General features: G+C 43.3%; 3 protein-coding genes across 3 annotated transcripts; all 3 read right to left on the bottom strand.

The window, feature by feature from the left end:
* Positions 1 to 11,237: 11,237 nt before the first annotated feature.
* On the bottom strand, positions 11,238 to 44,357 carry Sord (sorbitol dehydrogenase). The gene is made up of 9 exons (XM_028878733.2): positions 44,160 to 44,357; positions 31,204 to 31,237; positions 28,482 to 28,646; positions 23,553 to 23,712; positions 19,208 to 19,326; positions 17,172 to 17,237; positions 16,370 to 16,545; positions 13,306 to 13,427; positions 11,238 to 12,511 (listed from the first exon to the last, which is right to left on the bottom strand). Exons 1-9 carry the CDS (start codon positions 44,223 to 44,225, stop codon positions 12,346 to 12,348), a joined length of 1,074 nt encoding a protein of 357 aa, XP_028734566.1. The 5' UTR covers positions 44,226 to 44,357; the 3' UTR covers positions 11,238 to 12,345.
* Positions 44,358 to 80,333: 35,976 nt separating this feature from the next.
* Positions 80,334 to 101,615, bottom strand: Terb2 (telomere repeat binding bouquet formation protein 2). Its single transcript, XM_028878650.2, has 7 exons — positions 101,531 to 101,615; positions 101,328 to 101,409; positions 100,063 to 100,202; positions 95,047 to 95,108; positions 91,651 to 91,724; positions 87,668 to 87,756; positions 80,334 to 80,485 (listed from the first exon to the last, which is right to left on the bottom strand). Exons 1-7 carry the CDS (start codon positions 101,592 to 101,594, stop codon positions 80,340 to 80,342), a joined length of 657 nt encoding a protein of 218 aa, XP_028734483.1. The 5' UTR covers positions 101,595 to 101,615; the 3' UTR covers positions 80,334 to 80,339.
* A 5,240-nt stretch (positions 101,616 to 106,855) lies between these two features.
* On the bottom strand, positions 106,856 to 126,368 carry Trim69 (tripartite motif containing 69). The gene is made up of 7 exons (XM_028878649.2): positions 126,171 to 126,368; positions 118,100 to 118,576; positions 116,101 to 116,196; positions 112,601 to 112,834; positions 111,525 to 111,547; positions 111,316 to 111,440; positions 106,856 to 107,517 (listed from the first exon to the last, which is right to left on the bottom strand). Exons 1-7 carry the CDS (start codon positions 126,174 to 126,176, stop codon positions 106,979 to 106,981), a joined length of 1,500 nt encoding a protein of 499 aa, XP_028734482.1. The 5' UTR covers positions 126,177 to 126,368; the 3' UTR covers positions 106,856 to 106,978.
* Between the last annotated feature and the right edge of the window lie 17,811 nt (positions 126,369 to 144,179).

The following is a 144,179-nucleotide window of genomic DNA, read 5'->3' as shown; positions in this document are numbered from 1 at the left end:
AGGAAGGAAGGAAGGAAGGAAGGAAGGAAGGAAGGAAGGAAGGAAGGAAGGAAGGAAGGAGATGACGGCCAGTGAGTTGGCTCAGTGAGTAAAGGCACCTGCCACCAAGACTGATGACCTGATTTCAAGCCCGAAACTCACATGGCAGAGGAGAGAAAGGACTCTACCAAGTGCCCTCTGACTTACAGGTGCCCACTACAGCATGAACTTCCTACTGCACATATAATAAAATAAATAAAATGTAAAAACAAGGCCAAACAATACAAAAATAATTAATCTGAGAGGCTCTTCAAACCTAAAATTTCATTTTCCCTTCACTCATTGTCTCAAATGAACAGAAACTCTATTTTTGGAAAACAGCTTCCTCAGCCCTTTACTAAGGATAAATGGTCTTCAGGGAGGTTTGCTGTGTACTATGCTATAACTTATTCACATAATTTGCCTCCTCTGTTCCTCACAATACCGCATCGGAAGAGGCATTGTTATCCCCAAGGAGGCAAATGAGGCTCAGAGCGTCACACACCCACAGACACCAAGCTAGGAACAGGCAAAGTCAGAGTTTGAAATCAGGCTTGACATCTCAGAGCCTTCATCCATTCCTTCCCCCGCCCCCTGTAAGGACACAGTTCTCAACCTGTGGGTCGCAACCCCTTTGGGAGTCAAACAACCTTTTCATAGGGGTCACCTAAGACCATCAGAAAGCACACATATTTACATTACGATTCATAACAGTAGCAAAATTACTTATGTATTGTTATGAAGTAGCAGCAAAATAATGTTATGGTCGGGGGTCTCCACCACATGAGGAGCTGAATTAAAGGGTCACAGTGTAAGGTGAGAACCACTGCTCTAAGGAGATAGAAAGGGAAGAATGCAGAGATTTTTTATTTACCTTTAATTATTCTGATAGTCATTCATTGAACAACTGCTGTGCACACAGGTCATACTAGATTCCAAACCCAAGACATTCCCAGCCCTCACTTTCTAATCTACCCAGGGTTCAGGACACCCTCAGAAAGGCATGACCTTGGGAAACAGCTCTAGAGGGGTCCCTGGATGGGGCAAGGGACTGATAGGGCTGAGTTTTCTGGGGAACTGGAATTTTATTACCTGGTGTAGCTTCCCGATTATGCTCTATCATTTAATCCCCTCAACAGCTCTGTAGGGCGCGAGTGGTTGGTTAGATACCCAACAACAAGTGAGAAGTTAAGCAAACTGTTTAACCAAAAAGAACATTATACATCCTTTATCTGTAGAGCTCATTAGGTGATTTTCATATTCAGAAAATCTGGCAAAACATCTCTTAAAATCTTAAAATGTTTGAGCCTTCTTTCCCACTAATTCGTCTAGTAAGAACTTATCACTGGAAAAAAAAAATAAGAAATCTATATAAATATTTAAAACTGAAGATACAGTAGAGTAGTAAATGTTTAGACTGCATCTGAATGAAATTTTAAAAGTCAGTGTTTCATGTCCAAAAGGGAAAAGTGGGCTGGCAAGATGTCGCAGTGGGTAAAACCGCTTGCGGAGCAAGCCTGGCAAGCTGAGTTCAAGCCCCGTGATGCATATAAAAAGCCGGATGCTGCCCCGGTGTGTCTGAAATCCCAGCACATACATGGTGAGATGGAAGCCAGGGGAGACAGAAGCCCTGAAATAACCCTGAAGCCTGCTGCACGGTGAAAAGAAGAGAGACCGACTCAACAAGGCAGAAGTCAAAAACTGGCTCCCGGAAGTTGTCCTCTGACCTTCACATGCCTGTGAGTAGCAAGACGGTGCTGCTGCTGAAAGCTCTTGCCACCAAGCTTGACCACTTAAGTTCAATCCCTGGAACCCACATGGTGGAAGCAAAGAACCAGGCCTTGAGAGTTGTCCTCTGAGCTCGTGCGCGCGCGCGCACATACACACACACACACACACACACACACACACACACACACACACACACACGACAATGATGATGATGACGACGACGACGACGATGATGATAGTTTTTAACAGGAAAAATGATTAAAATGAACTGAGAAGGAAGAAACCATCAGAGGATCACTGAGGGCGTACAAGTTCAGTTGATTTGCTAGCATTATCTTGAGAGGAAAGAGGAAAGCATGCCCTACACTCTCCTGATGGAGGATCTGAGATGCTGATCATGATGTCAATAGCATGCAGCATAGGGGTTGATTTCTAAGAATCCTACAGGAATATTTACACTTAAATAATAAAAAGGCCCATATGCATGGAAATTCACCAGTTTTACATTAGCAAAATGTGGAGGAAATCCAAACACCCAGGACCGGGACAGTCACATATATACATAATGGTGCACAGGATCTGCATATGATGGACAGTATGTGCAGTTATCTACAAGCATTCAATGAGTGTTCTAATAATGGATCATTATTAAAAAGAATGAATATGATCTATATGTGCTGAAACAGAAATGTATATATACATATATACACACACACACACATACATACATACATACATATACACACACACATATATGTATATGCATATATCCAAGATAACCTCACTGTGGTGAGAAAATGGCCTACTGAGGACACCATCCTCCATCTCAAATCCTGCCCAGCTAATTGGGCTCCATTACTGTTTGGAGCCTCCTTCCCCTGATGAGAGTAAGGGTAAGACAACTTAACATTTGTAAGGCTCAGCGAACATATGATCCTCTGCAACCTTTCCCTACTGATCTACTTGTCAACTCTGAATTCACAGATGTGATCTGAATTGCTGGGTACTTACATGGGCTCCTGTTAGACATCATTTCAGAATCTAAAATAAAATGTCTTTGGACGTTATGTCTCAGGCCCTAGAAAAAGAGAATAATTTGAAGAAAACGTTCCATAATTTGGGAGAAGGAATTAGCCAACTGAAAGTCAGAATCCCCATAGTGTTCCCCACCTTGGAAGAACATTTCAAAAAGCAGAAGCCTCAAATGAGTTGTTTGGCAGGGAGTTGTGAGGAACAGTGGGGCAGAGATGCAAAGCATTGATCTGCAGGGGTCACTTAGGACATGACTTGATGTCAGACCAACACTGAGAGACCCCCTGGCGAGGAAGTAGAAAGGTTCAGTAACATTTCCGACAGGAGTGGCTAAGGCTGTTGGATGAAATCTTAAATTGGTATGTCTCTATATCAAGATTAGAAAAAGAGCACAGTTGTTAATAGGCATTAAAAGTAGTTGGCAGGGTTATATCCCATTTGTAGAATGTTTGCCTAGCATGCAAGAATCCCCAGGGTTCGTGCATTGCAAGACAAAAAGGAAATAATAATAGTGGAATGTTTTTTTTTTTAGTTCTGTCAAGGTTTTTTTTAAACGATATTTTATTATTGTATTATAAGGGTGTTTTGCTTGTGAGTACTGTGTACTCTGTGTGTGCCTGGTGCCCACAGAGGTATTGGATCCCCTGGAACCGGACTTACGGGTGGTTATGAGTCATCACCTGGGCCCTCTGCAAATGCAGCCAGTGCTTTAAACACTAAACCATCTCTCCAGCCACCCCCCACGTATGGATTTCCCTGGGGTCCCGGGGATTTCACTATGTCCAGTGTGGGATATCTGAGGGAGAAAATCTACGTACACTATGCTTTTATGTCTGCTAACTTTATTCCTCTAAGACAAAATTCCATCTATTCAGCTACAGCTCCATCAGGCATACAAAACAAGAATAATTTTAGATACACCAAGCTCCTTATCGGTCTACTTTGTTTCTCTGGTCTGAAATCCTGTCTACATAGCTTCAGTTCCATCCGGTTCCCTCTCATAGTCCTGCTAACGACTAAGCTCTTATGCTCAGCCTCATCTTCGTCCTCTGTATCCTCATTCTCCATCTCTACTTCTCTCTACTCCTGGCACTGATGGACACTGTAAGAGTTCTGCCTTATCGTCTACAAAACCTGTCTTCCTCCCTTCTCTCTGGTCATGCCCTTCTGTCCGCTCTACAGAAAAATGCCTGTCTTTATTTCCCTGGCCGTGTGGTTCTCTGCCTCGTCAGGAATGTTCCTCTACCTTCCACCTTGATATGTAAAAACCCCTTTTGTTCTCAGTCAATTGCTCTGGAGAGCTGCTAGGCCTCGAGGCAGGGGGATGGTCTGAGCTTCATTAGCACAAAAAACAAAGCTATGAGTCTCCAGCCAGCTTGTCTCCTAGGCTTAGTAGAGGAGTCAGTAACCTAGAAGTTCAGCAGGTCTGGGGAGATGAACTGTTAGCCAAATGGTCTGGAAATATTTGGGCACACAAGAATTTCATAGCAGAAGACAGCTGAAATAGTAAAGGCTGGATAACACCAAATGTTCATAATAAATGGCTTGCCTTTTGACAGACCCTTGGCCGGTCAAACTATAGCTTTAATACACAGCTGAATCTCTATATATTCATGCAGCCCGCAAGACCCATGTCCACCTCACCCCACTTCCCCAGGCAGAGATATGGAGATACTCCAACCCTCAGGAGGCTGAGGTAGGAGGATTGAGAGTTTGAGGACAGCCTGGGCTACACAGCAAGACCCAATCTTGAAAACAAAAACCATTCTATAAACTGTAAACTAAGGTGATGTTTTTCTCTAAGTGAACTTAAAGGACAAAGAAAATAAAGCCTTCTAGAGAATCCACAGGTAGAGGAGAGCGGAGCCAAAGAAGGAAGTGAGAAAGGAACTCAAGGGAACTAGGAAGTGGAGGGTGGAGGAGAGAGGCTGGAGCCAAGCCCTGCCTGCAGCATCCTCCTAGTGCAGACAAGCTTGGAAAATATCAGTCAAAAACCATTGTGTTCTTGGGTAGAGTGTTCGCCTAGCATGCAACAAGCCTGGGTTGCATCCTTACACCAGAGACCAGGTTCAAATTCATGAATCTCCTGCCTTGACCTCCCAAGCACTGGGGTTTACAGGCACATGCCACTACATTCTGGCTAACTAATTAATCGCTCTGTGCCTTGGTTTTCTCAGCTATAAAATGGGCTAACTTGTACTAACCTGGTTAGATTATAGTGAGAGTTAACATGTCTATCACCCTTGAAGTGTCTGGCACACAGCAGACACAACTCCCTTCATTCCCACAGTAGCTTAGTATTCTGTTGACAAATGACCACGGAGAGAAGTTCCTGTGACTCCCATCACTAATGATCAAGAGAGAGTGCAAATTAAATGACTCTTCTGAAATTAATGTGTCCAGACTCCAAAGACGGATTGGAGTCCTGACACATTTAGGAATGTCCTCTGACCTTCTTTCCCTGTTCTGTCCATCTACCACCCAAAGAAGCCTCTAGACCCGGGAGACCTAACTAAGGGGCTGATCCTCTCTGGACAGGCACTTGTAGAAGCTGTGGACAAGTCTCATTCCACATTATGAAGGCATCCCTACAGACTAGCACAGTGCCTGGCACACATAGAAGAAATTCTGGACACGTGTAACCTGAGAAGAGAGTACTCTGGTCCAGTATTGCTTGAGGTACCCACAATTCCCCTTAAAACAAGAGGTTTAAGGATTCACTTGGTCACACCTAGTGTCCTCAGTGAAATCCCCATCTTGCTTGGACCACAGTGTCTTTGATGGGACTCTGGAGTTGACAGCTCTAGTCCAGGGGAAGCCTCCTCTTGCTATGTGACAGAGGTCTCTGCCCCTGACCATACTTCATTTCTCCTTATCACAGTAAGGATAAGCTTCATTTCTTCACAGTAAGCTTCATTTCTCCTTATCACAGTAAGTCACTAGACACTTAGACTGTCCCCTATCTAGTCCAGCCATTCTAGAGTCAGCTCAGGAGAGTGGCTCATAGCTGAGAGTTAAGAATCTCTCTTATCAGGCTACACATGTCTGTAGAATTTCTTCTATGTGTGCCAGGCACTGTGCTAGTCTGTACAGATACCTTCACAATGTAGAATGAAACTTGGCCACAGCTTCTGGAAGTGCCTATCCAGAGAGGATCTAGAGGCTTCTTTGGGTGGTAGATGAACAGAACAGGGAGGGAGGATCAGAGGAAGTTCCTTGGTTCCTCTCTCCTCCCTACTTCCTGGCCTTAACATCTAGTGACACCTCTCCTGCCTGGGCATATTTTTATGAAAGAGCTGAGAATGCTAGGTCTTTTGTTTTTTGTTTGTTTGGTTGTTTTTTTTTTAATGCATTGGTGTTTTACCTGCATGTACATCCATGTGAGGGTGTTGGGTCCCCTAGAATTGGAGACAGTTGTGAGCTTCCATGTGGGGGATGGGAATTGAACCCAGGTCCTCTGAAAGAGCAGTTAGTGCCTTTAACCACTAAGCCATCTCTCTGAGGGGTCCAAGAATGCTGGGTCTTAGCCATGCCTTTCCTACCACCTTCGGGAGTTCTCAGACACCTTCAGACATCTAGGCAGTCAGGGGCTCAGAGCTGGAAAAACCTTGGGAGATCACTCACCATGTTCTTTCACGTGGGGGATCACTCACCCTGTCCTTTCACGTGGGGGATCACTCACCCTGTTCTTTCACGTGGGGGATCACTCACCCTGTCCTTTCACGTGGGGGATCACTCACCCTGTTCTTTCACGTGGGGGATCACTCACCCTGGTGTTGAACAGGCAAGGTGAAACAAGGACAGGACATGGACACTCAGTAAACACAATCATAGTGACATGCTAAGAACTTCAAAATGACTTCATCTGACCGTATGACAACCCTGAGGTAGGTATGACTTTCCTATTTGAAGGGACCTGAGGCTGGGAGAAGTCAAATGAGTTGTTTGTGTCGTAGCCCAGCATGAACCCACCTGTCCGTACTTTATGGCGCCCAAGTCATTCTACCAGCCTTGTCCTTTACCGCCTCTTTCAAGTGCATGGCAGCTTTTCCTCAATTCTGACTCAGTCCATGACAATGTATAAGCAAGGTGGCAGAGACGCAGGATGTGGGAGTTTAGCACAGGGGAGCCAGCATGGTATGGGTCCCGGGAAGCTCTGGCTGGAACCTGCTGGTCTCCTCGGTGTTGGACTGAAAGTCGGACTGCCGCGGGGCCGCAGCACTGAGTCACTGCTTCCCTCTGCCCTGGATTAACAGTTCCTTGTCTTCAGTTTTTTCCTCATTCACTCCCTCTCAGATCATATGTTGACCTCTTGATTTTCTGATAATAGCTCCCCCATTAAGTTCCTGAGAATCAATCTTTTTTCTTTTCTTTTGTGTGTGTGTCTGTGTGTACGTGATGGAAATCAGAAGACAACTTTTCGGAGTAAGCTCGGAAGTTCTCTCCCTTTATCATGTGATTCCTAGAAGTTGAACTCAGGTCATAAGGCTTGGTGGAAGGCATCTCTACCCACTCAACTGCCTTGCCAGTCCTAGAAGAATCAATAACTCTTGATGTCTTGGGGGCTAGTAGCCCTGTCCTGTGCCATGTAGTGTGTGACAAGGGACATGTTTCACTTTGGTATTCATGGGAATAAATAGTACTTGAAATGTATACTGTTGGCTGGGCGGTGGTGGTGCACGCCTTTAATTCCAGCATTTAGGAGGCAGAGGCAGGCGGATCTCCGTGAGTTCGAGGCAAGCCTGGTCTACAGAGTGAGATCCAGGAAAGGCGCAAAGCTATACAGAGAAACCCTGTCTCAAAAAAAAACCAAAAAAAAAAAAAAAAAAAAAAAAAGAAATGTATACTGTTAGGCCAGATAAACATAGCATTCAGTATACTTACGTGGTAAGAGAATAAAGAGAAACATGGCCATCCTATTTGAATTACTCAGAAACTTCCTTAAAAGTCTTAAGTTGTCAAGTCTTTCAATAATCCAAAGATCAGCAACCTAATACCTAATCCAGTTAATTCCATAACACACAGAGTTATATACCTACTAAAGAGAGGACAGAACAGCAAAACAAAATGTTATGTGTATGGCCCTACTTCTTCCCAGGGACCTAGTAAGGTTTGGTTAGGTACTCCGTCTTGCCATTGAGGGCATGGGATGTGGGGAAGCTTCTGTACAGGTTCACTGATGGTGGTCCACCGCTCCATAGTGACTGAGACACTTTCCCTATAACTTCCCACCAGCCCCTGCAGGAACTGTTGCCACATTCCTGGAAGGGATGACTGCTTTTAACAATATGGAAGCTCAGGCCTGGAGACATAGCAACATGTTCAAGTTTTGAACGGTAGAGGATCAAGCCTCCTCCATCTCCCCAAATGATCTGAAGTCAGTGAGCCAGTGACACTACGGCCCTACCCTCGGCAGCCCCTGGGGACTTCCGCTCACATTGTTCATAACCTGGAACCCAAAAGGTTTCCTAGTTTCAGTGTCAATGTGTGTACACAGGCTATGGCGATGGCTCAGTTGATAAAATGCTTGCCATGTAGGAATGAGGACCTGAGTAGTTCCAGATCTAGCATACATGTTCAAGGCCAAGTGGAGCCAGGAGGCTCTGTAATCTAAAGCTGGGGGGATGACGGTAAGGCGAATCCCTGGAATCTGCTGGCTGGCCAGTCTAGTCAAACCACAAGCTCCAGGGACAGTGAGAGGTGGGGTCTCAAAAAGTAAGGTGGAGAGGGATTTTTCCAGAACTGTGAAGAGGCCCACAAGTGAGGCTCTGGGTGCCAAGAGGCTCCTGTGGATTGGTAGCTTGTGGGTCCAGTAAGCATGAGCCTGTAGGATTAGGCAGGACTCACGGGGTTTCAGTATCACCCACAGAAGCCTGCAGGGGCTGACCCATGGGAGGTATACTTCCACCATGCCTCAGGGATTCTGGATTCACTACCCCCAAAGGCCCATCTTCTCCCCATAGTCCCCCCACAATGAGTGGATTGATGTACCCTTACCCTTTCTAGGTTGTGCCTCTGCCTTCAGCTTTATGTGGAGTACTGGAAGACCAGTCACTGACCACAACAGGGCAGTGATGAGCCCAACCTGTCTGCACCCATCTCTGGGCTTCTGCAAACCCCTTAGGATCACACTGCAAGCCTGAGCCACAGAGCAAGGTGATATCCATAATGCAGGTATTTTCACATAAAGTCCCTCCCCCCCCACCAGCCTGGGCCATTCTCTGTCCCTCAAGCCACCCCTTCACCCAGGACCTGAACTAAAACTGGAGAAAGCACCTTACAGTTAATTCTGAGAAATACTTCCCAGGGGGTCTTTCTCCCCAGGAAACAATGTATCAGTGCATGAGGGGACCTCAAGATTGTCCAGAAAGACCCTTCAGATAGCAAAGGAGGACGTGGAGGCTGACTGGAAACGAAAGTGACTTGGTGTCACAGTGACTGGTGGCGGGCCCAGGACTTAGACATCCCTATCAGCCCTCTAACAAACCCTCTCAGAGGCTGCATGAGTCCAAGAAACAAGCCTTTCTTCTGGTTGGAGGCTTCACCAAGAAGTCCCACGGTGCTAACACCAACTACATCCTTGCCCACTATCTGGTGCCAGCCAGGCAAAGAACTCCGTGTCTGCCTCAGCTAGGGCTTTTAAAGCTGAGAGTGAGGGGCAGGGGCTGTGAAGGCAGAGGTGGGGTGGGGGTGGGGGGGGGCTGGGCAACTCCACTATAGCAACAGCTGTGCCGGAGAAGCATCCTCTGGGGTCTGGGGAGCGTATCCCACGAGCTGTTCCCACAAGGCTGCAGCCCCTTTCCAAACCCTGTTCCTCCCCTGGCCTGTGGCGTTGGCATGTGCAGGGCCAGAGAGCTGTCTGCCACCCCGGGTGCAGCCCCCACCCCGGGTGTAGCCCCCACCCCGGGTGCAGCCCTGACTGGGCCTCGTCATCTGTAGCTGGGCACAGCCTCTGTCCTAGCTGCCTTCCTGAGCATTGCTATTGTTTCCCTGTCTTGGTTTCTGAACTTTGAGCCTAGGCTGACATCATGAAAACAGAAGACAGTTCTGAGGAAAAAGGCGAATGTCAACACATCCTGTGTTTCCCCTGCTCTTGACCTCTGGCTTCACTATCCCAGCACACCTCCTTTATGCAAAAGAAGAAGCAAGGCTGTGCTGCACAAGAGAGGCTGGGAAGAGATAGGCAGGAGGGGAGCAGCTGGAGCAGGCCTGCCAGCCTGCGGGGGGGGGGGGGGGGTGTCCTACAGCTGCCTTCCCCTCTCTGGGTTAGGGTCACCTGCAGGGTCCCCTGCTCAGCTATTCCTAACCCCACTCCACCCTACCCCAGGACTGGGAGTGCCAGCTGGGTGGGGTCCTCCATGTTGACTGAATGTAGGCCCTACCTGGCGAGAGCACACAGAAGCCGCTGGGCCTTCCAATGCTGGGGAGCTTCAGGGAAATTCAGATTCTTGGTTCCGGGACTGATTCACTGAGATAGTCAACAATGAGTACCTGTGGAGGTGGGGGGAATGAATTCCCATCTTCCTGCAGCCTCTTAGGAGCCTCTGGATAAAGATGTAGAAGGAAACCCCAGACAACTTAGTGATGCTTCACCATGCTGTGGCTCACTGAACAGCCCACCGCAGCCTCTCTGCTCCTGGCATGCATGTGGCAAGCCATAGCTTGAGAGCTGAGGGGTGGACATGAACATAGGAAGGATCTTCTGAGCTGCTATCTTGGGGTTTTGTTGCTTTTGTTTAAATGATCCTACCTCAGCACTTTAAGTGCTGGAACCACAGGCAAGTACCACCATGTCACTTCTGAATTACCTGGTCGTGATCAGCCACCCACTCTTCACAGTTCTACGGGCATCATAAAGCCCAAGTGAAGCCAGAAAACGGAAGGGCCAAGACCAGCTCCAAAGACCAAGTGTAATTTTAGGCAAAGTGACACATCTTTGTTCTCCATGGCTCTACCTGTCTGCCTGTCCTTTCTGTGGCTCCCAAATCCTTTCAGTGGTCCCCCTTTCACTGAGACACAACCACAAGAACACCTGGTTAATTGTAAATTTAACAGAGAAACCTGTCCCTGCCTGAGGCATCTGAGAGGTCTTCCAAGGTGAGGGGCTTTTCTCGTTCCTACTAGAGGAACTTTGGGCATGCCCCTGCTGGAAGGAGTCTTCACAGAAGACGAGTAATAAGTCTGGTGCTAACTGAATAGGACAGAGAGAAGGACGAGCAAGCCAGTGGGGTGCGAAGCTGCTGAGAGTGTGTGGACAGAAGTCTTGTAACGTGCCTCCTGCATGGGGGAAGAGAAGAAACGGGTTATGCTACTTTTGCCTGAATTACTTTCTCTACCTGCAAGATACTCAGATGATATTTAGTACAGAGAATGTGCCCTGCTAAGGCTTTGTGATCCTTCCTTGTGGGAACCGGGCAGCCTAAGTCTGCTCCCTAAACAAGCATCAACCACAGGAGTCCGACACCAGCGACAGAATTTATTTTGCAAAGCTCAGTTATTGGCCACGATCTTCTCCAGCAGATTCTTTTCAGTCATTCTCTACCCGCAGCCGAAGAGGTGGGTTAAAGTCTGTAGCCCAAGTTACATCACTGTTACTCTTAATTATTTTAAGATCACAAAGGGTGTGATTTGAACCCAAATCTTATATAGAAAAGCCCTGGGATGAAAAATTCTGTGGTGTCCACCCAACAGACGCCACCAGCCTTACCCAGCTATGAGAAGGGGACATTTTCAGATAGCCAGAACTGAGTGGAATGGAGTAACAATTGCCTGTGAGTGAGCATGGGAACACAAGCCTTCTAGTACTAACTAGGCAGGATTTAAGATCTTCAGGTGGAAGGCTCCTGGTTGCCTAGCAACTGGCACTGCTCCTTACTGTGAACAGCAGTGTTGGGAAGGTGGTCTTCCACTTTACAAATGTAATGACTGAATTCTTAGGCGTTGAGGAAGAAGTGGTCCTTGGGCAGAGGTGAGTGCCCTTACTCCCACATTTGGGGAATGTAAGCTAATGCACTTCATATGGGATTTGCTTCGTTCTTTTGATTGGTTTTTATCCTGGATCCAGAAGGCGAGTTCCATTTCTTATTCCCCTTTTATCATCAAACCAAATGAAGCTTGGCTTGACAAACACCATTCTCTGAACTACAACAGATGACAACCATTCATCCAGACCAAAGGATCAGCTATGGGGTCACTTCCATCTTAACGAAGTCCTTTCTTCCTGAGCCAACCCCACCCCCTGGCCATCACAGTGGAACTCGGACTTCAGGGGGTTTATGTCCTCACCACAGAAGGTAGCAGAGGAAGAGGGAAGCTCCCAGCACTGCCGAACTCTGCTCTCTCTACTAGACTTTCCTCAATACAAGCATCTCATTCTGGCTACAAGTCCCTCAGAGTGTCCCTACCTCTGTCTTTAAGGCACACCAACTCCCCTAAGGCTCTCTGCTTATTATGAGTTAATTATTTTTATCATTCAAAAGAAAGTTCTGCATCCAGGGCCTCCCCTTCCCAGTCATTAGCCCTTAGATGCTGAGAGGGTAGGCTGAGGGCACAGATGAATTCACATTAGGGGTTCTGGTCATTGGGGTCACACTTGATCATAACTTTCAGCCCCAATCCCTTTTTGGAGGTTTCAAAGGCTTCTACAGCCTTCTCCAGAGGAAATCGATGGGTAACTAAAGGCTTCACATTCAAGGCCTTCGATGCAAGCATGGAAATCGCCATCGGCCACCTGTAAGAGATCATAAGCATTTCGTTAACCTTTAGGGGATACGCCCAGGTCCCAGAAACTGCCCGGCTGTGTTTATCTCTAGCATGGCCCTTCTGCAAGGTCAACTTTACAGAGTGAGGAGGGCCTGCAACTGTAATCTGCAGGTACAGAGGCTGTTCTCAGTCGCCCTAGCCAAGCCTTCATCCCCTGGCTTTGCAGTCTGTGCCATGGAACCTTGAGGTTCGCTGGCGCGAAGGACTGAGTTATACTGCAGAGGCCAGCGTGAAAAGGCAGGAATGTCAGGGAGGCAACCTGGGAAAGGTCAGGATAACCAGTTTGCATAGATTAGCAGCCCAGCTTGGCAAAGTTTAATGCAAAGTGGGTGCTCTGCTGAGGCCATGGAACTATAAGCTGGGAGTAAGAGGCATCACTATGCTCCAGACAGAGCATCCTTGCTGCACACAGTGGGGAGCAGTAGGCTCATGGGGAGGGTGGTGAAAAGCGGCTCTCCCCCAGGACAGACTCCTTATTCCCTTTAAAAGGAGGAAGGGAAGTCTGGCTACTTGAGGAAATGAAAGGGGGAGAGATTAGGTGATGAGTGGCAGATCCAAAATCCCCCTCCCGGTCTGTTCCTCCCTCTGAGGAATAAGTACATGTTCTCTCTTAGCAGCCCTATCATATCGTATGTTGGCAGTGTGGTCAGGGAGTGCCCCTCATGAATAAACATGCAGAGACTCCTGGTCTCAGAGGCTGCAGAGGACCGGCCTAGGCCATGCTGGCTGTTGATCACCTTGGCTCACCCTCAGCATACTCACGTGTTGCAGTATCGAAACACGCCCTTGATATCCACCTCCCGCACAGATGCATGCATTAGGGGTAAATTGACCATCTCAGAGCCCATTCCCACAATCACCAAGGTCCCACCAGAGTGTGTGGCCTAAGGAAGAAACAAGGACAAGGAAAGTCAGGATCCACAGGAGGTCCAGAGGGTGGGATTCTGGCTCCACTACCAAACTCTTCGACATGCCACCCAAACCCAACAGGGCACCCGGAAATGTAAGGGTGACTAAAGAAGAATCAGAGACACCGGGAACAGTCAGTATCGGCTGGGCATGATGGCACACACCCGTGATGGCAGCATGCAGGGGGCTAACGCAGGGGGTTGCTGAGGTTCAAGACCAGTGTGGGCTACAGAGTGAGGGCCAAGTCAGTCAGGGCTACAGAATGAGATCCCACAACTCAAACACTCAAAATGAAAATAAATAAGGAACCCCTCTGAGCTCATCAGCAGTGAGAACATTACAGCTGCCGCAGACAGGCTGTGGAGTCTGTGGTTTAAAAACAGCTTCCCCACGAAGGCAGGCAGGAACCGTTTCATTCTTCACCTCAACGGTACTGGGCATAATGGATCCGTCGTCCTTAAATATTTGTCTGGAAATCCAGTGCTTTGCTAATGTCAAGAAACAGACTCCAGTGAATCACTCCCTTCTGGAAGCATGGTAGAGGAGGGAGACTATCTCCTGGCAATGTCCATGCAACCTTGTGTAAGTACAATGCTGGCCCTGTGGTACCCTGTGTTCCCTGCTGGGAGGAGCAGGAGAATGGGCAATTCTGTCCTGCAAAACTTCTATGATAGTCAGACATGGCAGCAGCACTTACCCAGGGCCGTTCTGAGAGCTACAAAAAAGAGCTACAGGAAGGCACACAGCCAGCCCTTCTGAGGGGAGGGGTGAGAAATGCCATGGAGAGAGGCCTGCAGTGGCCAGATGAGAGGTGTACTCCAGCCTGCAGCACTGTGAGGTGACTCCCGGTGTTAAGACCTCTGAGCAGCCGACCCTGGACTTGGCCTTTCAGCTAGCACCTCATGGGTAACATCCCAATGCTTGGTACTGGTGTTCACTCAACGTTCAGCTGTTTCACGCTTTCACTGAAGTGCAGAATCACTTACAAACTACCCAGGAATACGTGTGTAATGGAAAAAGCATCGCTGTCCCCACTGGAGATGGGCGAGAAGTCAAAACTGTGAGTTGAGTCACAGTAAACTCTTGATTCACAACTTTCCCAGGAAAATGGTTTCCCCATTAGGAGTTGCCCTCCTGACAATGAGGAAGAACCTGCTGGCTAAAGGAATGCCTTGAAATACCTTAGGTCATAGGTCAAGGAATTACTTGACTACTCTGGGTGTGGTCAATATACCAAGAGATACCATCAGTTCTACCCAAGGACATTACCATGTCACACAAACAGCACCCAGTCACCTCCCAGACAGGAAGGTGACGCTCAGCAGTGTCCAGATTCGGTGCCACTGCCTGCTGTGCTCATTGGCAGTGTGGCCAATGAGCCAGGGACCTTCTACAGTCTCTGTTACGCATGATGGCTCCATAACCATGTCAGGAGAGACATCACTTCTACCTAGGGAGTACCTCAGATCACATTCACCTCTATACCATCTTCAGGTAGCCTGGCAACTGACCTACGCTACCAACTACTGGGGGTGACATCTGTTCCCAAATATCAGTGCAGAAGAGAAGGACAGTCACAGCCATTAAGTCTCATTGCCTCTCTCTGGTGTGGTATTACTGACCAGCTAACCACCTGAAGATAGTAGACATACCCATCATACCCTGCAATGTCTCTAACACAAAGCCTGGCACCCAGGAGGTACCCAAGACACACTGTGAGTCTGGGGTACGATTTGCCCCTCCCCACATGGAGACCATTGCCTATGACAGTGGAACAGAAGGCCGGCTGACTCTAGCAGAAAGTCAGGACAGGACCAAGTGGCACTTGCTCATCCCTCCTGCCACCTCCTTGCCCTCTGTGACACTAAGCACCTTGACAGGAGGAAGCGGACAGCTCTGCAAGAGTCCCAGGCCTGAGGGCGTACCATAGGTAGAGATATTCCTTCCTGGAATATCTCATGTGCTGCAAAGTGCCCTGGGCATGAACTAGCTATGACTCAGAAGGGAAGGAGAAGCCCATGGCCCTGTGGGGAAGCAGTCTAGGAGGCAGAGGCAGGAGCTCCTCCCAGCTCAGGCCCTCCCATCCTGGTATAGATGTTTGTTCAATCCTTCCCAGCCTGTGGGTAAGGCTTAAGTAATGGGGCTTGGCAGGGCTAGGACTGACTCTTGATCCAGACTCATAACCCGAGGAATTGGAAGCAAGTTCCCAAGACTCCCTCAGTGTCAAGTGTTACCTGAATTCAGAAGTAAGGTGCAGAGGCATCATGCCTACAGAGTGCCCAGCAGAGGACTGGCACAAAGGAGGGCTTCTGTTTCCTCTTTTCCTTGTACTTTGCTCTGTCAAAGCCACACCCTCCCCACCAACTCCCTCTGTTTCCCATAAGTTGCTGGAGGGGTGAAACCTTGTAGGGTGAATCAGGCCTGGGCAGCTTATCTGTTCCTTCTTCGGGAAGATAGCACCCCATTCACCAGCTTTGGCCTTGAAAATTCACCTCACCTTGGTGACTAACTGAATTACTAGCTCTTGTTTAGTATCAATGACTCAAAGACTAGTTTTCCTCAATAAAACAATAGAGGAATCTCCTACTCTACTAAGGCACGATTCCCTGTTTGTCCTGCTGATGGTTTCGTCAAGAGCACTGCTTTACAGGTACTGGCGCAATGTTAAAGGCAACCCCATCCTGAAGGGGCATGCATTCTGCTCTTCACATTTGAACCCCATTATGACTCAATGAGGGCTCAAGGCAAGTCCACACAAAAGGCAAGAAAACAAAGTGCTGAGGGGTTAGCTGTCTAGGGGTCACACAGCAGCCTGACGGAGCTTGATGGTAGACCTCCTTACCGCTGCTCTCCTTACCACTCTGTACCACCCCTGCCCCCAAGCTGCAGGCCAGTGAGCCGCCCTCAGCTCACTCACATAGATGCCCGTCTGGATGGAGGATTCTGCTCCTGTGCACTCTATAGTGACTTCCGGCTTGCTCCCTAGCATACTTTCCACTCTACTGGCAACTTCCAGAGGAGACTCTTTGGCAACCTGGAGGGTGAAATCAGCTCCAACTTCCTTGGCTTTGGCCAACCGAGAGGAAGACAGGTCTAAAAGGAAGCATAAGTTACTTTAAATACAGAAGCTGGACAACTGACTAGGAAGAAAGGAAAATGGAGGTACAGATCTGATGCAGCAGTCTCGGTGCAAGGGGTGGAGCTGCTGAGCTCAGCACACCCCACACCCTCACACGTTGTCCGCTACGTGCTGCACAGGTACACTCATGCAGATACCCTTTCCTTATGCAAAATACCCCTACACAAACACACACACACACACACACACACACACACACACACACCATCTTTGCCTTCTAAATTAAGTCAGACAGACCAAAGGCTGCGCCTCCTCTTAGCACTAAGAGGGTAGTGTGAGGCCCATACATAAAGAGCCACCACATTCCCTCTCCACAGCAGCCATCTTCTCCTCTCACAAAAGAGATTTCTCCTCAGCCCTGAGTTGGTCATCCCTGGACAGGCTTCCAGCTCTAGAACCCAGGGGACAGGAGGTAGCAGCTCTCCAGACACCAGTACTGCAGGAAGTGTGGTGGTTTGTCCCTAAAGGTTCACACAAAGGTTCGGCTTCCAGTGTGGAGTTCTGAGGTGGTACAACCTCTAAGAGGTGGGACTGGGAGGAAGGAAACGAGCGCGCCAAGCTTGAAAGAGACCCCTCTTACCAGTCACCAACACCTGGGCAGCTCCCATTGCTTTGGCCACAAGCAAAGTGACTATCCCAACGGGCCCTAGACAAGGCAGAGAATGGAGACTGCATGTTACTAAACATCAACTTTGCCCCTGCCTGAGCCCTGGACAGGGACTAGGTTTTGTGCGTGTGTGTGTGTGTGTGCGCGCGCGCACGCGCGCGTGCATGCACGTGTGCACTGCTAGTGTCTATCCAAGTGCCTGGCACACAATAAGATTTGTAAGGCTGTTTGTGAATGCCGATGTGAACAAGTGGATGAAGGCTTGTTCTTTTCATGAAACACATTCCTAGCAGTAAGTTCTGCTTGATCCCTCACACCTCAGAGCTAGAAACCCTTTCCTTTCTCTTAGGCTCTGCTGGAGAGAATCTCAAAGAGCCAGAAACTATGAATCAGAAGATCTGGACGTGTTTCCCTGACCTGACTTCAGGAGAATACACCACCCCTCCCCAGGGAGAGTCACATTCTTCCCTGACACCCCGAGCATTCCTCTTTCGTGAGGTGGGTCCCTGGGTTGACCCACCCACTTCCACGGTATTTGCTTGCTAAATGGCACTGTGGATTTACTATAAAACAAAGTCCCACAGAATGAGACAACAGGAATACTTAGTTTGCTTTTTTGCTGCCCTCTCTTGAAAGCAGCGTTGTGTGTTTCCCCTAGAAAGCAACACCCTGGAAAAAACACCTGAAATGTCCAAAGTGAGTGACTAGTTACATATACTACAGAAAGGGCTGCAGCCATTGACACAAAAAATGTTTACAGAATCATGATTTTCTTATTGCATTCATTTACTATAGTGTGCACATATACATGTGTGCAAGCATGTTCATGTATCATGGTACGTGTGTGGAGGTCAGAAGACAACTTGCAGAATTCAGTTTTCTCCTTTCTTCATGTGGGTCCCAAGAATTGAGCTTAGGTCATCAGATTAGGTGGTGGGTGCCTTTACCAGCTGAACCATCTCCATATCCCAGGTTTTCTGTTTTTGTTTTTAAGGGGGTGTACTACTCCATGGCATAAAGCCTGTAACCCCAGCACTCGGGAGGCTGAGGCAGGATTGTAAGTTCAGGGCTATCCTGAGCTACCTAGCAAGACTCTGTTTTTAAGTCTTAAGTTACACAAAAAAGACCTACTAGCCAGGGATGACGGCACACGCCTGCTATTCCAGCATTTAGGCAGCAGGAGCTCCCCGAGTTAGAAGCCAATCTGGCTACCCAGAGAGACCTTGGCCCAAAACAAGCAAAACAAACCACAAAACTAAAGCTAACTGATTCTGCACCAAAATATTAACAGTGGTTCTCTTGGGCTCATGAGTAATGGGCTATGAGTGAATATCTGTGCGTGTGCATGTTGTCTGGGTTACTAGCAATTAAAAACCCAGAATGATTTGGTCTGAGGCCTCTGGGGTTTGTTCCAAGTGGCCAGAAGAAGGAGATGGGAGAAGACAGAAAGCTGGGACCCCTAGTCAGTGGCTGGACTCCCTCCTCCTGTGAACAGAGTCTACCTACTTCCTTTGCCTAGTAGGCAAGACTATCATTTCTTCAGTGTGGCTTACAAGTTTCAAAAGTTACTCTTTACTTTACTAACCCAAATATTACCCTAGTTTTATCAAGGGTTCAAAACTTATTGCAAGATTTATTTATTATTTAAATGGATAGAGGGTTATATTCCCTGTGAGATGTTAGTTACTATTGTGCTTGCAGACATTTTATTTACTTATCTGTCTGTTTGGGCTTTTTGAAATAGAGTCTCACTGTGTAGCCAAGACTGGCCTGGAATACACAGAAATTCTCCTGTCTCAGCCTCCTGGTGCAGAGATACAGAAGTGTGCCACTACATCCACCTCAGACATTTTATTTATTTAGCCAAGTGCTGATCACTGAATGAGACACTGTAACCCTCTCCTACCCAGAAAGTGTTTAGAATCAAACCCAGCTCCTGGAGAAGAAATGAGATGGGAATTTCCACATGCCCAGCCTGTGAACCCACAGCCAGGGGCTCTGTTTCTTACCAGCTCCACACACAAGGACCTTATTCCCCAGAGAAACTGAACCTCGTCGGCAGGCATAGATCCCCACAGAGAGAGGCTCAATCAGGGCCCCTTCTTCAAAGGTGACATTGTCAGGAAGCCTGAGGAGTAATCCAACATACACAATTAGGGTCTCTGACTTTACTGAGGTACTGATGATGCTATTAACACTACATGACCACAGCACAGTATTGATACTATAACCCTATCACTGGTATTACACTGCATTTGCCTAAGGCCACCACGACAACAGCTAACACTTGAGCACTGACTAATGCGTACAGCAATGTGCTAAGCACTTGGCATGCATTTGCTCACAACACTGTCAGAACAGTTCAGCAGTAGCTGCTTACCCCCAAGTCTACTGAGAAAGAAATCGGGCTGCCAGAGTTAAATGGCTTATCTCAGAAGTTCAAGGCGAGGGCTCAAAGGGTTTGAAGTAGAAGTCAGATATGTTTGCTTCCAAAGGCCATGCCTTTCTGCCCCAGGAAAGTCATTTTCTTTGGCAAAATCCCTTCAGAGTTCAGTGACAACATCATGGTTTCTGGTGATTTTTTTTTTTCCAGTGCTGGGCACTGAACCCCATACCTGCACATAAACACTGATCCACACTATGTGTTCTTCTAACATGCCTCCCAAGCTAAGGAATAGTATGGCTGTCATGAACCAATGAAAGCTTACTCAACAAACGCTTAATGTAACCACACTCTGGCATTTCAGCCTCTGGACTTTTCAGCACGTCTGGTTTCACTCTGGCAGTCCCTACTGTTAGAGCTTTGCCGAGCGGTGACTTACGTGTGAGCCCCTCTCTGCTACCCCTCCCCCCCATCATATATTCCAGAAGCACATCTGGTGACAGCAGCTGCCTGGCTGCCCCATGACTGGCTGAGATGGGGCAGGAACTGTTCCACAAGGCTGAGTTAACAATGTGGCCCCTTCACCACTAGGTTCTTGGTTTTCTCTTCTGAGCTCACTGGCATCTCAAGTGCATCCACAATCCCGCTGGGGACAGTGAGTGTTCGCGGGAGGCTTGGCGGGCTAGAGTGCTTCCCCACCCATCATCTCATCCGACCCTGTCAGGAAGGCAGGACAGGCTTTATTTTCACCCTCACTCTTCGGTGACAAGTTTGCAAGGCTGGTTCCCAGCAAGACTCACGCCGAGGAGTCCTGACTGCCCTCATATGGCCCACATCAGATGCCTCTTGGCACAAGTCGCTCTGGGGCTGTTTTATTCCTGCCGGCTCCTCGCTATCCAGAGTTTACTTAGTTCCCAGCGACACCCACAAACATGGGCACCTACAAGCTCCCCAAAGAAATGAACGTGCTCACCCCACCCTCTTGTCACTGTTCTCGGACCTTAGAGAATGAACTGCAAGGCCTCCGCTTCTCTCCCATCATGCCCCACAGTCTAAGCCAGACTCTGCTCATGCTATGGCACAGTCTGTCTAAGGGGAAAACATGAAACAAGGAAGATTCCTAAACTCTCAGGGACCACCCCCCTTCCCCCACACAAACACACACTCTCAAGACACAACATCCTGTCCCTCAACATTCCCCTACAGAGCTAGGACTGGTTCTAAGCTGAGTGCTCCTCTCTCCCTCTTTGGCCTCTCTGTAGACTAAGAACACCAAAAGACAGGAGGGTGGAGTGAGAGAGGAGTGAGGGACCGTGGTCGGGTGTTCTGACAGTCATGGTGCCTCCTCACACCCGCGCCAGGCTGAGAGCAAGGCTCAGGCATGCCGGCCGGCAGAAGAGCAGGAGTCTGAGAGCGGCCTTTCTACCACTGACCAAGGGCTGGGGATGGGAGGAGTATGGGTTTCGTGGACCCGGGCCTTTTGTGACTTACAAACACCAGAGGACAGCCAACTGGGGTTTACAACAGTGCTCAGGGAACAAATAAAAGGGTAAAGGGTGGTCAAGAATCCAAGGAGGAAGATAAACACCAGAAGATGTGGGGTAGGAAATGCAGAGGCAGTGGTAGTATAGGAATGCTCAGAAACAGTCAAGGAGGAAGGCTAGGGCAGAGCCACACTGGGAAGAGGCAGAAGGAAGCTTTGAGGAAAGACAGAGATACATGGCTCCTAGAGATTCCTCTCAGATCTGCCACGACCACTGATAACCAGTATATCATTCACCACCACACCCCATACCCCATCTTACAAACTACCACCATGCCCATCCCAGCCAAGCTTCCCTTCTCAGGTCTGAATCTGCACCTCCATCCTCAGACCACAAGAGGCCTTAGTGCCATCACTGAGCACCTGCCATGTGAAACACTTGATACACTCTTCTCATTGAATTCTTCGGCTATTCTGGTGAGGAAGATACTATCATGATGTCCATTTTACAGGCAAGGATATTGAGGATTTCAAACCTTAAAGACCTTGGTCAAGGTCATACAGTAAACAAAATGGCCGAGATTCATGTTCAGTCTTGCCTTCCATGAAAGGAGGTTTGAGACTTACTTGGCAAAGGACCCAGAAAAAGATGGCTGATTCAGGAATCCCCTGCTGAAAGGCATACCCCCCACCCACCCACCCCCTACACACACACAGCCTTTTTTCTAGCACAGTCTCAGGGGTTGGCCTCAGTTATTACCACAAGGTCTCTAGCCTATGTCTCTTCTCTGAGTTTGCCAGGAATACTAGAAAATCTCAGATCTAGCCAGCTGTGGGGTGCCTGTCGGCAACCTAGCAACTTGGTCAGCAGAAGCAGAAGGATTACTATGTGTTTGATGTCGGCCTAGACTATATAGTAAATTAGTCTAGCCTAGACTACAAGTGAGAGCTTGCTGAAGAAGGAGGATGAGGGGAGAAAGGAGGAAGAAGAAGAGGAAGATGAAGAAGAGGAGGAGGAAGAAGAGGAGAAAGAAGAAGAAGGGGAGGAAGGGGAAGAGGAGGAGGAGGAGAAGGAGGAGGAGGAGGAAACCAAGACAAAAAGTGAAAAAATTAAAGCTGGGTGGTGGCGCACGCCTTTGATCCCAGCACTCAGGAGGCAGAGGCAGGAGGATCTCAGTGAGTTCGAGGCCAGCCTGGTCTACAGAGGTCCAGGACAGGCACCAAAACTACACAGAGAAACCCTGTGTTGAAAAACAAACAAACAAACAAACAACAAATTGGAAAAACAGAACAAGAAAACCGTCTCTCGCAATTAGACCTGTCAGACCTGGCCTCCCTGCGCAGGGCACTTTACCCTCCGTCACACAAGCCCCCACCCTGGCTGAGCCGCCTTGGGCTACACAGGAGGAAAACACTTGGGTTGGTGAAGGGGAACACACGCCAGCAGCCTAAGGCCCCATGCTGCACCACGTGGGACACTGTGTCTCTCAGATGTAGCGTCTCACCCAAGAGGGGTCCAGGCAAAGGAAGGGCCATCTGCACCCTGGCTGTGCTCTGTGCCTGAGTTCATCAGCTTTCTTCTGCTTCAGTTAGCCTGGCATGCAACTGGAACACTGGTGCTCATCCCATTGTTAGTCATCATTCATTAGGCACGTAAAGCACCAATTATATACAAGCACATGTATGGAGTAGTAACAGTGACTTTCCATGCATCGCCTAATTTAGTCTTCTGCTGGCTAACAGAAACGAAGTCACAAGGAAGGACTGGACCTAGCATGCCAAGACTCACGCCCCTGGACCACACTCAGGCTCCTCAGTCAAACTCTGTAAGATGTTGGTGTTGTTATTGGTGGTGGTTGATGCAGAGGCCCCTGTGGTTAGTCTCTCCTCTCTCTCTGTCTCTGTCTCTCTACCCTACCCCCACACATACACAGGGTCTCGATATGTAACTCTGGCTGGCCTGAACTCCTACACAGACCAAGCCTGCCGCTGCTGCCAGAGTGCTGGGACCTAAGGGGTGGGACACCACACCTAGCTATAGTTTTCCTCTGTGGCTGCCATGGAAACCAGAGTGAAGGGTGAGGTATGGCAAGTTCTCTCCAGAATGGCTGGAGGAAGTGAGCGATTTGGGCAATGGTTTTCTATTACTGTTCCTGGTAATGGGAAGACACACGGAAAGACCACTGTGAGTCAGACTGAACCCCAGGCAGGCTAGCTCCCCTCAGTGCCACCAAGAAGGGAAGGCCTGCCTTTAATAAGCCTTGCATTTGAAATGAGTGCTGAGCTGGGCATGGTAGTGTACAAAGTGGGCAGTTCTCTCAGTCTGTGGCCAGCCAGAACCACACAGTGCAGGACACACACACACACACACACACACACACACACACACACACACACACTCACTCTCTGTCTCTCTGTCTCTCTCTCTGTCTCTCTCTCTGTCTCTCTCTCTGTCTCTCAAGGGGGCAGTGTCACTTTAGGCACTCACTTGTAGCAGAAATCAGCTCTGTGCTTGTAGAACCGACACAGGTTCCCGTCATCGGGGGGTGTGGCACAGAAGAAGATGGATGGAGTCAGGTTGTATCGGCCAATCTTGCAGAACTCATCTGTTTCTCGGGGAACACCGGGCTCGATGGCAACCCGATCACCTGGAAAGGGGAGTAAGACAGTGCCACATCTAAGAACAGAACAGAACCTCACTCCCACTGGGTCTGGTTCTGCTTTCCAACCTTTGAGAACAAGAGTGGGGGCAGAAATGCTACACAGGCATGCCGGCTCCCTGGCTGAGAGCAGATGTGAGAATCCCTAAAGAGCGTTCCCTCTGGGAACCCTTAGAGACAAGTCCAACCTACTGGTGCCTTCTCTCTTCTCCTCCTCCCCTCCCTTCCCTGTCCCTCTCACCTCCCACCCTATCTCACTGAGATCTTCAGTCTCACTCTGTAAACCAGGCTGGCCTTCAACTCTCAGCCACCTTCCTGCCTCAGCTGAGTGCTGAGACCACCGAGGGGAGCCACCACACCCAGCTCTCAGTGCTTCTGAAGGGGACAGACAATGCAGCAAAGATCCACCGAGAGCTGAGAGCCAGCCCCCTTCTCCACCTAGAGATTTAGCCTGTTTCCTATTATGCCGGCCTGCCCTTGCTCCCCTGGGGAACACAGAACCAGCCCTGTCTCTAAAGGGCAAACCCAGCAGGTCCTCCTATCTCAATTTACAAAGGGGGTATCACTACACAGAGGGGCAAACATTTTTTTTCTCCACTTTGTAAAAATATGAGGCAAGACCTCTACAAATAGAAGGGTTATCATGGGAGGAATTGGGGGAGGAGAAACTGTGATCAGAATAGACTGTATGAAAAGTCTTTTCAATGAAAAACAAGAAGAGCTGTCATGGCCTGGCGTGTGCTTCCTTTAGACTTTAGCTAGCGGTCAGCTGTTGTGTGCCTGTGCTCAGAGGTCAGAGGGTGCTGGATCCCCCAAGACTGGAGTTACAGACAGTTCTGCACTGCATGTGGGTGCTGGGAATTGAACCTGGGTTCTTTGGAAGAGCAGCCAGTGCTCTTAACTGCTGAGCCACTGACCCAGCCTCTCCATCTTTTCTAGTGAATTTCTAAGTAGACTGAAAATGCCCATTACCCTTCAGCCTGTCAATCATTTACTAGAATCCAATAATAGCTTATACTTCGTTTAAATGAAAATTTAGGTATAATGAGCCACACAAGTCTTAAGTGGAGCATTAGATGAGTTTGATGGACACTTTTACCTGTATGAGGAAAACTCCCCCCAAAACACAGACAGTGCCGCTGCCTCAGGCACTTCATCCCTATGTCCATTCCTAGTCGGCTCCCACAGCAGCCAAGACACCTGACGTTTTGAGTTTCTTCACTATGGATTAGCCCTGCTCTTTATACAGCATTAAAATGGAGGTCATGTGGTGCGTATTCTTTGCATCCGGCTTTTTCACTAAGTATGTTTTTAGGTTGGTACTTGTTTTATATCAATTGTTTATTCCTTTTTTTGTGGCTGAATGGCATTCCATCCTGTGAGTACAGCACAAAGAGCTCAACTATTCTCACTGATGGACAACTGGTTATTTCCTGTTTCGTAGATCCTTTTTTATGAGTATCATGACTCATCATTTAAATTGAAGAGTACCTTCAGGTTAGTAAGTTGTCTGCTTCATATATATTTGCCAAAATGGGGTGGGGGTGGGGCTGGAGAGACAGTTCAGTGTTTTAAGAGCACTGGCTACTCTTCTAGAGGACCCAGGTTTAATTCCCAGCACCCACATGGTGGTTCACAACCAACTGTACCTCCAGTTCCAGGGATCTGATGCCCTCTTCTGGCCTCCACAGGCACCAGGAGTGCACATGGTGCACAGACACACATGTAGACAAAATACCTATACACATAAAAATTTTTAAATTGAAAAAAATGTATAAAAAGCTTTATAATCTAAAAACACAAAGGATCCACAGAAACGCAGTGGCTTTTAAGATGTACCTCTCAACTTGTCTGACTTTTCCTCAGCTGTTCTCACCCTGTTCATTTTTTGCCACTCACAGAACAATACCCATCATTAAGGACAATATATTCAACTTGACATTCAAGATGGAGTTCACTTAACATTATCCCATTTTACCTTCTAGTTGTTATTACATTATGCAATTCACATTTGCCCAGTCTTTTTAAAGAGGGGCCGTGCATTTTAATTACCTCTACCAACTCCCCAGGGGAAGACACCTGCTCTGAGAATAGGTGTGTGAGAACCCAGACACATTACTTGACCTGTGTCATTTTACTGGTCTGATCCTCTTCACTAACTCAAAACAAAACTCTCTCAAATCTCAGATGACAGGCAGCTCATTGGTTCAAACATTCGTCCTTGAGCCAGATCGAACAGGGTGGCATTCCAGACAGCTCTGAGACTAGCCAGTGTGTGGCCCTGGGCAAGAACCACATTCCACTGTCTGCATCTATTAATAAAGCTAATAATTTGTACCTGGTGGTGCTGTCTCAATAATTAAATAATTACATGCACTGGTGTTTAATGACCAGCAAACCAATACACACAGGCTTTCTTCTTCCTTTTATAATTATTCTTGTCATATATCCAGCCCAAAGACCCATAGCTATGAAGTTTCTTTAACCACCCGTGCTCACAATCAGTGTCCTTTCTTTGAACTCTGACTAGATACTTTTTTCCTCCAATTGTTGATGTTGTTGGCAGTTTTAATGTCTGGTCTCCCTAACTTGATCTATGAATTCAGGACTATTTTTTTTTTTCCATTTCTCAAAGTACCTGACCCAAGTCTGAACCCACTGTAGACACCCGCTAAACACTTGCCAGAATTTAGAGAACCTGGTCCCACAGGTAGGGATCAGTCATTGGCTGGCTGCTGAAGATAAGAGCCTTCAACTTTGGGACAAGCCTGCATCACCACAGGCTTTTTCAACTTGCATTAAAAATGGAGGCCTTGACTTAAAGACTCCTAAATGATGCACATGTTTAACTTCTAAGTTTATCAATCCCTCTCTATGTCTGGTCTCAGACTAAGCAGTTTCACAGCACCTCTTGCCAAACCTCAGCCTACTCCAATTAACCTGAAGTCATTCCCTGGCCATGCAATGGCCTCATTAGCAAAGAAAAGTTGCTAACAGCTACCTATGCCAAGCCAGTTCAGACTTAATTCACTGTAGTCTGCTGCAGCTCAGCATTCTGGGACAAGCTATCCAGTAAGAAAATCAAAGGCTATGTTATAGGCCCCAGGGAGAAACTTACCCCTGTTGTCATGCTAAATGGATGTGTTGTCAGCTACCTTTTAAATATCTGTGCTTACACGCATAGATTAGTGCGGCCCTCAGTCCTGGCCAGGAAGGGTCTCTGCTGTAGTCAGCAGTTAATGCAGAGCCTCATAACTGGTCAAAGTGATAAGAACAATTGGCTCTTGAGTGTTCATCCCTAAATGGGACATCTACATCAACCCCACACTCCAAGGCTCAGGGATCATTTTGGAAGATGTCGTTAAGGGAATGTAAGAGCCCGAAGAGGAGGAGGAGGAGAGCTGTGCAATGCTGTCTTCTGAACCTGGCATGGCTGTTCGTACTCACAAACTTACTGCAGCCATGGTTACCTGCACAATATCCATACAAGATCAAGCCCAAAAGATCAGTCAACATTCCAACAGGCAGTACTAAGTGGACTCTGTTTTGTGTTAAGGCAAAGACTCAAATGTGGGCAAGTTGGGAACTCCTGGATTCTGTGGCAAAAGTGGGAGGGATACATTATTTATATGCATGAAACTGTTAGAGGACAAAAAAATTCTATTAAAATAAAAAAAGAAGCTTTGGAATAAAAGACAAGTTAGTTGACCAGCTTAAAGGTTGGGGGTGAGGCTTCGCCTTGTTAAAGCTAAACTATTCTCTGAGATAAAAAATTAAGTGACTAGAAGCAGAAATGTCAATATTTCAAGGTCATCCTTGGCTACATAGCAAGATGGAAGCCAACTGGGCTATCTGAAAAGAAAATCAAGATCTTTCTAATTCAAAGATTCTAGGGCAGTGGTTCTCAACCCTCCTAATGCTGCTCATGCTGTGGGGCTCCCAACCATAAAATTATTTTCTTTGCTACACCATCACTGTAAATTTGCTACTGTTATGAATTGTAATGTAAATATATAATATGCAGGATATTTAATGTGCAGCCCCCAAAGGAAGCATGACTCACAGTCTGAGAACCATGGGTCTAGGGTATGTGGCTGGAATAGATCTATCATGGGAAAGCTGACTGTGCGCCATAAATTCCAAAATGCAGAATACACATTCTCTCCCAACAGGGACAGACTTTCCTTGAATACTCAGTGATTAAAGAGTATTCCTAGAGGAAACAGACTCACATCTGGAAATGATGTAAACCAGGCATGCTCATGCTTTTAATAATAGTACTCTGGAGCCTAGGACAAAAGGATCACCTTGAATTAGAGATTAGCCTGGGCTATAAAGAGTTCTTTGCCAACGTGGATTACAAAGTAAGGTCTGGGCTAGTCTGGGCTACAGAGTGAGACACTATCTCAAAAGTACATGAATAATTAATTAACAGTAAAATAAAAAAGGTCTTGATTCTTAGAATTCAGGAGCAGTTCGTGGCTTATATGACAGGAACACTTTCTCAACCCCTTTTTCTGATTTATTTCACATTCTCCATCTTTTTAAAAGGAGATAGGTCTAGATATGACATGTTGATCACATTCTCTACCACACATTATGACTAAGTACCTGCTTTCTGTCCCAAGTCCGGGTCCCCTCTGAGGTAGAAGCTAAGATCCCTACATGCAGGGACCCAAGACTCTGGTCACTGCTATACCTCCGGGCTTAGCAGAGGGCCTGGTCCAGAGAAAGCACACACTGACATTGATACTGACCTGGTTTTAGATGTTTCACCATCTCTCCTACTTTTATGACGGTTCCAGAAGCTTCATGCCCAAGCACCATTGGCTTTTTCACAACAAAATCTCCAATTCGGCCATGCTGCCAGTAGTGAACATCTGATCCGCAGATCCCCACAGAATGCATCTTTAGTAGCACCTCTAATTAGAGAATCGAGGCAGAGAAAACACGTGAGGGAAAGCAAGCCTTCCATCGCTCTCAGGAGCTCTACCAATTTCCCTCTGGCCAGGGGAGAGAGCTGGGTTCTGAGTCAGGTACACATTGGAATTACAAAGGAAAACAAGCGAAGCAGAGAGCCGAGGAAAGCAGGAAAGAAGGACAGCTTGACGGAGCAAAGGAACCGAGTGTGATAGGTAAGTTTACACGTTGGCTTGGGTCAAACTCCCATGCAGATGTTGCTCACAAGGTGGGTCGTTCATTTAAACCAACAGACAGTAAGTGGACCAGATTATCTTCCATAAAGTAGGCAGGCCTCATCCAATCAAGGAAAGGCCTTGTGAGAGCAAAGACTGAGATTTTTTTTTTTTTTTGATTTTTTTTTTAAATTTATTTATACAGCATGTATGACTGCAGACCAGACAGAAGGGGGCACCAGATCTCATGACAGATGGTTGTGAGCCACCATGTGGTTGCTGGGAATTGAACTCAGGACCTCTGGAAAAGCAGTCAGTGCTCTTAACCTCTGAGACTTTCTGAAGGAGAAACTTTCCTAAGACTCTAACACAGGAAGCTTTTCCTGAGTCTGCTGTCCTACGCTGCAAACCCAGAGCCTTCTAGATCATTCAATCACAGGAGCCAGTTGCTCAACATAAAATAAACAGCCCTCTTCTCCCACCCCACCTCTGTGTATCTGCACATACATATACATCCATATCTTATTTGTTCTGTTTGTTTGGAGAGCCCTGACCAATCCTGCTGTAACAAGATATTCTGAGGAGGAAGCACTGTATCAGCCATTTAAAGAGCAAACTGTTTTGTAGGAGATATCTGTTTCCAAACACTATGCTCAGCCTGACTCTTATCATCCTGAAAATCTCTCTGCTTGCCAATGCATGATGAACTGCCATGTTAAGTTCCTCATGTTCCTTGTTTTCTAGAAAGGTTCAGCTTTACTTAGCACTCTTGCAAGTTCAACTCACACTTCCTCTTTGAGGACTGGACCAGTGAGGTCTGGTAGTACTGTTGTCAAATGTCTAAGTTTAAAACAATGATGCCTGGGCTTCTCAGCTCAAGTAGGTACCAAAGGATTCTGGGCTCTGTCTGACTGAGATGACCACATCATGAACACCTCCCTGGGGAAAAAAAAAAAACAAAAAACTTCATCTTCCAAAGACAAAGAGGCCCAAAAGCTCTGCTATGTACTCAGATGTCTTAGCTATCGCCCTTGCCACAAACCCCCAGCAAATTCCCCAGATGTGGCTCTGGAGAATTTGCCTTTGTCTCTGGTTGAGCACTTAGGAATGGCAGGCTGAATTCTGAGATCAAAGACGGAGAAAAATTACTGAAATCAGAAAAACTCTGAGCTTTCTCTATGCAAGTCCACTATTTGCAGAAAGATGATATCTAACTTACTGGAACACTCCTTTTCCAACATACCTTCTCTCTTCCAATTCAACTAAAGCAAAAGACAAAAGAATGACAGTGGGCGGGGCCGGAGAGGGCCCTTCATAGCCCAGGGAAGCCCTCACTTGGCCACCTCTGCAACCAAAGTCACCTTGGCAGGGTAGAGTGAGGCACCTCCTCCACTTCTCTAAATATGATATCTTCGTGAAAATGGTTAAGCCTTAAATTCGCATTGCTTGCTGAACACTGATAGAAACAGCTGTTCCTTATATCTTATCTCTATAAGTCAATAATGCAGCTGAACTTTGAGTAGCAAAGCTCTGGAGTTACCAAGAAAGCTGGCTTCAATCTGACGTCTACCCAGAGTCTGTGCTTCTGGGTAGAAGTGTGGCAGGGTGGAAAGGGCGTCCCAAGTCATCAAGAAGAGCCAAGGATCTGAGGGACTGAAGGCCCTGACCATTGCCCCTAGCCTCACCCTGGATCCCTACAGACTATAAACTAGACTTTGGGATGGAAGAAATATACACTAGCCAACTGTTGACATGGCCTCCCTAGGTCTAGATGCCACCAGGAAACCTGCATGACAGCTCAGCCCAGTGGGATCACCCACTAACAGGCTGAGAAGTAGAGCAAAGGTGTTAGAAGCCCTGCCCTTACATGCTCAGTCACTTTCTGTACTTGATTGATTAAAGGAAGGAACAGGGCTTCCCACAGCCCCTCCCACCCCTACTGGACAGGTAGATAGTTCTGGGCTGGCCCTCTTGGGTGTGCTAACACAATGCTCCTTTGCTAACTACGAGATTTAATTCTGTAGATTTCTAGAACCAGAATATGATTTGGCATCTAATCTGGTAGACAGGGTACTTGATTGTCAGGTAAAAAGGGGTGGTTCTGCCTTTGGTCCACAGGCTTCACATCAAAAACCCAGGGCAGCTCAGCAGTCTGATCTCTTGGTCTTTCTCCTTCTATCACTGATTCTTACACTTCATACAGTAGCCAAGATAAACCACTGTGGCCAATGGACAAAGAAGTAAACACATTAACCAGTAGGAAAGGGGGGGCAGGGGTCAATGCACACGCCTCCAAGGCCAACACCAGCGAGTACAAGGTCAGGTCAGTTTCCCAAGGACCTACCATTTGGGCCTGGCTCAGGGATTGGGTAGTTCTCCTGAAATACATAAAACCAAGAAAGTTGTTTAGTATGCATAATGACTTAGCTCTACAAACATTTTTCCACTTTTAAAATATTCACCGGGAGTTTCACTTAATTATTTCTTAGAACACAAGTTCAAACCATACTCTGCTTCCAGTGAGCACCGAAGGGGCGCGGCAGACGGCAGGCAGAAACTCTGCCCTGCTCTTCACCATGTTGCCCCAAACAGAGCCCCTGACCCAAATAATGGCATGCACAATATATCCCTAATGCAACAGAAAACTACACCCGTGCCTAGTGACATCCCACAGAAAGGAACAAAGTTCCGAAGCTGGGTTCCCTCCCTGGAAAACTGCCAAAGCCCACTTCTAGATCCGAATGTCAAATCCTGAAGGAGGCTACTCTAGTTACTCCACGCACCACCCCTTTGGTGCTACTTGCCCGCAACTAAGAAAAACTGTGTGCTTGATGTGTTCCCATGCAGAAAGGGTGTCTGAGCAGCTCTGGTCTCTAGATTTGCCTTCCGCATTGGATCTTTTCATCCTGGAAATCATGTTCTCAGATACAGATGTTTGGTCTGACATATTCCTACCAGGAAAGGAGGAGGATGTGAGCAGGGCTTGCAAGGACTGTATCTCCAGACAGGTGGGAGGGTGTCTACAATACTCCTCCTTCCTCTTTACTTCACTTTGGCAGATAGGTTACCCAGTCCTCGCTTCTAAACCTCCCATTTGGAGTTTCAGGAGCCCGAGGGAACACAAGGGCTCTGCATTTTAGTGCAAAAAGCAATCTGAGGTATTCTGGTGTTCTTAGCTAGTATTAGAATTTGTGAGGCTGGAGAGATGGCTCAGAGCAGGGGCTGCTTTCTAGAGGACCCAGGTTCAATTCCCAGCACCCACATGGCAGCTCACAACTGTCCAGTTCCAGGGGATCAGACGTACATGCAGGCAAACCACCAATGTACAGAAAACAAAAATAAAAAGGAATCACACACAAAAATAGAGCTTGTTTACTGGACTTTTCTCCATGGTTACCTGGCCAGGGTAAAGTCAGGGTTGACAAGGAGGAAGGAGGCTGAGCGGCCAGCCAAGCGTTCACTTTATTAACTCTTTGTGGGTGGACCAGAAGCAAAGGGAGAAGGCAATCTGACATGTGGACAGCGGCTGCCGCGGGCGGGACACGACTTTCAGCTTTATCTACCAAGCCCAGAGTTTATAGATGAGAAACCTGAGGTTAGGGAGTTACGCAACCTGGTCAAGATCCTATCGGCATGCAGTGGTTAACCAGGGCTCAGCCCAGCTGTGCCTGACCCCTCTATCAGTTTCCATTGTACCTACTGTGGTCCCAAGGGAGTGTGGCCTTTCTTCTTTGGGCAACAGAATGAGCTGTCAATCATGGGAGGTGACTGACAGGCGGGCCCCATGCACAGTATTCCGATGGGAGCTATGCTTATAGCTTTCCACCTGATGGTTCAGCAGGTAAGAGTGCTTTCAGACAGGCCGGGAACCTGAGTTTGACCCCTGGAACCCACGTGGTAGGAGAGCGCCAACTCCCACAGTTGTCCTCTGACCTCCATACACCAGCCACATGACACACACACTCACACACACTCACACACTCACACACACTCACACACTCACACAAATAAATTTTTTTTTTTTTTTTTTTTTTTTTTCGAGACAGGGTTTCTCTGTGTAGCTTGCGCTTTCCTGGACTCACTTTAGCCCAGCTCCTCGAACTCACAGAATCCCTGACTCTGCTCCCGATGCTGGATTAAAGGCGTGCGCCACCAACGGCCCGGCAAATATTTTTTTAAAAGAAGAAAAAAGGGGCGCTGGAGAGATGGCTCAGTGGTTAGGAGCACTGGCTGCTCTTCCAGAGGTCCTGAGTTCAATTCCCAGCAACCACATGGTGGCTCACGACCATCTGTAATGAGATCTGGTTCCCTCTTCTGGCCTGCAGGTGTACGTGCAGGCAGAACTTTGTATACATAATAAATAAATCTTTAAAAAAAAAAACTATTAAAAAAAAAAAGGGAGGAAGGAAGGGAGGAAGGAAGGAAGGAAGGAAGGAAGGAAGGAAGGAAGGAAGGAAGGGCTTTTCAACCTTCCAAAAGTTTCCTGAGTTGCCTTTTTCAATTTTATGAAACAGGGCTTCCCTATGTACCCATGCACTGGAATCCATTATGTACCCCAGGCTGGCCTCAAACTCATGATTCTCTTGTCCTGGTGTCCTGCTCTGATTTGAGCTTGTACCCCAGGCCTGGCTCAAGCCACTTGTTATAGGTGGCCTTACAGCGTCAATCCACACTGATACCATCTAGAACTAAATGCTACTCACTACTACCATGCTCATGCTCCTACTTCTTCAGCACTAGGTGCAGCTCAGCCCCAAACCCAGGTAGTAGTCTTCCCCAAACAATGCTTTCATATATGGCCTAACTTCCTTCATTCACTTCCGACCACCAGTTTCTCCGGTGCAGAAAATCCAGTGCTACTTGAACTCCTCCAGAGAAAGAAAAGCTGATTCGTGTGCCAATGCTGCCCGGCAGGCAGAGAGCTATACTGTCCCTCAGGCACCTGTGCTAAGTGCTTCACGGGCTAACCATGAGTACAGCCCAGGTGCCGCACAGCCTGAAGAGAACCAACCGGGACAGTTAGCAACCTGCCCAGTGGCCGCACAGGCTAAGGGCGGGTGACCACTACTGAGCTGGGCAGCGCAGAGAGAGCCTCATGTGAGGGGGAATGTTCAAAGTACTTAAGGAACTTTTTGGTTTTTCTGGGGGAGAGTGGTTGGTTTTCTGATGGATCTTTTTTCTTCTCAGTAGTTTAAAGGGGGAAAATCTATAAATCACTGCCTTAGAACAAGTGTCACCAAAGTCTTTCTCAAGGAAGTCACCAGTCTCATGTTTGAATTAACTAACATTCTATGTTGTGTAAATCTGCATTTCTTTTTTTTTTTTTTTTTTTTTTTTTTTTTTTTTTTTTTTTTTTTCGAGACAGGGTTTCTCTGTGTAGCTTTTCACCTTTCCTGGAGCTCACTTGGTAGCCCAGGCTGGCCTCGAACTCACAGAGATCCGCCTGGCTCTGCTTCCCGAGTGCTGGGATTAAAGGCGTGCGCCACCAACGCCCGGCTAAATCTGCATTTCTTAATGTTATGTCAGGTGAAGTTTTAAACTCAATTTCAGTGGCATTTAATGGCCGCTGATTTTGTTTCTAACTTGGAGCCTTGCCCCACATTCCGACCGATGGCATCAGCAGGCAAACCCCTAGACAATGACACCCAGTTCCACAGTCTTCCTATCTTTGCCTCCAGCTTGGGCAAGCTTCAACACCAGACCTGAATGGAGAAGTGGGAGGTTTAAGCTCACACTAACAGCTGGTACACCAAGTAAGCCCTGAGTCACTAGAGATTTACTTACTGCTGTAATGGCTACAACACCTTTCCACAGGCAAAGATGCAGTGACCGTTCCGGACACTAGAGGGTGCTGTACTGGTAGTCCGTTTACCGTCAGGTGGCAAAGGAGACCGAAAACTTCATTCTTCACACCACTCCCCTCTCCTCTCCAGCTATGTGTCTGAGGGTGAGCTTTGCATTAAGTTTCTCCTCCCAGATGCTGGGAGTACAGCTGAGTGCCACCACACCATATTCCTGTGGCGCTGAAGAAGGAACACAAGACTTTGTGCACACAAGACAAGTGGTCTGCCGACTGAGCTACAGCCCTAAACAGCCTCCTCCTCCTGAGGCTTCACGCACCCTTTCAACTCAGGCTCAGGACCTGCCTCCCTCTCTCTGCAGGGGATATGATATGCTACTGGGCACAAGACCAAATGAAGATCAACCACTGGGAGCTGGAGACACAGAGGGCTCAGCAGTTGAAAGTGCTTGCTGATCTTGCAGAGGACCAGTTTGTGTCCTAGCACCCATGTTAGGCTGTTTACAAAAGCCTGTAACTCCAGCTCCAAAGGATCCAACACCTTCTTCTGGCCTCTGTAGGTGCACACACACACACACACACACACACACACACACACAACTACATACACAGATATAAAATAAAATGCTTTTTTTTTTTTTTGGTTTTTCGAGACAGGGTTTCTCTGTGTAGTTTTGCGCCTTTGCTGGAACTCACTTTGTAGACCAGGCTGGCCTCGAACTCACAGAGATCCACCTGCCTCTGCCTCCCGAGTGCTGGGATTAAAGGCGTGCACCACCACCACCACCACCACCACCACCACCACCACCACCACCACCACCACCACCCGGCTCACAAAACAATCAATTCTCATGCTGGTCATGGTAGCATATACCTATAGCCCCAGTTTTGAGGAACGTGAGGCAGAAGGATCTAGAATTTCAAGACTGCCTAAACTAGGCACAGCAAGACTTTTTCTCAAAATAAATACGCCTTAAGCTTGTAAATATTATCCTAAGTATCACCGTGGGCCCCACAGCTTTACCAAGTTACCACGGCATGGCCACTAAACACTAAAAAGGTACAACCGTGTTTACTTAATCTCCTTTTCCATCTCAAATTTCCCTGGTGCTAAACTATGTCCTTATCTCTCAAGGTTTTTGAAGGCTGTAGCTCAGAATGAATGCCTAAAAGGGACGAGGAGACACGGACACACACGGACGGACATGGAGACACAGACAGACAGACAGACACACACACACACACACACACACACACACACACACACACACACACGCTCGCGCGCTTAGTTCCTCTGAGATCCTAGCCTTCCACTTTATTCCCAGTGATGCTGTCATTCACATTCAGGGTTTCCTAAGCAGGATTTCTTGAGAATGAGTCACAAAGGTACAGAGAGAGCTTTAAGTCTTATTAAGTTCTGTCAGCATTCTGGAACTTTTCGAGTCAGAAATACCTCTGCATCACATATACAGGTGCCCTTCTCTCCAGCACACTCACTCCAGTAACCCTTAGTCTCCAGGAAGATGTCCCTGCGTTGATAGGGCCATCGAAGCTGTCTCTCTCTTTTTTGTTTTGTTTTGTTTTGTTTTTTTGAGACAGGGTTTCTCTGTGTACCTGCGCTTTCCTGGAACTCACTTGTAGCCAGCTGACTCGAACTCAGAGATCCGCCTGACTGCTCCGAGTGCTGGAATTAAAGGCGTGTGCCACCACCGCCCGGCCGAAGCTGTCTCTGTCATTCCAAATAGCATGTGCGTGTGTGTGCGTATGCGTGTGTACACAAATACACACCTGTATATGTCTTGCCCATCTCATCATCAGCTCCCTTTCCATTACTATATTTGAATTTATACCCTCAACCCATTCTGCCTTGGTCAGTGGTCCTCAACCTTCCTGATGCTTCCATACTTCAGAACTATAATTTTGCTACTGTTGTGAACTATAATGAAAATATCTGACATGCAGATCTGATATGTGACCCCTGTGAAAGGGCCGTTCAACTCCAAAGGGTCACAACCCACAGGTTGGGGACCACTGGACTGGGCGGTAGGAAGGGCTTCCAGACAAGAAGTCAGAGAAGGTAAGTTTCCAGCCAGCCTGGGCGTGCTTAGGCAGAAGTTAGACTCTGGAATAGCCTGCCATGTGCAAAGCTGGTTCTCTTCAATCTACTGTGTACCTAGGGAACATTATATAACCTCTCGAATTTCCTCTTCTGTGTCATGAGGATAATCATCAAAGGGAGTGCCGACTCACAGCAAATATGTTTGCTCTTATTACAAAAGAAATAAGCCATGTTCTGTTCTCTAACAGTTGAACCAGCTCTGGATGGCCTTCTCCTTTGGGAGAGGACAAAGTACTTCAAACTGTTCTTTTCATGTTAACTTTGAGAGAAATTTGCCCTTTAACAGGCTGGGGTTTAAAAGAGCTAAAGTAGGACTTTGGCACTGATTTAGGCTTGCTTCTTGTTATGTGGATATATAAAGCCACCCCCACACCTTAAAAGGATAGGCAGGGTATGGGGGAGATGACCTGTGCCCAGATTCTTAGCAGATGTCTTTGCCACTTGCACCCACATACCAGACTGCCTGTGACCCCCTAGGGGCTGTGCTGGACATGTAAGGTGAACCAGACGCCATGGTCACTTCTGCTTCATTTCCCCCATCCCTACATATTTGTCTTGTGTTCTGAGAGTGGGCGGAAAAGCCAAAGGTTTTCTAATTGGGTGAGAGGCTTTGTACTAGCCATGGGTCCTGGCATATGAGGCGGTCATAAAGGGTTGGAGTGCTCCCACAGTCCACTGAGCTGGTCCTCTGCCCAGGCTCTCCGTGTTCCGTCCAGCCTCTGTCCTGATGATGACAATCTCTCTGAAACTCAATCTACTTAGACTCCCCATTAACCCTGTAAAGTTCTACACCCCTCATACCATGCCTCCATCTCACTTCCCAGCCACATCCAACACTTCCTCATCCTCATAGGGGCCATTTCTCCCTCTCCTTCTTCATGATCCCACATGAAAAGGGAAGTAAAGCATCCTGACTCCTGTGGGACCCTTAGGTGACTTAAGTTGGAATGTGTTGGGATTGAAGTGTCTGCAAACACCCAGACGGTTCTATCTACTTGTAGGGTTTTTTGGTTGGTTTGTTTGTTTGCTTGTTTGTTTAAGATTTATTTATTTATTATGTGTGTTCTGCCTGTACGCATCCCTGCAGGCCAGAAGAGGGCACCAAATCTCATTACAGATGGTAGTGAGCCACTATGTGGTTGCTGGGAATTGAACTTAGGACCTTTGGAAGAACAGCCAGTGTTCTTAACTGCTGAGCCATCTTTCCAGCCCTGGTTTTGGTTTTTGAGACAAGGTCTCACTGTCCAACCCCAGCTGGAACTTGATATGTATAGACAAGGCTGGCCTCAAACTCACAGAGATCTGTTTCTGCCTCCCAAGTGCTGGAATTAAAGGTCAATGGCTTCCAACGGGCTTTTGTATTCTAGGGACTGGTGCTCCGGTATCCTTTCCTGTAAGATGCCTTTTCCTGTGTTAACATGACTGGGAAGACAATTCTTCTGCAAACCCGATTATGAGACCCAAATCCACACAGGACAGAGGACTATTTCACTCTCATCAAGTAATATATAATTTTTCCTAATTCAAAATGCAAGAACAAGATCTAATATGCTAACATATTAGACAGTCCCTTATAGTAATCAAGAAATGCATGTTAGCAGCAATAGGCAAAGGCTCATGTGCAGTATTTGCATTGTTTTATATTGGACTGATAACCCTCTGCAAACCTTGACCAAGTTTCCTCTGGTAGGTAATGTTCTTAGTATAAATCTGGTTTATAGAAAACCTCCACCTTCAACAACCATGCTAAGAACTAAATAAATTTGTTGCCAATAAAATATATACCCATATATGTATGTATTCACTATACACACAACACACATATATGTCATGATATGCATATATTTCTCCTCCTTACTTGTCTTAGGATATTTAAAGGGAATTTCTCCTAATCTATGGGCCCTTGTCTTCTCAGAATAGGGTTACTTTCCCAGAAGATTAAAACCCCATCAGATTTTTGCTTCCTTCTACTTTGATGAGTAACAGTTAGCTCTATGCCCTAGGCCTTTCCAGCAATGGCAATTGCTTTTCCGAGCATTTTGCAGAGAAGCCAGGATGCTGGTTTTGAATTTGAAATGACTTATCAATGGTTTGGATTTGGTTTGCTACAGAAACATAATTTAGATAAAAGAAAGGAAGTGTTTCTTTGGATAGTTTTATTATCTGACTCCTTGTTTTCTAAATGAGTTTGGGGTTCTGTTTTTACTCAGAAGTGACTCTGACAGGTAAGATACTTCAAGCTTTTCTTTTCTGTTAACACTGAGGGTTGAACCTAGGGTCTTGCCTGTGGTAATCAAGCACCTACCTGTAAGCTGCATCTCTAACCCTTTTCTTACTTTTGAGATAAGGGCTCACTACGTTGTCCAGGTTGGTCTTGAACTCACTCTGTAACCCAGAAAGGCCTTGAACTTTTAGTGTTCCTGCCTCAGCCTTGTGAGTAGCTGGAGTTACAGACTTCAACCCCTAAGCCCAGACAGACTAAATGACTGAGCGGCCAGCACCACTCTCTCCAGGTCTTCCCCAGAAAGTCCAGCTGAGCACTAATAACTATCGAGGTATCCGCTCCACCAGGTGTTGACAACACCAACCAGGAAAACAGACAGGATGCCCAGGACCATTTGAGCTGCTAGGTGATCATGACAATTCCTTTCTTTTCTTTTTATCCAAAACTTAACAGTAAAGTGTACATAGCAAGGCTGGGTCACTTTTAATGTGTTTTATTAGATAGAGAAGTATCTTTTTTTAAAAAAACAACATTATCATTAAAGCAATTCTTTTGTCACTGCATCTTATTTGGTGTGCCTATGCATGTGCACATACATGCATGCCACAACATACAAGTAAACATCAGAGAAGGACTTCTGGGAGCCAGTGTCTCTCTCCACCAGGTGGGTTCCAGATGGCAAACTCAAGCTGTCACATGTGGCACCAAGTGCCATCCTGCTGGCCCTCAAAGCAATTCTTTTGACCTAGGGCATGTTACATTTCCTCAAAAAAGCAACAAGTCAACAAGTCTCTTCACTGAACCCCGATTAATATTTAAACTTCTTACTGATGCGTTCTTTTCTCTGCCCTTTATAATAAAATGACACTAACTCCATCACTTTAAAATAACTTTTTCCTTACCTTGTTATCTATTCATATAGCCAACAACAGTATGAAACCAACAAATCCCGAACACCGCCTGCTACCTTCTCGGGGTGTTCAGCTGTCTGCAACAGCAGCTGATCAGTTCCCTAGCCACAGGCTGAACAAGGAAAACCTGGTTTTCAGGAAGAAAGGAAAGAGCACACTCTCAGGATGGTCCATGAGCTGAGTGTGATGCAATGAGACAAGAAATTGGAAGGCATGGCGGGCAGTGGTGGCGCACGCCTTTAATCCCAGCACTCGGGAGGCAGAGCCAGGGGGATCTCTGTGAGTTCGAGGCCAGCCTGGTCTACAGAGCAAGTTTCAGGACAGGCGCAAAGCTACACAGAGAAACCCTGTCTCGAAAAAAAGAAAGAAAGAAAGAAATTGGGAGGCACACTTAGAAATCATTAGCATTCTGACCTCAGAGTCCAGTGCAAACATTAGTCTGTGGTCAGCTGGAAATGAAAATCAAATCATTCTTTCATCTCAGAGTTTGTGAAAACACTGAACTAAATAAAGTGCCTGGTACACGGCTGGACTGGAGTAAGCTAGCAATATCGTCATTCCTTTTGTTAATTTTCCTTACTATTCTAGCAAACTCTAGGGCATAAAAATTTTTGAATGCAAAAACTCACAAGCCACCCACTTGCCCCCAACACCAAACAAAGCTTTTTTACAGAAAAGCGAAGTCAGCTGTCTCCTATTCCAATTTCATGAACCAGTAATCCATTCCCAAGAAAGGAAAGCAAGTTCTAGATTTTACAAGATGGCTAAAGAGGCATACAGTAGTTGAACTGCTGCAGTTGAATACAGAGTTCTGCCTGGCCCACATTCTAAGAATTTTGCCAAAATTGCCCATATATTTGCCAGTTTGGACCTTTATCCATATCTTCAAGAAGGTTCCAAGGCTTTGGCTCCTAACTGCACAGTTAGCATGTACCAGTCAGGATGCGTGGACTGTGCTGGCTCTTTTATAAGCACAGTGCCTCTGACGTGCACACCATGGAAATGAGGACTAAGGCCTCCCCTCCCCCTCCTCTTCTGCATTAGGAATTTAACCTTGACTCTACCACTGGCCTTGAACTTACTTTGCAGCTCAATCAGGCCTTGAACTTTCAGTCAGTCTTCCTGCCTCAGTCTCCTGAGTAGCTGGGATTACAGGCCTGGTGCCCCTCTTCAAGACAATTAGAGCAGGAGGAAAAAAAAACATTGTTAAGCCATACAACTAACAGCAGTGGAGCTGGGCCTAGCCTCTACTCCAGGCCCCCTGGCTTTGAGTTTACTATTTCCTTTCTGAGAAGACTCCCGTGAACTGATATAGTTTGCTGATGGGTGGGCTGCTTCCTTGTACCTCAGCTTACTCACTTCTTTCTTCCCCTTGCCTCCTTAAGTCCGGATTTCTCCATTTAAAATAGAGAAATATGAAGCCAGGCATTAGTGGCGCACACCTTTGATCCCAGCACTCAGGAGGCACAGGCAGGCAGATCTCTAAGTTTGAGGCCAGCCTGAGCTACAGAGCAAGTTCCAGGACAGCCAGGGATACAAAGAGAAACCCTGTCTCCAAAAACAAAAACAAATATAAAACAAAAAAAAATAAAATAAAAATAGAGAAATCTGGGTTTTTTTTTTAACCTCATTATGAAGGAAACCTACCAGTCTAATGTGTGTGCATTTACACATCCACCTCTTTCCTACTATGTATACACACATCTACTAGTCTGTCTAATACGTGTGTGTGTGTGCGCAAGCGCGCGCGCGCACACACAACTTCATCACCCAAATAACAAATGCTCGCTCCTTGCTATGTTGGCCCTAAGTGTGAGAAGACTTCCGTGACTGCAGCAAGGAGAGGGAATCCTTTTCCTGGCACGCAGAGTTGAGACTGGGTTAGGTTTCCTTCCTCCTTGTCTCGGCAAAGCGGCTCGGGTCCTGTTTTTCCAGAGCAATGCCCTGGACCTTGGCCAGTTTCTGGTCTTCCTGGTGGCGGGAAGGCCACACTGGGAAAGCCTGAATTCTCCTTCCCTTCAGAACCCTTCGGATTCCTACTTTGGATTTTAGGAATGGGTGTTTCTCCAAACAATTCCTTGTATGTGAGGTCCTGAGGCAAGGATTTTTATCAGTAGACCCTGCCCCTAGTCCACCCAAATGAGAGTAGGCCTCAGTTTGCCAGCCATCCCCAAAGGAAAGACCCAAAATCTGTGGCTGTGTGGTGTCAAATCAACAGGAAAAACCGTGTCTGCCTCCCTCCCCATTTTATAATCCATAGCCAAGCTGCTATGGCTTCCAAACGCCACTACCGATTAAGCTACTCTGCTCGGACATCTTGGGTTTCACTGTGGTTCTCTTACGAAAGAACAGGGGCCCTCAAAGCCTCCTAAGACTTTTCCTCCTTGATGCTGTGAGTCAGTGCTGGTACCACCACCACCACCCCAAAACTTATACTACTGAATCTATCTGCTCTAAGGAAATGGAGGGACAGAGGTACGCCATGGGGGTGGTAGCTGGGAGAGGATCATGCCTGGGAAGGAGAAGAGCCCAGGAGGCCTGTGCTGGATTACAGTGTCCGAGCAACAGCATACTCTTCACTAAGGGCTCTTATGACTTCTCACTTCAAGGGTTAATTTACAGGCAAGCTGAGACATCCGAAATTTCCCTTAAAGAGCAATTCAGGGCAGAACAATCTTTTGTACAGAACAGTGCCTTAACGGCTTCTTTCATCTGTCTCCCTCTTTTGGGATGCTTGGGAGCAGGGACAATGTCCACTCTGGGCCCCCAGCTCAAATGCCTACATCCACAGCAGACATATTTTCACTTCGTAAACATTAGTGACATGAAGGACTAAGTTCAAAATCACTCTGTAAGCTTTGTAGAGACACGTTCTGCCCCTATACCTGCCGTTGACTGTAATAAACAATCACAGTGTCTTTTTAATTCAGGGTGTTGGGTGGATGGTCCAAAGTGATTGGGCACAGCACAAGAAAGGAAGTTTGAATCTGAGCTCTTGTCTTGGCTCCACGAACTAACCAAGACTACGATCTTGGGGATGTCACTTTTTCCATCAGCTGAAGAAGTGGAGTGTCAGCTGCAGGTACGTGTTCTTGACCCATCTAAGAACAGGCCAACAGGTAGAGGAGTTAAGGAACTCCTTTAACACTTGAAAACGCTTTCCAAACTCAAATCTGTGTGCAGTCTGTAGAATGAGAAGCCACCGGGGACAGATTCTTAAACAGACAAGATTTGTTGGAGGAGTCCCTCCTGATAGATGTCCTTTGAGTGGGAAGGAGGGAGATGCTGGGGTGCAGCAGAGATTGGTACCCAACCCACATACTGCATGCCCCACTGAGATGGACTTTGTCATTGGAAATTTGGCATGACCACAGAGATGATTCAGCAGATGTCTGAACTTTGGTTCAGGGGGCAGAACCAAGCTTACAGCCAGAGACAGAGGTACACAGAATGCTCCAGGGACGTGATTTAACAGATGTGTACTAAGAGAAAACAAGTGAGAAGCCATATGCCCAGTTAGAGTGCATTGTGAGCACGGACTGAATGCTGGGTCTTCTCATGATAAAAAAAAATAATAATATGCCGGGCGGTGGTGGCGCACGCCTTTAATCCCAGCACTCGGAAGGCAGAGACAGCCGGATCTCTGTGATTCGAGCCAGCTGGCTACAAGTGATTCAGGAAAGGCGCAAAGCTACACAGAGAAACCCTGTCTCGAAAAAACCAAAAAAAAAAAAAATAATAATAATAATAATAATAATTCTGCGAGGGGATACTATCGGGATTAAATAGAATCTCACTGTTTTTAAGTGCCGTCTCGCCACCCTTTCTGCCCTGCACTGTCTACCCGAAGAAGATCTGAGCAGATCCGAATCCTGGCCGTCCCCCTCTGAAGGGCAATAACTAGAGTGTGAATCTGCAGCTAGCGAAGGAGCCGAAAGCTTGATTTGTTTTCAACGGTCCAGGGCACAGGCCACGTGCCAGGCACGGGGCTAAGTTCCGGGAGCACGCGACCAGAACTCTCCCTAGAGATAGGTAACGGCCCGCTAACTGCTACCCCACCCCCACCTCCTGGGAGCCAGCGAAGATCCGGGTAAACCGGGGCAGGCAGGGGTGCTTGGTACGGGCCCTGTGAGCGCGACGGGGAACTCGGGAGTGGAGACGGCTGCCCCGCCGGGCTTGCAGAGGCGTGAGCGAGGCAGGGCTGGGTGGGTGGCTGCCTGGGTTCCCACCCTCCTTCCCCTTTTACCAGGCGAAGGTCCCCAGGTCCGTGCACCACCAGGGACAGGTTCTCGGCCTTTGCAGGAGCTGCCATGTCGCTTCCTGGCTCCGGGGTGTCGGCTGGACCCGGCGAGGCGCAGGTGGTTCTAAGGGCCCCACCGCCAAGGGTCTGGAGTAAGGGGCAAGGGCGGGCCCTGGACCTGGGCGGCGCCTGCTCGCGCCTGAACGCCTGGGGGCGGGACCTCGGGGGGCGGGACTTCGCGCGGCAGCCCTGAGAAAGGAAAGCAGCCTATGGACGCCGCTGTCCGTCTGTGGCTGCAGGAGCCTGGGATGCCTCGTTTAAGGCTAGCACTGAGATCCTCCAACAGCAAGTTTAGGTATGAGGTGGAGCCCGGGTGTTTTGTGTCATTAACTCGAAGCGTGCTGCTGCAGGAGGGACACCGAATCCGCCCTGAGAAACCCCCGCTCTGCGCTGCAGCCACTTTGGTTTCCCCGAGCATCCTGCAAAGGGCCTGTCACCAGCTCGAATGAAAGAAGAAATGAAGGAATGCATGTGTCACAGGGTCCTGATGCATCTGCATAAAGATGCTGTCGGGCGGAATTTGCAAGCCTTTCTCTTTAAAGGCTTTCTCGTTTTCCATTGTCAAGCGGATTTCAGCCCAGATTCCGCCTTCAGTGCTTCCCCAGTCAGGACAAACAGGTTTCCACTCTAGCGATGGAGCTTGCTGCTCCTCTCTTTAGATGTCAATGCTGGGGACTTCTTTCTTGTTTTGCTTTTCGAGACGGGGTCTCTCTGTTGTAGCCTTGGTTGTCCTGGAACTCCCTCTGTAGACCAGGCTGGTCTGGAACTCACAGAGATACGCCTGCCTCTGCCTCCTGAGTGCTGGGATTAAAGGCGTGTGCCACTACCGCCCGGTGATGCTGGGTGTTTCATTCCCTCACCATCTCTACTACCGACCCTGAAATCTCCAGGAGATTCTCTCCAGAGCTCCCAGCTCTTGACGTTGACTCCATGTAACGATGGAGCGCAGCTTTAAATTCTTTAGCAGCATCCATTCCCTGGATGCACTAGAAGACCCACTGAGGCCAAGGTTTTATTTCTTGACTAGAATGTAGTGAGATGCTTAGCACAGCACAGGAGCTTAAAACAAAGTTGTGATGAAAATGGACGCTAAATAATGTCAGAAAGGGGAACCGAGGAGAGGTGGAGTTGTAGAGTTGGTGTGAGGCTTAATAAAGCAACAGGATGGACTTTTTTTTTTTTTTTTTTTTTTTTTTTGGAAGTTTTTTGTTTTGGCTTTTGTATTGTAGAGCTGTGAATACAAATTGCTTGTATTATTAAAGCAACAGGATGGACTTTTTAACTTAGAAATTTATTTTGTGATTTTATGTGTATGAGTTTTTTGCCCGCATATATGTATGTGCACGATGTGGGTGTACATTGTCCCTGGAGGTCATAAGAGGGCATTGGATACCCTGCATCTGGAATTACTGATGGTCGTGTGAGCTGTCATGTGGCTGCTGAAAATTAAACCCAGGTCCTCTAACAAGAGCAACAAGTGCTCTCAACTACTGAGCCACCCCAGGATGGATTTTTAATTGAAAAGCTAACAAATTTCTAATTACATCGCTCCCCTCAAAACTACAGACTATCTGGCTGAGCTGCAAAACTTAGAAGATTTAAAAAGAATTTTTTTTAAAGAAGTCTTCAGGTCAATGGCAACCATTGATGCTCAACTCTGAGAGAAATGACCCACAGCCCAACACTTTCCTTTGGAACATTAACTTCAAGATGGGTTTTTTTTTTTCAATTCAAGAATAAAGATATTGTGCTAATTCTGCTTCAGAAAATTTTGCAAGTTGTTTGCTTTACAAAGTCAACTTTTAAAAGCACAATTAGTCAAAGGGTCAATAAACTAGGCAGAAATCATTTTCTAAGACAAGGAGGAGAAGAAGAAAGCCCCAAATGCCACCTTGTCATTTTATCCATAATTAGGAACAAAGGAACTTTGACTCACACCAGAAAATAAAACGGAGTCATAGTGTGGAATCTGCACTCCAGCTACATACTAACAAGTTCTGCTGATTGAACGGCTGCTGAGGGGCTTGTCTCTCACCTGTCTGCCAACAGTTACATGAGCAGTGTTAGCGCAGCACTACAGTGGCAGGCACAGGCCACATCTCTGCACACGGCTCCTCTGTGTGCAGTCAGGCTTCCTCGCCCTCACATGAACGGGTCTGCAACTTTGGGGAGTTCTCCTCTTAAATGTATTGGCAACAGTCCAGTATGTAGCACCAAGCAAATCTTGGTGTCTAAATAGTTTGCAGCTAGAATAAGCCCGAAGAATGTTCCCAAACTTGGTCCCAAACTAAAATGTCAGCTGGTCACTTTTCTTTGTTCTCATCATCCTCAGGAAGAGGAGCGTCCTCCCTGTGACTGGCCGGCCACTGACTACTGCTGCATAACATTGTTAGAGGAACTTGGTCCTTACCTTCCTTATCATCCATTCCCAAATCTTCCAATTCAGACTTAGTTGTCAGAGATTATTTCCCAATTTCTAAGTCAACTTCAGCTATCTCTCCATCAGAACTCTGTGATGTAAGTAAAGGCGTGGTGCTCTGACTAAAGAAGACTGCAGACCAGAGGCATCCACACCACAGCCACTAATGGGATGGATTTTTGCGCAAAACATCTTACTCAGTGGGTTGGGTTCTTGCTTTGACACACCCTCCACAAGGCTTAGCTGTGCTTGGCTGGCTCTTCCAGATTCTCTTATAGCTAAGCAGTCTCGAGAACTTTACTTAGCTTGCAGACCTTAGCATCTGCCTTCACACACTCTCTTTTCTCTCAGGCAGTAACATCTGACGCTGCCTTAGAGAGTGTGGCCTAGGAACAAAGAGATGCGAAGGGTGTGGTGTGTATTATATTGGTAAATTGTCATGTGCTGTTTGGACTCACTAATAATCTGACTCTGGAAGCAGAGTTGGCCCCGCTCCACTTCAGTCCCAAGCATATTTTTGTCAAATGTCCTCCAGGACCCTTTATCTGGGGATGGGTCAGTCCCCCTAACTCTGTAACAGGGAGGGAGAGAAGCGCAAAACAGCACAAGAGTAAAGGCAGCTAAAAGGTAAACATTTCCAGCGGACTGCTGCTGATTATCCTGGTTTATTAAAAAAAAAAAAAAATACCTCCAATGGGCACAGGAAGTCTCAAGTTCAGCCATGAGTTTCCCTCACCAACTGAGAAAACTCAGTCAGGCACTCCAGGTGGTGGCCTCAACTTCTCCCGTCAGCTTCTCTTGGGTGTCGTGAGCCCTGACTTGATGTCACTTTGTCTGCCCTCTCCATCAGGCCACTGCAGTTGTCACTGCTGGATGTTGTGAACACCTGACTTGATGACGTTTTGCTCTCATACTTGTTCTTTCTTCTTTTACATTTGCTATCTTCTTATTAAATTGCTCATTCAAAACGGAAAGTACATGTATTATTCTCCAGACTGTACAAAATAAGGGTCAAGGGACAATATCTTCTGTGGTAAGACTTCTGATAGGAAAGATAGGTTGAGTTGATAAGGATTATTATTGTTGTTGTTATTATTAGTAGTAGTAGTAGTATTAGTAGTATTAGTATTATTATTTGTTTTTGAGACACTGGCCCTGGCTGGTCTCAAATGTACTGTGTAGACAAGGTTGGCCTCAGACTCACAGAGATCCACCTGCTTCTGCTTTCCAAGTTCTGGGTTTCAGGGTATGTGCCACTACATCAGGTTTTTTTTTTTTTTTTTTTTTTTTTTTTGTTTTTCAAGACAGGGTTTCTCTGTGTAGCTTTGCGCCTTTTCCTGGAACTCACTTGGTAGCCCAGGCTGGCCTCGAACTCACAGAGATCTGCCTGCCTCTGCCTCCCGAGTGCTGGGATTAAAGGCGTTCGCCACCACAGCTCGGCTTTTTTTTACTTTTGAAGACATCTCATATAGCTCAGGCTTGCCTGAAAATCCCAATCCCTCGGCTTTCATATCCCAAGTGCTGGGACTATAAATATGAGTCAAAATGCCCAGCTGGATAAGGGTTCTTTAGAAACTTTCAAAATCCATTTTTAAATTTAGAAATGTACTGAGTACACATGCTTTTATATAGCTTTAGTTAAAAAAAAAAATAAACAGCAAAAGTGAAAAACCAAGATACCAGTTCAAGGTATGGCACTTCAAAGCTTTCAAATTCAAGAAATTATACAGTTTATAAAAACACAAAAAAAATGAACTATGACATTCTATAAAACAAAACTTTATTTAACTAAAGGACTCTTCCTGGAACTAGCACATTTTAATCAAAAATAAGCAAGAGGAAGAGCTGTAGAGCCCGGTAACTAGGGTGAAACAGAGCAAGAAGCTGAGCCTCAAGGAGTAATCCCTGCCCCTCTGGCCCCAGTCCAGCTACTTTGAATGCAGAGATCCTTCCTCACCTGACTTCATGAATTAGAGAAGCCTGTAACAGACCTCAGTAGGCCCCTAGACCTTAGCACAACCGACTCCATGATGGAAGTGCCATTCAGGTGTAAAACTCAGCACACAGACAGCACCACCTGCCAAAAGTGAAGACCTAAATCCATCACAGTCCATAGTTCTGGAAAAGTATTTACCTTGCTTTTTAGCTTCTGTAGTTCTGCTTCTGGCTAACTGTTCTTGTTAACTGAAGTATGCCAACCCAGAACATAGTTTTTTGTTTTGTTTTGTTTTGCTTAAAAGCTCACCCTGAGAAAGGCTCAGTGCTACACTGGGATCCTAGCACCCAGTGTAGTCACTGGCAGGCTAATAAAGACTTTCTATTGGCTTAAACCCATGTCCAAACAGTCTCCCCTGGTGAATACCCCACAACAGTCCTGATAACCTGGGCCCCAAACTAGAGCGGTCACCAAGGTCCTGGGCAGCAGGCTTCCACACACCCAGTGAAGGGAGCTTAAAGACACCCATGGGCGCCTGTGCTCCAGGCATGAAAACACCCCATCTGGTGAGGTGCTGACTCAGCTGCTGCTGCTGAGCTGTTCTGAGTCTTCAGGGAAGGAACCAAGCCCTAACTTGTCTCCAGCTGGGGAAATTGAAAGCATGCCTTCTTCTCTCAGCTCAAGCTCCAATCCAACAATGGAAACAGACACCTGTGGGCAAAGTATAACATGCTTTCAACTCTGACCCAGCCAGTGTGCAGCACCGGCATGCCTGTGAGGAATCAGTGCAACATCATAAAATAAAAAATTTTAAAAAAAAAAAATCTCCCTCTTGGAGTGCTTTAAACCAAGAGAAAACTCAATTTTGATTCCTCCACTTCTCTCCCTGGGTCTTCTGACTGTCTCCATTGCCTGTTCCTAGCAAAAGGCTTTGCTCTATAGTTATCAAACAGCATGGTATAGGAAAGAAGTGAGTCTCTTGTCTAAATCAAATATTTTACCAGCGTTTACAAGGAAAGAATCTACTAAAACCTACTGATCCAGAACAGTATTCACCTGTTGCTTGCAGAATGTATTTATTGTGGATACTTGTTTTCTTCAAGGTGGCTTTCAACCTATTGTCTGCTTTTAGCAAACCATTTCTACAACACACACACTATTCTGGGTCAGGGGCTTGGAAGAGTACATAATTTAAGATTAAAGCTTTGTGTTTAGCCTAGCTTGAAAAGTCTGATTACATGGGAAGTCCAAGACATAGTAACATTGGTTACATTGTTAACTTAAGCAGGCTAAATAGTAGGAGAGAAACAGATTGGGTATGTAGTTTTCAGTGGTCTCACCGCATATGATAAATTTGGTTCCAAGGTCGGTAAAAGTTTAGTTTCAAGAAGCATGAGGTATTTTCAGAAAAAGCTCTTTCCACATGTGTCCATTGATGGAACTGTGGGCATCTCACAGATTCCAGCTTCAGAACAAGAGGATGAGGCTATGGCAGAATTACAGCTCTTAAAGTTTTTATTTGTTTTTAATTTGTTGGTATACAAAAGATACACTAGGCAAGAGGTTATGTTATAGGTTTATGTTGGCCAGCATATTCTGAGTACAAGATTGGATAGTAAGAAGCAAGGCTATATTACAGATTGTTCAAATGGTCTTCTAGGGGATGGGTTTGGAGTGCCAAACTCCCTGTGTGTAAAAGAGCAAAGGAGAATGTACAAGACAACCTACAGAGACTCGGCAGTAGTCAGCCTAGAAGAACCACCAGCCTCCAGCACACTTTGAGGAAGAGCAGGCTATCGCCCTGGAGGCGACAGTGATCCAGGCACCAGGTAAGGGCAAAGAAAGGCTGCAGGCCCCACGGAGTGTCCCTCTCCCTTGATGAGAGCCTGCTACCTGGCTAGGGAGACAAGCTGGAAGAAGCAGTCGCAGTGATGGGCCCGAGAGGCCTGAGCTGGATGACGATGTAGTCAACGTTCAGCTGGCCGGATGATCAGGATTGTTTCTGGTCGACTCAGTACAGAATCGAAGTTGAATCTCTTGATTCGGAAACCAATAGCCTTAGTGATGAGGCTAAGAACTTTCAGAGGAAGACAGCACAGTATGGAGAGTTACAGTGTGTCAAGGGGAAGTAGACGGGTCCATCTGAAAAGGACCCAGGAAGCGCCTCGCCTGGCTACTGAAGCCGGCCTCGGTAAACAAAATGAGTCTTGTGGAATATTAGTTGAAGACGTATCTCATTCACATTTATGCTGTGGAACATTTGTTTAATGATGCAAGGATGTGTTGCATTCCTTTATGTTGCATTTGTTTAAGTCTGTGAAGCTGTGTTACTCTGCCTATCTAAAACACCTGATTGGTCTAATAAAGAGCTGAGTGGCCAATAGCTAGGCAGGAGAGAGAAATAGTCGGGGCTGCCAGGCTGCCAGAATGGAAGAAGAAGAAAGGGGGGAAGAGCGAGAAAAGGAGAAGGAGAGGAGGATGCCAGGGGCCAGCCACAAGGCCACACAGCCACACAGCCAGCCACAGAGTAAGAAGGAAAGAAAGACATGAAGAATAAAGAAGGTAAAAAGCTCAGAGGCAAAACATAGTTAAAGAGAAACGGGATAATTTAAGTTAGAAAAGCTGTCTAGAAACAAGCCAAGATAAGGCTGGACATTCATAAGTAAGAATAAGTCTCAAGTATTTATCTGGGAGCTGGGTGGAGGGCCCCAAAAAGTTAAAAAAAAAAAATCCAACTACAGAATCCTTCTCCACATTACAAGAGCTGCTGGCCCTTCACAAGACCTGGCTTCCAGAAGATAAAGAAGAAATCTTGGGAAAGCCAACTAGGAAATTCAGCTCAGGCAGAAGAGGACTCGGATGTACCTGAGGGCCGAACAACAGAGGCAGTGAGTGACTCCAAAGGGCCATGCGCTGAGGAGAGTGAGAACACAGTCCTCCCAGTCACCGCAGAATGAGAACTATTCACACCCATCAGCTTCCAACAGCATTTATAGCAGCCGAGAAGACAGAAAATATTTGAGAAGGAAGAAACACATGACAAGAAAATATGGAATCCATTGACCTCTGTACATTGTCTCAAGGTCGACCTAAAAACGGTTGGGTGCATTGTTTGTAGCCAAACAGGACATTTTCTGTCATACTTCATGTGGACGAAGAAGATAAGAAAATGAATAACTCCTGCCTAGTAAGCAAACAGCCAGTTAAAATTATGTGCTAATGCATTTCAACTGGCTAGCATGTTCATAAATTATACTTTTACTTTTATTTATTTTTGTTTTTTGAGACTGTGCTTCTGTGTAGCCCTGGCTGTCCTGGAACTGGATCTGTAGTAGACCAGGCTGGCCTCAAACTCACAAAGATCTGCCTGCCTCTGCCTCCCAAGTGCTGGGTTAAAGGTGTGCGCCACCACTGCCAGTCTGTCTTTACATTTCTAATTATAACCTAAAATTGAGACAGCAGGGGTTTAATTTTTTTTACAGATACCAAAGCAAGAAAGAATCTCAATCCATGTAAAGGGTTTTTTTTTTTTTTTTTTTTTTTTTTTGGTGGGGGGGGAAAGGGGTTGTTTGTTTGTTTGTTTTGTGTGTGTGTGTGTGTGTGTGTGTGTGTGTGTGTGTGTGTGTGATTTACCCATTCTGGGAGTAGGAAATAGTGAATATTTACTTCCTTTTAGGAAAATTTCACTTTGACTTATATTGTATGCTTAGGTTTTTTTTTTTTTTTTTTTTGTTTTTTCGAGACAGGGTTTCTCTGCGTAGCTTTGCCTTTCTGAGCTCACTTGGTAGCCAGGCTGGCCTCAACTCACAGAGATCCGCCTGGCTCTGCCTCCAAGTGCTGGATTAAAGCGTGCGCCACCACGCCCGCTCAATATGTTTAGGTTTTAATGCAATTTGCACTGGCTGTATAGTTTATCTTTTACCTTTATTAAATAGTTTTCACTTATCTAACAATAGAAATGTCTGACTTCCTCTTAAAAAATGTAAACTGTGTCATGTGGTGGTGGTAACTCCAATGCTAGGAGATCGAACACCCTTTCCTGGCCTCTGTGGGCATCTGTACACATGGCAGACACACGGACATACATAGATACAGACACACACACAGACGCAGACACCCACACACACCCACACACACAAATAAAATAAAATTTTTATAAAGCTAAAAGCAGAAATGCCACATGGTCCACGTACTGGCTGGTTGTATGTGTCAACTTGTCACAAGCTAGAGTCATCAGAGGAAGGAGGCTCAGTTGAGGAAATGCCTCAGTGAGATCCAGCTGTAAAGCATTTTCTCAATTAGTGATCAATGGGGGAGGGCCCAGCCCATAGTGGGTGGTGCCATCTCTGGGCTGCTGGTCCTGTGTTCTATAAGAAGGTTGGCTGAGCAAGCTATGGGAAACAAGGCAGTAAGCAGAACCTCGCCATGGCCTCTGCATCAGCTCTGCCTTCAGGATCCTGCCCTGTTTGAGTTCCTGTCCTGACATCCTGAAGTGTAAGCCAAATAAACCCTTTCCTCCCCAACTTGCTTTTTGGTCATGGTGTTTTGTCACAGGAATAGAAACCCTAACTAAGACAGTCCACTTATACCATCCTGGACTTATACTCAAAGGACTCTATCTGTACCTTGCTACAGACATGATTATAAAACCATGTTCATCGATGCATCACTCACAATAACTGAGAAATGGAATTAGCCTAGATGTCTACCAACTAATGAGTAAGTGATGAAAATATGGACACCAAGGAGTTTTTAAATTTTATTTTATGTGTAGGGTGCTTTGCCTGTGTGTCTGTCTGTGTACCATGTGCTTGCCTAGTGCCTACATAGGCCAGAAGAGGGCATCAGATACCCTGAAACTGGAATTACAAACCATTGTGGGCACTATGTGGGCACACTTAAAAGCAAGCTACTGAACCATCTCTCCAGCCCCCCTTACACAAAGGAATTTGAATCGGCTGTAAAGAAAAATGAAATTATTAAAAATCCATAGGAAAATGGCTGAAACTGGAAAACATTATACTAAGTGAAGTAACCCAGGCCTAGAAAGATAAATATCACATGTCACAAACATCACAGCCTCAGCTACCAACCTGATACACAAAGTCACCTTGGGAAGATAGAACCTCAAATGAATTGCCCAGATCAGATTGACCTGGGACCATGCCTGGGAGGCATTTTCTTAACTGATAGTTCCCATAGGAGGGCCCAGACCACTGTGGGAGGTGCCTTCCAAAAGCAGGGAGGGGAAGAGGCCCTAAGAGGGGATGGGGATAGTAGAACAGATGTGATACAAAATAGAGGTGGGGAAATACTGGGACTGGAAAAGGTTTGAGCTGTGAGAAAGCCAGGGATAGAGGAGAGAAGGTAGAGGGACTCCAGGTGTGGTTGTGGAAAGACTGAAGCAGGGAGGGGAAGGGGAGATGGAGAGAGAAGGGGACAGGAGGAAGGCTAATAAAAAAAAGCACATATTGTGAGACCAAAATGAGCCATCTTAGAAATAAGACCAAAATGCTTTCACCCTAAATTAAGGCCTGAGATTTCTCCTTTTGGGAATAGGCCATTAGTTACTGAAACAGTGTCAGTTCAGATTCCAGAAACCAGGAAGTGTAAAAGTACAGAGTCACAAGATAGTCACGAGGTAATGCCTGCCGGACTATGGAATGTCCTCTCCCTGGTTTCCAGAGCAACTGACCACAGAAATGCCCCCACCTGAGGGCAGCCAATGAGAAATGGTGTCGGGCAACCACTCCCTTAGAAGTAATTTCTAGAAGTCCCTAGAAGCGAGCCAATCAGAATTGTACCCGCACTAGCACCCCTAAATGATGTAATCTTGTGATTTTTTTTTTCCCTTTAAAAGCCAAGCTTGCAGATAGGTGGGCACTTCCTCCAGCCTCCACTGCGTTGGATGTATTGGACGAAGTCCCTGCCTAGGCTTGTATTGCTTTTGGATATCCAGAATTAAACCTTGCTTTTGCATTCCAGCATGTTCATCTTTGGTGGTCTCTCTGGGGGTCAAGATCTGGGCACAACAATATGAAAACCCTTATGGAACCACTGCTTTGTGAGCTAACTTTAAAAAAATTAAAGAGGAGTTTGAGTGGAGGTACCTCGCATGGACAGACAATGCTATTCCCCCAAGCCATGGGTTATTAAACAAATGTCCCAGTGCCTCCATTGGGTTGGTGCCAAGCGGTGTTGGTTAGGGAAGCCTCAGAGGTCACCAAAACAGCACAGGTTCTTGCCATTGCTCGTGATTATCAACCAGAACTAGATGGTGAGATCTATTGTGGTAGACATCATACACTGTATTTGCAGGATACAGAAAAACCAACCATGTGAAAATGTCTCCAAGCTGGTTAGCTGTTAAAGTGCTTACTGGTACTATGCAAGCCACTGAGGGCGAAAAGTCACCAGTGGTCTTACGCAACCCTGGATCCTTGGTCCTGCAATACTGACCCACGAGGCAGGATGTGCCCGCTGGCACAACAGTGGCATGAATGTTGTGGGGTAACCAACCATTTTCCTTTTGGATCTGAGGCCTGCTCCACAAGAGGAAATCCATGCCTGTTACTGTAAATCTGGCCAAAAGTCCATGTATATGAGTTCAAGAGCCTATTGGGAACCTACTACCCGCTGTTTTGCTCAGTAGGGTCAGGTTGCTGTCCTAGTCAGGGTTACTATTGCTGTAATGAAACACCATGACTAAACGCAACTTGGAGAGGAAAGGGTTTGTTTGGCTTACACTTCCACACCACTGTTCATTATCAAAGGAAGTCAGGACAGGAACTCAAACAGGGCAGGAACCTGGAGGAAGGAGCTGATGCAGAGGCCACAGAGGGGTGCTGCTTACTGGCTTGCTCCTCATGACTTGCTCAGCCTGTTTTCTTATAGAACCTAAGATGTTCTATATCATCTTATCAACCCCATAGGATGATCAACTCCAGGGACGATACCACCCACAATGTCTGGGCCCTTCCCCATCAATCACTGTCAGGTATTCTGTGTTGCACAGGCTATTCAAAGAAGGAGAATCATCCCAGAATGTAATTTAGGCTCTCTGGCAGCAGGGAGGAACAGTTACTGAGAACTGAACCCCAGACCTCTGTTCAGAAGCATATTTATTGACTGTACACAAAGGTTGTGTTTGGGATACAGTAAATTCCTCATGTCAAAAGCCCCTTTGATTTATTTGATATGTTATCTGAAGAAAATCATTACGCCCTCGAAGCCTTTAGTCCTTATTGTATACTGTTGGCAGTATCTGATAATACAAGACCTCCAAGCCTGGATAGTCTTGTGACCAAAGATATGCAACAGATGGATAACTCCTTCTGAAAAACAACTCTATAAATCATAGAAAACAATCACTGTTTTTATATGATTTCTTCAAGGTCCAAGTATCCTCAACAAACACTAATACATGAAACTGTTACCCTAGATACAGTGAGAAACAACTGTTACATTTTATGTTTACCCTAGATACAGTGACTCTACTAAATTCCCACTACATTTCCCCCTTTCGGTTCAGTTAATTTAATTACGTTGAAGATTGTGTAGTCAGACAGTGAAGACAACCTTTGGTCTATTATGCTGACTCATAGTCTTATGTAGATAAGCCAGAGTACATTTTAAAGCCAGTAAAATTATTATAGAAAAAACAAGTATAACAAACATTAGAATAAGAAATGTATTAAAATGATGCACAGGGTTAAATGAAACTATGGTATCTGCAGTGCTTTCCATAATATCCATCCCAGATACATCAATTAACTTATTAGAAGTTTCCTTAATTTCTTGCTGTAAATTGTAAACTATTTGAGAAGAATTAGAGTAACTCAACAAATGCATTTTAACCCTTTCCCAATCTTGCTTTCTTTCAACCTTAAAGGTGTGTAATACAATAAGATGTAACATTCCAATCACATTTTAATTTATTTTGCTCTCTCAGTGTCTCTAACTGATCTCCCATAAGGATTACAGCTTGTCTCAAATCAGCTATCTCATTAACAACCTCACTATCTATCTATCCTACTTTGCTGAACCCAAAGTTCTGCAGAATGTTTATGCCGGTCTTTAATAAATTCAGCAGTCTGAATTTCCTTATGAAGGGCCAGTCCAGCTGTTGCCATAGTAGCAATCATTGCAATAATTTCCATAACCACAGCAACAACCAATCTAATCATTCTACGAGTTCTTAATATTCTTTCATCGAGTGTCTGGACTAGACTCATCACAGATGAATCTGGCCATGGCCTTGACAACTTCACCAGCATTCAAGCTGCTGTCCTCGATCTAAGAATATAGAAACTTTCAGAAGTGACATCTGATAACATACTAACATTAATACAAGTATGAAGAATACAGCATTCGCAAGTGATACTATAGTTATTAGGGTGCCATTGTATAGGCCCTTTAAGTAATACATAAGGTAATGGTACACATGCTACAAAGTAATGACTTTGATTTAATCTAAAGGACAAAGTATACTTACCGTCATTAATGTCTAACTTTCCTTTCCAAGCATTAACAGGATATAAAGCACCAGCTGATTTCTACAAATTAGTCTGAACTGACATGCCAAATTGCGAAGTAAGAGCTGACATGCCAAACCCATGCCTTTGGATGGGTTCATCAACAGTAGAACTAATTTCTCTAGTTCCATTCAAACTATACCTTTGTCATCTCAATTCTGAGTGAGAATATTTTCCTTGAGGAATCCATAAGGGCTCCAATCAATGACTTGTTCTTGGGAGATATTAACAAGTACCCAATGGGTCTCACTTTTACATTGTTGCCAATGTATCCAGTCAGATTCCTTGTTGGTAACCCACATCTCACAAAATGGCAGATTTATGGACCTAGTCATATTAATCTCCTGTCCTCCAGATGCATGAAGTAAATACAATTTATAATGAAAAATTCTAGGCAGTATTAACTATAGGTAGCCATATTTGAATAGTTATATTTAGACGGTGTGTTCCGTTACCCATGCAAATAGGAATTCCTTGGACTCCCACAGTATAATTTGTAATTTCTTTACCCTCTTCCTTAGGCCTAGCAGGTCCCTGTGGTCATAAGGATCAGATAGCCAAGATTCATTGGCCACAACAGGAATATCCATGTCTCCCCAACTCACCCTTTTATTAATGGAAGGATCTGGAATATAAGTATGTATGTATGTATGTATATATGATTAGTCCCCGTTGCCTGTATAGCTACCACAGACAGCACAGCAAAGAACAAAGTTGTAGCATTCAAAGTTTCTATAGCCAGCCAACTATTGCTTCCCCTTCTTCAGACAATTTCTTAGGCTGTTGCCAAGTAGGATCAACTGTCTGCTTCAAAGGCTTTCTGGGTTTCTTTCTTTTTAGCGTTGTAGTATCCTTGTGAGCAGTCAAGGCATCCTAGAGACTTCTCTTGCTCATGTCAAAATTTTATCAATTTCGGTGGTATCCACAACTTCTCGTCTCCTGCAGAAACATAAACACAACCTTGACCCCACTGCAACACCTCTCCTGCTTTCCATTCTGATGTTAAAACATCCTTGTAGGGGGCTGGAGAGATGGTTCAGAGGTTAAGAGCACTGCTTGTTCTTTCAAAGGTCCTGAGTTCAATTCCCAGCACCCACATGGTGGCTCACAACCATCTGTAATGAGATCTAGTGCCCTCTTCTGACCTGCAGGGATATGTGCAGACAGAATACTGTATACATAACAAATAAATAAATCTTTAAAAAAAAAAATCCTTGTAGTACACAGGCTGACTCAATTCAACAGTTTTCCCTATGGTCCAATGCCTTTCAGTGGCTATTGTCCCTGCTTCATTAGCATTTAAAAAAATTTAAAGTTAGTGAGGCATTGTGTAACCTTTTGTGTTTACCCTAGATGTAGAGACTCTACTATAGTCCCACTACAAATCAATAATGAAGAAAACGCCCTTCCACATGTGCTGTGGTATGTATGTGCCCCCCCCATACAGAACCATATACATAAATTATCTTTAAAACCTCTTAGCAGACTTTATCTCTGTCTGTGCCAGGGCGCAGAGGTCAGCTTCAGAGACCTTGCCAGGCACAGGCTGGGTTGCCCTGTGGTCTGTCCTGAGAACTGAGCCCAGAGTTTGACCTGAACATTGAGTCTGGGGCCAGGTGGAAGCTAGTTGGAATGCACTGCCTCTACTTTGGACCTAGCCAGGACCAAACTCACTAACTTGGGCGAGCCAGGGTGAAATTTAAAGCCTCTTTTATCTTCCTCCAACGTGAATCCAGGCTGGGGTTGAAGATCAGTGGTAGAGTGCTTGCCTAGCAGTCAAAAGACCCTTGGATGGATCCCTGGGACTGTAAAATATAAATAAACAGGAACACAGCCCTCCGCCCCGCCCCCAGCACCACCACCATGAGCCCTAGGAGGTAGCTGGCAGCCCAGCCCCAAGAGGCAGAGGTTCCCCCTGGCTGGTTGCTTTAATTGGCCAGTGATGTCTGCCTAGTGAATTGGCTTTATAGTCTCCCAGTCCAGCTCCAGGACAGCCAGCCCCTCCCCATTGCCTCTCTCCAATTCCAGGAGCCTGGCTGTCTCTAGTGAGGAGCGGAGGTTCAGATTTAGAGGGAGGGAAAGTCTGACCTGTGTGATGACCTGTAACCAGCTGAAGGCAGTGGGCTTTTGTGGTGTGCTGAGGATGGGGGTGGGGGAGAGGCTGGAAAACTCAGTATAGAAATGCCCTAGAGGGGCTGGAGAGATGGCTCAGAGGTTAAGAACACTGGCTGTTAAGAACACTGGCTGTTCTTCCAGAGGTCCTGAGTTCAATTCCCAGCACCCATATGGTAATAAATAAGTCTTAAAAAGAAAAGAATAAAAAAAAAAAAAAAAAAAAAAAAAAAAAAAAGAAATGCCCTAGAGGGACACAAGCCCAATATTCAGGGGCCAAACTGCTCTCCTAATTCACAATTCCAAGTAGATATTTCTAGAAGCCAGTGAACAGATCTGGAAAAGAGCATCCCCACCCCCCCAACCTCCCACTCCACCCCCCCACCCCCATCCAGTTACTGACTCCCAGTGAGGCTGGGCAGGGGGTGGGGGTGGGGGCTCTCTGCCTGGCCCTGTGTCTCTGTCTCAAAGTCTGGCTGTGCTGTGCAGTTGTCCCCAGTGGCCTTGTCTTGCTCAATCAGAGGTGGAAAAAGATCACCTCCCGGTGACCTCCCTCAGGTCCCAAGGGGTGGGCTGTGTCCAGAGCTGTGTGGCAGAGCTTGTTGCCAGGGCCTGGAGAGGCCCAGCTGGCCTGCCTTGCAGCCCCAGCCCCAGACCCAAGCCCAACCCTGAGAATGGCGGGGAGTGGGTATGGGAGATAGTCTAGCCAGGTCCCTGTCTGCCCCAAGCTTTCCAGGAACTAGGCAGTGAAGTCACTATGACCATCCTGGTCAGCTAGGAGAACAGTGCTCCAACGAGAGCTTTCCTTTCTGGGGACTTGAAAGGGAGTGGGGTACAGGTACATGGAGTAGCCAAAGCCACCAGTCCTCACGGCTCTGCAGGACTTTGAAGAGTCAGTACGGTGACCATCATCCTCCTGGTGGGACAAACTGTGGCTCTATGAAGATGAGGACCGTTGGAGGCAGGCTATCCTGGCCTGATACCCTGGTAGGACAGGGTGGACCCACAGGCATTCTGCGTTTCCTGGGGTTCCTGTGAGCTAGCTGCAGGCCTACGGGACAGAGGCTCACGGGAACAGCAGAACAAAGCTGGGCTCTTCCATACATGCCTAGCTTTGGCCAAGGTGCTATGAGGTATGCGGCCCCAGGCTTGCACTGCCCCTCTTTCTACAGATGGTCCACCCCATCTCTGGGTCCACAGGAACTGACAGGGGAGACCCAGTGAGATGTAGCATTTCATTCACCCCCAGTTTGATTGCCCTGGGGTCTGGGCATTCTGCCTTAAGGAGAGGAATGGGGACCATTATTTTTTAACCTGTATATATTTTTTGTTTGTTTGTTTTTGTCTTTCGAGACAGGGTTTCTCTGTGAAGTTTTGCACCTTTCCTGGAACTCACTTTGTAGACCAGGCTGGCCTCGAACTCACAGAGATCCACCTGCCTCTGCCTCCCGAGTGCTGGGATTAAAGGCGTGCGCCGCCGCCCGGCTTTTTTGTTCTTTACGTGTATACATGTGTAAATATCTTCTCCCTCATCGACTGATACAATTTTTAATGAAATAATTTAAAGCAAAAAGAAAGAGAGAGAGAGAGAGAGAGAGAGAGAGAGAGAGAGAGAGAGAGAGAGAGAGAAGAAAAAGAAAATGCCCTTGGAGAAGAAAGTCAGCCCAGGTCCTTGGGTTGGGTGTATGGGTCCTGTCGTTTTAAGGAAATAAGGGGCAGAGAATTGGAAGAGTTAGAGAATCGGAATGGTTCATACTCCATGGAAAGACATAAAGGAAGAAGGTGGATGAAGAGGATTAGACAGATGTTGGAGGCAGACCTGGGTCTATGGTGATGGCAGTGATGATTAGCCCGAGGAGGGAGGGAGGTCTGATTACCACCCGGGACCATTGCAATGCCCAGATCAGGCTGCTACCAACGGCCATGTGTGGGTCTCCCGTCCTACAGTAGCCAGGGTCTGTGTGAATATCCATGGCTCCTGTTGCCATGCTGACTCCAGTAGGCTGGGCTGCCTCCTGGGTCCAAGTTCCGGTCCACGAGCCATGCTGCCACTGGGGCCATACTGATCTGGGTGGCCTTTGCCGTCACCTGAGGCCATGGTGGCAACCAGGCCTAGGCTGCTGCCAAGGACCACGTCTGTGCCCGTGTTCCTACCGCACCTGAGGTCTGTGTTGATGCCCATGTCCCCACCGCGCCACCAAAGGCCACATGAAACCTGGGGTCTGGACCGCATCCTGGGGCCATGTTGCCGTCAGAGCCATCTTGATCTGAGTGCCTGGAGCTGCTACTTGGAAGAAGGATGTTGATCAGGCTAAGCTAATGCATGAGGCCGTGTCTGGGTCCGTGGCCCAACCACAGCTGGGGTCTGCATTGAACTCTGTGGTTGCCACTGGGGCTTATACAGAGGCCTGGGATCTGGGTCAGAGCCTGTGGCTTGGTTGGAGTCGGAGGCCACGCAACAGCAGGCAGGGGCCATGCAGATATGGGTGGCCAGATGCTACCACCCAGGGCCAGGGTATCATCTGGGCTCAGGCTGCCACCAAGGGCCATGTCTGGGTTCCTGGACCTGCACCGTCCAGCATCCGGATTGACATACGTGGCTCCGGTTACCACCGAGCACAATGAAGAAGCCTGGGTTCAAATCAGCCGCCTGAGTTCCAGATTGGTGTCTGAGGACCAGGATGAGTCCATGATCTGAGTGGCCTGCTCTGCTACTCAATAACATGGTGACGTTTGGGCCCGAGCTGCAGATGAGGGCCATTTCAGGGTCCGGGGCCCCACTGCAGCCAGGATCTGTGCTGATATCCGATGTTCCTGTAGCCATCGAAAGCTGTGCACACTCAAGATCAAGGTCTAAGTTAGTGTCTCCGGGCCATGCTGCCACTAGGGGGCAGTGGTGATGTCCAGACCCAGCTGCTACTAAGGACCATGTTGGGGTCCATAGTCCTACAGTGGCTGGAGGTCTGACCGGAAGTCCGGGTCCTGCATTGCCACTAATGGTGATGCAGAGGCTCAGGGTTGGGACAGAGACCTGAGGCCTTGGTGATGTCCGGCGACCACATGGCTGCCGGAACCATTCCCACCTGGGTGGCCGTTCCTTCCACCCAGAGCCAGGATGTCGTCCCGGCTTAAGCTGCTGCCAAGAGCCACGTCTGGGTCCATGGTCTAGTCGCAGCTGGGATCTGTGTTGGTGGTGTCTGTGGCCAGTGTCACCTGAGGAGGCCTTAGGAATCATGCGAGATGAAGTCAGAGGGCTGTACTGAGCCAGTCCTGCCCTTCACTGCCCTGGGAAAGCTGGCCTAGCCTCTGGTGGGCCACTACAACAAGAGAACTGGCCCCTGCACTCTGGAAAGAGGGCCCCCACCCCTCACCACCAGCGAAGATGAACATACCCTGAACATACATGTAGGGGAGCTGTGACTCCACCACCACACCTGAGGCGGGTGGCCCCAGTGGCTCAATCCGACCTGCCTGGCTGACGCCCAGACCCACGCCTGGGCCTTGGGTTGGCCTACCCTAGCATCTACCCCATCTAGGTCCTGCTGGAGCTCATGAAGGGACTGGTCCTGCTGAACGATACCTGCAAGATCTCCAAGACACAGGGTACCCCAGAAGAGCTCTGGTGAGGAGCCAGTGAGGATGGTGTGCCAAAAGCCAGAGGCCTTGAACCAGAGCAATGACTCATTGCAATGCACAGTTGCCAGTCAGGCTGATGGTACACCAAATGACACATTGAATCAGGACAGATGAAAAAGTGAGAGAGTCGGGTGAGAAGGAGAAGCAGAAGTTGTTCTGTTTCTGGTGTGGTTTTTGTTCTGTTATGGTTTGTTGGGATTTTTGTTGTTTTTGCTCTCACTTTTGTTTTCTTGCTTGCTTACTTTGTTTTGCTTTTTTCGTGGAAGAGGATGCAGCGGGGATGGGGGGGATATAGGGGGAACCCAGAAGTGAACATAATTGGGGTGCAAGATGTAAAACCCCCAAAGACTCAATAAAGAAGTTTTTTTTTAAAAAAAAAAAAAAGGAAAATGCCCTACACCTGGATATTACGGAAGCACTTCAGATGGCTCTAGCCTGTGTCAAGGTGACATGAAACTGGCCAGCAAGGTTACCCTCTAAGCACTTACGCTGACCCCGTTAGGTTAGTGCTGCTCTCGGCTGTGGCCAGAGAAGCTTCTTTTTTGCAGCGGGCCGTGGTTAATACAGAGGCTCACAATGGGTCAGAGTGCTGAGAATAAGTTAACTGTGGAGGGCTCAGCCCTGAATGGGACAGCCCCATCAACCCCCGACCCAAGGCTCAGGGAACACGTTGGAAGAGGGTAGGAGGAAGAAATGCAGGAGCCAGAGTGCAGGAAAGCGGATGTGAAATGCATCTTCTGAACCCATGCACTCACAGCAGCTGTGGTTACCTACATGAGACCTCTAGAAAATGGATCCATGGAATGAGGGAAGTGCATGTGAGGTCTCACTCCCGGCTAAGAAGCTATAGGCAGTTAATTGGTTGATGGGGTGAGGGGGGTGTGTATCCGCTGGTAAGTTGTACATGGTCTACTAAATAGCCCCATACTCATGCTCATGCAAATAGCCCTAATTAATCTCAGTAAGTTATTTATTTTTTTTAAGAAAGTAGGATGTGTTGGGATAAGAGAGGATTCAGAGAGAGTAGGTGTGGAAAGGGAATAAAAAAAGAGAACTGGTCTGATTGAGCATTCCTTGGGAATATGCCCAAGAGTGGTATAGCTGGGTCTTGAGGTAGATCGATTCCCAGTTTTCTGAGAGACCACCATACTGATTTCCACAGTGGTTGTACAAGTTTGCACTCCCACCAACAGTGGAGGAGTGTTCTCAAGTCTCCTGCCTCCGTCTCCTGAGATGGTGGGATTACTAATCCAGGCAGGATTACTATTGTACCTGTTCCTGGCAATCTTCTGCTGACGACTTTATTTTCCAACAGATGTGTTTACAGGAAGAAGGGACACTAACAAGGCAACACGCACATCTGCTCAGCCCACTTAGCACTGCACTGGTGGGAATCTCTAAACCCTGGGACTGGTGTGTTGGCCACTCTACCTCCCTCCTACTCTGCTGATGCTGAAGAGGATGGTCATGGAATTCACCTATTTCTCCCATCCCAATCTAGTCAGGTTATTTGGGAATAAAGAGGAGAAAGGAAGTATTGCTTTGGGTGACTGCTACAGGGGCCATCAATGACAAGACATGCTGATTATTCTATCAAATATCAGTTCTCACCTCTTCTGGAGGAAACAGGTCCATTATGAGATGATATAAATTTCACCGGGTCACTTCCTGTTCCTCCTCGCTTGATACAAACTCTTACAACAACAAAGCCCCTTTCCCGCTGCCCAGTGCTGCTGCCCCATTTCCTCCTCTTCGGGCACAGCTGATCGTCTCACAGGCGCACAGACCAGTGGACACACACTTCCACTGCCTTCCTTTCCCTTTACTCTGCCCCCTCCCTGCACTGCTCAGGATATGCGCTGCTCTCAACTTGCATATAACCTTCTATTTTGATTCCCAGGTTTACTCTTTGAGTGATCTCCATCCCCAAGGTATTCTGAATTTAGCAATCAGTAGTGCTATTGCATCGGAAAGACCAAATTATGTAGCATGAACAAAACAATTCATTAAACATTTCATCAGAAAAAAAATGAGAGGGTGTTTCCTAAAGAGTGGTTGGTTTCCTCTCTACCTATGGCAAACCAGTAGCTGCCCTTTAGAAGATGAAACCAAACATTTCAAGCCACCCTTCTCACCCTATCATGAGCTGCCAAAAGAATATATATATATACATATATGTATATGTATATGTAAATGTAAATGTATATATATATATATATATATATCTTATCCAGTTTAGTCAGTGTTTTTTGCACTTAATTATCTCCATTCTCTCCAGCTTTGGCAGTTAAATCAATACCACTGGTTTCATTTTCAGTGTACGGAAAAAACACAAGAAGAATTTCACAACAGACTTCCTGTACTGGGAAAAACAAAAACAAAACATTGTACAAGGGAGAGCGGGCTGAATAATTCCCCCCACCCAAAATATCCAGGCACTAATATCTGGAACCCGTGAATGCTCCCTTATTTGGGGAAAGGGCTTTTGCAGGTTTGATTAAGGCTCTTGAAATGTGGGGATTACCCTGGATTATCTGGGTAGACCCTAAAGTAGTCCTAAGTGCCCTTAGAACAGAAAAGTAGAGGATTTTATCACAGAGGAAACACCATGCTGACGACCGGGACAAGACGCTATGCTGATTTGGCTTCTGAGATGGAGCAGAACTCCACCAGAGAGTAGTCTGTACACCAGGGACAGGTGGGTTCCCCTTGGAGCCTCTGAGGGAGTTCAGTCTTCTAGGCACTTTGATTATGCTCCATGAAACTGATTTCAGATTTCTGATTTCTAGAACTACAAAATGATAAATCTGTATAGTTTTAAACCATAAAATTTGAAGAACTAATGCATCTATGCACTGTTCTTAAGGCTTCAACTTGATATCCAATCGTTTCTCTTTATACTCTAAGTAATATCCAAATAATGACAACAGCAATGTCAGAATTCTGCCTAATTTCCTATGACTATCTTACATACAATATAAAATGTGCTAACCGCGCCCCCCAACAAAGCCTCAACAACTTCAGCATTGCTCAAAAGTTCAAGTCCAAAGTCTCTATTGAAATTCAAGGTGATCTCTTAACCTGTGAGCCTCTGGGGGAAAAAATTACATCCTCCCTACATAGGAGTCAATGCCTTCATGAACGGTTTCTTTGGAGACCCTTACAGAAAGCCACAGCTGGTCAAAATGCTGAGAGCTGATCCTGTGACGCCCAGTCCCAATTGATGCATCTACAACACAACCCCCATAGCTAAGACTCACGGGATATAGTGGAAAAGGGGGCAGAAAGGAAGAGCCAGAGGACCAAAGGAGCCCGCAGTGAGAGTGTGTCTCCTAGAAATGACAGAGAAGCTGCATCCATGTTACCTCAACAACATGGCTGCCTAAATAAGACCAGAACAATGGCAAGACCAATGGACGTGTTATTGTGGAAAGGAGAAATATCATGAGACTCTACCCTTGCAAAGAACTACAGACTGCTGAGAGAGGGAGAATTAGTCTTCCCCAGGGAGATGTCCCCTAATTGGTTATCCAAGTGGTTACGTGGTCAGCCATGTAACTGTATAAATACAAGCAACACTCAGTAGGTTATATTTATGTATTTATTCATTTATATATGTAACAATTAATAATTAAAGAAAAGGGGGCCATGAATTTGAGAGTGAGCAATAATGGGATATGGGAAGACTTGGAGAGGGGAGAGGGAGGGGAAAATTATGTAATTATATTTTAATTTTTTTAAACGGCAAAAAATAATTTGAAAAAAAGTTTGGAGTCAGGGAAAATGGGGAAGAATAGTGGAGGAGGGAAATGAATAAGAACAAAAGATAGTAACATATATGGAAAAATGAATAAAAATAAACAATGAAAGTCCTATACTTAGGGTTAATATTACTTTGTTATTTATAAAAACACCTCCTATTGAAATTCTATTTTTGGTAGCACATGTTCTAACTTGTATTTATCCAAATTTTCAAAGTATTACCTTTGTAATTTTAAAATTATTTTTCACTTTACTTCATTGAATTACTTTCTTCAATTTTCATTACTAAACAGTCTTAGGTTAATTATTTTTCTTTTTTCGTTTCTTAAATGCAAGCACTTATTAAAATTTCCACTGTTTATGTCTTTGACTTGGGCTTTTGTTAGCCTACTTATTTTCTTTTTCAAGACAGTCTTGCTATGTAGTCCAACTCTCCTGGTGCCCCTGAAAGCTGGGTCTGAGCTTTGTGGGAGGCACAGAAGTCCCTGTGCTCACAGATAAGCATGAGGGAACCAGGAATGCTAAACACACAGGGTTGTCTCTTCAAGGGGAGAGATGTAGAACCTGTTTTTTGCTCAAAAGGCTGGGAGTGGTTAATAGCCTGGTGACCTTTGTGTAATCTGTGTGGCCCAGATTACACTGGATCCTCCCCCAGACACTTATCATGAGCTCGTCAATCTACACAACCCATCTTTATGGAAGGTGTCACATGTACTTTGCAAAGAGTTTAGACATAGGGTGTAGTCACAGTGTAAGCATTATAGTGTGCACGGAACTGAATTAATTATCACCAGGAAATTTTTTACATTCCAACTGTGCTGTGCTTAAATGCCTAAAGTAGCTGGGCAGTGGTGGTGCACATTTTTAATCCCAACCCTTGGGAGGCAGAGGCAGGCAGATCTCTGAGTTCCAGGCCAACCTGGTCTACACAAAGTAACCTTGTCTCAGAAAAACAAAACAAAACAACAACAATGACAAAAAGCCTAAAATTAACTACTTAGAGTCAGACTCCCAAAGTTTGAACCAACACCAGCTACTGAGTCATGTTGAACCAAACTACCTTCTTGTCTCCCACGGATCTTTATTTACTCATGTGGTTGCAGAGACCCCCACAGAACTTGAGCTATAGCTCCTCCCAAAACACCTAGTCTCCTGAGTGATGGGATCACAGACAGACCACCATACTCAACTATGTTTGTTTTTAATTTTAATATTTAAGACTATCAGTCTTTATTTAGTTGAAGCCATACAAGCTTTGATAAGAAATTAAATTGCTAAAGGCCAGTTATAAAATTGACTTTTCTTCCTTTTCCATCCAATCTAGGTATTGACTTGTATATATTACAACAATGTATTTATTGAATTTCCCAATGCAATATTGTGTGTGCACATTACTTTTGTTTCATTCGCTGGGGTTTGGGTGTTCATTTTATTCGCGTACATGAAGAAAAAAAAATAAATACCATAGGGACTGGAGAGATGTCTCAGGGGTTAAGTGCCCTTGCTGCTCTTGCAGAGGACCTGGGTTTGGTTGGCAGCACCCACATGGTAGCTTACAACCAACTGTAACTTCAGTTCCAGGGGATCCAACACCTTCTGGTCTCCTTGGCTACCAGGGATGCATGAGTGTTACAGCTCTGGAGGGAAAGGTCTCTTGACTTGTCAGGAAGCCAGGCTGTATCCAGGGCTGCAACAGGACAGCTCTGGAGGCTGGAGCCGCAATAAGACAGCTCAGCTCTGGAGGGAGAGGTATCCTGACTTGTCAGGAGGTCAGGCTGTATCCAGGGCTGCAACAGGACAGCTCTGGAGGCTGGAGCCGCAATAAGACAGCTCAGCTCTGGAGGAGAGGTATCCTGACTTCCCGACAAGTCAGGTGATACCTGAATCTGGGGTGCAGTGGGGGATGGTCTCCTCTCCTAGAGAGAACCATTACCCGCTGAGCTTTGCTCCAATCCCTATTCCCCTTTAAGAGGGCTTCCCAGCAGAGCTCCGCTTCTTCTCTCCCGCCCAAGACGTTGCTTCTTCGGCTTCACTCTGCTCAAGAGGAAACCCCTACAGAAATGTAGCAATCTCCTCTGGCTCTGGCCGAAAAGTTGTTACTTTTTTCTGCTCAGCCTTGCTCAGGCCCCTTAAGGGAACATCTCAGCAAAGTTTTTTCTACTCAGTCACCCTAAGGGAACATCTCAGCAAGATTCTTCTGTTCTGTGCCTGCAAATGAAGATCTTCACCCAAGACTCTTTTAGGAAAGAGATTTATTTGGGAAGGAGGAGTCCAGGAGAGTGGCTGCCTCTGCCAGGGTGGGAAAGCACAGCCTACAACTGAATAGGCAGAGGCTATTCATATAGGGCTTCTTAGGGGCAGAATTTCTCCAGGGGGAAGATTTCCTGCTCAGGGATTGGTTAGTTTTGTTGGTCAGAGGTAGAGTTGGCTCTGATTTCAGGGCCAACTGTCTTTCTTTCACAGGTCCTTTTTAGCCTCTTGGCTCTAATTTCAGGGTCAGGGTGTGTTTCTTTGGTTCTGGGTTCAGAGCTAAAGTGTTTCTTCCACTGGCTCTAGTTCCAGGTCCAGGGTGGGTTTCTTTGGCTGGCCCCTTTCCCCTACAACAGGGTATATATGCACACAGTCAGGGAAATCACTTATACACATAAAAAATAAAATCTTAAGAATAAATACATAAATAAGAATAAACCTTTTAAAATACTTACTACAAATATATATTTAAAACATTTTAGTTTAGGATTCAAGAGGGACACTGAGACAGATTGTCCTTTAAAACTTTTTTTTTTTTTTTTTTTTTTTTAGATTTTGTGTGTATGAATGTTTTGCCTACCTCATTCATATGTACCATGTGCATGCCTGTTGGAGTCCTTGGAAATGGGGTTATGGATGGTTGTGAGCCACCATATGGGTGCTGGGAATTGAACTCAGGTCCTCAGCAAAAGCAACAAGTGCTCTTAACTGCCGAGTCAGCTCTCCAGCCCTCAGACTGTCCTTTTTGTAAGTGGTTTATTTGAAAATATAGTACCACCATAGACAGACAGGCAGATAGCAGTGTGCCGGGTGCTCTGAGGAATGCTCACCCCTGTTTCTTACATGTTTTAAAGGAAGTAGATTGAAAGTTTCCCTCTGGGGCCAGCAGTTGGCCATTGCTGAGTGTAACCATTAGCAGTCAGCTACAGATTGTCAGATAACAGACAAAGATCTTTCCTGAGCAGCCATTACTGGAAGTCATCAGGGCAGGGTAGGCAAGAACTCGGAGAAACAAATCATTTTAGTTCTAGAAACCAAATCACAGTAGCTATGTAATTAGCACAATTCAACCAAAATTGAGGAGCTGTACAAAGTGGCGTGACCCCGACCACACAGGGAAGACACTGTGGTTGAAAGAAACAGCTCCTACCTCAAGGGAATGAATGAGATGGTTTATTGCAGAGCTAACTATGAGCGGCCCTGACCCAGCAGCACAGAATCAGGTTCCCCCAATACCATGTTCCCAAGGATGTAGCAGTTTCATGAACTTGCTGTAGTAATAGAAGTACATCACAAAACAGCATCCTTTCCAGTGCCTGGGTGGGTACTTGGGGCAGGTGGGTTATACGGAAGCAGGGAAGACGCTGCTGTAGGCCTCAATTGCTATCTGATGGCGTTCTTAGTGTTCTGTTGGGACCTCCAGCTGCCCCTGCATGATCCACAAAGCCCTATTCCTGTCTCTCCAAACCCCATCCACTCAGAGAATCTCCAGACAAAGGGAAGGCACCAAAAAGCCCAGTCATGCATTCTTGGTGGGTACTGTAGCTTCCTCTCCTGAAGTTGCCTCAACCCAAATCTGGACCATACTGGAGCACAAACCCAGCTTGCGGTGGACACGTCATCGCCCCTTGCTTACAACCTATATAATCTCCCTGCTTTAGTTCAAGTGTGTGGCTTCTCTGGCATCGGTCCCTGGGACTGGAGAACCCACTCAGGAGTTGCTTTGCTCTAATAAACCTGTTCTTATAATTTTTCAATTTGACTTGATCTGGCTTACTGTGTCAGTGAAGAAACCTATTATCAGGGGACAGAAAACCTATTACTTAGTCCTTTCACTGGTGGAAACTGGTGTCTGCTCATGCATTCATTCCAAAGGATTTACATAATGGTCACAGAAAAATAAAAACAATAAATCATGAACAGAGAAGGTCAATAAATGGCTATTGAGGAAGCTAAGGACACCGCCCAAACATATGATTTGCAACATTCCAACCTCTCTTCGTCATTACAGTTCTGGTCAGTCAGTCAGCCTTAGTGGACACATTGCCCCCACCCTCACCAGGAATTCCTGTTCACAATTCCAAGAATGGCGACATAGAAAACAAATAATAGGACTGATACAGGACAAACACAGCAGGCTCCACTACATTCACGCTGACCTTCTGAACTCCCAACAGAGTCAACCGCTAAGCCCTTCTGACAGCCCTCTGGGCTTTCTGCAGCTCCCCTGTCCACATTTTCCAAACTCTTCCTTCACAAACCACATTGATGAGAACAGGAGCTGGAAACTGGCCAAGTGGGGCAGGGACCCTGGAGTAGCAGTCCTGAGGATGTCCTCCGGGCCCTCGGAGCTGGAGCTCTGATTCCTGATGCTTTGCTATCTTCTAAAGGAGCAACTCCGCTTCAAGCCTGTATGACCCTATGTGACTGAAGCTGAGAGGCTGCACCTGGATGCTTCACGCTGGGCCAAATGGACTCCAGCTCATCCCTGCCTCCACACCTCACCCTGGTTTCTAACATAAGTTCCTTAAAAAGCCCCCAGACTGGCAGCTGGTGGCGCCCTATTTCCTGGGACCATTCCTGCTACAAGAGCCTTTCCCTCTGTCTCTGTCTCTCTCAGTGTCTCTGTGTCTCTCTGTATCTCTGTCTCCCTCTCTCCTCCTCCCTCAAGCTCTCATCTATGACTCTATGATAAACTCATCTCTAAAACTCACCCTCTGTAGTTCATGAATTTCGTTCTTTGAATGAATGAGACAAGAATCTGAAGCGGCTTTGGCAGCTAAGAGCCAAGAAAGGCTCCATTACTCAAAGACACCCCAAGATTCCCATATTGACATCATAGCAACACTCACAGCAATGGCACCCTCCTTCTGCTCTCATTCCACCCCAGCTGCCCACATTGGGGGGGCAGTTAATCCTCTCTGTACCCACCTTTTACTAGCTGAGCTTTACTGATCTCCTAAACAGTTCTCAAGCCACTGGGGTTAACCATTCACAAGATCCCTAGGTTTACCTAAGGTGAACATGTAACAGGCTCCATCTGTCATCCCTGCTGTGAACCAATAGGACGCTAAGACACCTTGAACTCCTGACCCTGCTGCTTCCTCCATCCAAGCACTGAGATTACAGATGTGTGCAATGCCTGGAGTTGAGCCAGGGCCTCCCACATGCCAGGTGAGCATTTTACTGAAGGAACCACAGCCCTCCACCAACCACTTCCTTTTTGTCCTTTCCCCCTAATTTTTGAGAAGGATTCTTAGGTCATTGATTTTCAGCTTTTATTCATATCTACACTATGTATTTAGAATCATAATATTCCCTAGCCTGGATTCAGCTACAGGTTATAATTTCTGTGTGTATTGCCATTTAGTTAAGACATTTCCTGATTTTCCACATGTTTTAAATGTGGAATTAGAATAGATTCTTTAAAACATATTTCTTTTTTATTTTAGTTTTATGTGTATGGGTGTTTTGTCTGCTGTTGTGGAATAATCTTTTTGTATACTGTGAAGATGTGTCCTGGCCAAAGCGCCTTCTTATTGGTTCAATAAAAAGCTAAATGACCATTAGCTAGGCAGGATGTATAGGCAGGACAGCCAGACACAGAAGATGCTGGGGGAAAGAAAGATGGAGTTGCAAGGAAACACCAGGACTCAGAGGAAGCAGGATGGGCAGTACAGAATAAAGGTAATAAAGCTACGAGGCAGAAAGTAAATGAATAAAAATGGGTTAATTTAAGCTATAAGAGTTTGTTAGGAACAAGCCTAAGCTATCGGCCAAACTTTCATAATTAATAAGAAGTCTCTGTGTGGTTATATGGGAGCTGGCTGGCAGGACAAAAAAGTCCAACTACAGTCTGCATGTATGGTCTGTGCACCACATGTGTTCCTGGTGTCCAAGGACACCAGAAGATGGTGTCAGATCCCCTGGAACAGAGTTACAGACAATCATAGCTGTCTTGTGGGTGCTGGTGGTCAAACAAAGGTTCTCTGGAAAGAGCAGCTAGCACTCTTAACCACTGAGCCATCTCTCCAGTCCCTGGAAGTACACTTCTTAACATTCAAATATGCAGGTGTCTTAGTTGGGGTTTCTATTTCTGTAAAGACCATGACTAAAAGCAGCTTGGGGATGAAAGAGCTTATTTGGTTTACATATCCAGCATCACAGTCTGTTGAGGGAAGACAAGGCAGGAGCTCAGATCAGGCAGGAACCTGGAGGCAAGGGCTGATACAGAGGCCATGGAAGGGCGCTGCTTACTGGCTTGTTTTCCATGGCCTGCTCAGCCTGCTTTCTTATAGAACCCAGGACCAGCAGCCCAGGGATGTCACCATCCACAATGGGCTGGGTCCTCCCACATCAATCACTAAGTAAGAAAATGCCCTACAGGCTTGCCCACAGCCCCATCTTGTGGAGGCATTTTCTCAGGTGAGGTTCCCTCCTCTAAGATGACTATAGCTTGTGTCAAGTTGACATAAAACCAGTCAACACAGCAGGCTTTCTAGTTACTATTTATTTTATTTTATTTTATAATTTAATTTAATTTTACATATCAGCCACGGATTCCCTTGTTCTTAGTTACTATTTTTTATTGGTTTCTGGCTTAATTGCCCTGAAGTCAGGTCATAATTTGAACAACTTAAATTCTTTGAAATGTGTTGGTTTCTTATGCAACGGACCAATTGTAGTACACTATATTTCCAAAGATGGCCCTGTTTCCCCAGACACATGCCCCTCTGCAATGTGATCCTGCACTTTACAGAACAAGAGGAAATGGACCCTGTCACTGACCGAGAGAAAACAGCTGGCCTGGGAGTTTTCTCATCCTGCTGGGAAAATGACCACCATGGAAGAAGTATGACGACCCTGAAACCCTGCAATGCTTCAGAGAGTCAACACAGGCAGAAAGACTCTGGAGGTGACATGTCATCAGAGAATAGGACCAAGGAATGCCACAGAGCCAAGACAGGTGACTAAAGAAGCCACCTTGGATCTAGTCCAAGCATGCCTTTAGACGACTCCAGTCTCGGCTCTTTCTGACCAGAGTTACATAAGAGACACTGAGTGAGAATCATCTGAGCATAGGCAACCCAGAGAACCTTTCAAAACAGTAATAGACTGCTATTCTAAGCTCCATATCTTTTTTTTTTAATAAAAGAACCATTAAAATTATTTTATTCACTAAATGTCTCAGCAATGGAAAAACGGGGGGGGGTGTAAATGTAACAGGGTTATTTTATATGAATTCAATCAATTAAAAAATAAAAAAATTGGGCCGGGCGTTGGTGGCGCACGCCTTTAATCCCAGCACTCGGGAGGCAGAGCCAGGCGGATCTCTGTGAGTTCCAGACCAGCCTGGGCTACCAAGTGAGCTCCAGGAAAGGCGCAAAGCTACACAGAGAAACCCTGTCTCGAAAAATAAAAAAAAATAATAATTAAAAAAAAATTAAAAAATTAAAAAATGTGCTTAAAGAAAAACCACTATTGAATTGTGGTGTTAAAAATTAAAATTTACTACTACAGATGTCAAGACCTCCGTCCTTGTGTTTCTGTGGAAGCACCTGGCTCAGATTGTGTGCCTCGGTGTCCAGCAGGAAGTGCTGAGGTGGATGTGCAGGTGTGTGGGAGGGCAGGTCTTTGCATGAGCTGATTCCCAGCGGGATGGCGCCGGCTGCTGGCTTGTTAGTGGTAAGGTAAACATTTCTGTTTGAGATGACACTTTTATTTCTTTTTGGGTAGAGAGCTTTGAAATAACTTAATGATGCATGAACTTTTAAGGATGTGTCTTCAAAGAAAGAGCTGTGTATGGGAAGACTTTTTTGTTGAGTGGGTTCTCTACTATAATGAATGCTTTTCAAATTTTTCTATCAGCAAATCATTTATGGAGAATGACATAAGAAAGGAATTTCTTATGTGGTTATATAATATTTCCCTTTTATTATAGTCATTTTCAGAAATCAACATCTTGTCAGGTCTATCGTAACCCAACAATTTTGTTGGCAATAATTACATCAAAGAGAAGTTATTGTGCATAGATTAAACCTCTAATAAAGGAAGTGATGTTTTCTTGTTTTTTTTTTTATTTTTTAAATTACACTCATGATATTCATTAATTACATTCATGATATTAATCACATTTGTGGTATTCATAGATTACATTCAAAGTATGTATATATGTAATATATATATATATATATATATATTTAAATTTTAAATGCCGAATATCATTTATTGAAGGAGGGAAGAGGTCTTAAATACAGGCTTACAGCAAAATGGGAGAACCCCAGAGGGCAGAAGTTCGCTACTGATGTATTACAATCTTGCATCTAAGCTGTTAACGCCCATTATTCAGAATACACAGACAAGGAACTTCCCTTTAGCATTCAGGAGGATGGAACCTGGCAGGGAATTAGCATAGGGAGGATATCAAGATCAAGGTCCCCAAGCAAGGCAACAGTTACCCAAAATAGGGACCAGGGACCTAAAGGTCCCCCTTTTATTAAAAAACGAGTTTCTGACTTGGGTTGCATGGGATGTCAGCAGGTCACCTTACAGTCATGGAGACGCCTTCCCAGTAAGCTCCATATCTTAACAGCAATTTTTTTGTTTGTTTGTTTGGTGGTGGTGGTGTTTGGTTACTGGTTTGGAAAAATCTCATGTATCCAAGGCTAGCCTTGATGTCCTTGAAACAGGGTCTCAGGTAGCCCAGGATAGCCTCAAACTTGTTAGGTAGTCCAGATTGACCTTGAATACCTGATCTTGCCTGGTTTTCTTGCCTTCACCTCTAGAATGCTGGGATTACAGGTGTGTGCCACCATATCCAGTTTATGAGGTCTTATTTCCCCAACCACATGCCCCTCTGCAATGTGCTCTTCCTGCATGCTAGGCTAGCCCTCCTCCAACTGAGCTTAATCTCCAGACCAAGAGTAATTTTATTTATTTATTTATTTACTTACTTACTTACTTATTTATAGTTTTGTTTGTTTGTTTGTTTGTTTGTTTGTTTGAGACAGGGTTTCTCTGTATAGTTTTTGGTGCCTGTTCTGGATCTCACTCTGTAGACCAGGCTGGCCTCGAACTCACAGAAATCGGACTGGCTCTGCCTCCTGAGTGCTGGGATTAAAGGCATGTGCCACTGCTACCTGGCTGGACCAAGAGTAATTTGTGATGCATCAATAATTATGCAGAATGTGATTGATTTCTGTACATGTTCCTGATGGGACTGGAGAGACAGCTCAGTGTTAAGGTACAGCATTGCTCTTGCAGAAGATCCAAATTCAGCTCCCAGCACCCATATCAGGTGTCAGAACCGCCTGTAATCCCAGCTCCAGGTGATCTGACACTCTCTTCTACACACACACACAAATACATACACACACAGTTTAAATCTTTAAAAGATTTATCTTACAAATGACCCATGTGTATTTAAAAATAATTATCAACTATAATTATTAGTGTTCTGTTGTATCAAGCAAGCCAAATACAGTAGCTTGTGTATCTAAATCTACATACTGTATTGCTTGGTTTGCTTTCATAAATTACTGAGAGGCATGTGTTACCAATCTTCCACTATGATTCTGTATTTGACTACCCTCCTTTAGTTACCCCACCCCAGCCCCTGCTGAAGATCGAGGGCCTCTCACATGCTCGGCAAGCATTCTACCACTGGACTTCGCCCCAGATCCCTAGTTCTATAATTCTTTCTGTTTTCTATTCTTTTACTGTCGAGATGTAGTGTTTGCTTATATATCTAAGCTAACATACAAAGTAATGAGCTTCACTATGGACTTTTCATACACAGATATCTTACTCATCTCTCTACCCAACCACTTTCTCTCACCTCATCTGTCCCCTTTTGCTCTTCCCTACCTCCCTCCAGCTTGTCATCCTTCCTGTTTTCATGTCGTATGTATTCCATTACATTAACTATCGATCTGTCTGTCTGTCTGTCTGTTTGTCTGCAGACATTGACTTTAAGTCCTTTAGTTAAAACCCAAGAGTGGTATAGCTGGGTCATAGTTCTTTTTTCTCTTTTGAAGAACCTCCATGCTGACTGCTATAGTGGTCACCTAGTCTATTTCAGCACTAGGACTGGCGGAGTTGAAGCAGCAAGGACGGCTGGGTGACCCCATGGAGTCTCACATGTCAAAAGGATGAGGAAAGTGACCATCAAACAGAAGAGCCCCATGGCCCCCAGGCAGGGCAAAGTCCAGAACAGCATAGAAGAGCTGTTGCTCCATAGATGGGTTCCAGCATAGCCAATATAAGGCTGCCAAATACCGCTCCGTGATCCCGCCACACCAACTGTGGTGCCCCAGCACCAACACACCAGGCTGCTGTGTTGATGTTCTGAGATACATCTCTGACCTGGAACTCCCATCTGGCCACTTGGAGAGGGGAGCTGCTGCAGGGAAGCTGTTAGGTGGGGCCTCTGGTCTTCTCAGAGGGAGGCAGACACAGGCCTGATCAGAACTGAAGAAGCAAGTAGCCTTCCTAGGTGCTCCTTATCTTTCTCATCTACCAGCTTTAGCCTTTGGACTCTGGGAATTAATTTTAACAGGTAAAATTTTGGTCCGATCATTCCTCCCTTTAGGAACAGAAATGCTTACTTTGTGACACTCTCTGATGGAAGGATATAACTTGTCTTTTATTTTATACAAGCCCACAGCTAAGAGACTGGAATTTTAAAGTGTTGGAATTGCTGAAAACTATGGGGATATTCAAGTTGGACTGGATACATTTTATGTTTTTATGTGGTCATGAGACTCTGTGGACAAGGAATGGAAGGTTATGGCTTAAAAATGATGTTTGGGTGTCTTATTGACAAGGGATAGAGCTGTGTTAGCTATCAACTTGACAGGATCTGGAATCACCTGGGAGATGGCCCTCTGGGGATTTCATTGATTACAATAATGGAAGGGGGAAGACCACCCACTGTGGGTGAGGCCATTCCTTGGCTGGGATCCTGGACTGTATAAATGGAAAGGGGGAACTTGCACGTCTCTCCCCAATCCTTGCTCCTTGTGGCTCTTGTCAGGTCCAAAGGAAACTCCATTTCCCCAAAGTCTGGCAGGTAGACAAAACTGAGCGTTCCTCAGGAACTTGCGAAGCTGGTTCCCCTCTACCAAAAGGAGCCATTTCCCTTGTCACTGGCAGAGGGGACAAATGGCTGTCTGTGGTGGCTATTAGTACACCCAAGTGCACGCTGGCCTCCAGGCTTCCTCAGTGTCACAAGTACCTGGTTTACACATTTCAAAGTCCATGCTAGCGTCCTAGCCCTCCTCCCCTCCTCCCCAGCGCTTCTCCAGCTCACAGGCTTCCCTACCCCAGCCTCTCATCCTCCTTACAACCCTGCTATTTCAGCTGTACCCTCTCTCTTGTCTGAACTCTGTCCTCATTTCACTTTCTCCCCATTTCTCTCCCTCTCTCTGCTCTGCTCCTGCTTCTCTCCTGGCCAGGTCCGGTCTGCAGTCATGCTCAGTCTACTACCTCCCCTCTGTGCTCTGGTCTCTTCCATATGCCTCTGCCATTTCTCCCCCTCATACATAATAAAAACCTTAGCCATACCATGGAGCAGTCATGTTCATCAGTTTTTACAGCTCTACCTTACCTGTGAGCCAGAATAAACCCCTTTGCCCTTAAGTTGACTTTATCAGAGTATTTTATCACAGGAATACAAAAAGAAACTAAGACATTTGTCATTTTATTTCTTCACATTTCCAAGTCCTGAAAAATTTATGGTATCAACTGATTTTATTGCTCCTGGTAATATTCCAATGACATCCCCCCCACCCACAACTGAGGATCAAACCCAGGGCCTTGTGCTTGCTAGGCAAGCGCTCAACCACTGAGCTAAATCTCCAACTCCCAAGGACATATTATTATATTTACACTGTCTATCTGAAATATAATCATTTTGTTTGGGAGACAAATGTTGAAGGTTTTTATTTACTATGTACATGTTGGATAAATACTGATTACTCTTACAATAATCCAATGTAAACAACCTAGTGTAAATTTACGTAATACTTTTAATAATTAATTTTAAATCTACAGATAGGCTTAGTTTCTATGTAAAAATCTAATCAATAGAATGTGACTAAGATAAAGTGTTCAGGAAGAGACAATATTTAATGTTTCAGGAAAAGATAATTAACAGGTTTATTTTTTTTTTTTACTTACAAGTTCAGAGGGGCTTAACCATAGACATAAAAACAAATACGGAAAAACTACCAAACAGACAAAAATACAATTCTCAAATGTTGAGGCTGAGAGTTAAAATTTTATGCTATGAAATTTGAGTTGTTAAAAAAAAAAAGGGTAGAACTAAGGCTCACATACATCCAAATAATACACACACACACACACACACACACACACACACACACACACACAAAGGAAAAAGAAAAAGGATACATTTTCTTTAGATAATTCTGTGGCTGCCATAAGTTCCAGAAGGACAAACAGGTCTAACAAGATACCTTCAAAAATAAGTCCATTTATGTCTCTAGAAAGTAATAAGCCCACCAAACTCTATGTAAGACGTGGTTTCTGTGTTCATGTGGTTCTTGGAATTGAGGCCAGGACTTTGTACAAGCTTGGCAAGTGCTTTACTATCCAAGCTTTGTAACTAGCTTCTTCTAACTTTTTTTATTTTGAGACAGGGTCTTAACTAAGTTGCCCAGGCTGGCCTGAGCTTTCTATTGTCCTGCTTCAGCCACCCAAGTACCTGGGATACAGGTCAGCACCATAAAGGCCAGCAAAACTGCCTTCTTGAGATTGCCACATTTCTAGATTCATTTAAAAAGCAGAAAAGCCAGGTCCAGTAGCACACACTTACAGTTTCAGCTTATTTATAATGCTGAGGCAGGCCCAGGAGTTAGAGGCCAACCTGGGTAACACAATGAGACTTTGTCTCAAAAAGGGCACAGAATACTGACCCAGAGTTTCCAGCATAATCATCTAGGAAAACAGGGGATAAACAGCAGCCTGGACAATTAGTTTGGGCTGGGCCTCATTTAGTCGCTCTGGCAGGACACCCTCTCAAATTTTCACTTCCTCATAAGCCATAGTATTGGCCTCATGCTCTACCATGGGGGCTACAAGGCGCCTGACTCACTATGTTCAGAAACAAACATTTACAGTTCAAGTACAGCAACCTCATTTTTTAAAAATCAAAATAACATGACCAGAATCATAAATGTTAACATTTCAATACTGAACCTAGAAAAAATATAATGCAATACTAAAGTCAAAATCAAAAGAGCATTTGACAGAGAGTTTGGATGTTTGGATGACAATAATTCCATAACAATTGTGCACTCACAATTTGTGAATATGTCAAAATGGAGAACCAAAATAATTCTGAGTTTTCTCAGGACACATGTTGAGAAAGAAAATAATTCTTTCTCCATTCTCATTTAAATTATACATATGTCGTAATATTTTATAAAAAATAAATGTCCAGATATAAGTACAATTTAACTTAGTTTCCTCTTTAATTTGTTTTTTATAGCAGACATGTTAATTTCATTTTGAACATGATATGCCAAATATCCTGAGCTTCCAGGAATGAAGTCATGTAATTCTCCAAGGAATTTCTCCAAGGCATCAATTGATATATAACCTATAAAGATAAGAAATAGATACATTTGAAATCTCATCACACTATTTTATTTTCAGTGTCTTTGATTTATTAGTTAATTTTTTATAGAACTTTTTTAAAAGAACTAAAAAGAAAAAATAATACTAGTGAGAACCTTAGACACCTATATTCCTGCTCCTACTCTCCAGTGCTGAGATTACAGGCCTGTTCCACCGTGCTCCACTATGTAGTACTGGAGACCAAACCCAGAGCTTTGTACATGCTGCCCAAGCACTCTACTAACCGAGCTCTGTTCCCAGCCCTTTGCCTTAGTTTATAAAACAGTGAGTTTTTATCATGGCCTCTTCATTCAAATATATCATCGTATTTTGGTCATATTTGTCTCTTCTTGTCTACCCATCTTCCCTCCCCCACTGTCCTAGTTTTTTGTTTGTTTGATTGATTGTTTTTTGAGACAGGGTTTCACACTTTAACCCAGGCTAGACTGGACCTCAACTGTAGCCCAGGCTGGCCTTGAGCTTTCAGCTCTTCTTCAGCCTCCTAAATTCTCGGACTATTGGTGTGAACCAACACACTTAACTTTTTCTCCCACTGAGAACTCTCTCCAACCACCCAACAGCACAGACAGCACATCTGCTCTACAGAGCAGACGACACCTCCAAGCACTGAAAAACTGGGGTAATGTTCTCTAGTGAAAAATTAATAGTAAAGTCAGTACTGCTGCCAGTCAACACAAGTTATGGGTGTAATTTTGATGTCATTAATAATCTGAAATAGCTCTGGACTGACAGCTGGGGAACCTGCATGGGACTGAACTAGGCCCCCTGAATGTGGGTGACAGTTGTGTGGCTTGGGCAGTATGTGTGGTCACTGGCAGTGGGACCAGAATTTATCCCTAGTGCATGAACTGGCTTTTTGGAACCCATTCCTTGAGGTGGGATACCTTGCTCAGCCTCCATACAGGAGGGAGGGGCTTGGTCCTGCCTCAACTTGATATGCCAGACTTGTTGACTTCCCATGGAAGGCCTTATCCTCTCTGAGCAGTGGTTGGGGGGTGGGATAGGGAGAAGGTGGGGGGTGAGTAGGAGGAGGGGAGGGAGGGAGAACTGTGGTTGGTATGTAAAATGGAAAAAAAACCTTTTAAATAAAAAAAATAATAATAGTAATCCGAAATAGATATGAATGCCAAAAAAGAAACCTTGCCTAAATGCAGAGAGCTTAAGGAAGGATTCAAAGCTCTTACACAGTAACTTGATAACAATTACTTATTATTTGAATGATTATATTTTATGTATAATACAAATGTTTGTGGTTTATACTAATACTAAATACTAATACTAAAATTGCAATCTAAAAGCAAACATTGTACATTAAAAATTCTAGAAGATCCCAAGTATGACTGAATTTAAAAGTACCATCAATGGCAACAGAGTTTATACATATAACTTGATTGTTTTTGTAATAAAGTCAATTCATAGTTTAAAATTATAAATCTGGCCATTGAAAATTAGTGTCTTCAATTTATTTCAGTCGTGGGTATCTATTTCCTTAGCTCTTTTTGAAGCACTACTGTGACAGCCCATGTATATCCATGATCTCTGCCTGATGGATAAGCACTGTGTAAGGAGTGGAAAAAATGCTTATTGCACAGACACTATGTGAAGTTTCTAAATGCTTACTGCACACATATAGAGAGGGTACCAGGGCCTTGTACTCACAGAGAAGCACCAAGAGAACCAGGAATGGTAATCAACCATGGATGTCTCCTCAACAGAGGACATAAAATCGAATACTCTGCATTCCATCCAGAAAGCTGAGGGTAAAGGTTGCTAACAGCCTAGTGATATTTTTGCTGAAGGGATAGACCTCATTCTAATTCCCCAGAATGATTATCCCAGACTCTTCCCTCCCTAGACCATTACCCATCCTTAGGGAGATGTCCCATGTATTTTATGGCCTGCTGATCTCTGTGCTATCAGTCAGAGACCACATTAGATTCTAGGCCTTTTAGCTATACAACCTATCCTTAAAAGTCACATGGACTTTGTAAAAAGAATTGCTATGTAATCATACCTTAAGTCTTATCGTGCACCTGGAGTTGGAATTATGGGAATTATTGTTGCCTGGAGACCCTTTCCAAATTCTATTGCATTTAAATATGCCTACAGTAAAGTGCCTGGTATTAGATTCCCTGAAGTCTGATCCAGGTCGATGAATTCAATCTGCACTGGGTTTTCATTCTTATCTCTGTGTGGTTTGCTCCCCTGCCTAAATACCTGCAGGGACCTCCTCACACATACACTATGTAAGGTTTCTAAAGGCATCAGGAAAGAAATACAAAATTAATTAGCAAATATATTCCTATCAGGATAAGTGTGCTATCTGCTTTCATCCAGTTTTTGGCTTGTAACTCTTCCTCAGAGGTATAAAATAGAACTTCCCTCCCCCAGGCTGCTCATAGGAACTCTGGTATCCCTCTTTTCTGTCTTAGAGCTGGTCATTGTGAACAGAAGTTTACCAGAAAGAAAAAGCACCCTCTGCAAGGCTGACTAACGGGTCAGAATTTCTGACTGCAGAGAGGCTGCCAAGTTACAGCCTTCTTACTAGACGTCCCTCCCCCACCTGTGTCTAACCTAGCATCCTTGTGACTAGCAGGTAAAATCTTAACTTAGCAACCTTGAGCTTCCACCAACCCCAAAGCTAAGAACATCACAGACAGCCTAAGGCCTGTGACAGAGATTCCCTGCTTGGCTATAACCAACTGCCTACCTGGTGTTTCTACCAATGAATGAATTTATAAAATATCTTCATTTATGATGATTCACTTCATCAAACTGCTACCACACGGGGATGTGGGATTTGGTGTAACCTGAATCTGTGTTTCATGATCACTTATAGTTTCTAGAAAATATCTCATCTCATTTGTAGTGAGACTTTTTTCACATCATCATCATAAATTATCTAACCTACCCTTATCTAATTGATGGTAGCTCAGGAGATGCTTTGTTCTGGAAGATCCTGCCCCATAGCCTGGAAGGAAGAATGCTACAGAGAGAGATCAAGTAGAGCTTTTGGTATCATATCATACTCTTCCTGTCCCATCACATCTCAACACAGTTGCTGACAGGGACTTGGCATTATTCAGAATCAACTATCATCAGTCTCTTACTGATCACAAGTTTTTCCTCTACATTTTAGCTTTGTTTTCTTTTTCTGGGCCAAACTGTGTTTCTTTAAGGGTAGAAAATATGGTCATTTGGTATAGCTTTTAGTTGAATGCCTGCCTAGCATGCATGAGGCTCTGGGTATGATTCCCACTAATCACCCCTTACCTCACCTCACTTGTGTGTGTGTGTGTGTGTGTGTGTGTGTGTGTGTGTGTGTGTGTATGTGTGTGTGTGTACATGTGTGGTCACCTAAATAATGAGTTATCTGTTACACCATGTCAAAAATTCGAAAAAAAATTACTATGGTCAGCCCATTGCAAATCAGGTATTCAGTCCCAAAGCAACTCTTGGGACTACAGACAAAGCGAGCTTGTATTTTAGATAATGCCTGTTTCTGGGCAGGGGAGATGGTTCAGTGAGTAGTCACTTGCTTTCAAGCTTGCTGACCTGAGTCTAGTTCCTGGTACCCATATGGTAGAAAGAGAACTAACTCCTCAAGGTTGTCCCCTGGTCTCCACATGTACACGGTGGCAAATGAGCCCATAAACATATATCATGCACCAGCATGTACATATATACAACAGTAATAGGCAAATTTTAAATATAAAATAACAACTTCATGAAACAGTTACCAAGTGGAGCATGGAATCTGGGGAAACCTGAATCTTTGTTCCTGAGTCATGGTCACTTACATGTGGCTACAAATAAATGATCTCTTATCCTCTGTGAGGTGAGAGCTGTTTCTTATGTTGACAACAGTCTCTAAGAAGGCCTTAATGAGTGATCCCCATCACTTGGTATTCACAAACTTGTGTAAACCCTGACTACTTCCTGTGGAATATTCCTTTACACTGTTTGAATATATGTCACTGTGATTAGGTTACTAAAGAAGCTGACTGGTCAATAGCTGGACAGGTAGAGGTTAGGCAGAACTGGTAGACAAAAAGAGAACATGGAGAGGAAGAGGAAAAGTCTCAGGAGCAGTGAGGAGATGCAGAGAAAGCAGGAGACGAACTTGCCGTACTGAGAAAAGGTACTGAGCCACATGGTAGGGCATAGATAAGAAATATGGGTTAACTGGAGCTTATGCAGGGACACTTGGCTCAGTCTGGAGGAAGGGACTAGACCTGCCTGGACTGAGTCTACCAGGTTGATCGCAGTCCTCGGGGGAGGATTTGCCCTGGAGGAGGTGGGAATGGGGAGTGGGCTGGGAGTAAGGGGGGGATGGAGGGGGGAGAATAGGGGAACCCGTGGCTGATATGTAGAACTGAATGGTATTGTAAAATAAAATAAAATTAAAAAAAAGAAATATGGGTTAATTTAAAATGTAAGAGAGCTAGTAACAAGCCTGTGCTATTGGCTAATCATTTATGATTAATAATAAATCTCAGTGTGGTTATTTGGGAACTGAATGGTGGGAAAGAAAAGTCAGCCTACAACTTCCTACTTGGGCTTGTCTATGTGTTGGCATGTCACTTCTGAAAACAAGGACTAGATTCTATCTTAGATATTCTCTTATTACTTTTGGACCTCTTACTCTGAAACAAGCTACTATATTTTGAATGAAAATGTCCATTCAGGGAGCTGGAGAGATGGCACAGTGGTTAAGAGTATTGGCTGCTCTTGCAGAGGACCTAGGTTTGATTCTCAGCACCCACATGGTGGCTCACAACTGTGTAATAGCTCCAGTTTCAGGGTATCCAGTGCCTTACTCTAGTCTCTTGAGATACCAAGTACACAGGCATACATGCAGACAAAACACCCATATGCATTAAAAAAAAAGTCCATGTAATTTAAAGTGTTTGGCCAAAACTCAGCAAGGACCTAAGGTCTGTCAAGTACCACTCATGAGTAACCTCTGATGTGGATTTTTCCACTCCCAGTTGTGCCTCTGAATGATTGTAGTTTTGATGACAATTTCACTGAAAATTTATGGAACTCTGAAATAAGTCATCAGTTACTAAACTCCAGGACTCTGACCCTCTGAAACTATAAATAATAAACAATCATTATTCTGGTTTTGTTTTTGTTTTCTCTGATGTATGCTAACCTGACCTCAAACTTGCTAGTTGTAGTTGAGGATGACCTTGAGCTTCTTATCCTCTTGCCTCTACCTCTGCAATGCAAGAACTACAGGTGTGACACCCTAAACAGTTTCTATGGTGCAAACACTGTACCAACTGAGCTGGAGGCCCAGGGCCCTGGGTTGGTTTGTTTGTTGGAGATAGTCTCAACACTGTAGTCAATATGGTCTGTAACTCACTGTGGATCCCAGGCTACAGATTCATAGTACTTCTCTTGCTCAGCCTCCAAATGCCTGTATTTATAGAAACTAGCACCCATGCCAGATACATGGCTATTGCTTTAAACTGTTCATTTCTGAATGATTTGTTACATACAATAGATACGTAAACAGTAAATATTTTGGATTCTTGATTTAATTATTAGAATCCTTTGGCATGGAATTTTTGTCAGTAAGGTATTTAAATTGTTAGTGATGATTTTCTTCCCTCTACTAATCACAAATATAACTTATCAATCAGAACATCTTATTGTAGATAGTAATAAGTGATAATTAAACTGAGGTGATAATAAAAAAACAATTAAAAAACAGTATTTTGGGAGCCACTTGGCAAAGTCTGGAGATACTTTTGGTTGTCCCAGTTGCGGGGAAGAAGTCCTATGGCTGGCACACAGTGGGAGACATCTTACAACCATGCTCAAAGCTGATGCTCATCCATCTCTGTCAAGAGAATAGTTGGCCAGCAGTGCCAACAATGCCCAAACTGAGAAGCCCTATTCTAACACAAAGTTCCAGCTTGTGTTTCTTATAACTAAAGACCTCAATTAATTCTGTTTTCAGAAATTTAACATGTTGTCACTGAACTTAACCCATTTAAGGGAGAAAGAGTAGAACAGCAACAATGTTACTAGAGTTTGTTAGGTTCAGAGCCTGGACTCTGGCAGCCCTAACAGGCCAGGCTGGGTCACTGCCCTCAACAGGCCAACTGGAGAGACTATAATGTGTGCTTAATGAAAAGCTTCAGGTTTGGGCTTCAAGGGGGATGGTACACCGAGGTATGCTATCCTTGAGATAAGAGACTTATTAAATGTAACAATGCAATGTTAAAATCCAGCTGCTACTTGAGCCATGATACTTTGCCAGAGCCTCCCACTTTCAGATACTGACAGGCACCCTACTGAGACGCCAGCTCCGAGTCCCAGCTAACAGACTTCCTGGGGCTAGGATCTCTCATCTGGGGAGGTGAGCTGACATCAAAGAGGGTGTGGTTGTATATTCTGCTTACTGCCATTTCCCTGTCTCATGGCTGGGAAACCTCCCCATTCTCAGAAAGTATAAGAAGAAACCACACTTCTGCCATATGGGCTCTGATTCCTCTCTATCTCTGCCATGTAGTCTGTGTCTGGTGTTGGGGCCTGAACTGCCCCCAGAGCCCTCACCATGCTGTTGTCTGCCTGTCTGTCCATGACAATAACTTCTCCAAAAGTCTCCAGTAATCCATTTCAGCATATCTCTTGAACCACCCCCAATTTGAAACCTTTCGTTAGAAGAATTATTAACACCATAAAAATATAGACAGCAGAATGGAGGTCCCTTCTTATGGGTCTCAAAGGAAAGGGGAGGTTCCATGTTATATGGCTGGTGAGTAGTCCACAGAAAGGGCCCAGCTGTCTCAGGCTCCACAGAAAAGCCTGATCCTAGGCATGTATGAGACCCTGGGTTCAACCCCCAGCATTACAAAAACAAAAACAAAAGAACTGATCCCTGAATGCCAGAAATAAATTGCAACTTCTCATGCAAGCAAGAGTAAGCATCCTTTCTATTTAGAGAGCCCTGCCTTGGCACAGGAAACATGAAGTCCATGCTTGGTCCATTCTGCAGGTTTTAGGAGATGAATGGCACCTCTCCTATCACCATGGTAAAAGGAAAGCTCTGCTTGGTAACAGCTTGGTTCTACGCTGTCCCCCTGCTTCTTCCCTAGCTGAGGTAACTCTAATTTCTACTTCAGGTTACCTGTTACCATGTTGTTCACTGGATAATTCTGAAGAGGGAAGTACATCTGCTTTTCTACAACCGGAGTCCTTATAAAATCATTCTCTGCACTATAAAAATGGAACATACAGAAAGTCACATTTATATTTGATTTTTTAATTTATATTACAAATGAAGATTTATTCCAGGCAATGTATATAATAATTTAACACTTTTTTTTTTGGTTTTTTTTTTGAGACAGGATTTCTCTGTGTAGATTTGCACCTTTCCTGGAACTCGCTTTGGAGACCAGGCTGGCCTCGAACTCACAGAGATCCGCCTGACCCTGCCTCCTGAGTGCTGGGATTAAAGGTGTGCGCCACCACTGTCCAGCAATTTAACACTTCTTTAATCCGGTTTTAGACTTACTTACTGAAATATTAATTGTAAGCTTTCTTTTGTGATCCTAACAAAGACCAGAGCTTATATACCTGCTTTTGGTTTTCTTAGCTACTTCACAAATCAAACAATTATTGAATAGAGGCCTAGGTCTTCTCAATATCTCCTAAAGCACAGTAATAATTTGTAATAAGATAACATAGGGCTAGGAATATATCTCAGTTGTAGGGCTTTTCCCTAGCATGCATGCATGAGACTGGGTTCAATTTCCAGCACTGTCAAAAATGTAAAATAATTTATTATGTACATCATAATATATATATATATATATATATTTATACACACATGTGAAATCTTACATATGCCAAAAGAAAAGCACAGTAGATTATATAAATGGTCACAGTATTTTGTTATTCAGTATTCAAATAATTGAGACTCTATGAACCAGTACACTTCACCATACTTCAGCACAACAAAAAGAAACAAGGTCAGGGAAACCATGAAATACAGTGAGATTTTTAAGTAACTTAAATAAGTAAGGTTTACCTTAGATCATGGGCCTGCCTATTTAAGACCAGATGGCAGCCTAGAAGAAATCAGCCCACACCTTCCCTATAGTCTGTCCTCTGAAGCAAAGAATTGACAAGCTCTGTGTTAAAACACAAGCCTAGATGGGTCCCCCTCCTTTTTGTGGGGGGAGGGTTCAAAATAGAGTTTCTCTGCATAGCCCTGAATGTCCTGGAATTCGTTCTGTAGATCAAGCTGGCATCAAACTCACAGAGCTCTGCCTGCCCCTGCCTCCCAAGTACTGAGATTAAAGGCACGCACCACCACTGCCTGTGTGGTAGTTTGTATGTAACTGGCCTCCATAATCTCACAGGGAGTGGACTATTAGGAGGTGTGGCTTTATTGGAGTGGTATGGTGTGGTTGGAGGAAGTGTGTCACCATGCAGGTGGGCTTTGAGGTTTCCTATGCTCAGGATACCGCCCAGTTTGCCAGTTGACTTCCTGTTGCCTGCAAGCCAAGATGTAGCCAGCACCACATCTACCCACACACCGCCATGCTCCCCACCATGATGATAAGAGACAGAACTTCTGAAACTATAAGTGAACTCTTCAATTAAATATTTTCCTTCTAAGAGTTGTCATGGTCATGGTGTCTCTACACAGCAATGAAAACGCTAAGACAGCCCAGCATGGCTTGCTGGGCCCCCTTTGGGAAAGAGTTGATAGAATATTAAATGCAAAGTCAAGGGACTTTAAAATGACCTCAGCTCTAGAAATTGTGTCTTATTGTAAGAGAAGAGAGATACATACTATTCAGTGGTAGAATTATTTCTGATTTAAATTTCCTTTATTCTTTTCTGTATGTCTTATTTTCATGAATTTACATGGATTTGCATTTTTAAAATTTTGGCATTTTTGAAATAGGGTTTCATAAAGCCCAGGTTGGCCTCAAACTAGCTATGTAGCTGAGGATAACTTTGAACTTCTAATACTGTGTTTACCTCCAGGGTGCTGGTTTATGCAGTGTTAGGGATCACTTCCAGAGCTCCATGCACACTAGGTAACCCCTATAACACTGAGCTACATCCTCAGCCTATTATATTTATTTTTAAATAATCTAATTCAACAACAAAAAGTTAAAATGCACATGGCTTTAGAATTTGAGGAATATTTGGGGAAAGGAAAATAGCACAATGGTTAAAAGTTTGGACTACACATGGTTTCAAATTCAGCTGTACTTTCTGAATATATCTGAGTAAATTACTTAGCTCTTCAGATCTATTTTCTCAATTGTAAAATGAATGGGGCTGATTGCATATCTAAGTGGTGAGAATCAAATGAAATACTGTAAACTGCCTGTCTCACAAATACTTAGCAATTGTTCAATAATAGCATTTCTTTTAGTATGTGCTTGCTATCATTTAGTAAGTAATGCTTCATACATGTATTTTAGGGTATATTTTATTTATGTTCATATTCCGCCATCTGGTGGTTCCACAAAGAAATGGCTCTACAGATGTAGTGGAGTTCTCTAGCATAACATGAAAGGACTACTGAACACATGAACTCACAGTGGCTATGACAATACGCATAGGACTATACAGGATCAAGCTGGCCAACATCCAAGCATGGGTAGAGGAGGGGCTCATGAAGCCCCAACTCTAGCTGAGAAGCTGTTGGCCTTAGAGAGCTGCTACAAGAGTGAGAATAAGTTTTCTTCGGGGATGCAGCCCTTGAAAGGCTGCTCATGCTCCTGTAGATGGTCCAATACTCATGCACATAGGGGCAGCACTAAGTAGACCCAGCAGATTTTTAAAGCAAGAAGCACCAGGCAGTGATGGCGCACACCTCTCATCCCAGCACTCAGAAGGCAGAGGTAGGTGGATTTCTGTGAGTTTGAAGCCAACTTGCTCTACATAGTGAGTTCCAGAACAGCCAAGACTACACAGAGAGAGAATACATGAAATTGAGGGGAAAAGGGAAGTTAAAGAATTAGAGGAGGGGGTGGGTGTGGGTTTGATCAAAATTCATTATATGCACTATGAAATTCCTAATTAAAAAAGGAAAATTGGCCGGGTGGTGGTGGCACACGCCTTTAATCCCAGCACTCGGGAGGCAGAGCCAGGTGGATCTCTGTGAGTTCGAGGCCAGCCTGGGCTACCAAGTGAGTTCCAGGAGAGGTGCAAAGCTACACAGAGAAACCCTGTCTCGAAAAACCAAAAAAAAAAAAAAAAAAATGGAAAATTGAAAAATAAAAGGCAAAGCCCAGCAGTGGTGATACACACCTTTAATCCCAGCACTTGGAAGGCAGAGGCAGGCAGATTTCTGCAAGTTCAAGGCCAGCCTGGTCTGCAGAGTGAGTTCCAAGACAGCCAAGGCTACACAGTGACAGTGAAACCCTGTCTTGAAAAAAACAAAAGGAAAAGAAAAAGAAAAAAAGGCAGAAACCTAGGGCATATTCACATAATTGGTCTTTGTTTTTTTTTTAAATGTGACAGAGTCTTCCTATGTAGCCTAGCACTCATCTTAACCCCTATAGTGCCAAGATCATACTTAAAAAGTACCACGCCTGGCACTTTTGTCATGTATGCATGTATATTTGTGTGAGTGTTAGTGTGAGTGCGCACATATAGGAACATGCATGTGGAGGCCAAAGGTTGATATTAGGTGATGTCATCAATAGTTCATCACCTTATTTTGTTATGCATTTATTTATTTATTTTGTTTTATGTGCATGAGCGTCTTGCCTCCATGTGCACCACATGTGTGCCTGGTGCTCTCAGAGGTCACAAGAGAGTGTCGTATCCCCTGGAGCTGGAGTAACTGATGGTTGTGAGCCACCATGTGGGTGCTGGAATCAAATCCAGGCACTCTGTAAGAGCAACAAGTGCTCTCAACCACGGAGCCATCTCTCAAGCCTCACTTCTACTCTCTTTAATAAAAGTTCGTATGACTTTGGACAAATTAATCTTTTGATCTTAGATCTCTTTTCTATAAATGGGAATGGTGATAATGATACTATTAATCTCAGAGGAATTGTAAACTAAAATAAATCCACAATCAAGCTCAAAGATTTCTCCATTAAGTTTGAATAGCACGGAAGCATAGTAACTCCCTACCTTTCAGACAACTCTTTCTTGTGTTCTGTGGTTGGCTCACTGCTTTCCCTCTCATCTGATGGTATTCTGTCATGCTGCAAACAGCAAAAGATATCACATTTGTAAAATTTAGCACACTAATTATCTAATCATTAATTTTAAATTAAATTAAAATATAATCAAAAGCTATTTAAATTTATTTTTTTAGTTCTAGTCATTGTAACCTGGTAGGGAAGCTTATGAAATTTTATATATATACTCATATAATCATGCTTTTAGAAGAGTATAAAGAAGGAAAGCCAGAATTCTAAATATCAGCTATAGTTGTAGCAAGTAACTGAACTTTGTTTGAGGACAGAGAAAGAATACAGAAAGGAAGGAAGAAAGAAAGGAAAAAAAATCAAACATTACAAACTTAAGGACTTTCTTAAAATCCTTGACTTCAGGATTCTCCTACTTACAAATCAATAAAAAAAGACTGAATGAATTGTTTCTATTTTAAAGTGATGGTGACAGAGATATGTTTACTCTGAAGTTGTAACAAACCTAAAAGTATATTACGCGTTTCCAAAACATTTGTAAAAATGACTCAGATGCTTATACCTAATGCATTTAACAGAATGTCATTAGAAATTCCGTATTTAGATCATAAATTTTCCCTAAGCAATATAATGCTCCAAATTACTTTCCAGATTTATCTTTGTTATTTTCATTTGAAATCATAACTTTCTACTTATATATTATGTGGTTACAGTATCATAATTAGCTAATATTCAACACTGATAACGACTTTAAAGGAATTGACAAGATCTTTTATCAAATAATAATGTCTAGCCAATAATCCATATAAAAGTATGTTATTAATATTTTTATTTTTATTTATCTGTCTGCCTGTGTGTCTGTGTAAATGTATGTCACATGCATGCAAGTGCCCACAGAGGCCAGAAGGGCTCGTTAGAAGCCCTGGAGCTACAGTTACAGGCACCTGATGCAGGTGTTGGGAGTTCAGTGGTGAACTGAGTTCTGGTCCCCTGAGCCATCCCTCCAGCCTTACACTAACTTTTTTTTTTTTTTTTTTTTAACAGAAATGACATTAGATTAGGTTGAGGCTAAGAAAATTTGGTTTCATTGTGCTAATATATGGTAACATGTACTAAGACAGATTTTTTTTCCCCTCTTCTGTTTATGTCAGCATTTTTATTTATAAAATTAAATGATCTTTAGGTTCTTTTTAAGTCCCATAGTACTGGTATACTGAACAATTGGCAACTAATTTTTAAAACTCATCATCACTTGTACAGAAACACTGACATATCAGAGATTAGATATTTTCAGAACTTATCACCTCCAAGCCTCTGACATCTACATGTGTATAATGGCATGTGCATACACACAAAGAAATAAATAGAATTTTAATTAATGAAAGGAATATGAAGTATATAAATTAATTACTTGGCTATGGAAATATAGATATTTTTCTATTTTTTCAGACTGAAAAAATAACATACTGACAAGTTTTTAAAAATAAAATAGTACAATACCTTGCACTTAGGGAATTTTTGCTACTTTGAGTGTGCTCTTTTTCAGTTTTGTGAGACCATTTGAAAATATAATATTTCTATTTAAGATCTAGCAAGAATTTTCTCATAAATATATTTTATCTTTATAATACCATTAGCATACTTGAGAAAATTTAATAAATCATTATTATCTAATATCCCACCAATCAATTTTCCCACTTGCTCTCAAAATGCCTTTTTTGTTGTTTTGAGACAGGGTCTCACTATGAAGCCCTGGCTGGCCTGGAACTCACAGAGCTCTGCTTGTCTCTGCCGCCCAAGTGCTAGAATTAAAGGCCAGTGCCACCATGTTATGTTAAAAATATCTATATAGAGAATCTGATCAAGGTTTATATATCACATTTGGCTGTTGTATCTCAATTTAGAACAATCCTTTTGCCTTTGGTGTGACAGTCGCTATAGAGGTCAGGCCAGCTGACTGACTGTGGCATAGTCACTTCCTGGATTCATGTGATTAATTCATAATTGGACCTCGATTAAGCTTTTGAATAAGAATACAGCATAGACAATATTGTGAGCTTATTACAACACAACAGACTAAGCATAATTAGAGGTTATTCCAGTATTAGTGACACCAATTTGATCCTTTGGTTAAAGTGGTATCTTCCAGATCTGTCCATTTGCAGATACTGCTTGCCTTTGTAATTAGTAAGTAATCTGTGGGTGATAATTTGGGATCATAGTTTTTACATCTATTAATGGCTCATTCTAAATCGATTATTATATTGGCAGTTACAGAATGCATATTTTTTTATTTTAATTGTGTGTGTGTGTATGTGTGTGTGTGTGGTGTGTTGGGGGCAAGGCACCCAATATGATACAGCATGCCTATGGAGGTCTGAGGACAACTTGCTGGCGTTGGTTCTCTCCTTCCTCTATGGACCCTCCCCAGGTCATCAGGCTTGCGCAGCAAGCACTTTGACTCACTGAGCCCTCTTGCTGGCCCAGAGAAGGATTCTCTATTTTATCATCCTTTCTACCTCTATTAGCTGCTATTGCTATAATGAAAAGTTTTACTTATACCACTTTCTTCTTTCTTTTCTTCCCCTGTCATTTTTCTTTCTGCCTTTGGATTATCACTATGAACTAATTGATTCCTTTTTATATAATGTATCATTATCGATTACTGTCTTCTTTGATACTGAAATTATCCATATTTGTCTATTGCATAAGGATTTTGAAGTCAAAATACAGACAAATTTGAGTAGAATGACAAAAACTAAAATGCAGTTTTGCATATCTATTAAGGAATATTCCTCAAAACATTTAACAAGTGATTCAGCACAAGAATTCATCAGAATCTATACCGGCAAATATCAGGCACCTATTGTTACTCTATAGTACTGACTAAAGAAACCAGTGTCTTATTTATTTTTCCAGTACCAGGAATTGAACCGAAGGAATTGTGTGCTAAGGAGGCATTCTGCCACTGTGTTCTACCCCAACCCTCAAGTTTCTTTCTTTCTTTTTCTTTCTATTTTATTTTTGACAGTCTTTCTTCAACTTCTAATCCTCCTGTCCCTGTCTCCCAAATGTTAGGACTACAAGTGTATGGCACCATGTCTGGTTTTTATGCTGGGCTGAGGACTAAACCCAAGGCTTCCTGCATGCTAAGCCTGCACTTGAGTTTCTTATAAGAATAGTTTCATTTATACAAAATAATTGTTTTACCATTGCATTGCACGATGTAAAAACCATGTCAAACCAGATAACACTCAATAAAAGCATGCTCTTTCAATTCCTTAATCTGGCTCATTGATGCATATGTCACAAACTATACTGCCTTCAAAATTTTTGAAACTGCACATCCCAATCAATTATTTTAATTTCCTCTTACCTTTTCTATCAGAACATTTTCATCTTGTTCCCAAATAAAACTACCAATTTTTCTTCGTATTTCTGTAGTGAGAAAAACAAGTTCAATATTTTTAAAAGTAATTTCTGGATTTTGCATAATGTTTGAAACTTGTAGGTTATGTTTATTCTACTTGAAACAAAATAACCTCTTTTTTTTTATTCTACTTGAATCAAAATAACCAGATTCCTACTGAACCAAGGCATTGAAAAGTCTAGGAATTAAAATTTCCAATCCACTCTCCAGATGATTCCAGTACACTTATGATAAGCACTATTATAGACTTCTTCATGGTATGGGGTGTGCATGTGCATATTTGTTGTGTAAGTATCTGTGGTTGCATGCATATGAACATGCAGATGTCTATACCTGTATACAGCATGCAGAGGCCAGAGGAGAGCACTGAGTATTTTCCTCTGCCTTATTGCCTTCAGAGAGGGCCTCTCACTGAACTGGAAGCTTATTGGTTCAGCTAGACTGGCTGGCCAGCTCCTGGGATCTCTGTCCCCATCCTCCAACTGCTGGGGTTACAGACACTCATGACCATGCCTAGCTTTTCATGTGGATGTTAGGAATTCAAATTCAGGTCCTTATGCTGGGCAAATTCTCTTACCTACTGAGCCATTTCCCTGCCTTACTTTTTCTACTAGCATATATTACTTCATTAGATATGTGTCTCCATTATGCCAAGTATTAATAAATAAGACAATAAATAAAATGCATAAAATGGTTGAGTATGTAGAGCTGGGTTTCTCAAGAATAAATTTATTTCACTAAAAAGTAGATAAGCAATGTCTAGTAGACAGGAATTCTATAAAATTCAGTATGTCTGGTGACTTTTATTATCTTAATAATCTCAAAATTCTCCACAACAGCCCACTGGAGGACAAAAGGATCCAATTACACTAGACTTTTGTTGACCAATACGGTAGCAATGTAAATGTATGCTTAGTCAAATTGAGGTATGGTGTAAGTGTAAAATAAGAACTGGATTTTGAATATCTGGTATCAGAAAGAATATAAAATATTTTAATAATTTTCATACTGATTACATATTGAAATGATAATCTTTTCAATATTAGGTTAAATAAAATATAATCTTAAAATTAATTTTGCCGGGCTGGAGAGATGGCTCAGTGGTTAAGAGCACTGACTGCTCTTCCAGAGGTCCTGAGTTCAATTCCCAGCAACCACATGATGGCTCACAACCACTTGTAAAGAGATCTGGTGCCCTCTTCTGGCCTGCAGGAATACATGTATACTGTATACATAATAAGTAAGTAAATAAATAAATAAGTAAATAAATAAATAAATAAAATCTGGGGGCTGGAGAGGTGGCTCAGTGGTTAAGAGCACTGACTGCTCTTCCAGAGGTCCTGAGTTCAATTCCCAGCAACCACATTGTGGCTCACAACCATCTATAGTGAGATCTGGTGCCCTCTTCTGGCCTATAAGCATATGTGCAGATAGAGCACTGTATACATAATAAATAAATCTTTAAAAAAAAATTAATTTTGCCTATATATTTTTAATACGGCTACCAAAACCTTTTAAACTCGCATAGTTCACAGTGGCATATCACACACATCTGCTAGGCCATACTGCTCTAAGTAGATAAGTACGACATCCTGGTTTGAATGAGAATGGCCCCACAGGCTCATGTTTGAATGTTTGGTCCCCAGTTGGTGGAACTGATTGGAATAGATCCTCACTGGAGGAAGTATGTTACTGGTGAAGCTGTTAAGGGAGGCTCCTCATTGCCCAAGTATGTTATTAGTGAAGCTGTTAAGGGAGGCTCCTCATTGGCCAAGTATGTTATGAAATGTAGGAGGTCCTCATTGGTGTTACTTAATGTAAAGGTCTATTGTATATTATGGTAACGGAGGCTCCTCATTGGCCAAGTATGTTACTTGAACTGTGGAGTTCATTGGTATTTACTGTGACGTTAGGGTGGTCCATGCGTATGTAGGCGATGGATGTGAGGTTTCAAGGGACTGTGCCACTCTCAGTGGTCTCTGCTTCCTGTTTGTGGCCCCAGATGTGAGCTGTCAGCGCTGCTCGCGAGCCGTATGCCTGCCTGCCGCCATGCTCCCCACTATGATGGCCATGGACTCCTATCCCTTTGTAACTGCAGGTCCCAAATAAACCCTTCCTTTTATAAGGTGCCTTGGTCATGGTGTTTTATCACAGTAATGATAAGACAGTAATATACTTTTTTTTTTTTTTTTTTTTTTTTTTTTTATTTTTTTTTTTTTCTATATTGTAATGTAACTAAGATTCTTTGTTATTATACTTTCTTTTTTTTTTCAAAGGAGTATGTTTTCATTTCAAACAGATTTGTTTGTTTGTTTTTCCGAGACAGGATTTCTCTGTGTAGTTTTGGTGCCTGTCCTGGATCTTGCTCTGTAGACCAGGCTGGCCTTGAACTCACAGAGATCCGCCTGGTTCTGCCTCCTGAGTGCTGGGATTGAAGGCGTGCGCCACCACCGCCCGGCTCAAACATTTTTTAAAGACTTAAATATATGATAATAGATGTTAAACTCAAAGATAAAATAGAAGTTATAATTTATAATAAGGTTAATGAATTGGATAGCCACTCTATAATACAAGCTCCTTGAAGGCAGCTCTTTGGCACATATGGTTTTTGAAGAGAGTTTGAGTAGTCGGAGCTACATAGCAAAAACTTGTCTCAGAATTTTTAAAAAGTTGCTGGACATGATAGTATCTACCTATAATCCCAGCACTCATGAGGCTGAGACAGGAGGATAGCCATGAATTTGAAACTAGCCTGGGTTACAAAATTAGTACCAGGTCAGCCAGCGTGACATAACAAGACACAATCTCAAGAATGAAAAAGAGAGGTTTAGCCAGGCGGTGGTGGTGCATGCCTTCAATCCCAGCACTCGGAAGGCAGAGGCAGGCAGATCTCTGTGAGTTCAGGCCAGCCTGGTCTACAAAGTGAGTTCCAGGAAAGGCACAAAGCTATACAGAGTAAACCCTGTCTCGAAAAATAAAAAAAAAAAAAAAAAAGAGAGAGAGAGAGGTTTAGATAGAAAGAGATGGAGAGAAAGAGAGAAAAATTTTTTCTCTTTTTTTATTATTAAGAAATTTTTTTTTGTTGTTTGGTTTTTCTAGACAGGGTTTCTCTGTGTAGCTTTGCGCCTTTCCTGGAACTCACTCTGTAGACCAGGCTGGCTCGAACTCACAGAGATCACTTTTTCTCTCCGATGCTGGATTAAGCTTGCCCACCCCTTATTAAGAAATTTTTTATTAATTTTACATACCAACAAAGATACCTTCTTCCATCCGAGATAGTTATTTTTTAACAAATCAATTTTTTTTTGCCATAAGTCATTAGTTTATTTGCATAACCACTTAGATAATTTAGTATTATAATTAGGTTGTGCTGGAACACTACTTACAAGAAACCAGTCTTTGGGGTTTCTAAGGATTTATCTAGGAAAATAACTGTTTTTGGTTTGTTCTGAGTTGTTTTTAATATTTTCCTCACTGGAAATCTGTGACCAGCTTCAGTTTGTCTTTCTAGAAATGGACATAGAAGCAAAATCCTCACCAAGAACTGAGTGACTAGGGATGGAGAGATGGCTCAGAGGTTAAGAACACTGTATGCCCTTCCAGAAGACCCTGGTTCCATTCTAGAACCCACATGGTGGCTCACAACTGTCTCTAACTCCAGTTCCTGGGGATCTGATGCCCTCTTCTGGCCAGCACAGGTACCAGGCACCACTGCCGGGCACCCACACACATGCAGGCAAAACACCTACATACAGAATAATTTAAACAAGAATTGAGTAACTAACGAAAGACCTACAAAAATGAGAGATATAAGGTTAGGTAAACAACCTAGGTTAAGCTTTGGACAAACATGCTAAGACCATGTTCCAAGCAGGGAAAACTGAAAGGACCAATCTCAAAAGCAGTTTACTTACTTTTCCTTCAGTTGTTGAGATAATGTGAAAGTATTTTCAAAAGTATAATGAAAAATATAAATACGAATTTACTATTATAACAAATATTTAAACAAAAATTCAGATGAAGAAATTCAACACTAGCAAACAACACATTTATTAAATACTCACCACATGTCATATGAGATCTATTATCTCATTTTATCCTCAAAATCACTTGGAAGAAGTCAATAGCAAGTTAGATCACAAAACTGCTGGACATGGTGGTGCACATCTTTAATCCTAGCACTTGGGGGGGCAGAGGCAGGTAGATCTCTGTGAGTTTGAGGCCAGCCTGGTTTATATAGTGAGTTCTAGGCCAACCAGGACTATAAAGTCAGACTCTGCCTCAAAACAAACAATTAGAACAAAAAAAAAAAAACCCTCCATAAAAACAAATTAAGTGTTAGATCCCAGCTACTAAGCACTTTGGGGGTAATATCTGACTCTGTCTTGGTTTGTTTTCTTTTTTGAGACAGGGTTTCTTTGTGTAGCTTTGTGCCTTTCCTGGAACTCGCTTTGCAGACCAGGCTGACCTCGAACTCACAGAGATCTGCCTGGCTCTGCCTCCCGAGTGCTGGGATTAAAGGTGTGCACCACCACCGCCTGGCATGACTCTGTCTTATTCACCATTGAATTCAAGCACCTGGGTTGTGACCTGGCAAACAAAGAGAATTTAATGAGTGTGTAAATAAAGAAAGCCAGAATACTCCCTCAAGGTGTCTCTTTCCAAGTCCATACTTATTCTACCTATATTAAATGATTCAAAAATTTCTGTGGGTATCGTGGTTCACACCTACAATCCCAGAACTCAGGAGACTGGGATACAGAGTGAGACATTGTCAAAAATAAAAACAAAAACCCCCAAAAGCAAAACACACACACACACCCACACACACACCCACACACACACACACCACACACACACACCCCATCCAACTGAGAACAGAGATTGGTAAAATTAAATTTGGTTATCTTAGAAGGGATTGGCTGGATTTGGCAAACAGATAGGTTTATGGTTTTTGCTAACCTTTTTGCAGACATTCAGGAGGAAGAACAAAATGGCCCAAGGCCACTGAGTTTTTCATCTCAGTATTAGCTACCGCAGAAAGATAGTAGGCATGAAAAACTGTAGCATTATCTTCTATGTACTCGAGGCTCTGATATATTCTAGAAGAAAGGAAATCTTCTAGGTTATGAAATAGACAGGAATGCATTCAACCTTTCAAAAGGAAAACAAATGACTTCAAGTAGGATTACTGCTAACATTAAAGAATACATTATGATGGTCCTTTTTTCCTGGCAAGAATGAATAAATTTCAGGTCTGTTAGTTTGAGGACCTACATGTAGGCAAATCTCAGCTTTAGAGTGGGTAAATGATTATATAAATTTACAAAAGACCTAAAACAGTAGTCAGCTGGCCATCAACAGTGGACCGAAAGCCAGCAGCCCAAGGAGTGTTACTCATAGTTACTGCCATGAAAAGAAATCAGTTAATTCTGAGGTCGAGTGGGCATCCAGTTAGAGAAGCTTTCACATACAGAAAACATCTTTTCTAGGCCTGTGAAAAGAGGGAGAGAAGAAAGACATTAGGAATAAAAGACATACATGAAGGAACAATAATGACACTTAACGTTGACTAGACTTGGGGCGAGGGCAGGCCAGGCGCAGATCTCCGTTCAGTACGTTGACAGCAGTTATGAAAGGAGATGGCAGGGCACACATGGAGGCAGAGTGGTCTCTTAGGAAGTTCCTGTGACAGTCCTGGCAAGGGGTAATTACAGTGCTAGTAAAAGCAGCAATGCGGAGGAAGTACTGTTACTGGAGCCTGTTCCATGGTATTGGGTACCAGTTCATTCGTGGTAATAGCAGTTAGTTAAGATGCCAGAAAGCCCAGTCTTGACACGTGCCTGAAATCTTGGGACTTGGTATGCCAAGACAGGAAGAGCATGAGGTGCAAGGCTAACCTGTGCTACATTGCAAGAGCCCGTCTCAGAGAAAAAAGACAAAAAAAAAAAAGGGGGGGGGCGGTGGGGGGTAGATTTTCAGCTTGCAGAACTCAGGACGTGCTCCGGTGTCGAGGTGATACCTGGTTGGAACCTGCAACTTTCACGTGACAGCTGGACATTCAAAACCAGGATTCCGTTAGAGACCGGAGGGACAGGTAGAAGGCGAGGGCGGGCGGAAGGAAAGAAAGGAGAATGGCATCCCTCACGACGAGGGCTGCAAACTTGCTGTTGGGATAACTGGACCGCCACGTCTATGCGTGGCTCTAGCGGGTGGCCCTGGGGTACCTCAGCGTGTCCGGGTGCGAGGCATCGCAGCTGAACAGGAAGTCGGCGGCCTGGGCGTCGCTGATGGTCCCGCCTTGGTCCACTGTGGAGGCAAGAGCACGTGTGAGCGCCGGGCAGGGCAAGCGCCCCCAACCCCGCTGGGGGAGGAGGGCTTCCCGGGATGGGGGGGGACGGGACACACTGCGCCCCGCCCACCTTCCTACCCCAGAACTGCCGCAAGTCCTGACTGACGCTGCGGCAGAACCAACCACGCTGCCCCTGGAACATGGCGCCGCCTGCCTGCAGGGCTCCTGGGCGGGGCCTAGCGCCGAGACCGCTGATTGGTCCGAAACCAAGCTTGCTGATTGGTTCCCACAAGGAAAGGGCGGGAAAGGCCTGGGGAAGCAGACAAAGAGACGGTACCTCCCATACGTGAGAGAAGAGCCACGGAGGGCCAAGTTCGCTGGACCTGGTGAGTTTTAAACACCGGGGTAATGTGTGTGTGTGTGTGTGTGTGTGTGTGTGTGTGTGTGTGTGTGTGTGTGTGTGTGTGTGTGTGTGTGTGTGTGTGTGTGTGTGTGTGTGTGTGTGTGTGTGTGTAATATATATATAGTATGTTTTAGAACGTTTCATATAATCCAGGATAGCTTGGACCTCCTATGTAGTAGGGTGCTTATACACCTATAAACTGCTGGAATTACCCGCTGGCCCACTGAGGCAAGAAGACACTGCACTGGAGTTACAGGCCGTCGTGAGCCACCCGGTGGGTGCTGGGAATTGAACACCAGGTCCTCTGGAACAAGGTTCCTCTGGAAGAATAGTCAGTGCTCTTAAACCCTGAGCCATCTCTCCCACCCTAAGAATTATTTGTAAATGTAGTGATGGTATCATTTTGTTTATATTTATTTGGGGGAGTGTGTGGTTGTGTGTGTGTGTGTGTGTGTGTGTGTGTGTGTGTGTGTGTGTGCAGATCAGAGGACAGCTCTCAAGTGCTGGTTCTTTCCTTCCACCATGTGGGTTCCAGGGATTGAATTTAAGTGGTCAAGCTTTGTGGCAAGAGCTTTCAGCAGCAGCACCGTCTTGCTACTCATATCATATTTTTTGGTCATTTTGAGACAGTCCCTTATAGCCTAAGCTGGTCTTGAACTTCAACTGAATATATGGCCTTGAATTTCCGGTTCTCCTGCCTCCACCTTCAGAGTATTGTGATCGCAGGCCTGGGTCACTATGTCCAGTTTATATATTGTTGAGGATGGAACTCAGTGAAAGGGATCAGGGTCAGCACAGAACACACCAGACACCAAATTCTCAGCCTAGAGGGCCAGGCTAGGGCGTTCCTCTTAATCTAAGGGTCACAGGTTTTTTGAGATGTCATTTCTTATTTATTGCTTGGTTCAAATTATTCTCAGATTTCAGTAGAACATTTTGTAAAGTGGGTTATTTGTCTTTTTGTTTGTTTGTTTTTGAGAGAATCTTCATATTATTTACAAGCAAGCCTCAGACTTGTGATCCTATGCTTCAACCCCCAAATGCGAAGATTACAGGCAGGCATAGCTATGTACACTGATATATCTTAAAATTTCCAAATACATATGATTTTCTGATTCTGAATATATTTACTTATGACTTAGCTGCATTAAAATAAAATACTGGGGCTGGAGAGATGGCTCAGTGGTTAAGAGCACTGCCTGCTCTTCCAGAGGTCCTGAGTTCAATTCCCAGCAACCACATGGTGGCTCACAACCATCTGTAATGAGATTTGGCACGCAGACAGAACAGTGTATACATAATAAATAAATAAATCTTTAAAAAAAAAAATAAAATACTGGTCTGTTTGATCAAATCTTGAAGTTTGTTAGCACTTACTTTATAATGGCAGTATATAGCCCATGAGGTTATATCTTTAAAAAGAATGCTCTTAGGTGTTCTGTATATATGTATGTTGGATCAAACTACTCATATTGTCTGATTCTCTGTCAATTTGTAGGGAAGCCATGTAAAAATCTTATGGATCTATCAATTAATTCTTATATGTTAAATTTTTATTTGTGTGCAGGCCTTGTACTGCACTACTTTTAATTAGAAACATGTAAACTCTTACTTGTCATTTTCTGTTTGTTTGAGTCATTGAGCACTTAAATATGAAAGGCAAAACCTCAAGACACATAGAACACGAGAGAATATTTTTGGCCCCAGGCAAAGGATTTTTTTTTTAATTGAGACATAGTGTTAACCATGACAGAAAAAAATTACATAAATTTGACTCCATTAAAATTCTCTTCACCAAAGTCACCATAATTAGAGTGAATATATACAAGTCACAAAATAGGGAAGGTACCTGCAGTGCAAATAATCAAGAAAGGATTAGTGTCCAGAATATATAAGTAACCCTATGAAACAATAAAAGAGAAATGACCCAATTAAGAAAATTCAGCAGGCATCTGAATAGACTTTATAATAAAAAGACCTGCAAATGACCAATAAACACATGAAAATATGCCTAATCACATGTAGTTAGGGAAATGAAAATTAAAACCACAATGAGATACAATTACATACTGAACTTATTAATAAAAAAATGAATTGGCAAAGGCAGAGTCATAGGAATTCCTCCTGCTGCTGCTAGTGAGAATGTAAATCTATACTCTCACTTTGGTCAACAGTCCAGTGTTACTTAAAGTTATGTGTCTAATGTTACCCAGTATTCATCAGATATACACCCAGGGAAACTCTTGTTCCCATGTACAGATACAGCAGTACACATAGAATGTTTATGACAGCTTACAATTGCTAACAGCAGCAATAACAAAAAGGAACAATGGAAACAATCACTGTACGCTGGGTATTTAAATTACTGTCCTTTAAATTTCTAAATTATGTTTATTTCTTTATTTGAGGGGTGACATGGCTTGGATGTGGAAGTCAGAGGACAACTTGAGGGAGTCAGTTCTTTCCTTCCATCATGTGGGTCCTAGGGATCAAACTCAGGTCATCAGGCTTGGCAGCAACTGTCTTTACCTGCTAGTGATCCTGAATTATACTGTATTTTCATACAATGAAATACAATAGTCCTTAAGCACAGAGGATGCTTTTCAACATCCCAAATGGATGCCAGAAGCTACTAATTCTAGACCCTATATTTACTATAATACTTTCCACCACTACACAGATATCACTGTGCCAAATTTTAATTCATAATTAAGGCATGGTAAGACATTAACAATTAATAATAAAATAGAACAATTATAAGAATATATTCAACAAAAGTTAGTGTGTTTTCTCTCAACTGCCATAAGGCAGTTAGTATATACATTATGGATATGCTACTCTATTGATCGTAAGTGGGAGGGGTAGGAGGGCATAAGATTTTATCATACTACTAAGAACTGCATATTTGATTTGTTTGTTTGTTTATGAAGTCCTAGGGATTGAACCCAAACCCTCCAACATGATAAGAAGTCTTTACCACTGAGTTGCACCCCAGCACTCAGAACCACGATTTTAAATTAATCAATCATTTATGTCTCGAGTTTCCCATTGGTATTTTCAGACTATGGTTGACTGTAGGTAATTTTAACTGTGGAACATGAAATCATGGATAAGGGAAAGAATACTAGTACATCATAATTTTGAATTTTCAAAAAGCCCAGGAAGACATACAACACCATACCATTTATTTTCAAGTTCAGAAGAAGTGATAAAATGAAAATATATATTTTAGGATACATGGATATTTAATATAGAAAAAATAAAATAATACATGTATAGAAAAACCAGCTATAGTTTATATTTTTAAAAGAATTTTTATATAAAACATATTATTTATTTATTCATTATGGGTATGCATGTGTGTTTGAGTATGCATGCATACCACATGTGTGCAGGAACCTGAGGAAATCAGAAGAAAGCATCAGATCCCTAAAACTGAAATTATAGGTATTTATAAGCAGCCCTGTGAGTGCTAGGAACTGAACCTGGATCTTCTGCAAGAATAGTAAGTACTCTTAACTGCTGAACCATCTCTGCAGCCCCATACCTTATGTTTTAGTGCAAAGCATAGAGTAGTGAATACCTGAAAACTGAAAAAGGCACCCAGGAGCCACCAATGTTTCATTGCTGTTTGGGTTCTAAAGCTAAATTATTAGTTTAATTAGTCTTTTTTATTATTATTCTCAGAAGACCTCTACATATCTATCACCTGCCTTAATTATTGTGTATTTTTAGAAGTAATTAAGAAAGTATATTAGTTGATAGGGGAGGAGAGGGAAGACAGTGACAACATCAAGCAAAGTTCCAGGCCCAAGATGAGTCCTCACCACATTTTGGTTGAGGTGAAGTCATTAAAAGACATGGATAGGGGGCTGGAGAGATGGCTCAGCGGTTAAGAGCACTGGCTGCTCTCCAGAGGTCCTGAGTTCAATTCCCAGCACCCACATGGTGGCTCCCAACCATCTGTAATGAGATCTGGCGCCCTCTTCTGGCATGCAGGCAGAACACTGTATACATAATAAATCTTTAAAAAAAAAAAAAAGACATGGATAGGAAGGGGCTGGACAGATGGCTCTGTGATTAAGATCAAGTGCACTGCTCTTTCAGAGAACCCAGGTTGGGTTCCAGCACCCACATCAGGCAGCTCACAACCACCTATAACTCTAGCTGCAAGGGATGTGACATCCTCTTTCGTATTCCACAGGCACCTGCATCCATGTGGCACACACTCAGATACACTTGCATACACATAATTAAAAAAATAAGATTTTGTTTAGAAAAATAGTAAGTTTTCAATGTATCCTTTTAATCATGTCATGCTAGTTACCAAACTCATCTATTATAAATGTATACGTGTTGTATAGGAAAGCAACTTTAGATCGGGAATTCCAAGGAGGGGAACTAGGGCCATTTCATCAAGAGTACTGTGGATATCAAGAACTCTAAACCTAAAAAGAAGGAACAAGCTAGACATTGAACAAGTTGAAGAGAGAAGGAGGAAAAATGCTGTTGATTAAAAATATAGACAGGACTGATGAAGAAGGACAAAGTCAAAAGCAGATGGGAATATGGGTGTATTTTGATCTAGGAGAAACAGGCAACTCTCACTAATAACACAGGAAAAAAAAACTGAAAAGAGGAAAAAGAACCAAAGATTTGCTAGACTAAAAAGTATGTTGAGTGAATGCAGGAAGACATGATTATACGCTAATTCAGGCCATTTTCTACTTCAAGTCTCTGGGGCAAATTTTTACATTTACAGCAACATGTTTTGGAAAAGAAATGAGGTGAATTTTTTAGAATTAAATCCCAGCACTGAAAAAAGCTAATTCAATGGGAAGAAGAGTACAGATGTGAACATCCATTCTCTAGACTCAGTATGCTGGCAGCACATTCGAGAAGGGTTTCCAAGCGTCACAAAATCAAGCTGCAGTTTGCTCCAGAAACAAGACATGAGGACCAAACTCAGGGAAGCTCCCTGTGTCTTAGAAGACCCCACAGATGTAGAGTGTTATCTTGAAAGGCTCCAGCAAAATCCATGTAGGGAACTGAAATGTAAGTCAGTTTGTTTCCTGCTTTTATTGTTTCAGAGTTCCCCATAAATTGGAAAGAGAATCCACTGAAATTGGTAAACTATTTCAACACTTTAATAACGCTCTGAATTTATACAACAGTATGACTAATTACTGTGGATGTACGATGTGCAATGGTTCTTTATTCTCTCCACCATCATTAAGGCAGGGACAGAAGTAGGGGAAAAGTGTCTCCATGAAAAGACTACTGAAGGTGTAAAGATGACTCATGGTTGCAGCATTATAGAAGGACACCTGCCCTCCCTCATAATCCAGGTATATGCCCACCCTGTTGAGATTACCCTCTTTCAGACTACAAGAAGGCAAATCCAAAGCCTTTAGATCAGTTTGGTTCCTTAGTCTTAAAAGCCAGAATCCTTGCTCAGGAGTCAGAGGGCAGCTCCCCTTCCGAATGATGGACTCTCTGACGACTCCAACTGTCCATTTTGTCTTCTTTGCTACTTCTACTTCCCAATACCACTTTCCAGAGGTGAAGCCTTTTGAGCCCAGTACAGCCACACTTGAATCAAACCTCTCTGGATCATCAGGCATTACCTGCTTAACATCACCATGACACACACTGGTCCTGCTATCAGATAGCACCAGATTTGGATGAGCTGTTTTAGGATCCAGAGTTAATTGAGATAGGCCTAGTAAGAAAATGAGATAGCAGGGAAGAGGGGAAAGGAAGTGAATGCAATTTTCCATAGTAAGAAATAATACTAGCATAGATATTTGTGTTTTCATCTCAATATACATAAACCCTTAGTCAGGAAGTTTCTCATATACTTTCTATTGCTTGGTATCCATGTTGCTATTTCTAGACCTTTTTATATTAGCAATAAAATCAGACTTTGCTTTGAAGTAATTTATGTTCTACTGAAGGAAACAATACAAATAATGTGAATCTTGACTAATACCAAAGTGGTAAAAATAGGTGAAGTTGTCCTAGGAAACCTTACTAAGGAGAGTGTCTCAATTGGGCTATAACATGGGAGATGTATACTTTGGGTAAGCAGAGACGGGGGAGGGTAGATTAAATGCAATTAGTTGCTTATGTATGAGAGACTATCTGTTAGAGCTAAGGAAGACTGAGATACCTGGTGGAGATTATATTTGGTTTAACATTCAGTGAGACATTGGAGCTCTAGGGTGCTATGTGCCACTGCTCTTCGGAATGGAGTCTACAGATTATGTGGTTACCAGCCTGGGACAAGATAATACAATGAAAGCAAACATTTAGAAATTTTTATGGCAATCTAACAAAGTAACTTTATGTCATTTTAAACTGGTAATTACAAAACCAGGCTTATACTTTGTAAATGATCTTTAATTTCACATTTGTAAGTAATTAATTTATATTGTATTCTATAATATTAAAATTCCATGACAGATGAAGATTTTTAAAAATATGTAAAAGCTAAGAAAGTTTGCCTCATAGAAATAGACTAGTGATCACTGGAGGCTAGAAAGGATAGGGAGGGATGGGGGTAGAATGATATTGGATAACAGATACCAAAATATGGTGAGATAGATGTTAATTTCAGAGTTTTATAGCACAATATGGTAATCATAATTTTATTTATTTTATATATTATGTTATATATATATATATATATATATATATATATATATATATATATATATAAATGTTTTCCCCCAGTGGTTTTGTTTTGTTGTTGCCAGTGCTGGAGATTGAGCCCAAGGCCTTGTATATGTGAGGCCAGCATTCTGTTACTGAGCTATATCCCCAGACTTTATTTATTGAGGAAATATAAATACTAATTACCATGATTTAATTATTATATGTTGCATACATGTGTTGAATATTATATTGCATCCTATAAATACATACAGTTACCATGTGTCAATTAAAATTCAATTGGAGCTGTAGCACATACCTATACCTAGGAGGCTTAGACAGAAAGATCCTAATTTCAAAGCCAGCCTGAACAATATAATGAGATCCTAGTTTTGTTGTTGTTATTGCTGTTTAATGTTTTATATCAGGTGCATGCCTATAATCCTAACACTTGGGAGGTAGAAACAACAATATGGGGAGCTTAAGGTCATTTTGGCCACACAGAACTCTCAGTCAAGCTGGGCTACATAAGACTGTATCTCAAAAAACTTAAGTTTAAAAAAAAAATCATCAAAAAAGCAATTTGTGGCTGGAGAAATGACTCAAAAATTAAGAGCACTTTGCAGAGGAGTTCTGTTCCCAGCACCCACATGAAGCAGCTCACAACTGCCTGTGACTCCAGTACCAGGAGATCCAATACCTTTTACTGGCCTCTGTTGACAGCCACAATCAGGGGAATAAATTCATACACTGTTTTGTTTTGTTTTCTTTCTTTAAATTCTTTTTAACAAACATGAGTGATAAAGGACTTGTCTCTTTATAATTTAATGTTAAAAGAGTCCAACAAAAGTGTGGTCAAAAGATTGAATATATCTCACCAACAAGGCATAGGAATGGCAGAGAGCCATGTGGAGAGATGTTCAACAGGATTAGACATTAGAGATGTATACATTAAAACAATGATGAAATGTTACTATACTTATGGTTAAATAGTTAAAATTAGAAAGATTGACAATATCAAGTTTTATCAAGAAAATAGGAAAGACGGTCTTGACATCTGTGCAGGAGGAAATGTAAAATGATTCCTCCACTTGAGAGAAGAGGGGTTGACAGTGTCTCATAAAGTTAAATGTACATCTTCAACCCCACCACTAGGTCTTCTCCTCAAAGATGTGTGAACAGACCCATACAACTTTATTCTTAATAGCCCTCAGTGTAATATACCCAAATGTTCATCAGTTGAAGAATAGATTAAACACATTATGATGTGTCCGTTAAACAAATTTATTGCTATGTGCAACTACATAGGTAAACCAAAGGAAGCACTGTGGTAAGTACTAAATCTAGACATGTCGTACTGGAATGTGTGATTTACATTAAATCAAAAGTTTGAAAAGACACATGCAAAGTGAAATAAAGCAGATCAACAAGCATTAAGGGCTAGAGCTATACAGAAAGAACTGATTGCAGAAAGACATGCCTGTGTGTGTGAGTGTGTGTGTATATTCCTGTATGTGTTTGTGTACACAAGTATACCTATGCATGTACGTACATGTGCATGTGGAAATCAGAGATCCACTTTGGGTGTCTCCTCAATCACTCTCCATCTTATTTTGTGAGACAGGTTTCTCACTGAAATCTGGAACTCAGTCTTTCAACTAGACTGGCTGCCCAGCAAGCCTCCTAAGATCTACATTTTTCCCCAGCTCTTCCCCAGTGATGGAGTTACAGTTGTTTACCACCATGCCTCACTTTCTACATAGGTGCTAGGGATTCAAACTCGTCCTCTTGTTTGTTCAGCAAGCACTTTATCCAATAAATCATCTCCCCAGCCCCCACCTACCTTGATCACAGAGATATTTACATGTTTGTTAAAACTCAACAACTTGTACACTAGGTATATATAGGTAAAATTGGCAGATTCTGCTCTATTAACTATACTTCAGTGAAGTTGTTTTCTTTCCATGTTAGTCACTTGGAAAATGTGACAAGTATATATTTATGATTTTAAGTAGGCTAATAACAAACAATAATAATATGTATATAAATTTTGCAAAAGCTATCTAAAATTTTATTTCTATACATATTATATCTAGAATATTATTTCTTTTTTATGAAATACCACTTGTTATTTTGTCCTGTTCAGTCCTTTGATATTTGCAAGAACACAAAAATGTGCTCATTAGACAGACATATCTACTGAAATTAGATACTGTTTTCTTCTGAAGAACTATTTTTTTTTTCCTGAAGCACTGATAATCTCTAACACTCTTTTACATGTTGTGCTCTATGCTATAACTATCAAGCACTAAAAGACCTATAAAGACTCTAAATATATACAAGAAATATGTGTGGGAAATGCCTTCAAAGCAGAAGATTCTTATAGCTGATGTAACAAAACAGGATAAAATTGTGGCTGTTTCTACATATTCTAGATCAAACAAAATTATAGGCTGAGGAGTAATTCTAATATCAGACTCTTATGTATTGTTAGTTCAAAGACACATATTCTTAGATCATAGCAGCAGGAGAAAAAGAAAAAGTCTTCTGGATTAAACTCCACCCAAGGGCTGGAGAGGTGGCTCAGTGGTTAACAGCACTGACTGCTCTTCCAGAGGTCCTGAGTCCAATTCCCAGCAACCACATGGTGGCTCACAACCATCTACAATGAGATCTGATGCCCTCTCTGGCATTTAGGTGTACATGCAAACAGAGCACTCACATACATAAAATACATTAATAAATAAATCTTAAAACTGCACCCAAGACTATCTCCATCTTGCCTCAAGTTAAAGAACTAGCAGAGACTCCATAGATAAAATGTAGATTGGGGGCCATAGGAATGAGTAGCTACTTCCCACTATACCTGGACAGAGAACAGACTGCATTTCCCTCCAGATCATATACTGGATGGGACCTTTGAAGCGGCCTGGGTTCAGCTTTTTGGAGATAAGCTGTCTGGGTAAGAATGCCCTCATTCCTTGCGCCACGCTGTAAGGGACACAAACAGTTTATTTTTTAGACATCCTCCAGGGCCAGAAGGAAGGGGATAGAGTACCATGGAGAAGCACTTACCTATCTATGAGCTTTGTGATGTCCTAAAAGAGAAAAGGAGAAATAGAGCAGTCAGATGCCTGTTTATCATCTCTAGAAATCTATCTGGTTATTCTGATTACCATCCAGGTTTCATCAATACTGGCTTCCTGTGCAGGTGGTGGTGCTCAGTCCATCTCCAAGAACAATTTTCATCCTCCACAGGCTTTTCCTAATCAGCACCCCAATCTAACCCGTGAGAAACTGACCTCCCATTTGCTAACCTCCTGATTTCTATAATTCCAACTCTGGTAGGAATTATATGGAGCCAGTACATCCATAGTTAAGGTCAACTTTTTTTTAAAGTGAGAACTTCCAAATACTCCCACAAGAAAAGATCAGAGGCAATTCCAGTGCCAAGGGTAACTAAACTTTTGAGTCCTGAAGTAATCACCAGTGTTGCTTTAGAGGTGAGACTTCAGGTAGCAGTTTGACAAAAAGATTTTTAAATAGTTCAGTTTATTATTTCTGTAAGCCCAAAACTCAACAAAGGCTATCAGAAACATACTTTTGAAAAACAAGCCGGGCGATGGTGGCACACGCCTTTAATCCCAGCACTCCGGAGGCAGAGGCAGGTGGATCTCTGTGAGTTCAAGGCCACCTGGTCTACAGAGTGAGTTCCAGGAAAGGCACAAAGCTACACAGAGAAACCCTGTCTCAAAAAACAAAACAAAACAAAACAAAAAGAAAGGGAGAAAGAAAGAAAGAAAGAAAGAAAGAAAGAAAGAAAGAAAGAAAGAAAGAAAGAAAGAAAGAAAGAAAGAGAAAAATAAAGCTTCAATGTTCTTTATGGGAAAATAAAAATATTGATCCATATAGCATTATGGATGAAATTGTACTAATGTTTCATAGGAAAATGAAAGCACAGCTTTCCACTGAACATAGAACAAAAGCAGCCTACATTTTCCCCAAAGGATCTTCAAAGCACTGCAGTGGATTGGGTTCAGTTCAGTTCGGTTGAGTTTGGTTAGGCTATGCTTTCCTTCCCTCCCCAACCAACCCCAGGCCCTCTTCCCTCCTTCAAGTGTACCCATAATCAAATTGCTGTGGAATCTCACTTTGAGGAAGTTGAAGGGATTCTGCTGTTCCATCCGTGTCTGAATGTTTATCAGCATGTCTTTGGCGAGAAGACACTGTTCCTGAATCTGGTTCAGATTCAGCTCCATCTCCTCATTCAAGACTTTCCCCTCATCACGGAGGTCATTTAGAATGTCCTTTTCTTTGTTGTGCAGGAATTGATGCAGCTTGAGAAACTCCAAGGAAAGGTGTTGTTGCAGTTGTATCTTGTTGTCCTGGAAACCTCCATAATCATCACCACGATTACTACTGAGACTAGCACTTAGAGACAGGGACTCACACCACACAACACACCTTGGAAAATTCCATACAAATGGCTGCTTAGCATCAACATTCAATCCTACTAAACAGAGCCTCTTGGGAGACTTATTCCTTCTTTCCCAGCTAGTTTAATGGTGTAAGAGGAAAGGTTTTGTTTTCATTTTTTCTCTCAGTGCTTGGATAATAACCATTGCTCTATTAAATAATGTTGTGGAGTCAATCAAACATTCTTAAAAAAAATTATTATTGTTGTTTTTGTTGTTGTTGTTTTTTGAGACAGGGTTTCTCTGTGTAGCCTTAGCTGCCTTGGAAGTCACTCTGTAGACCAGGCAGGCCTCAAATTCAGAGATCTGCCTGCCTCTGCCTCTGGAATGCTAGGATTAAAGGCATGCACCCCCAAAACTTAGCTAAACATTCTCAAATTAATACTAACAATACCTTCCTAGACTGGCAAACTATCTACTAAATGATGCTATTAAACTAGGGCATAAGGAACCTGGGAGAACTGTCCTTTCAAAACCAAAACTACTCTTGCTGCCAGGACAGCATGAAAGAAACAGGATACGAACAATGTACAAAGTGCTGAAATTGGTAATTGCTACACTTGCAGCTTGTGTGTGTGTGTGTGTGTGTGTGTGTGTGTGTGTGTGTGTGTGTGTGAGAGAGAGAGAGAGAGAGAGAGAGAGAGAGAGAGAGAGAGAGAGAGAGAGAGAACAGCTTCCTCCCTGGTGAACTCTCTATATCCTGTTTTCTCAGTTCCTCATTGTCTTCTTTTCTAATGACTTAGAGCTTTCTCCACTTAGTCCCAACCACACATGGAATTTCATCATTCCCAGAAAATGTATCATCTCCAAAATGACTTTTTGCTCCGAGTTCACTTGCTTCCTACTGCAGCACTGTTGAATCTCAATGAAAGTTTGTATTCAACCTGGGCATGATGATACATGGCTCTAATCCCAACACTTGGTGGAGGGGACAGGGGAGCAGAGGCAGGCAGATCTCTATGAGTTTGAGGCTAGCCTTGTCTACATAGTGAGTTTCAGGGCAGCCAGGGATACATGGAGAGACTCTATCTTAAGAAAACAACAAAGTGCCGGGTGGTGGTGGCGCACGCCTTTAATCCCAGTACTCGGGAGGCAGAACCAGGCAGATCTCTGTGAGTTCGAGGCCAGCCTGGTCTACAGAGTGAGTTCCAGGAAAGGCGTAAAACTACACAGAGAAACCCTTTCTCGAAAAACTAAAAAGAAAAAAGAAAACAACAGAGTAAGTTTGTGATCATTGACCCTCCTCTGTTTCTGTTAATAAACTTCTATCTTCATGGCCTGTCTTATGTAGCTTAGATTCCATGGACAATCATTAGCACACTCTTAAGATAGTCTTAACTGTTCTTCTAACCCATGTGTTTCCAGTTTCCCTTTCACCTTTCTCATGATTTCCCATTTCCTCTACCCACAATTTAAATATTAAAATTAGTTGGTATTCTGTCCTAAACTCAAAATTAGTTAGTATTCTGTCCTGCTCATTCTACACTTTTAGGCAATCCCTCTTGCAGCTTTAAGTAGCATCTAATGCTGACAGCTTTTCTCCAGCTTTTGGGCTCCAGATTCCTAAACCCAAATGCTTATCTGATATTGCCATTCACTCCTCTTATCTAATCAGTCACCACATCTATATAGTGTCCTCCCTACACCATATGCTTTTGTTTATCTCTGTTTCCTGCTCTTTAGTCCAGTCACATGCCATTGTTCTTGACAAACTAACCTGCAACAGTTTTCTAACCATATGATTTTGTCATTGTCTCTCTCTAACCCATTTTCCACACAGCAATCAGACATTTTCAAAATGAGATGAAACTGTGCCCTTATTACAACTCTTTATTTCTGTTGTCACAGGATGAAGTATTCAAAATACTTAATGTCTTCCATACAAAGACATGCCTGACTGGGCCATATCTTCCTCTTCAGTATTACCTTGCTTAGCGTGCTCTAGTTTTATTGGACTTTCTTCTGTTTAACCTCCTGTTTCTAGACTTCTCCTCGTATATTTTCCTATGCCTACAACACTCTTCTCCAGGCCCTTTAGTTCACATTCCTTTCACCCAGTTCATTTGATTAAGTTACTCATCCTTCAGTCCTTAAAAAAAAAAATTGAGAGTGGATCTCATGTATCCCAAGCTAGTCTAAAACTTGGTATGTAGCCAAAGATGACCTTGAACTTCTGACCCCCCTTCTTCTACCTCCTGAGTGCTGGAATTACAAGTGTGTGCCACTGTGCCCAGTTTATGTGATATTGGTGATAAAACCCATGCATGCTAGGCAAGTTTGAGTACATCTCCAGCTCAAGTGACTTCTTCAGAGCATATACCTCCTCCACCTAAAATAGGTTCTCCACTATAGTCCTCTTCATTACTATATTTTCGTATCATATAGTGCTAGTCATTATTGTTATTTTATTGGTATAGTTAGCATTATGTAATGCCTGTCTCCCAAACTCAGATTCTAGTGTGGGAGTCTAATGCTTTGACCCATTCAACAAATATTTGTTGAATGAATATTGACTGTAGTATCTGAACTAGGAAACAGTAACAAAATTCTCTGGAAACATCCCTAACTCCATCTATCTCTCTCTGAGGCTACATATTTTTCTAGATGCCAAATGTCAAAGATGGCTCTCCTATACAGAGTAATTAATGAAGAAACCAAAGTTTCAATTTAGCTCCCAACCTAGATACTGATTTGCTGAATCTTTCCTATTAGTATTGTTTAGCACTTCTGTGAAGTCTAAAGTGGATAGGCATGTATAGGCAACAGCTTTACATAGTTTGGAAGCAGTTAAGGAAGACAAATCAGATGGAGGAAAATGTAATCTGAGAGTCCGTGGGTCAGAGGTACCTGGTTATAAACTCAAAGGAAATAAAAGTATTTCTTTGGACATAGCCGTCTTTGGTAGGTTTTATTGGTAAAGTCCTTATTTTGCCATAGGTGAAAGGACAGAACAAGCAGATCTCAATACCACGTTGTTCACCTAGTGACTTAACCATCAGAAGACCCAGCATGTTAGGACAAAAGCTAATCTGTTCAATTATCAAATATTGGGAACTTTTCCTACTCGACATTTCTTCCTACCCTGCAATGAAATACCCAGGTGCCATGATAGAGCTGGAGTTCTAGGAAGGGATTATCCAAGCTGTGCTTCATAAGCACTTTCCCCTGCCCCTCACCTTGTAAGCAGCAATGGCATCTTTCTGCATAGTTCTGAGGGACTGAAGCTCCTTCAGGGTTGTCTGAAGTTGGCTCTGATAGATGGCAAGCTCCTCCTAGAAATACCGAATAGAATTAACCTACAGCAATTTGGGAGGTAAAGAAAACAAAGCAGGTCCCCAGGGCCTGGGAGATGATGGCTCAGTTAGTACAGTGCCTGCCACACAAATGTGAGGACCTGAGTTTGATCCCCAGCATTTATAAAAGGCTGGGCAGGGTGGCACACACTTAAGTCCAGTGCTGGGGAGATGGAGACAGACAGAGATCCCTGGGACTTGCTGGCCAGATAGCTGGCCTAACATAATCTGCAACCCCAGGTCTTTGTGAGAAAACCTGTCTCAAAAAACAAGGTGGACAAGTACTTAAGGTAAAGCCTAAAATTTTCCTCTGGCCTTCACATGCATTCACACACATGCCTATAGCATGGAGAGACCTCTGTAGAATAGGAAAAGAACTGTGCTAATAGCACAGGGAGACAGGAACAGGACAGGTGTTGAACAGGACAGGCTGAACAAATGGCAGGATGGGGAGTCTAGTCCTGGCTCCAGAAGAGATTCTGCCAGGGGATAGAAGGCACACCAGTATTTGTTTGAACATAGACATTTTAATGTAAGGAACTATTAATTTTTTTTTAATTTTTTAAAAAATTTCTATTTCTTTTTGGTTTTTCAAGACAGGGTTTCTCTGTATAGCTTTTCACCTTTCCTGGAACTCACTCTGTAGCCCAGGCTGGCCTCGAACTCACAGAGATCCGCCTGCCTCTGCCTCCCAAGTGCTAGGTTTAAAGGTGTGCGCCACCACCGCCCAGCAAAGAACCATTAATTTTAAAGTTAGCTCATTGCTGAGGTGGGTGAGGTGGTCATGTGGGTAAAGGCACTCATTGCTAAGCTTATCAACCTGAATTCAGTCTCCAGAAAACACATCATGGAAAAAAAGAACTCTCTCAATCTGTCTCTCTGTCTCTCTGTGTATGTTTGTATGTCTCTCCCACCTCTCTCTCTCTCTCTCTCTCTCTCTCTCTCTCTCTCTCTCTCTCTCTCACACACACACACACACACACACACACACACACACACACACACACACACACGAGGAAAGGATGGTGGGAAAGACATCTACAAAGACATGGTGTGCCAAGAAAGAAATAAGCTCGAGGTGTTCCTTCTTTAGAGTCCCTCCCACTCTCTGGAGTCCTCTCTCATTTTTCTCTAATAAGTCTGTGTTCACTCAAGTCAACTCTTGCAACAAAGACATCTTACCCTTCCACTGTGTCATAATTCCTGTCTCTTTTGAGAACTGTGACAAAGGCTCAGCTTTAACTCAATAGCATAATACTTGTTTTGCCTATACTATGCCCTGGGCTCAATCCCCAGCACCACCAAAACAAAATTTGTGAGTATAATAAGCAACAGAAACAGTTAAGTTTTGACATCTTATTGTCTAGATACAGGGATTTGAGGAGGCTACTGTAACTCTACATCTAGACACCTTTACTTATGCCGTTCCCATTGGAACATTTCTTTCTTCCTTCTGCCCAGCCAAATCCAAATGATTTGTGTTCTAGTCTCACACCTTTCCTTCATTGTACATCCACCCCCCTCAGAAATCCTAAACACTTGGGAATTACAAATGTGACAAAACTTAGTTCTCAATAATACATTATTATATACTGTTTCTATTGTTGTACTCATTGAAACTCCATCAAAGTTTGAAACTTTTATAACAGGAGCACTCTTCTGTTCATGCTTTACCCAGTGTGTGACTGAAGGAGTCATATAGTCCTTTATAGTGCCTTTCCTACATGTAGCATCTCTAGAGGAAGCACTTTCCAAGGCATGTTGTATTTCTGAGGACTCTGAACTTTCTCATTATTTGAATAAAGGGATGAGACCAGAAGAAAGAAGCAGCCCTCCAAAAGAGTTTTCTTAAGGGATTGTTCATGGCCCAGCTCTCACACACCGTAAAGAAATGGACAGCATCAGAGATTTGCAGGAAATCCTTAGACTGCTCCATAGACAACCGTGCATCCTTGCATTGAAAGCAGATCAGTTTCCCATCTGGCTTACTGAACAGTTTCAGGTTCTCTCCATGCTCTGGGCACTGTGGATGGCCCTTGAGCAGGGGTAACTTCTTAATCTTCTCTACCAGCTTCTCCAGCACAAGGTTGAATGTACAGTTGCTATACTGGCATAACATTGTACACTCAGGACAGAATGTTTCCTTTGCATGCAGTTTCCAGTAGTTTTGGATACAGACTTGGCAGAAGTTGTGGCCACAGCTCAGCATCAGCGGATCACGGAACCAATCATTACACAGTGGGCAGTGTAGCTCCATAGTAATATCTTGTATCACCACTTTTGAGGGTGTGTGGGTGGTTGGATCATTCACTTCAACATAGGTGCCTGGATCGAAGTTGGAGGGGGGCCTGGAGGATACCTTTGGGAAAGAATAGCTCAATTAAGGTTCTCTTACTGCCCATTTCAATACACAAGGATACAGAACTCCATTCCTAAAGGAGCTGAGAATTGATTCAGCTAAAACATCATAATCTCTTCTTTGAAAATAATGCAATGGAGGCTGGAGAGATGACTCAGCAGTTAAGGACACATACTGCTCTTGCAGAGGACCCAAGTTCAGTTCCCAGCACCCACTCAAAATGGCCTGTAACTTCAGTTTCTGGAAATCCAACACCCTTTCTGGCCTTCACAGGAATGGTACTCATTTGGACAAACCCATCTACACATAATTTGAAATAATTAAATAAACAAAAAATAATACAGTGAATTTAATGTTTTCTAATGTCATAGTTTGTGGCACTATTTCAAGTTTTAATACAGATCCAAAGGAGAATAAAATACTCTATCAAAGATACATATTTTGTTGTACATTCCTCTCTTTACCAACCTTCTCCAATTATGCATTGAAATTTTTATTTCCGATTTCTGTTTCCTTGGTTATTTTTATTTCCTATGGATCACACATACCTAGAAATGCAGTGTCTGGAGCATCCTGAACACACACTTATGATTCCATTGACATCAGAATATACACTATTTTCAAATGTGCATGGAACATTCTCTAAAACCATATGTTAAGTCACAAGACAAATCTCAATGCATTTGAAAGGATTAAAGTCATATGAAGTATGTGATGGTTTGAATAAGATTGGCCCCACATAGGCTCATGGATTTGAATGCTTGGTCATTAGGGAGTGGCCTACTTGACAGGGATTAGGAGGTGTAACCTTGTTGGAGGAAGTGTGTCACTGGGGATTAGTTTTGAGGTTTCAAGGGCCCAAGCTAGGCTGAGCCCCCTTCACCCACCACCTGCTGTCTGCAGATCTGGATGTAGAACTCTCAGCTACCTCTCCAGCACCATGTCTGCCTATGTGCTGCCATGCTTCCCAGCATGATGATAATGGACTAAACCTCAGAATGTAAGCAAGACCCAATTAAATGCTTTCTTTTATAAGAGTTGTCATGGTAATGGTGTCTCTCCACAGCAATAGACCAGTGACTAAAACAAAGTGTCTTCTCAGATACTATAGAATGGAACTAGAAATCAATAATAAGCAAAGTGGAAAATTCACAATTATGTAAAGATTAAACAACACGCTTTTAATTAATCATTGGGTCAAAGAAAGAGGTAAAGTTAGGGAATATTTTGAGATGAATGAATAAAAAAATACAACATACCAAAACTTATAATAAAAAGCAATAATGTCTGGGAAATGTATAGTTGTAAACACTGACATTGGAAAACTAAAATGTTGGCACTCAGTAAGTAGTAGAATGTTTGCTTAGCATATAAAGGCCCTTGGCTCAATTCCTAGAACCAGCAGATCAACAATAAAACTTAAAAAAAAATTAAGAAAGAGAGCTTAGTACCCTAACATGTGCCTATATTTTCAGTTACTTGGGAATCTGAGACAGAAAGATTGCTTGAGCCTGGAAATTTGAGTCCAGCCTGGACAACATAAAGGGATCCTGCCTGGGACCTCTTAAAAGGGCTGGGAACATAAATCAGTGGTTGAGCATGTGCTCAGCATGCCTCAGACCCTAGGTTTGATCCCTCAGCACCACAAGAATAAGTCAGTAAGTAAATACATAAATAAATTCACAATAAATGGCCCAAATTTCCCTTAAAGAACAAGTAGGGGAAAAGAACAAACTAAATCCAAAGCTAGCAGAAGGAAGAAAACATAGAGTACAGATAAGTGAAATAGAGAAAAATAGAATCAGCAAAATCAAAAGTGCAGCTTGTTAGCTTTGCCAAGCATGAGGGTGCACATCTGTAATCTCACATTTAGGATGTTGAGGCAGGAGCATTGCCCATGGCTAGCCAGGGCCTAAAATAAAAATAGTGCTTTTAGTGGGTGGAGAAGCTAAAATTGATTAGCTAAATTAATAATTAAAAAATAATCAAATCACTAAGATTTGAAATGGTTTTATTACAGGCTTCACATAAATAAAAACCTTAGACTATTATGCACAGTTGTATGACAACAAATGTGTAACCTAGATGAAATAGGAATGGTCCTAGAAACATATCAACTATTAAAACTGACTCAAGAAGAAATAGAAAACCTGAACATCCCCTGTAACGAGTAAATAAATTAATCAACAAAGTAAAACCCAGGACCAGATGACTTCACTTGTTAATTTTATCAAACAGTTAACAGATTAATATTAATCTTCCTTAAATTCTCCCAGAATAGGGTGGTACTTCTTGACCCTTTATATGAAGTTAGCATTCCCCTGATATTAAAGCTAGGTAAATAAGAAAAACTTTCTTATTTCTCCTTTCACAAAGTAAAAGACAAATTACATAAAGGAAGAAGTTATTTGCAAGCTCTAGTCCTTGTAAGGGTCTAGAATCCAGAATAAAAATCTAGAATCTCACAACACAAAAAGATTAGCAACCACTTTGTAATGGTCAGAAAATTGAATAAGCATTTGTCCAAAGTAAACAGATAGGTGGCCAACAAACACATGAGAAGATGTTCCATACCTTTAGCCATTATGAAAATTCACATGAGAATTTTGAATTAATTATTCTCACTATCTCACAATGAAATCTAATTTCACACTAGGATTGATATAATTTTAAAAGGTACGTTGCTGGGGGCTGGAGAGATGGCTCAGAAGTTAAAAACACTTTATGCTCTTCCAGAGGAATTGTATTCCATTCTTAGCATCCACATGGCTGCTCACAACCATCTAAAACTAGTTCCAGATGCCTTCTTCTGGCTCCAGTGGCTCCAGTAACACATGAGGTACACAGACATATGCAAGCAAAACACCCATACACATTTTCTAAAGGACATTGTTAATGAGAATGTCAAATAATGCAGCCATTTGTATACTTCCTCAAAAAGTTGAACATAGAGCTGTGCATGGTGGCACATGCCTTTAATCCCAATATCCAGGAGGTAGATCTCTATGAATTAGAGGCCAGCTTGGTCTGCATATTGAGTTCCAAGACAGCAATATAGAGCTATATAGTGAGAGCCTGACTGAAAAAAAAAAAAGAAAAAAAAAACTTATGGACTGTAAAGACAGCTCAGAGTACCTGCTGCATAAGTATACAGACCTGAGTTCAGATTTCCTACACCAATATAAAAAACCAGGTATGGCCGTGTATTCCTGTAACCTCAGTGTTGGCAAGGGTGGAGACAGGGATATCTCTGGGGCTTGCTGGCCATCAGCCTAGCCAGAAAGCAGTGGGAGACCCCATCTCAGGAGAATAAGGAAGAAAACGATGGAAGAAGACACACAACTTCCTCCACTGGTCTCCACATACATGCTTATGCATATGTACACTAACATACATGTGTACATACATGCATATATACCACATGCACACACTATATCATTATGCTGGACTGAATGTTTCTCAGTGGTTAGAGTACTTGCCTAGCATAACCCCAGAAAAAATAAAGCCTACACAAAAGATCACATTTTATGATTTTGTTCATATAAATTATTCAACATAGGTAAATCCCTAAGAGACAGAAAGATTAGTGCTAGGGCATATGGGAGAAGGAAAAGTGGGGAATGACTGAGTAATGGAAAAGAGATTTCCTTTGGGGATGACAAAAACATTTGGAAATAGAAGTAGCTGTTGTACAGCATTGTAAATATACTAAATGCTACTGGATTGTACATTTTTAAATAGTTAATTTTATATTACATGTTAGTTTTTTTTAATAAAAGATATTTGTTCCAGAGCCTGAATTTTTATACTGAACAATATCCTGCTTTGCAAAATGTTGTAGTTTTGCCATACAAGACATGCTGTTATTTGATAAAGAGCCACCAAAAGTTGTTTCAGTTCCTACCTGTGAGGCCGATGCTATTCATAAGCACACAGTGCCGGCTCTGTTCTATCCTCCACTGTATCTGTGTGTTATTGGCAAGCCTACTACCTCGGCCTCCTGATGACTGATAACAGGCACGAACCACCACACTATGCTTCCAGTTTCTTTTCCTAAACAGCTCCTAGACAGGCATTGGAGAGCCTCATAGCGCTCTCTCTTTGTTTTTTTTTTTTTTTTTTTTTTTTTTTGGTTTTTCGAGACAGGGTTTCTCTGTGTAGCTTTGCGCCTTTCCTGGAACTCGCTTTGGAGACCAGGCTAGCCTCGAACTCACAGAGATCCGCCTGCCTCTGCCTCCCAAGTGCTGGGATTAAAGGCGTGCGCCACCACCGCCCGGCGCGCTCTCTCTTTGTTATGGACAATTTTATCCCTTTCTTACTTTATAGTTACCACTAACTTTTTGTTTCTTTTTTATGTGGGGGAAGACCTCGAAGACAACTTTGAGTGTCATCCTCAGGAATACAGTCTACGGCCTTTAAGATAGTGTGTCATTGTCCTGGAGCTCACCAGTCAGGCTAGCCAGGCTAGTCAGTGATTCCCAGAGCTTCTTGTCTCTGCCTTTCTAAAACTGGGGCTACAAGCATGCACCCCCATGCTTGGCTTCTAACATCCAGCTCAGGTCCTTGTACCAGGCCATTGCTCCAGCCCAATTTTTTTGTTTCTTTAAGTACTTTGAGTGAGATGAGTTCTTCCTGAGTTAGCTATTTAGAAAAGACTTGTATGAAAGGGGTGGCCGGTCCATACATTTGAGGTTGTTTTCTTCTTGAAACAACGTGCACATGAGTTCTCCCCCCAGTGAACCGGTCCTGCGGGTTTGTTTATTGTGCAGCATCCCTCCACTCCACCTCACCATCAGATGGACTCTGCCTTCCTCAGCCTTAAATCTTTGTGACAAGTGGATCTAGACGAGCTCTGGCTTCAGCCACCTGTCTGTTCTCATTGTTGTGAGTGTTGGATAGTCAGATGCCACACTTCTTTGGGAAACTACATCACTGTCTTTATGCAGGTTCACATTCCTAATCCTCTCTCATGCTCTGTTTGGTTTTTACTGTCGCCTGTAGTCTTTCCTACCAGGCTGGTACCCAAAGCTTCTGAATGTCTTTAGCTTCATTGTAAAAAGGTTGTCTGGTTTTTTGCTTTTGGGGTTTTTTGTTTGTTTGTTTGTTTTTGTTCTGTTTGCTTTTCTTGTGTTTTTCATTCTCCTTGAGTTTTTTGTTTGTTTGGAACAGGGTCTCAATATATGGCCTGGCTTCCCTCAAACCCAAAAACCTTCCTGCCTTTCCCCTTCCAAGTGCAGGAATTACAGGTACGCCAGCACATCTGGTTCCCTCTTTACAACTTTGACTTTACAAAGAATAAGGGGTTCTTTTGAAGGGGAAATCATTGTTTTTATTATTTCACCATTCAAAAACAAAATCTTGTCACTAGCACTTTTTCCAACATTTCTATATGTTTAGGGAAAGATATGCATGTGTGTACACACATGTAAAAGTGTTTAGGAGAGAGTGGGGCAGATGGGAGGGGATTTCAATGTCATAGACTATCTTGACAAGATGAATAATGAAAGGTCAGCCATAATTTGTGTGGATGCTGTTACTCAAAGTATATAAATTGAGCTCCTTTGCAGCCTATAGGAAGGGAAATCAAAGTCAACATTTAGCAATGTTATAAACAATCCTATGTGTTATTCTTTGCACACTTGACTTTTAAACTAAGATTTCTCTTCAGGGTCTACTAAATGTGTTCATTAAAATAGCTGCCATCCCCACAGTCCATGCTAAAGTCCAAGCCACACATACACCGTGTGGCTTCCTCTTCCTTCCCCAGACCACTGATGGGCTTCTGGACCATTTCATAGTCTGTCCTGCAATCCCAATTGTTACCTAATGTAAACCAGAGCCTCTCATGAATTATAGTCTGAAAACAAAAGGATCAGAAGACAGACAATAGGAACAACAAGATCACTGTGAGATGCCATGTGGAACACAGAAAATCATTAAAGAAGCAGGATCTGCCCAGGCCTAGTGGAGAATACCCTTAGTCCCAGCACATGGGACATGAGTTCAAGGCCAGCCTGGTCCATATAGTGAATTCCAGGACAGCCTGAGGGACCTAACAAAGAGAGAGAGGGGGGTTGGGAAAGGGGGAAAGAGAGAAAGAGAGGCAGGATCTGGCAGATACAGTTGAAACACAAAGCAGAAGGAATGGAGAGAGGCAGGTAAAATCAGTTCATTGATAAAGACAAGAAGACATTACAGAGAGAAGGCCTGGAAAGATGACTCAGTGGCTAAGAGCATCTACTGCTGTATCAGAGGACCAGAATTCAGATCCCAGAACTCACAAATCTAGAAACAAGCAATATGACAGAGCCAGCTCTGCCTAAACTAAAAAAACACTGCGTCCTGAATTGGCCTTGTACACAGGAGGAGGGAAGACTCAAACCTTGCTGACTTCTCAAAGGTTTCATGCCCTTCACTATTTCCAGCCTCTGCCTGAATAGTGGAATAACAGTAAGTTGACTGTCATGCAGTCTTTTATTTCACTATTAAGGAAGAGTATTTTTTTCCCCTGACTTTGGCTTTAAGGGGATCAGAGTATAGTATGAAAGGCAATAGCATTTGGGGGTTTTTGCCTACAAAAAAATGTAAACAAAATATTTGTTGTTCAGTTTGCTTTGGTAACCAAAGCTAAGGACAAAGAAGAGCATGAGCAAACCTCAAGGCCCTGCAGTAGAGGAGGTGAGAGCCTGATCATCACAGTGAAGAACTATATACAACAAACTTCAACCTCTCAAGCTGGTTCTGGTGGTATGGGCCTGTAATTCCAACATTTGGGAGGTGGAAGCAGGAGGATCTTGAGTTCCAGACCAACCTGCATAAAGAGATCCCAATTCAAAACAACCTACCAAATCAGAACACCAAACAGTAAGTTTCCTAAGTAAAAATTTGGGGGAAATGATAAGTCAGCATCAGGGGCTATGTGTTGGAATTTCTATGAGCTTTAGTGGGCTTTCCCTCCTATGGTAAATTATTGTTTTCTTTAGTCTCTCTGACAACACAAAAGTTTAGAAGACTAACTTCCTTTACTTTTGTTTTAAGGTGTCTTAGAACAAGGAAATCTATTTAAAACCTTTAACTGGGCTGGGGAGATGGCTCAGGAGGTGGAGATGCTTGCCTCCAAGCCTGACGACCCAAGTTTGATCCCTGAGAGGAAGGAGTGAACTGATTCCTGCAAATTGTCCTCTGACCTCCACACATGCTATGGCATGCACAACGACACATGTACACAAAATACACAAATGTAATTTTAAAGATATTTAAATTCTGTTTTAAAAATAACACACCAAATGTGATAGTATGAAAAAACATTATAATTTTTCATCCAAAGATAATAAATTTATTAATAAAGAGGATAAACTTTTATATAATGTTTATTTGAATTATTTTCAAAAGTTCTGGTGGACTTCCTTACTTTCTTACCCACCTCTCTAATTTCTGTTTTTCCAGAGGTCTAGAGAGAGCATAGAATGCTAAAGCTATATGTTAAACATTTCCTTGATTTCCTCTCTTGATCCACAGTCCATACCCGGTTCCTTTGATCTTGTTTTCCACACTGTGTCCAGAAAACCTGCAGGGCTGTTGGAGAGTAACTTACCTCCATGAAGCTTGGTCATCAGGCCACCAGGTGGCAGAGACAGGCAACTTGGCTTTGCTCAGTGGGCCCAGGATGGTTGCCGTCCAGTAGTCCTGGGCCTGTTAGTTTGCTAGGAATGGACTTGGGGCCCATGAGAGGAGGAGGGAGAGTTCAGGAGCTGGAGAAGAGAGGAAGGCCAAAGAGAGGTCTGGCGGGTTCCGTGACAGTTTGTCAGTTGCTTTGATCATATTCGCTTTCAAGAAAGAGAAACTCTGATTGGATTGGAATGGCCTATCAACCCCTTTTATTTTATTTTATTTGGGGCAGGGTTCTTTTAAATTTCAGGTGGTAATCTAATTTTTTTAATATTTAATCTTGTGTGTGTGTATGTGTGTGTGTGTGTGTGTGTGTGTGTGTGTGTGTGCCACAAGTGTGGAGATATCCATAGAGGCCAGAAGAGGGATCAAATTCCCTGGAGCTGGAGTTACAGGTAGTTGTAAACCACCTGACGTGGGTGCTGGGAACCAAACTCTGGTCCTCTGCAGGCAAAGTCTTAACTGCTGAGCCATCTCTCCAGCCCTGGTAATGTAATGTTAAGGTTTACAGATGTCGCTTCTGAGTGAGGCTGCTCTAGAAAGAGAAAATCATCATCATCATCATCATCATCAGCAGCAGCAGCAGCAGCAGCAGCTGTACTCCTGACTCGGGAGATAGCACTTCGGTCCACCTGGGCCTGGCAGCCCAAGGCCCACTGGACCGCGGAGGGCAGCTGCTTCCCTCTCGCCTCCCTCTTACCACCTATTGAAGCACACCTGAGTGAGTAGCAGGGTCTGGGGTCAGGCCCTAAGGAGGCAGGGTAAGATGCTTTCACACAGCTTTCTCTAGCACTTTTAGCTTAGAGATTCCTACCTAGACCGTGCTCATCCAGGACATATAAAGAACTATCTCAGAGCCAACAGGTTTGCTGTTTTGCTTACAGTAATTCCAACCCAATGTATTGTCTGGAGTGGGTAGTGCCTGTCTGCTATCCATGTACCATTCTGCTGCCAGAGTTAGAACTGCAGGCATACGCCTTGTTTCTCTGGCTTTGCACAGGCTGTCCCTTCTGCTAGGGGGCGCTCTCTGCCAAGAGAGTTAGTGAGAAGTCAGAGTTAACTCTATGCAGCAGCACTTTGCAGCTGTTTCTATCATAGCTCTGATTATACTGTGTTGTTTCTTTCATAAAGAAACTTATTTGTTTTCATATCTTTTTCCCAAGAAACTGTGAGCTTCTTGAAAGGAAAAACTATCTTCTTAGGCCCCCAGGCTTACCACACTATCAATATGTAATAAACGCTGGCTAAGTGAGTGAATGGACAAATGAGGGGCACCTGTCAATGGCCTAGACCCTCTCCTTTCTGCTTGCTTGTTTGGTTTTACTATATTTGGGGGAAGGTTGTTTTGGTTTGGTTGTTGTTGTTGTTGTTTTGTATATGTTTTAGTTTGGGGTTTTAGAAGCAGTGTCTCTTTACATAGCCCTGGCTGTTCTGGAACTCACTATGTAGACCAGGCTGGCCTCGAACTCATGGAGATCTGCCTGCCTCTGCCTCCGAAATGCTGAGATTAAATGCCCTGCATGTATGTATGTTTGTTTGTTTGTTTGTATATTTGGTACTATGGTTAACTCAGTACCTTGTACCTGCTAGACAAGCACCCTAATTACTGCCCTACCCCAGCCTTCTTTCCGGTTGGATGATTGAATAACTGCTGCTCTTCTAGCTTGTTCAGAAAAAAGGAAGAAGTGGTTCGTTCACTAAAAGCACTCTCCTATCAGGAAAGCCAAGGGACATGGTGACACCACACTGTCAGTTTTTCTGTCTTCCCTGTAGAGAATCAGTGAGACTGGCAGAGCCATACCTGGGGCCTTGTGTCTTTGCATGCCTCAGAAGAAAGGCATATAAGCCACAGGAACTTTTCATGTATTGAAAAGTAAGAGGAAGGGATGATCTCTCAAATACTACCTAATTAATGCCTTCCGTATCACGGGGTTATCATGTCATTGGACAATACAACAAAACCGCACATTTTCTCAAGTCAGAAATCTACCTGCTTGACACTATGGCACTGAACTATGAAATTAGAGATGCAGGGAAGATGCACAAGATTGCACTGCTGACATAATGCTCTGGGCTGCTAGGCATGATAGTGTACACCCAGAAAACAGTACTTGAGTGACAAGCAGGAAAATCAACCAGTTCATGGCTAGCTTGGGGTACAAAGTGAGACTTGTCTTAAAAGTCCTCTTTTTAAACCCCACAAAACTGTGTACTAATAAATATTCAAAACTGTTAGTAGTAAAGCTGCTGCTCCTAACTTTGAACACTTTTTTAGAAATACAGAGTGAAAATCTGGGCCTGGTGGATCATGCCTATAACCAGCCCTTGGGAATTAGAGGCAGGAGAATCATATAGTGAGTTAAGGCCAACCTCAATTATATGGTACATGAGACCTTGCTTTTTTAAAAAAGGAACAAAATCTAAGGAGGTGGCTCAGTGAAGAGTGCTTGCCCTTCAAGGTTGAGGACCTGAGTTTGAATCCCCAGAACCCACTTAGAGACAAATGCAGCAGCTCATTTATAATCTCAGTGTTCCTACCATAAGATGGGAAGTGGAGCCAAGAGAATCCCCAGAAACTTGCAGGCTAGCTAACCTACAGAAAAAGAGAACCCGTCTCAGCCTAGGAGAAGGCATGGACCAACACCCAAGGATATCCTCTGACCTACACATACATGCTCCCTCCATGTGCATGTTCATACACACAAAACAAACTGCTCCCCCAAAACCCTACTGCCCAGTGAGACCCATACCTTCCTGTGAGCCTCAGAGCTAAACCTAGACTGTACTGGAGCAGTCCAGGGTCATAGGTACAGAAGTGCAGAGATTGCATGCAGGCCAAGGCCTCCCTGACATGCTCCTTGGTGCTTAGTGTGTTTTAGACTGCCAGGAGAGCTGGAGGAAACCACAGGAAAGAAGTCCAGGGACTACTGTTGCTCCTTGCTATCACTGAGAGGACACTACTGGCTTAGAGACATCATTAGGATGCTAGTGCCATTGAGAGCCTACTTAATAAAACACTTTGACTATTCCAGGATAAACACTTTAATAGTAGGAGTTAAGTGCTTAATTGCAGCCCACAGGTCACATGTGTCCCAAGAAAACTATGAAAGTGACACAACACATTTGTAGATGACAAAGGTCATGTTGCAGTATCAAAAGGTTGGACATTTCTGGGTATGTCATACTCATCTTGCACATCCTGTACCAAGCCAAACAACCAAGGTCTGGGATATGGGCAACATCCTAAAGAATCCAGTGGTGACAGAGGCTGTAGTCTCAGAACTCAGAAGACTGAAGTAGGAGAATCACCACTAATTCAAGGCCAGCTAAGGCTACAGAGTGAATTTGTGGTCAGCCTGAGTGACATATTGAGACCCTGTCTCAAACAAACAAACAAAAATAAGCAACCAGAATGCAATGGGAGACAGATGTGCAGGTATAGGCACTGCCTTACTGGTTCACCTGAGCTTGCATGTGGAGAAAATGCTGCTATGTGTACTGTAAGAAATAAGAGTGCTTCCCTGCACATTTTATTAGAGAAAGGGAAAGAGCATTGCAGAAATCACACCTCTCCCATCCCGAGGTACAGATTGCTTTGTGAGAGCTACATGATACTCTGTAAAAGAGTAAATATGCTTCTCAAGGCCTGAGAGCCAGCCAGTCTGCTGTTTGTTCATAGGAGCATTCTAAGTTGGTTAGCTGACGCAATTGTTAGAACACAGACAACCTGTACAAACAAGGTAAAGTAGTTCCTCCATGTCCTGGCATGTCAGAGGTCAGAGAATGTAAAACCACTATTGTAAGTTCCAGTGTGCATAGCAACTTAGCAGGCTGGCCTTAAAGGCCATTAGTCATGGTATTTACCTGCATACCATGTACTTCACCCTCCAGTAGAAGTAGTCAGAAAGAACTGAATTCCACTCCAGTATAATCAGGAAATGCAGAAAGTGCCCTGCCTGGCCCATTAACAAAAATAAAGTTTCCCTTGCTCTAAACAGAAACAAATTTGATGCTTAGTTTTACATCTACTCTTTTTTTTTTTTTTTATTTTTCAAGACAGGGTTTCTCTGTAGCCATGGCTGTCCTGGAACTCTCTCTGTAAACCAGACTCGCCTCAAACTTACAGACTCTAGAGTGCTGGGATTAAAGGCATGAGCCATCACTGCCTGGCTTATAGCTATTCTTAATTACTGAAAGGACTTACTTCTGCACACCATAGTTAGAAAGTTTCCACTCTCTTAAGCCTTACAATGAGGATTAAATTTCAACATGTATAAATACAAGAATGTATATACTCTTTCAGCCTCATGGATGAATTCCAGACAACCCTGAGAGTTGTCTGCATCTAAAGAAAGATGCTAACTCTATAGAATTCTGGGGAAATAAAGGGTCTGGCTTCACTTGTGAACATCTTCAGCCTGGAGTAGTTGACATAACTCATCAAGATTCCAATAAGTCACACATTACCTGACTGTACTGAGTGTCTGATTTTCGTGGGAAGGCACTCAAGAGTCACATGAATGGAATGCAGTCATAGAGTGGAGGGGACAGTTCCCTAAGTCTCAATCTTAGGGAACAGTCACACCATAACAAAAGAGAAAGTTCCTGGGCATGGTGTCACATGCCTTTAATCTGTGAGATCCAAACCAGCCAGAACTACATAGTGACACTCTGTCCCAAAAGAGAGAGGGATACAGTGTGTTGGTTTAAAAATAACTGTCAGAACGGCCTTAGATCTAACAGCTCATGGTTCTCACACAAGATATGGGAAAGCCACCTCAAGCCAGATAATGCCTAAGCACAAGCACATGTAAACAATGCTATGATGGTTATTTTCTCCAAACAAATAGTACAATTAAGTAGTTAAGAAATCACAAAAAACTATGAAGATATGACACATCGTAGTGTTCTGATCTAGGATGAGCGCAGCTGGCAAACTAGCAAGCACTTGCACTGAACTATACCTTCAGCTCTATGACTAAATTCCATCCATACTCTAAGAGCTTCCCACCAAACAGACACCATACAATCAAAGTGTGATTATTGAAATTTTGATTAAGTAATTAACTACTCATAAAAATGTTCACAGGTTAAGCCACATACTTTACTACCACAGAGTCCTATCAGTTTCCACCCAAGGCCATGCCAAGAGTTAGCATCTTTCTTTAGATGGAGAACTCTCAGGGTTGTCTGGAATTCACCCATGGGGTTGCCAGAGTATATACATTTTTGTATTTACTACAGTTTTTTGATTCGGTAAGACATCTGTGCCAAAGTTTAATGCCAACATTAAGGGCCTGTACACCTCATAACTGTTGTCGATCCCAGCTGGTTTACATCAGAATTTAGAGCTCAGAACTTCTGGAATATTTGGCTTAGATTCTGATTCCAGTCCCATCCCCACCTCCACATTCTGTGCTCACAAGGCAAAGTCAGCTCAGTGTGATCTTTTTTTGGTTTTGTATTTTAAGACAGAGCCTCATTCATGTAGCCCAGCCTGGCCTGGAATTTACCTTCTTTCCTGTCTCTCCCAAGTGTTGTGACGTCAAAACAGCCTGAGTTTCATCCCCTGGATCCACATGGCGAGAAGGAGAGAACTAACTCCCTCAAATTGTCCTCTGCCCTCCACATACATGCTGTGGCATGTGCATCCACAACACACACACACACACACACACACACACACACACACACACACACAAAAGCAAATAGTGTAGAAACAAAACAAAAATGGTGAATGGCTCCTGAGGAATAACATCCTACTTGTCCTCTGGCCTCCACACACATGTTCACACAAACACTAAATAAACAAATGTAATTTTTTTTCCAAGATGGGGTTTCCTTATATAACAGTCCTGGCTGTCCTGGAACTCACTTTGTACACCAGGCTGGCCTCAAACTCACAGAGATCCGCCTGCTTCTGCCTCTCAAGTACTGGGATTAAAGGAGTGTACTACCACTGCCAGGCAATAAATGTAATTTTAAAGCTAAAAAAATAAGATTGAAAGTAGTATAAGATATATATAAATATATGGAAAGTGCATACTCAAAAATTTAATTATGCATTTAAACAAATTTTGGAGACCATTACTCTTGAAACTGTGCCTCTCCCCCATTTCATGTCCTGGTGGCAGTGGTGAGAAGGTGAACCCAAGAAACATTTACATGAAGAAGAGTACAGACTACTTAAGTATTAGCAAAATAGTCTAGATAACATTTTATTTTTATTGCTATATAAGATAGGCAAGATGGCCCAATGGGTAAAGGCATTTGCTGCTAACCCTGATTGTAGCTAGAAGTTTTCCTGTGTCCCAGCCTTCCAGCAGTTGGGACAAATCTCTCCCATTCATGTCCCCAAGTAAACACACAGAGGCTTATATTAATTATAACTGCTTGGCCGTTAGCTCAGACTTATTACTATCTAACTCTTACACTTAAATTAACCCATAATTCTTATCTATGTTTAGCCACATGACTTGGTACCTTTTCTCAGTTCTGCCTTGTCATCTTGCTTCCTCTATGTCTGGCAGGTGACTCCTGACTCAGCCTTCCTCTTCCTAGAATTCTCCTCATCTGCTTACCCTGCCTATACTTCCTGCCTAGCTACTGGTCAATCAGCATTTTATTTATCAACCAATAATCAGAGCAACACATCCACAGCATGCAGAACAAGATTCCATAGCACCTGATGATCTGAGTTTGATCCCTGGGTCCCACATGGCAGAAGGAGAGAAGTGACTGATAGTGCATACCTGTTATCCCGCCACTCAGCAGGCAGAGACAGGAGAACAAGGAGTTCAAAGCCAGCTTGGGCTACATGAAAGCGTGTCCTTTGAAAAGAGAGAGAGAGAGAGAGAGAGAGAGACAGAGAGAGAGAGAGAGAGAAGAGAGAGAGAGAGAGAGAGAGAGAGAGAGAGAGAGAGAGAGAGAGAGAGAGAGCTCTAAAGGCTCTTTAGGGCCTGGAAAGATGGTTCAGCGGTTATGAGTACTGGCTGTTCTTCTTGAGTTCTCACATGGCAGTTCCCAATCTGCTTTAACTTCAGTTCCAGAGGATCCTATCCTCTCTTAGGCCTCTGAAGACATTGCATGCATGTGGTACATGTACAAGGCACATACACATGCTGGCAACAAACACTTATACACAGAGAGGATAAATTGTTAGAAAGCTCTCCATGTGTCTGAGTTTTTATTAAGAAGAAATATATAGTATATTTGCTGCTTCACTAGCCCAGATTTCTCTAATATGGGTTTTTAAAGAGTTTTGTCCAAAATTTTGTTCTAGGAAATGAGATGAAATTTGAGCATTAGCTATAGAGAGACTTGGTTTCAACCTGGGCATGGTGCTGCACACTTTAATCCCAGCATTTGCAGGCTGAGGCAGGAGGACTGCTAAGAGTTCAAGGCAAGCCTGAACTTCATAGCAAGACCTTTTACATATTGAAACTGCTGAATTTATTCCTGATAATACAGAATTAACTTCACTATTCATACAATTACAGGAAATCATTAGAAATAGGGAACATCCTATATATATATAAAACACATCAGATCTCATACAGATCTGCCAGGACCTCTAGCACAAGGTAATGAGATTGATGAGTTACTAATAGGTAATGTTCTAGAAACCTAAGAATTTGATAAGAAACACCATGTAAATAGCAAGGGTTTGAAGAAAGATTTCTCCATCACTGGGCAACAAGCCAAGGAAATTGTAAGAAAATGTCCTACTTGTTCCTTCTATAACCAAACTCCATTACACACAGGAAATAATCCAAAAGGTATACAAATAAATGAAATTTGGCAGATGGATATGTTTAGTTTCACAGAGTTTAGAAGATTAAAATATGTACACCATACCATTTACACCTGTTTGGGATTTCAATGGGCAACTCCCAGGAGTTCTGAAAAGGGCTGATTTCTTGTGATTACACACTTATTAGAAGTTATGGCCATCATGGGAATACTTGTACAAATTAAGACTGACAATGCCCCAGCATTTGTCTCAAATAAAATGAGACAGTTTTTTGCTTATTACAATATAAAGTAGTGTTACAGGTATACCACACAATCCCACAGGTCCAAGCAGTCATAGAAAGATTCAATCAAACTTTAAAGGATATGTCTAAATAAACAGCAACAGGTAACAATAGACTCTTAGAAATAGATTGCATAAATGATTTATAACCTTGAATTTTCTCAATGCTGATGAGAAAGGAACAACAGCTTCGGAGAGACATTGAACAACAAAAAAACCTTCTGAGCTAAACCAACCAGTTTACTTCAAAAGATAGATGAATGTTGCATCTGAGCCTCAGAGCAATTGTTTGTGATTCTGAACGACAGAGCGACCAGCAATCAGCTAGTTCCTATGTTGGGGAAGGGATTTTGCTTTTGTTTCTGCAGGAGAAGAAAAGCTATGAATACCAACAAAGTCAATGAAAATTCAATTTGAACAGGGAAAACCCCTTGATGAGGAGAAGTAAAAGCTCATCCACTGATGTGACATCTCTACAAGTTGTAATAAAAATTTAACAAACAAGGGTTTGGGCAGGGTTCTATTTTCTGTCATTACAGGATAATATTGGACTCAGTATTCTCCTTAAAGAAAAAAAGGGGGGATGGATAGGTATAGGATATTAAGGTAGATTATTGAATATACTAGTAAACTAATTTAGTAAAATATCAGTCTTAGATAATTTGCACTGTTATGGATTCTTGTATATTGATACAAATGTAAACTATTTTTATATTCCTATCTTAAGATAATTTATATATTGATACAAATACAGAACTATAATTGTTATAATGTACATATATTTCTACTTGTATTTGAAATATTTTGTATATTGATACAAATGTAAAATATTTGTCATACTATATGTATGTTCTAACTCTATTTAGGATATTTTATATATTGATACATATTTAAGATTGTTGTCATATTTAAGATTGTTGTCATATTGCGTATTACACTATACATTTCTACCTCAGTTTAAGATATTTTGTGTATTGTCACAATTTTGAGGTCATTGTCCTTTTACCATACATTTGCCTACAGACTATTTACCTTGTTTACATGAAGCCTTATTCCTTAGGTATTAGATAGATAAGACTTACAGATTTATAATCACCTATGCTTATCATCTCTATAGTTGTATTATTTAGGTTGTCCAGATTTACAGATACATAAGTCAGATGGACAGGTAATCTTCAAACACTTGGTAGATCTAGAGACTATGGCATTTAAATAACTTAGAATTCTGTTGACGTGAGACATGATTGCTCCTGGCAACACTGATTTGATCTCAAGAGAATGTTGGGCTCCTAAGACATTTCCATTTGGAAGCTTTTCTTCTTCTTGGCAAAAAATGGCCTCCTGGGCAAAGAACTGCCCTTGCTTCAACTGCTGACAGTACAAATGCTGTCCTTTCTGGATGAACGGACACAAGGAAAAGTGATTACTGAACTCTGCCAAGACAGGGTAAGATGGTCTTTCAAAATTCCTGCTTCTGAAAATGGTCTGTCAAATACTCTAGGCCTTTGGCCAATTTGAATGCACCAACTATGCTGAGAAACTTTAGGTAACTGTCCAGGCTGCCAGTTATCTCTATCTACTCTCACAACATTCCCAAAAGTTGCTTGCATCCATTCTCTTGTTCTCTCAGTTATTATTATATTCCTTCTCAGGTCTTTGATGGGATTGGAGACTAACAGTTACAGTTACAATCTTCTTATATTTTAGCTAGAACATATTAAGCATTAGATTTAGATTAGATAGGATACCTTTTGGAATAATCTCTGTAACATGCCATTTACCTATGCTCTAGACGTCTCTGGATTTCAGTATGTGTCTCTTGTTTTATGTTGTTCTTGTTGGTTGTAGTTCTATTTGTTTATGTCATTACCCTTTATTTCTCTTTGATAATTATTCCTATTGTATATAGTTTTGTGTTAAGTTAGAACTTTCTTTCTTAGACAAGACGAGGAGATGTGTAGGGGTGGTTGTCTGTGTCTGAAGCACCGCCCCTAGTGAGGCAGCAGGTAGCTGCTATGTACCTGCCCCCCCCCCGGCCTGGCCTGACAGGGACCCCTTAAGACCTGGGATACACGTATGTGGTATCTCTTCTCTTAGTTACCTCATGATCTGGTGCTATGGATCAAGGTAGAGCTCTCCTGAGAACCGAGTTGGACTGCACCCCACCCCTCCTCCGAGACCATATCCTTTATTCTTGTTGTGAGTTAACACCCCAATAAATTCCTATAATCAATAAGCTATTTCCGTGGATTGGTAGCAATTTAATCGCAATATTAGCCCAGAATTCTCTACTAGGGGTTTTTAAAGAGTTTTGTCCAAAATTTTGTTCTAGGAAATGAGTTGAAATTTGAGCATTAGTTATAGAGGACTTGGTTTCAACCTGGGCATGGTGTTGCACACTTAAATCCCAGCATTTGCAGGCTGAGGCAGGAGGACTGCTAAGAGTTCAAGGCAAGCCTGAACTTCATAGCAAGACCTTGTAGCAAAATGGGTGGAGTGTGGGCATTACAATCTCCAAAGGGCAAGTGAGGTCGTTCAGTGGGTAGAGTTACTACTGCCAAGTGTGGCTACTGACCATCTGAGTTCTGGATCCTACATGGTGACAAGAGAGAGTTGGCTCCGTCAGGATGTTCTGTGACTTCCATATGTACACGTGCCCACACACCCAAGGAAATAAAATAATTTTAATAAAATAAAAGGAATATCAAGAATAGGCAAACTTACAAAGACTGAAAAGTTAATTGTTTTCTAGGGCTAGAGGGTTGAGGAAGAAGGAGGAGAGCCTGCTAACTGGGATAGGGTTTTTATGGGAAGATCATAACCATGTTCCAACATTGTTGGACATGGTGGCACATACCTTTTATCTCAGCACTCAGGAGGCAGAGGCAGGTGGGTCTCTAATGGATTCAAGGCTAGCCTGGGCTACCACAGTGAGTGAGACTCTTACCTCAAAAAGCAGAAAAGAAAAGAAAATGTTCTAAAATCATGGTGATGGATATACATAGCCTTGTGAATATACTAAACCTCAATGAATTGTGTACTTTAAATGTACTAATTGTGTGGTTTGTGGATTATATCTCTGTTATAAAGTATTATTTTGATGTGTTACATTTGTTTATTCTGTGGAATATTTGTTTAATTATGCAAAGATGTGTTGTATTCCTTTATGTTGCATTTGTTTAACTCTGAAGCTCTGTTACTGTGTCTGTCTAAAACACATGATTAGTCTAATAAAAAGCTAAATGGCCAATAGCAAGGCAGGAAGAAGGATAGGCAGGGCTGGCAGGGAAAGAGAATAAATAGAAAGAGAGAAAGGAGATCAAGGAGCAAGAAAATGAGGAGGACATCAGGGGACAGCCACCCAGTTACACAGCAAGCCACAGAGTAAGAAGTAAAGAAAGGTATACAGAAATAAAGAAAAAGCCCAGAGGCAACAGCCCAGCTCTCTATCCCCTAGGCCCCAGGGGCATATATTGTGCTCCTCCCCTACCTATCATAACACCAGAGACCAAGCAGCAGCATCCTCTCCTGCCCCCTCCCCAACCACCCCCCCACCAGAGCCACATGCCACGCCTCCACCAATTGAAAGAAGAGGTGATTCTGAGCTCCCAGCTGGGCAGTCCAGCTCTCTAGCCCCTAGGCCCCAGGGGCACATATAGTGCCCCTCCCACACACATCACAGCCCCAGAAACTAGGCAACAGTATCCTTCCCCCACCTCAACCATCCCCTGAGGCACCAGCGACCACCAGAGCCGCACACCCCACCTGCACTGATTGGAGGAAGAGGGACTCCAAGAGGCACAGGCTCTACCTGTATGGATTGGAGGGAGAAATGGGTATATGGCAATGTAAGAATACATTCAACAACATAAAGAGCAATATGGCACCACCAGAAACTAGTGGTTCTACAACAGCAAGACCTGAATATCCCAACGCAGATGAACCAGAAGAAAGTAACCTTAAAAATAACTTTATGAAGATGATAGAGGTCCTTAAAGAGGAAGTTAAAAATTCCTTTAAAAATGGAGGAAAAGACAAACAAAAATTGGAAGAAATCATTAAATCCCTTAAAGAAAGCTGAGAAAAAACAATCAAACTAGTGAAGGAAACAGTTCAAGACTTGAAAATTGAAATAGACACAATAAAGAAAAGATTAAACCGAGGGAATTCTGGAAAAGGAAAATCTGAGTAAATGAACTAGAACTACAGATGCAAGCATAACCAACAGAATACAAGAGATGGAAGAGAGAATCTCAGGCACTGAAGATACGATAGAGGAAATAGACTCATCAGTCAAAGAAAATGTTAAATCCAGCAAATTCTTACCACAAAACATCCAGGAAATCTGGGACACTATGAAAAGACCAAACCTAACAATAATAGGGATAGAAGAAAGAGAAGAATTCCAGCTCAAAGGCGTAGAAAATATATTCAACAAAATCATACAAGAAAACTTTCCCAACCTAAAGAAGGACATGCTTGTGAAGGTACAAGAAGCTAACAGAACACTAAATAAACTGGACCAGAAAAAAAAGTCCCCTCACCACATAATAATCAAAACACTAAACATACAGAATTAAGAATATTAATTAGAGCAGCAAAGGAAAAGGCCAAGTAACATATAAAGCAGAGCTATCAGAATTACAACTGACTTCAATGGAAACTCTGAAAGCCAGAAGGTACTGGACAGATATTTTGCAGACACTAAGAGACCACTGATGCCAGCCCAGACTACTGTACCCAGCAAAACTTTCAATCACCATAGATGGAAAAAACAAGATATTCCATGACAAAACCAGATTTAAACAATACATACCCACAAATCTAGCCCTACAGAAAGTACTAAAAGGAAAATTCCAAACCAAGGAAGTTAGCTACACCCACAAAAGCAAGGCAATAAATAACCTCACACCAACAAACACCAAAGAAGGGAAACACACACACCACCAACAACAACAACAAAACCAAAAATAACAGGAATTAACAATCACCGGTCATTAATATCTCAATATCGATGGACTCAATTCGCCTATAAAAAGACACAGGCTAACAGAATAAGTACGAAAGCAGGATCCATCCTTCTGCTGCATACAAGAAACACACCTCAACCTCAAAGACAGACATTACCTCAGAGTAAAGGATTGGAAAAAGATTTTCCAATCGAATGGACCTAAGAAACAAGCTGGTGTAGCTATCCTAATATCTAACAAAATAGACTTCAAACTAAAATTACTCAAAAGAGATAGAGAAGGACATTTTGTATTCATCACAGAAAAAAATCCATCAAGATGAAGTCTCAGTTTTGAACATCTATGCCCCAAATACAAGGGCACCTACATTTATAAGAGAAATATTCCTAAAGCTTAAATCATACATCAAACCCCACACACTAGCCCACTTTCACTACTGGACTAGTCTGCCAGACAGAAACTTAACAGAGAAATAAGGGAAATAACATGTTATGGCTCAAATGGACCTAACAGACATCTATAGAACATTTTACCCAAACCAAAAAAAAAAAAAAAAAAAAAAGTACCTTCTCAGCACCTTATGGAATCTTCTCTAAAACTGACCACATACTCGGTAACAAAGCAAATCTCAACAGATATAAAAACATTGGAATAATCATCTGTATCTTATTGAATCACCATGGCTTAAAATTAGAATTCAACAACACAAATTGCAAAAAGCCTACAAACTCATGGGAACTGAACAATGCTCAGCTGAATCATCACTGGGTCAAGGAAGAAATAAGAAAGAAATTAAAGACTTCCTAGAATTCAATGAAAATGAATGCACAACATACCCAAACTTATGGGACACCACGAAAGCAATGCTAAGAGGAAAGCATTAAGTGACTACATAAAGAAACCTCACACTATCGAATTAACAGCACACTTGAGAGCTCTAGAACAAAAAGAAGCAAACTCACCTAGTAGGAGTGGATGACAGGAAATAATCAAATTGAGGGCTGAAATCAATAAAATAGAAACAAAGAGAGCAATACAAAGAATCAATGAAATGAAGAGTTGGTTCTTTGAGAAAATCAACAAGATAGACAAACCCTTATCCAAACTAACCAAAAGACACAGAGAGAATATCAAAATCAGAAATGAAAAGGGGGATGTAACAACAGATAGTAAGAAAATCCAGAGAATCATTAGGTCATAATTCAAAAACCTGTACTCCACAAAATTGGAAAATCTAAAACAAATAGACCATTTTCTTGATAGGTACCATATACCAAAATTAAAGCAAGATAAGATAAACAATTTAAATATACTATAACTCCTAAGGAAATAGAAGCAGTTATTAAAAAAAACCAGGGTCAGATGGTTTCAGTACAAAATTGTACCAGAATTTCAAAGAAGAACTAATACCATACTCCTCAAATTGTTCCATCCAATAGAAACAGAAGGAACATTGTCAAACTCTTTTTATAAGGCCACAGTTACCCTAATACCCAAACCACACAAAGACACAGCCAAGAAAGAAAATTATAGAACAATCTCCCTCATGTACACTGATGCAAAAATACTCAATAAAATAATAGCAAGCCAAATTCAAGAACACATAAAAAAAAATCATCCACCATGATCAAGTAGTCTTCATTCCAGAGATGCAGGGATGGTTCAACATATGAAAATCTGGCAATGTAATCCACCATATAAACAAACTGAAAGATAAAAAACCCACATGATTCATCATCATTAGATGCTGAAAAAGCCTTCCACAAAATACAACACCCCTTCATGATAAAGGTCTTGGAGAGATCAGGGATACAAGAAACATACCTAAACATTATAAAGGCAATAGACAGCAAGCCAACAGCCAACATCAAACTAATGGAGAGAAACTCAAAGCAATTCCACTAAAATCAGGAACAAGACAAGGCTGTCCACTCTCTCCATATCTATTCAATATAGTACTCAAAATTCTAGCTAGAGCAATAAGACAACAAAAGGAGATCAAGGGGATGCACACTGGAAAGGAAAAAGTCAAACTTTCACTATTTGCAGATGATATGATAGTATACCTAAATGACCCCCAAAATTCTACAAGGGAACTCGTACAGCTGATAAACACCTTAAGGAATGTGGCAGGATACAAGAATAACTCAAAAAAATTAGTAGCCCTCCTATATACAAATGATAAACAGGCTGAGAAAAAAAGTCAGAAAAACATCACCCTTTACAATAGCCATAAATAACATAAAATATCTTCAAGTAACTCTAACCAAACAAGTGAAAGACCTGTATAACAATAACTTTAAGTCTTTGAAGAAAGAAATTGAAGAAGACACCAGAAAATGGAAAGATTTCCCATGCTCTTGGATAGGTAGGGTCAACATAGTAAAAATGGCAATCTTACCAAAAGCCATCTACAGATTCAATGTAATTCCTATCAAAATACCAACACAATTCTTCACAGACTTCAAAAGAACAATACTCAACTTCATATAGAAAAAAAAATATGATAGCCAAACAATTCTATATAATAAAGTAACTTCCAGAGGCATCACCATCCCTGACTTCAAGCTCTACTATAGAGCTATAATAATAAAAACAGACACGTGGATCAATAGAATCAAATTGAAGACCCTGACATTAATCCACACACCTATGAACACCTGATTTTTGACAAAGAAGCCAAAATTGTACAATGGGGAAAAAAGCATCTTTAACAAGTGGTGCTGGCATAACTGGATGTTGACATGTAGAAGAATACAAATAGATTCATATTTGTCATGATGCACAAAACTCAAGTCCAAATGGATCAAAGACCTCAACATAAATCCAGTTATACTGAACCTGATAGAAGAGAAAATGGGAAGTAGCTTGAACGCATTGGCACAGGAGACCACTTCCTAAATATAACACCAGTAGCACAGACACTGAGAGCAATAATAAATGGGACCTCCTGAAACTGAGAAGCTTCTGTAAGGCAAAGGACACAATAAGACAAAATGGCAGCCTACAGAATGGGAAAAGATCTTTACCAACCCCACATCTGACAGAGGGCTGATCTCCAAAATATATAAAGAACTCAAGAAACTAGACATCAAAATACCAAATAATCCAATTTAAAAATGAGGTACAGATTTAAACAGAATTCTCAACAGAAGAATCTCAAATGGCTGAAAGACATTTAAGAATTGCTTAACATTCTTAGCCATCAGAGAAATGCAAATCAAAATGACTCTGAGACACTATCTTACACCTGTCAGAATGGCTAAGATCAAAAACACTGATGACTGCTTATGTTGGAGAGGATGTGGAATAAGGGGAATACTCCTCCACTGCTGGTGAGAGTGCAATCTTGTACAGCCACTCTGGAAATTGGTATGGCGGTTTCTCAGAAAATTGAGAAGCAACTTACCTCAGGACCCAGCAATACCACTCTTGGGTATATACCCAAAAGATGCTCAACCATACCACAAGGACACTTGCTCAACTATGTTCATAGCAGCATTATTTGTAATAGCCAGAACCTGGAAACAACCTAGATGCCTCAGCCAAAGAATGGATAAAGAAAATGTGGTATGTATACACAATGGAGTATTACTCAGCGGTAGAAAACAATGACATCATGAAATTTATAGGCAAATGGATGGAGCTAGAAAAAATATCCTGAGTGAAGTAATCCAGACCCAGAAAGACAAATACAGTATGTACTCATAAGTGGATATTAGATGCAAAGCAAAGGATAACCAGACCACAGTCCACAGCTCCAGATAAACTAGGTAACAAGGAGGACCCTAAGAGGGACACATGAATTGCCCCAGGAAGGGGAAATAGTTAAGATCTCCCGGGTAAACTAGGAGTGGGGTAGAGGGGGAAGGGGAGGGGAAGGGGGATGGGAATATGAGTGATCGGAGATGGGTGAGTTGGGTGAGGAACAGAGAGAGCAATGAAAGAGATATCTTGACAGAGGGAGCCATTATGGAGTTAGGGAGGAACCTGGTGCTAGGGAAATCCCCAGGAACTCACAAGGATGACCCCAGCTAAGACTCCTAGCAATATTGGAGAGGGTGCCTGAACTAGCCTTCCTCTGTAATCAGATAGATGACTACCCTAATTGTCATCATAGAACCTACATCCAGTAACTGATGGAAGCAGATGCAGAGACTCACAGCCAAGCACTGGGCCAAACTCCTGGAGTTCAGTTGAAGAGAGGGAGGAGGGATTATAGGAGCAAGGTGGGTCAAGGTCATGATGGGAAAATCCACAGAGACAGCTAACCTGAGCTAGTGGGATCTCATAGATTCTGGACTGACAGCTGGGGAACCTGCATGGGACCAAACTAGGCCCTCTGAATGTGGGTGACAGATGTGTGGCTTGATCTGTTTGTAGGGCCACTGGCAGTGGGACCAGGGTCTTATCCCTGGTATATGAGCTGGCTTTTTAGAGCCCATTCCCTATGGTGGGATATCTTGCTCAGCCTTGATGTAGGGGGAGGGGCTTAGTCCTGCCCCAACTTGGTATGCCAGCCTGTGTTGACTCCCCAAGGGAGGGCTTACCCCTATGAAGAGGAGTGGGTGGGGGATGTGATAGTGAGAAAGTAGGGGAAGTGGGAGAAGGGGAGGGAGGGGGAACTGTAATTGGTATATAAAATGGAAAAAAAAATTTTAACTAAAAAAAAAAAAAAAAAATAAAAAACAGGCAGAAGGTAGCCAGGGTAATTTAAAGTTAAGAAAAGCAGGCTAGAAATTAGCCAAGCTAAGGCCTGGCATTTATAAGAAAGAATAAACTTCCATGTGTGATTTATTTGGGAGCTGGATAGTGGGTCCCCCAAAGAGCCAAAGGAGTAAGAGTACAAACAACCAACAATATATCTCAAACACAGTGGCAGAAATACTGCACAATACAGAGTTACTGTGGGGATTTGGTATAAACCGTG

The sequence above is a fragment of the Peromyscus leucopus genome, chromosome 4 (genome assembly GCF_004664715.2).
Source record: "Peromyscus leucopus breed LL Stock chromosome 4, UCI_PerLeu_2.1, whole genome shotgun sequence".
Classification (NCBI taxonomy): Eukaryota; Metazoa; Chordata; class Mammalia; order Rodentia; family Cricetidae; genus Peromyscus; species Peromyscus leucopus.
Note: the sequence above shows the minus strand (reverse complement) of the source record. Positions and strands in the feature narration are given on the sequence as shown.

Coding starts and splice junctions, on each gene's coding strand:
- Terb2 (XM_028878650.2), bottom strand. CDS start 101,594: ATGTTCCAGGGGCAGCGTGGTTGGTTCTGCCGCAGCGTCAGTCAGGAC. Junction 101,410..101,530: donor GGACTTGCGGCAGTTCTGGG/GTAGGAAGGTGG, acceptor TTGCCTCCACAG/TGGACCAAGGCGGGACCATC. Junction 80,486..87,667: donor AGTGAACAACATGGTAACAG/GTAACCTGAAGT, acceptor TTATCTTTATAG/GTTATATATCAATTGATGCC.
- Sord (XM_028878733.2), bottom strand. CDS start 44,225: ATGGCAGCTCCTGCAAAGGCCGAGAACCTGTCCCTGGTGGTGCACGGA. Junction 31,238..44,159: donor GACCTGGGGACCTTCGCCTG/GTAAAAGGGGAA, acceptor TATGTATTTCAG/GAGAACTACCCAATCCCTGA. Junction 19,327..23,552: donor AGAGCTGATTTCTGCTACAA/GTGAGTGCCTAA, acceptor ATTACTCCTCAG/GCTTCCTGACAATGTCACCT.
- Trim69 (XM_028878649.2), bottom strand. Junction 111,548..112,600: donor ATCCCTTCAACTTCCTCAAA/GTGAGATTCCAC, acceptor TTTCTCTTTTAG/GACATCACAAAGCTCATAGA. Junction 111,441..111,524: donor ATCACAAAGCTCATAGATAG/GTAAGTGCTTCT, acceptor TGTCCCTTACAG/CGTGGCGCAAGGAATGAGGG.